The sequence below is a fragment of the Hippopotamus amphibius genome, unplaced genomic scaffold (assembly GCF_030028045.1).
Source record: "Hippopotamus amphibius kiboko isolate mHipAmp2 unplaced genomic scaffold, mHipAmp2.hap2 H_1, whole genome shotgun sequence".
Taxonomy (NCBI): domain Eukaryota; kingdom Metazoa; phylum Chordata; class Mammalia; order Artiodactyla; family Hippopotamidae; genus Hippopotamus; species Hippopotamus amphibius.
This window is the reverse complement of record NW_026648280.1, coordinates 2,273,039-2,417,217: the sequence shown is the minus strand read 5'-3', so window position 1 is coordinate 2,417,217 and position 144,179 is coordinate 2,273,039. Positions and strand designations below refer to the sequence as shown.

General features: G+C 42.4%; 5 protein-coding genes and 3 pseudogenes across 6 annotated transcripts; 3 read left to right on the top strand and 5 right to left on the bottom strand.

The window, feature by feature from the left end:
- Window positions 1–15,982: 15,982 nt before the first annotated feature.
- Window positions 15,983–29,800, bottom strand: LOC130843017 (zinc finger protein 345-like). The gene is made up of 3 exons (XM_057719692.1): window positions 29,593–29,800; window positions 27,662–27,788; window positions 15,983–19,182 (listed from the first exon to the last, which is right to left on the bottom strand). Exons 1-3 carry the CDS (start codon window positions 29,617–29,619, stop codon window positions 16,772–16,774), a joined length of 2,565 nt encoding a protein of 854 aa, XP_057575675.1. The 5' UTR covers window positions 29,620–29,800; the 3' UTR covers window positions 15,983–16,771.
- Window positions 29,801–46,598: 16,798 nt separating this feature from the next.
- On the top strand, window positions 46,599–46,935 carry LOC130843054 (U6 snRNA-associated Sm-like protein LSm3; annotated as a pseudogene).
- A 723-nt stretch (window positions 46,936–47,658) lies between these two features.
- Window positions 47,659–60,495, bottom strand: LOC130842941 (zinc finger protein 211-like). The gene is given in 4 exon segments (XM_057719524.1): window positions 47,659–48,072; window positions 48,074–49,719; window positions 58,226–58,352; window positions 60,239–60,495. Coding segments are annotated over 4 exon segments (2,013 nt in total). The 5' UTR covers window positions 60,272–60,495; the 3' UTR covers window positions 47,659–47,865.
- An 18,655-nt stretch (window positions 60,496–79,150) lies between these two features.
- LOC130842950 (zinc finger protein 418-like) lies at window positions 79,151–80,587 on the bottom strand. Its single transcript, XM_057719536.1, has one exon. It carries the CDS (start codon window positions 80,471–80,473, stop codon window positions 79,310–79,312), a length of 1,164 nt encoding a protein of 387 aa, XP_057575519.1. The 5' UTR covers window positions 80,474–80,587; the 3' UTR covers window positions 79,151–79,309.
- On the bottom strand, window positions 80,487–104,774 carry LOC130843053 (zinc finger protein 552-like). The gene is made up of 4 exons (XM_057719714.1): window positions 104,070–104,774; window positions 102,948–103,074; window positions 80,917–81,033; window positions 80,487–80,506 (listed from the first exon to the last, which is right to left on the bottom strand). The coding sequence occupies exons 1-4, from the start codon at window positions 104,211–104,213 to the stop codon at window positions 80,487–80,489; spliced, it is 408 nt and encodes a 135-aa protein (XP_057575697.1). The 5' UTR covers window positions 104,214–104,774.
- Window positions 97,005–97,557, top strand: LOC130842955 (ER membrane protein complex subunit 4-like; annotated as a pseudogene).
- A 3,864-nt stretch (window positions 104,775–108,638) lies between the features above and the next one.
- Window positions 108,639–126,076, top strand: LOC130843051 (ferritin heavy chain-like; annotated as a pseudogene).
- On the bottom strand, window positions 125,412–141,408 carry LOC130842943 (zinc finger protein 671-like). 2 transcript variants are annotated; one of them, XR_009050647.1, is made up of 5 exons: window positions 141,136–141,408; window positions 135,963–136,089; window positions 135,241–135,363; window positions 130,132–134,463; window positions 125,412–125,511 (listed from the first exon to the last, which is right to left on the bottom strand). XR_009050647.1 is itself a non-coding variant. In XM_057719526.1 (4 exons), exons 1-4 carry the CDS (start codon window positions 141,364–141,366, stop codon window positions 133,250–133,252), a joined length of 1,695 nt encoding a protein of 564 aa, XP_057575509.1. In that variant the 5' UTR covers window positions 141,367–141,408; the 3' UTR covers window positions 127,714–133,249. The 2 variants fall into 2 exon arrangements, 1 of the variants encoding a protein (XP_057575509.1); XM_057719526.1 differs by lacking the exon at window positions 125,412–125,511 and having other exon boundaries at window positions 127,714–134,463.
- Between the last annotated feature and the right edge of the window lie 2,771 nt (window positions 141,409–144,179).

The following is a 144,179-nucleotide window of genomic DNA, read 5'->3' as shown; positions in this document are numbered from 1 at the left end:
TTGTGAGAATCTGTTATTAGAACCTGGAGGAAAGGCAAGCCTTGTTATAGTGGCATAGAACTTAGCCAAACTGCACTTTCATGTTTTGTGGAAAGTAGATCTTGTTAGTGATGAACTTGGATACTGACATGAGATTTTTAAGTAAGCTCTTGAAGGCAAGGCCTGGTTTCTCCTTGCTGTTCATAGTAAATGCAAGAGGGGAGAGATAAATTGGAGCAGGGATTGTTAAGCAGAAAGGAACAGGAACTTGAAGATTGGAGAAATTCTAAGCCTATCCCTCTTGTAAAAATTGGGGAAGGCTGTTCCTGAGAGGACATCAAGGGTGTGGCTGATTATTTGTTAAAGAGATTATGGGCATGTGATACATGATCCCAGGGGTTAAGACTTTGGGGGCAGCTGGGTTGGAGTCAATGTATTTTTTATGTGCGAAGGACATGAATTCAGGGATGCCAGAGTATGAAGTATTATGGGCTGAGTTGTGTCCTCCTGCCAAATTCATATGTTTAAGTCCTGACCCCCAGTACCTATGAATAAGCCTGAATTTGGAGACAGGGTCTTTAAAGAGGTAATTCAGCTACAGTGAGTTCATTAGGTTGGGTCCTTCTCCAGTATGACTGGTGTCCATGTAACAGGAGGAGATTAAAACACAAATGGAACTCTGCCTCTTCACCTGCAACATCTGCTATTCCCCGGTCTCCAGCCTGCCAGCCTCCCCTGCAGGTTTTGGACTTGCCAGCCACCACAATCTTGTGAGCCAATTCCTTCAAGTCTCTCTCTCACCAATGCTATCACTGAGAAAAGATAAATAGACAAATAAATAATAAATTGAGCCTCTCTCTCCCTGTCTATACGTCGGTTCTGCTACTACAGAGGACCCTGAACAGCCTCTGTAAATATCCTGTGATTAGTACACAACTGAACACCTCCATCTTCTTTCTTACTGGTCCCGGGGAACAGCATGCACTTTACCAGTAATTTTACATCTACAGCAAATTACTGGGATCAGTGCAAAGAAGGCACCTCTTATTTAAAATAAGAAACACCTCATTTGATAAAAGAAGGAATGAATGAAAGATTGCCAAGCATAGAGGGAAGGAACAAGAGGGTGCATAATGGTGTTAAGGTCTAACTGTCTCCCTGAAAGTCACCACTGGCTCCAGATCTGTGAGGATTGCTAATGATATGTCCCACTCTTTCTTTAAGCAGAGATCACTTGGTCTGATCTGACTTCCGAAATTCAAGCCACAGAGCCAGGGCAGGGGTGGGGTGGGGTGGGGATTTTCCTGTCATGCTCCTGAAAATAAGATGTGCCTGATTTAGTCCCTAGGTGTCCTTCCACAACAACCACTCTGAAAAAGGAGACGCTAGATTTTTTTCATGAATGACTGAAGTTTTTAGTGGGGAAGAGACACATAACCACAACTGGTCCAGGATTCAAAGACATTTTGTGATCTCCTTTAATTCCCCAAACTTTGTGGTGCTCACTCCCATTTAAATGATGTATCTGGTTATTATTTAAATTCATTCATGTAATTTCTCTTTATTGTAAATCCCTATATCTTTTGATTATTTGCATGTATTGATTAATTTCATACACACCCCCACACACATTTTTTGTTTGGGTTTACCAATATTTTCCTGATAAGTTTTTAGTTGTGTACTATAAAACCTAAACTTTTTGATTAGAAAATTTTGAGTAGATTTAACTGCATATACATAAAATAAATGCTATTTCCTCATCCTGTTCTACTTCCCATCCTCTATAACACAGGAGTTAAGGTCTGTTATCAACTATTGTGTATCCTTCCAGAAATATTTTATTCATTAGCATATAATCATGGTAACTATCTGTACCTCATCAAAAGTTAGATGCTCCCTAAACTCTAGTTTGAATAAATCATTTATTGTTATTTAATAATTTATTGAATGTTAACATAAACAAGTAAAATATGAAGTTGAAGGATGTGATGCTATGATGAATCCTAATTTGAATTCTTTGGAAGCATCTAAATTTTAGATGGTTGAAAAAAATTGCCATTGAGACTTCCCTGGTGGTCCAGTGGTTAAGATGCCACACTTGCACTGCAGGAACACAGGTTCAACCCCTGGTCAGGGAACTAAGGTCCCACATGCCACACAGCCTGGGGTCAAAAAAAAAAAAAGAAAAAAAATGTTAAAATAAATGGGGCTAATTCATTTGTTTTTCTTTTGTTTTTCTTTGTATAACCATGAACAGACACCTCACCGAAGAAGATATATATAGATGGCAAACAGCATATGAAACGATGCTCAATATAATTTGTTATTAGGAATTTTAAATTAAAACAACAATGAGGTATCACTGCATACCTTTTAGAAATGGCCAAAATCCAGAACTCTGAGAACACCAAATGCTGATACGGAGGTGGAGCAACAGAAACTCCTGTCCACTGCTGGTGGGAATGCAAAATGGTGCAGCCACTTTGTAAGACAGTTTGTCAGTTTCTTATAAAAATCATCATACTCTTATCATATAATCTAGCATGGAGCTCCTTGGTACTTACCAAGCAGTTGAGAACTTAAATCCACACAAAAACCTTCAGATGGATGTTTATAGCAGCTTTATTCTTAATTGCCCAAAAGCAATCAAGATGTCCTTCAGTAGGTGAATGGATAAATAAACTGCGGTGCATGCAGTGAAATGCTATTCAGCCCTAAAAAGAAAGAAGTTACCAAGTCATGAAAAGACATGGGGGAAACCTGAATGCATATGACTAAGTGAAAAAAGCCAACCAGAAAAGGGTATATGCTGTATGATTGCAAATATATGACATTCTAGAAAAGACCAAACTATGGAGACAGTAAAAAGATCAGGGCTTGCCAGGGATTAGGTGGGAAGGAGACATGAATAGGCAGAGCACAGATTTTTAGGGCAGAAACTACTCTGTATGATACTGTAATGGTAGATACATGCCATTATACATTTGTCAGAACCCATGGAACAGGCAACACCAGGAGTGAACCCTGTGGATACTGGGTGATAATGATGTATCAGTTCAGATGCACTGATTGTAACAAATTTCCCACTCTGGTGCAGGATGCTGACAGCGGAGGAGGCTGGGCTTATGGGGGGAAGGGGTACATGGGAAATCTCTCGTACCTTCCCCTCAGTTTTGCTGTGAACCTAAAACTATTCTTAAAAATAAAGTCTAATTTTAAAAATTATCTGGATTTGATGACCTGCTTAACAGAGGGAAAAATTGATCAGAGCTGCAAAACAGCAGTCCCCTTAGTTTTATCTTGTTTTCTCCAGTTTGCAACTTTCCCGAGTGGTTAACTGTACTCCTTTGACTTAAATCTTCCGATGCAGAATGCATTTAAGTTGTTGACTTTGGCTTGGGAAAAATGACGAGAAATGGAGTAATACAAAGAGACTTCAATGTAATATGCTGTGAAATTTGAATGCTAAGCAACGCAGTATAAGGAAGAGTGGTGTCCTAGAAAACAAAAGGATAAAGTTTTAGCAAATACAGGGAAAATATTTGTTTTGCAATATTTGTTTGCTATGGAAATAATGACACTTTAAATATTGACTTTAAATTTTCAGACATCTACGAAAGAGAAAGGGTTAATATTGATAAAATAAACCAAGTGAACCCATCACAGTTTCATAGGATCCACCCATAGCCAAATCATTTCATGTATAAACCCACCGAATTTCCCTTAAAAATCAAATCATGTTAAAGAAAATTCAAGAAGCTATATATAATTGTGCCTCTAAACACTTCAGTGAATATTCATAAAAGAGAAGGCTGGGGGAATTTCCTGACAGTCCAGTGGTTAGGAGTCTGCATTGCCACTGCAGGCGGCACAGGTTTGAGCTCTGGTCTGGGAACTAAGCCATGCAGTGCAGCCAGGAAAAAAAAAAAAAAAAAAAAAAAAGGAAGAAAGAAAGGAAAGAGGGCAGGATACTTTACTTAATATATAGTATCTTAATCACATGTAAGTTAAATAGCAATTGCTTAAAGTCATCAAATACAAAGTCAGTATTCAAATTTTCATGTGTTGATTAAATATTCAGAGCAGTTTGTTGGAATCAGCATTCAAACACTTTTCTGACCATTATATCAGCTATATATTGTCTAGATTTTATTATATCCAATAGATAACCTGTCTCTTTTATCTTAACATATTTTATTTTATGAAACTGTTTATTACATCTTGTAGAATTTAACATAGACTAATTAGGTTTACTGCCACCTCATGATGTATTTTAATATAATAAACAGGTGCTTATTCAATGAGTGTGATTAGAATTAGACTTGGTATTTGGGTAGAATTATTCATATGGGGTCACTGCTACTTTATTTAAAATATGGTATTCCAAAACCAAGATATCTCCTTACCTCTATTTTTGTCATGTTAACATCAGTATATTCAGCAGGCCCTTCTACTATCAGTCAGTCCACCCATAATGACATTCTACTGAAACATAAAAATTAATTTTCCTAAAAAAATTAATTTTCCTTCCATTCTTAGAAAAATAAAGCTATCTGCACAAAATATCATAACACTTTCTTCTTCCCCTTCTTCATCTTCTCCATTGTCTTCTTTTTCACCTAACGGTATGCCCTGGAGCTGCAGCAGTCAGGGAAACTTCCTCTCTAGCCCCACAGCTACCTAATGCTCAGCTTGGGATGCACCATCACTTATTCAATCTCCCATTGATAGACATCACATTCGATCCCATCTTTGTTATAAAAACGTTCCACGAAAAACAAATTTCTATGTATGAAAGTCCTGCTGTTAATATTTACATTCACTTGGAAAAGTGTGTTATGTGAAAAATCACTTCAGAGTGTAATGATACTAAGCCAATTTTGTTTTAAAATTTCCACATTTATCTGATTCAAGAAAAATCAAGCCCCCCAAATCCTCTAAAAGAATAAAAATAGATCTGGGACTTTTAATACTATGTTGAATAAGAGTGACATGAATGAGCATCCTTGTCTTGGTCCTGATCTTAAAGGGGTAGTTTTCAGTGTTTCACCATTGAATATGATGTAACTGTGAGCTTGTCATATCTGCCCTTTAGTTTGTGGAGGTATGTTCTCTCTAACCCACTTTGTTGCATGTTTTTATTGTGAATGGACTTTGAATATTGTTGAATGTTTTTCTGCACCCATTGAGATGATCAGATGGTTTCCCTTCATTTTGTTGATGTTGAACCATCCTTTTGCCCCTGGAATAAAACCCACTTAACCACGGTGTATGATCTTTTTGGTGAATTGTTAAATTCAGTTTGCTAAAATTTGTTGAGGATTTTTGCATATGTGTTCATCAGAGATATTGGCCTGCAATTCTTTTTTGTGTGTGTGTTGTCTTTGGTTTTGGTATCAGGATGATGTTGGCTTCATGAAGTGCCCTGGTGGTCCAGTGGTTAGGACTCCATGCTCTCACTGCCGAGGGCCCAGGTTCAATCCCTGGTTGGGGCACTGGGATCCTGAAAGCCGCATGGCATGGCCCAGAAACAACAACAAAAAGTATTTCCTTCTCAATTTCTTGGAGTAGTTTGGGAAGGATAAGTATTGAATCTTCTTTGAATGTTTGGCAGAATTCACCTGTGAAGATGTCTGGTCCTGGATTGTGTTTTGGGGAGTTTTTTGATTACTGTTTCATTCTCTGTTCTAGTGACTGCTTTATTTAGATTTTTTTTCCCTCCTGATTCAGTCTTGGAAGGTTGTATGATTCCAGAATTTGTCCATTTCTTCTAGGTTGTCCAATTTGTTGGTGTATAGATATTCATAACATTCTCTTATAATCATATTTCTGTGGTATCTGTTATTTTTCCTCTTTTGTTTCTGGTTTCATCACCTTACTTCTTTTTTTTGTTTGTTTTTTGTTTGTTTTTTGTAAGTCTAGCTAACAGTTTGTCAATTTTATCTTTTCAAAGAACCAGCTCTTCAGAGCTTCCCTGGTAGCATAGTGGTTGAGAATCCCCCTGCCAATGCAGGGAACATGGGTTCAATCCCTGGGCCGGGAAGATCCCACATGCCAAGAAGCAAGTAAGTCCATGTGCCACAACTACGGAGCCTGCACTCTAGAGCCGGGGAACCACAACTACTGAAGCCCAAGTGCCTAGAGCCCCTGCTGTGCAACAAGAGAAGCCACCTCAATGAGAAGCCCCCACTCACTGCAACTAGAGAAAGCCCCACATGCAGCAATGAAGACCTAATACAACCAATAAATAAAAATAAAATAAATTTATTTTTAAAAATTAAAGAAAAAGAACCAGCTCTTAGTTTCTTTGATCTTTTCTATTGTATTTATAATCTCTATTTCATCTATTTCTGCTATGATCTTTATTATTTTCTTCCTTCTACTAAATTTGGGCTTCATTTATTCTTTTTCTTGTTCCTTTAGGTGTAAAGTTAAATTGTTTATTTGCAGTTTCTCTTGTTTCTTGAGGTAGGCTGTCCCATCCCACTGGCTGAGGTAAGTTTTGGCTGCCATGCCCAGTACAGAGTTGGGGGAGGGGTGTGGGAGGGAGAGGGCACTTCCTGCTAGCTGCATCTCGCCCTGTAGACCTGTTCCTAAGAATTTCGCTACGTGCTTGGGTGCTAACAGCTAGGTATCAGCCTCTGGAGGGAAAAGTGAGGGCGCAGCCTTTGAAGCAGCTGTGTGCACTTGACCTCTGATGTGAGACACAGGGTATCCATCTTTGTGGGGAGGGGGACCAGCAAAGCCTGGCCTAAAACTTTGGATTCCCTCCCATGCCCCACGCACCGTCCAAGGAGGGCCTCCTTGCTAGGACTCAGGTGCAGGGTTGCCTGCTGTCTGCCCAGCCCTGAGCCCTGCTGCCTCCACCCTCTGCTCTCTGGGCTCTGCTTCCCTGTGCAGGTCTGGGAAGTGCCCTGGTGGGAGGATAGGAGGAAGCATCCTCTTCCTTCAGGGTTACACCCCACACTGTCTGTCCAGTGCCTGCAGGGAGCCACTGCTCGTATTCTGTATCGTTTCACAGTTGACAACAGGAGGGTAAGTCAGCCCCTGCTACTTCACGACAGCTGTAACCCACAACACACTTGTAGGAAACGTGAGTGATTTTCAGTTTTAAAAGTCTGACTCTCATGACTAGGCTTCTTTTTGGACTTTGCAAATTGGAGCTAAGTTTTGGTTTCCAACAGTAGTGTAAGCAAAATAGGAAAATCTATATTAAATTCCCTTTCCCCCAAAGCTAATTTATAGTTTTCTACCATTTTGAGAATTATACCGATTGTCTCTCCTAGCTGTCTCTTTGCATGTTGAGCCTCATTATTTGGTAAAGAGAATGCAGTAATCATGTTTGTGTTAATCTGCTAGAACTGCTATAACAAAGTACCATGGATAGGTTGGCTTAAACAACAGAAACTTATTTTCTCACACTTCTGGAGGCTGGGAGTCCAAGAAAGGTGTCAATAGGTTTGGTATATCTTGAGGCCTCTCTTCTTGGCTTGGGATGGCCATATCCTCACAGTGTCCTCACATGGCTGTTTGTCCCTGGAGCATACTACTCCTAGTGGCTACTTCTCTTCCTATCAGGAAACTAGTCCTAATGAATTTACAGCCTTATTTAATTAACCTTTATTACTTCTCTAAAGGCCTGGTCTCCAAATACAGTCACTTAGGAGTTAGGATTTCAACACATGAGAATAATTTTGTTAATAAATGTTAGTGGTAATAAAAGGCAGTGGAGTTACTAAAGCTGTGGGATAAACAGGCAAAGAGACTTCAACTATTTCAAAGTATCCCGCAGATGCTAATGACTCACAATAATTCCTAAAAGTGACTTTTGTAAAAACATAACTTCCAAAAGCTGTCCACTGAATACTCTAAATTCTGTAAAGGCATTACTACTAAGAACTTTTTAAAATATTTATTTGGTTGCACCAGGTCTTAGTTGAGGTTCATGGATTCCTTATTTGTGGCTCGTGGGGCTCTTTAGTTTTGGCAGGCAAACTTAGTTGCGGCATGCATGTGGGATCTAGTTCCTGGATTAGGCATTGAACCTGGGTGTAGTCTTACCCACTGTGCCACCAGGGAAGTCCCTCTACTAAGAACTTTTTAAAACAAACAGAAATCTTACATTAAAAGTTGTTAAAATATTTTAATAAAATAAGTTTATTTAAAGTGAATTCTCAGCACATTTTTTAAACTTAGCACTTTTTATCTTAAGCAATTATGATTCTTTGTCCTACCTGATTAATTCCTCACAGAGCGCCATCATCTCTGCTACAAACACTGTGACGTTCTGACCCTTGAGATAACCTCGGATACCTACTTTCTCTGCTTCTTTGCTACCCACTGGCCCCATCACAAAAAATCCTAAAAAGACAGTGGTCTTCATGCACTCCAGTGTTCATTGCAGCACTGTTTACAATAGCCAGAACATGGAAGCAACCTAAATGTCCATCAACAGATGAATGGGTAAAGAAGATGTAGTACATATATATAATGGAATATTACTCAGCTGTAAAAAGGAACGAAATTGGGACATTTGTAGAGTCATGGATGGACCTAGAGACTGTCATACAGAGTGAGGTGAGTCAGAGAGAAAAACAGATATCATATATTAACACATATATGTGGAATACAGAAAAATGGTACAAAATCAACCTGTTTGCAAGGCAGAAATAGAGACACAGATGTAGAGAACAAACATATGGACACCAAGTGGGGAAAGCGGGGGGGGGTTGGGGTGGGATGAATTGGGAGATTGGGATTGCCATATATACATTACTAATAAGAAAAAATATCAAGTTGTACACTTTAAATATATGCAGTTTATTGTATGTCGATTGTATCTCAATAAAAGTTCTTAAAGAAAAAAAAAAAGACAGTGATCTTCCTTCAGTTCTTTGAATTTCACATGTACCTTTCCAACTAAGAGTATTGCCAAGTCTTTTCCTTTCCAATTGAAACACATTTTTTCCTACAATGCTTTGTAAGTTAAAGAAAATCTAGGTGTCAACATAAATTTCAAATCAGCAGTGTTCTTCTACCCTGAACATTCTTGTACACATTATAAAATTCTCTGAACCTCTAGTGAATGACATTATAGTTTACTAAATTGTGTTTGAGTAGTTATTAGTACTGTTCATGTTTTTATACACTACAAGCCATATGAATTGGAGTTATCATCACTGCTCAATTTTGAATCAAAATGTCTCAGTTGAATAAACAGCATAAAAAGTGAGCCTACAAATATACAAAGCTGATTAAGTAAATAGTGAGATCTTCTAGAACAAATTTATAACCTAGAGACTACACTTAGAGCCTCTGTTCTCCTTGCCCAACAGGCAAAGCAGAACTGAGAAAGGTGTGTGTCACTGTCAAAGAGCAGCAAGAAGATGAACTGTTGGAAGCCTGAAGGCACCAGTGCAGAGGTGTTCATCAGACCACAGTGTGTATTTATCATCAAAGTGATTCAAAAGAATAAAACAGAAGAGAGTGAGTAAAAGGAGACACACACAGTCACCAGAATGAGACGGCGCACAGGGTGCTTGTCTCACCCTGCAGAGAGCAGTGCTCTGGTCTCACAGGAAAGTCTAGGGTAAGGCTGTTGTGATGAATGTGTTGGACTGGCTGCCAGTGTCCGTGCAGAACAAACCCACCTCCCCCTGCCCTCAGATATAACAGCTCCTGGATCTTGGTCTTCTGCACACTGGGATGTACAACAGCAGGCCCTTCAGACTGGCAACTGAATGATACCAGCAGATTTCCTGGTCCTCCAGTTTGCAGACAGCAGGTTGTGGGACTTTTCAGTCTCCATAACCAGCTCCTTCAATAAATGTGCTCTTATATACAGTCATCCCTCAGGGGATGTATCCACAGGGGACTGGTGCCAGCCTCCACCACCTGGATATCAGAATCCTTAGATGCTTGGCCACCTTACAGAATATGGCCCAGTGCAGCTGGCCCTCTGGATGTGAGGGTTCTGCATCTGGGGTTGGCTGGGTCCTGGAATGTACAATTCACAGATATGGAATTGTATTTTTATATCCTATTGCTTCTGTTTTTATGGAGAACACTAATTCAGACAATACAAATTCCCAACTGTTGAAAAGTCCCTGCAATCACAAAGGAAATAATCATCACGTCCCAGCAACTGAAAGCAGCTCTTTTGCCCTTTTCCTGTTTGCCCATTTCTGTCCTCCCAACCTTGAAAGAACCTATCATAGGAATGAGGTCACTAAACAATTTAAACTCACTCCTGACTTATGCTTTCCTGAATGTACACCACACCTTGCCTAACCTGTTCATTCTTTTCCTAGATTAAAAGAACAAAAAATCAAGTAGTTAAAGAATGACTAGCTCTCTACCCCCAACAGCTCCCTAAGAAATCCTGCAGGCAGACCCTGGCAGCAAGATAACATCCAAAGAGACTCAGCCAGTCTTCATGCAACAGAGAAGGATGCAGAAACCAACCTCCTGCCTTGACGATGCACTGAGATTCCTGCCCCCCTTATTCCCTTTAAAAATAATCATGGGGACTTCCCAGGTGGTGCAGTGCCTAAGAATCCATCTGCCAATGCAGGGGACACGGGTTTGATCCTGGGTCCAGGAAGATCCCACATGCCTCGGAGCAACTAAGCCCCTGTGCCACAACTACTGAGCCCACATGCTGAAGCTTGCACACCTAGAGCCCATGCCCTGCAACAAGAGAAGCTACCACACTGAGAAGCCCGTGCACGGCAATGAAGAGTAGCCCCCACTTGCCACAACTAGAGAAAGTCCATGTGCAGCAATGAAGACCCAACACAGCCTAAATAAATAACTAAATAAATAAGCAAATAAATTTATTAAAGACACTCATGGCCGGGCCTTCCCTGGTAGCCCAATGATTAAGACTCTGTGCTTTCACTGCAGGGGACATGGGTTCGATTCCTGGTCAGGGAACTGAGATCCCACAAGCCGTGCTACACAGCCAAAAACAAACAAACAAAAAAACTGCCATGCCTGACCAGAATGTTCAGAGTTGGTCTTGGGACATGAGTCCACCTTCTCGCCAGATTGCCAGCTTTTCTGATTAAAGTATCTTTCCTTCCTACTGACACTTCCTTCTCCATTATTGGCTTTTCAGCAGTGAGCAGCCAAACCTGAGTTTGGTAACACGATGAGATAAAATCCTGAACACTACTACCAGTAGTTCAAAACTCGGAAGACCATTCACCTACTCCACCTTTGAACAATGCAGCCACTGTATTATACCAAAATAGCATTTTCCCTTGCTCCCTCTTGAGACTGATGGTGTGAAAGATAAACACAGCCAGATGTTAGCTGAAATGATAAAAACAAAAATGGAAAAAAATTTATTCAATTAACTACAGATGGCAGAAAAAAAGAGTTGAACTCCATCATAACTTCTGCAGAGGTGATCTGGTGTTTTAAAGGGAGAATGAGGGGATTTCCTGGAGGTGACTGGTTGGGACTCCACACTTCCACTGCAGGGGGCGCAGAATCAATCCCTGGTCAGGGAACTAAGATCCTACATGCTGTGTGGCACAGCCACTAAATAAATACCTGTGAGACAAATATATATATATATACACACACACACACACACACACACACACACACACACACACACATATGTATAAAATTTAAAAAAAAATAAAAGGAGGAAAAAAATAAATAAAAGGAGGAAAAAAATAAATAAAAGGAGGGACTTCCCTGGTGGTGCAATGGTTAAGAATCCGCCTGCCAATGCAGGGGACACTGGTTTGATTCCTGGTCCAGGAAGATCCCACATGCCACGAAGCAACTAAGCCCGTGCACAACTACTGAGCCTGCACTCTAGAGCCCACGAGCCACAACTATTGAAACCCGCACACCTAGAACCCGTGCTCTGCAACAAGAGAAGCCAATGCAATGAGAAGCCTGTGCATCACAACTAAGAGTAGCCCCCGCTTGCAGCAACTAGAGAAAGTCTGCTCACAGCAACAAAGACCCAATGCAGCCAACAAATATAATTAATTAAAAAATAATAAAAATTAAAAAAAAGGGAGAATGAGGAAATGGAGAATGGGAGCTCAGTCATAGAACTGAAAGATTACAACAGGTTGGGAAAGGTAAACGATTAGTGCAGATGTGTCTGATAGCTGGTAATTATGAAAACTAGGATTCTATCCTTGCAAAGAGACTGAGAGACAGAGGCCTAATTGATTCTGATAATTACTTTTCAAATGTTAGCTATCAGGTCTTTGAAAAACATACATACAATTATAAGCTCTTATTAGTAAATGTTCAAAAAAAAAAAAAAAGAGGCTGGGGAAAGGTGTCATTCGTCAAGTTTACTTGGAACTAACAGTAAATTCTCCTGGAAGATTAATCTTAAAGTGCATAGTACATATGTCCATTATGTTGTGTGTAACAAAAACACTGAAAAAAGTCAAGACGTTCTTTGAGTATTGAAAGCAATTATTCTACAAAGCAGTCACTCAAGAATGAGTGAAATACTCCAAATACCTTTGTTGTTTCACTGTCCTACTCATTAAAGAATGGAAAATAGGCAAAATTAATCAAAGAATAGGCAGAAGAAGGAATTCCCTGGCAGTCCAGTGGTTAGGACTCGGCGCTTTCACTGCAAGCACCCGGGTTCAATTCCTCTTTGATGAACTAAGATCTCACAAGCTGTGCAGCACAGCCAAAAAAAAAAAAAAAAGAATAGGAAGAAGATAGGAGATATTTTACCAAAGATAGCAATATAAATCTAAAAAGATGCTAATCATGAATCTTTAGAAAAATTCAATTGAAACAGTGAGAAAGCATGGCAAACTCATTAAAAGAGTTAAAAAAGGACTGACCAGCTGAGTTCTTACTACGATGTTGAGGAAATGGAGCCCTCATACGAGTGCTGCTAAGAATACAAAAAAACACACAACATTGTAAATCAACTATACTACAATAAAAAGAAAGAAAAACACCATGTTTAGATGGCAATTTGTTAGTTTCTTCAAAAGCTAAATGTTCACCTACTTTGTGATTCAAACACTGCAATCTAATTTTTTGACCAAAAGATAAAGGAAACAAATATTCATATTAAGAACTGTACACAGGAATTCCTAGGTGGTGCAGTGGTTAAAAATCTGCCTGCCAATGCAGGGGACACATGTTTGAGCCCTGCTCTGGGAAGATTCCACATGCCATGGAGCAACTAAGCCTGTGCACCACAACTGTTGAGCCTGTGCTCTAGAGCCCGTGAGCCACAACTATTGAGCCCATGTGCCGCAACTATTGAAGCCCACGCACCTAGGGTCCATGCTCCACAACAAGAGAAGCCACTACAATGAGGAGCCTGCACGCCACAATGAAGAGTAGCCCCCGCCTGCAGCAACTAGAGAAAGATGAAGAGTAGCCCCCACTCACAGCAACTAGAGAAAGCCAGTGTGCAGCAATGAAGACCCAATGCAGCCAATAAATAAAATAAATAAATAAACATAAAAAAGAACTGTACACAATTGCTTCCACCCATTTATTATCAACAGTCAAAACCAGGAATTACCCCAAATATCCCTAAACAGGTGAATGGATAAATACTGTTATATCTAATGGTAAGAATATTATTCAAAAAATTAAAAAAAGCTCCTCATTTAACATCATTGAGCCTCAAAATAATAACAAAACATAAAACCAAGAGAAAACAAAAGTAAACATTTTAGGATTCCATCATATAAATCATACAAAACATAAAGGTATCTATTATAAGGGAAAATAATCAATGGTTGCATGGAGGGCAGTGTGGAGAAGGGACAGAGAGATTATAAAAGGACATCAGACAAACACACAGTAACACATATGGTCATTACCATGACTGTGATGTTTTCACAGGTATCATGTGCATGTCAAAACTTATCAATTACTTCACTTTAAATCTGTGCAGTTCATTACATGTATATTACACCTAAATAAAGCTTTAAAAAAACACTTCAAGCTAAGAAAATCTGTACATGCCACTTTTTTTGAAAATAGATTTGGTGACCCTATAACAAGTCCACCATCTTTCCAGTCATGCCCTCTGGGAGTCAGTCTGGTCTCAGTGGCAGCAAATACTGGCAAATAATACAGGACATCATTTCCACTTCAGGCAACAGGAATGCAGGCTGGCTCACAAAAGCCATATCCCTGGACTACTTTTTCTTCTTTTCCTGCCTGTGCAGCAATGGCCTTGAGGAGAACATTGCAGAGAGGTTACAAGAATCCACAAAACTTTCCAATTATCCTGACAATAACCTCAGCTACACAAGATAGACAGACATGCCTGGAAGTCCTGAGACACCTGTGCATGCGCTTTTACAAGAGGCACATTCCTATGGGCTCCCTGCTGTCTCCTCTACTCCCTACTAACCCAGTTTCTGTTGCAGTTTTGGTTTCCCCGGCCCCTATAGTCTTATAAGCAGTGACTGTCACCCACCGAATTGTGGCCATCAGGGCACTTGCTCTTTGCAAGACCAAGGGAGGAGATTCCCTCAACAGCGCTGACACCTCCTGTGATATCCCCTGTGAACGGGGAGAAAGATTCATGCTGCTCCAAGAACTTGAGGTTGTCACATCTGACTCCTCCTCAGGGTGATGTCCGAGTCTCTTAAAACTCATAGCATCCAGGCTTCAAATGAGGACCAGAAAGCCCTGTCCTCTTTCCTACGACTTCACTGGCACCAGTGAAAATTTGACCAATACCCACAAGCCACTTTTAGCCATCATACTACCCTCCCTGAGGCACAGAAGGGCTGAGATCCCAGTAAAAACTGTTCACCCTTCATGCCTGTGGAGCCCAAATCTCCTTATAAAAAACCTCTTGCATACGGGGATATGTGTATAAAAACAGATGATTGAACCTGGTGTACCCCCCCCCCCAAAAAAAACCTCTTGCAGTTCATAGAACACACAAAATAAATTAGAACTTAAACAGTAAGGCATCAGTACTATACAAACCCAAACAACGTGTGGCAGTTTGGGTTGGTGACTTGTTAGCTGGAAAAATTCATCACATGACAACATGTCCCTGAAAAACGCTGTCCTTCTCTGCACATTGTCAACTAAATTCATATGATGTTCCCTGGGCCAATATTCCTTCATGCTCTTTTACAGGTAGTCAGAGAGACAGGAACACCAACCCCAAAGGGACTGGGCTACTTGTTTTTTTTCCCCCGAGTTGAATACCTCTTTATTTATGAATTTGTTTTGCTTATTTATGTACTTATTTATATTAATCACAATTGAGATGGAACTGTGAATTGTTATTTTTTGAAAAATAGATTTGTGTCTGATTTTTTATATTTATTTTACATATTTATTGGAGTATAATTGCTTTACAGCATTGTGTTAGTTTCTGCTGTAAAACAAAGTGAATCAGCTATATGTATACATATGTCCCCATATCCCCTCCCTCTTGAGCCTCCCTCTCAACCTCCCTATCCCACCCCTTTTGCTCTTCATGAAGCATCCAGCTGATCTATGTTCTGTAGAAGCTTCCCACTAGCCACCTATTTTACATTTGGTAGTATGTATATGTCAATGCTACTCTCTACGTCTCTCTGTACTCTTAGTTTGCTCTGACACATGGAAGAACAGAGGGCAGTTTCCTTGAACACACTAGGTTGCTGACTAATGCACACTGAGTGGTACTGCCAGGTGAGAGAGGTAAAATGGCCACAGAAACAGGCAGTGACATAAACCTGGGAAGAACCCTAGACAAGTTAAAAAGTACGATATAGCCACACATGCTTCCCACATAACTGAAAAGTAAGGGGTATCTCCCCCTGTGGACAACTGGATGTATGAGACAATTCAGATGGGCAGCTCCTCAGTTTCTTCCAGTGTCATTACCCTGAACAAGAAAATTGCACATTTCCTTACACATACGAGGCCTTTCTCCAGTGTAAAGTCTACCATGTATAATGAGGTGAGTTCTTTTCATTTTTTAAAAATATTTTATTTACTTGGCTGCATCGGAGCTTGGCTGAGGCACACAGGATCTTTGTTGCAGCATGAAGTCTTCTCTAGTTTGGCCCATGGGATCAGTAGTTGCAGTGCATAGGCTTAGTTTCCCCATAGCATGAGGGATCTTACTTCCCTGATCAGGGATTGAACCCACATCCCCAGCACTGGAAGGTGGATTCTTAACCACTGGGTCACCAGGGCAGTCCCATGAGGTAAATTCTTTAGGAAAGAATTTCCCAAATTCCTGGCATGCATAAGACTTTTCCTGTGAAGTCTGATATGAAAAAAAGGGTAGAACTAGAGGTAAAGGATTTCTCACATTCACCACACACTCAAGGCCTTTCACCTCTGTGAACACTGATGTTGAATGAGTACAGAACTCTTGGGAAAAGATTTCCCATTCACTGCACTCATATGCCCTCAGTGCTGTGTGAACTTTCTGATGATAACAGAAGCCAGACCTAGGTGAAAAAGATTTCCCATACTCACTGACTTAGGCCTTTCTCCTGTGTGAACTCTCTGGTGTATAACAATGTAACATTTTTGGATAAAAGACTTCCCACATTCACTACATTCATAAAGCCTTGATCCATTGTGAACTCTTTGCTGATAAGAGTTCCAGGGTGTGAGGTAAACGATATCGCACATTCACTGCACTCATAACGCCTTTTGCTTGTGTGAATTCGCTGATGCTCATGAAGGATGGATTTATAGGGAAAAGATTTCCCACATTCAACTGCATTTATAAGGTCTTTCTCCTGTGTGAATTACTGAGGTTGGACGCAGAGAAAAAAGATTGCCCCCATTCATGGTTCTAATAAGGCTCATCTCCAGTATGAACTCTCTGATGATGAGTAAGTGCAGAGCTCTTGGAAAAAGACTTCCCACATTCACTGCACCTATATAGCCTTAACCCAGTGTGAACACTCTGATGATAATGGAGACCAGACTTATGCGAATAACATTTCCCACATTCACTGCACTTATAAGGCTTTTCTCCAGTATGAACTCTAGAGTGTTCAGTGAGATAAAATTTTGTTCTAAAGGACTTCCCACATTCAGTGCATTCATGAGGCCTTTTGCTTGTGTGAATTCTCTGATGTTCACGGAGAATGGAACTACAGGAAAAAGATTTCCCACATTCACTGCACTCATGAGGCCTTTCTTCACTATGAACTCCCTGATGGTAATGAAGGCTCCTCCTACTGGTAAAAGATTTCCCACACTCACTACACTTATAAGGCCTTTCTCCTGTGTGAACTCTTTGGTGTATAAAAAGGTGACATCTTCGGAGGAAGGATTTCCCACATTCACCGCATACATAAGGCTTTTCTCCTGTGTGAATTCTCTGATGACCACTGAGGCTGGAATTAGAGGAAAAAGATTTCCCACATTCACTGCACACATAAGGCTTCACTCCTGTGTGAACTCTTTGGTGTATAAGAAGGTAACATCTTTCGAGAAAGGATTTCCCACACTCACTGCACACATAAGGCCTTTCCCCTGTGTGAATTCTCTGATGTTTAATGAGGTTGCAACTAGAGAAAAAAGATTTCCCACATACAGGGCACACGTAAGGCCTTTCGCCTGTGTGAACTCTCTGGTGTATAAGAAAGTGACTTTTTTGGATGAAAGATTTCCCACATTCACAGCACACATAAGGCCTTTCTCCTGTGTGAATTCTCTGATGATTACTGAGGTTGGAATTAGAGGAAAAAGATTTCCCACATTCACTGCACACATAAGGCCTTTCTCCTGTGTGAACTCTCTGATGATAACAGAGGGTGGAACCACAGGAAAAACGTTTCCCACATACAGTGCATTTATAAGGCTTATCTCCAGCATGAGTCTTCCAATGATGATGCAGGGCAGAGGGGGAGGTAAAAGATTTTCCGCACTCACTGCACTCATAAGGCCTTTCTCCTGTGTGAACTCTCTGATGATAATGGAGGCCAGAGCGAGAGGTAAAAGACTTACCACATTCACTACATTCATAAAGCCTTTTTCCCCTATGAATCTTCCAGTGTTGAGTGAGGTAAGATTGATGGCTAAAAGATTTCCAACACTCACTGCACTCAAAAGGCCTTTTTCCTGTGTGAACTCTCTGGTGGAGAATGAGTATGGAGCTCTGGGTAAAAGACTTCCCACATTCATGGCACACAAAAGGCCTTTCCCCTCTATGTACTCGCTGGTGTAGGATGAGCACGGAGCTATTGGTAAAAGATTTCCCACATTTACCGCAAACGTAAGGCCTTTCTCCTATATGAACTCTCCAGTGTCCAATGAGGTAAAATTTTCGTCTAAAAGATAACCCACACTGAGTACACTCATAACGCCTTTTTCCATTGTGAACTGTCCATTCTCGAACTAGGATGGATCTATGGTGAAAAGATTGTGCACATTCAGTGCACAAATAACAATTTTCTCCAATGTGACTTCTCCAGGGATAAATGAGGACAAAGTTTTGCTTAAAGGATTTCCCACATTTGCTGCACTCATATTGCCTTGCCCCAGTATGAATTCTTCGATGCAGATTGAAAGTTGAGGTTTGCCTGAAAGATTTTCCAGATTCACCACACACATGAAGCCTTTCTTGGGTATGTACTCTCTGGTGCACAATAAATGAGGATTTGTACCTGAATATTTTCCCACATTCACTGCACACAAAACAATGTCTTCCAATGCAGACACCCTGGTCCTGAACAAGTGCATGTTTGGGGCTGAGGCCTTTCTTGCATTCTCCCCGGCTGTAATGACTTTCTCTGCTTTGTAAAGTTGGCTCACACTGGGCACTATTGTTTGGCTTCTCCCTGGTGTGAGTGGTCTGTTGCTGGAGATGTCCCAAGCTGGCCAGAAAGTCTTTCTTAACTTTCTCACAAGCAAAGGGCTTTCCTGACATGTGGAATTTGCAGCTCTTCACAAACAAGGCTCTGTCTACATCATTTCGGAAGGATTTCTCTTCCATGTGCTGCTTCTGGTGTTTTTGGAGGTGTTCACTAAAATGAAATCGTTTCATACATATTCTACACCCGAACACATTTTGGCTATATTGTGTTTCTTCATGCTCAGCCAAGTGAAAAATACCTCTCAAGACCAGACTACACTTTTCACAGCGGTGGTTCTTCTGGGAAAATGAAGCTGCCTTAGGAATCCTGGCCTGTGACATGCCTATGGAACCACTTCGTTGGAAGAGTGTTTCTGCATCCTCTGCTCCACAGCAACAACCTGAATGCAAATAAACAGTGGTGAAATAAATGCAAATAAACATGCTGACTCTATAGGGAGGGAATAACATCATCATAAAGGTGATGTGTCACATCTAGAAATGAGTCTATAGAATGCTTTTCCAAAAAGGAGATTTGTAATTCCATTGGGGAAGTGGCTACTGGGCATGACTGTGCCTCTAAGGCACAGAGAAAGGGCATCAGGATAGGGTGCAGCACAAAGCAGAGAGGCATATTCTAGAACTTGTTCATGTGCAGAGGATTCCTGCAGGGTGTATTCTGCTGGTGACATGACACTGTGTACAAGCATATGTCCAAACCCAGGAGAAACCAATTGCTGTAGAAGAGCTGCTGTTCGAGGACAATTTAAGGATGTGTGGACACCTCATAGCACATGTGGACCAAAGTTACAGAGCAAGAGAGGAGGAGGTATGAGAGAAATGACTGAGATATGAAGTCCAGAGACACAGGGCTGGAAGTCAGAGTAGATATCACAGTGGAGTAAAACTGACTAGTCAGCAAAGCATTAACAATGAGGAAGGAAGGGCAGACATTGGGTGTGGTGTTGGCAACACCAAAAAAAATAATGGTTAAATAAGAAACATTCCTGGTATGATCTGAACACAGTCCTGATGTCACACCCTCCCCAGGTTCACTAGGGAAAGGTACCTGTGAGTTTACCTTGCAGCCTTGGCTCTTAAGAATCCCTACAATCTTTGGTGCCCCTAACCTCAACTGACAGAGCCGCAGAGCCATTACATGGCTGGTTCCCTCTGACAGCTGAAACCACCCCACCCCACCTCACTAGTGACCTTGCAACCAACCCAAGTTAAGGTCTTTCCCCCCAAAACCAGTATGAAAATCCGGATGACGTGGCTGATCCATTAAATGCAGGAACATGAACAAGAGGCTCTAAGAAACATGGAATATCAAGAAAACATGACCACCCCAAAGGAGCATGTTTACAGCAAGTAAACCCAAAGAAATGTAGATTTATAAACAACTGGATAAAGAATTCAAAATAAATGTTTTAAAGAAGCTCAGCCAGCTCCAAGAGAACACAAATAGAAACTCAATGAAAGCAGGAAAAAAAAACCCCACATACAAATCAACAAGTTCTGAGATTGGGAATTCCCTGGTGGTCCAGTCGTTAGGGCTTCATAATTTCACTGCAGGGGGCACCAGTTCCATCCCTGGTCAAGAAACTAAGATCCCGCATGCCACACAGTGCAGACAAAAAAGAAAAGAAAAATTAAATTGTAGAGCTGAATAATACAATGAATGAAATAAAAAATACAATAGGGGCTTCTCTGGTGGCGCAGGGGATATGAATCTGCCTGAAAACGCAGGGGACACAGGTTTGATCCCTGGGCCAGGGATCCCATGCTCCACATGCTGTGGAGCAACTAAGTCCGTGGGCCACAACTACTGAGCTTGCACTCTAGAGCCCTCGAGCCACAACTAGTGAAACCCATGCACCTAGAGCCTGTGCCCTGCAACAAGAGAAGCCACTGCAATGAGAAGCCCAGGCATCACCACAAAGAGTAGGTCCCACTATCTGCAACTAGAGAAAGCCCACGCACAGCAACAAAGACCCAACACAGCCAATAAATTAAATAAATAAATTTACTTTACAAAAAAGAAAAATACAATAGAGAACAGCCAACTCGATCAAGCAGGAGAAAAATCTGTGACCTTGAATCAGGTGATTTCAAATCATCCTGCCAGAGGACAAAAAGACTGAAGGATGCCTATGTAACTTATGAGATGTGATCAAGGAAGACAATATTCACACTGTGGAAGTCTCACAAGGAGAGGTGACGGAGAAAGGAGCAGAAAGCTCATTTAAAGAAAAAATGGTTGAAACAATCAACCAAATCAAGAGACAGGTGTGCACATCCAGGTACATGATGCCTATAGGTCCCCATCCAGATTCAATCCAAAGAGATCTTCACTGAGTGAAATGAAACTGTGAAAACTCAAAGACAGAGAATTTTGAAAGCAGCAAGAGAAAAGACACTCATCACATACAAGAGAATCTCGGTAAGGCTATAAGCGTATTTCTCAGCAGAACCCATGCAGACCAGGAGAGAGTGGGACATTAAATTCAAAATGCAGAAGGAAAAAAACTGCCAACTAAGGAATACTCTGTCTGGCAAAGCTGTCCCTCAGAAATGTCTCCTCCATAAACAAAGCTGAGAGAGTACATCACCATTCAACCTGCCTTATCAGAAATGCTAAATGGAGCTTTTCAGGCTGAAAGGAAAAGACACTAATTAGTAATAGGAAAATATATGAAAATACGAAGCACAGTAGTAAAGATAAGTATATACTCAAATTCAGAATATGCTTATATTGTAATATGGTGGTGTGGTAAATACTTAATTCTAGTATAAAGGATAGAAGACAAAAGTGTTAAAAAATTACTACAGCAACAATTATTTCTTAATGACTACAAGTACAAAAACACATAAACTGTCACATCAAAAACAAATGCAAGGGAGGTGAGAAACTAAAAGGGGACTTTTTTCCCCTTTTATTTACTTATTTTTATTGAAGTACAGTTGATTTACAATGTTGTGTTAATTATTGCTGTACAGCAGTGATTCAGTTATACATATATATGCATTTTAAAAAATATCTTTTCCTTATGGTTTATCATAGGACATTGAATACAGTTCTCTGTGCTATAGAGTAGGACCTTGCTGTTTATCCAGTCTATATATAAAAGCTTACACCCGCTAACCCCAACCTCCTACTCCATCCCTTTCCCAAACCCCTCCCTCTTAGCAACTACCGGTCTGTTCTTTATGTCCATAATTCTGCTGCTGTTTCATAGATAGGTTTGTGTCATATGTTAGATTCCACATGTAAATAATATCATATGGTATTTGTCTTTCTCTTTCTGACTTACTTCATTTACTATGAACTTCACTTAGTATGATAATTTCTAGATGCATCTATGTTGCTGCAAATGGCATTATTTTGTTTTTTTATGGCTGAGTAGTATTTGATTGTATATATGTACCATTTCTTCTTTATCCATTCATCTGTGGATGGACATTTTGGTTGTTTCCATGTCTTCTTTATTGTGAATAGTGCTGCTATGAACATTTGGGTGCATGTATCTTTTTGAATTACAGTTTTGACTGGATATGTGCCCAGGAGTGGGATTGCTGGGTTACACAGTAATTCTATTTTTACTTTTCTGAGGAACTGCCATACTGTTTTCCACAGTGGCTACACAACTTACATTCCCACCAACAGTGTAAGAGGATTCTAAAAGGGGACTTTTTGTATGGAACTGACATTAAGTTGGTATCAGCTTAACATACTGTTATGTTCCATGCAAACCTCATAGTAAAGACAAAGCAAAAACCTACAGTAGATACACAAAATATAAAGAGAAAGGAATAAAATCTTACCATTATGGAAAAGCATCAAATCACAAAGGAAGAAAGTGAGAAAGAAAAAAAAAAAACAAAAAACTACAAATCAGCCATACAAAAATTAACAAGATGGCAACTGTAAAGTCCTTACAAAATTCTCTCCATTCAAAAGACACATGGTGGCTGAGGATAAAGCCTTCAAGAGACTCACTTCAGCTTTAAGGACAGAAATAGGTTGAAATCGAAGGAACTGAAAGAAAAAAAACTCCATACAAATGGAAACCCCAAAACAGTAGCTTATACTTACAAAGAGCCTACCTTTAGACCAGACAAAATAAACTTTAACTCAAAACCTATCACAAGAGACAAAGAAAGTCATTAAACAATGATAAAGGTTCTGTTGACTCCTCAACTGGACAGAACATGTAAGTAATATGAAACTAACATCAGAGCACTTAAACGTATAAGGCAAATATTAAGGAACTAGAAGGCGGACTTCCCTGGTGGTGCACTGGGTAACACTATGAAGAGTAGCCCCCACTCGCGGCAACCAGAGAAAGCCCACACGCAGGAACGAAGACCCAACTCAACCAATAAATAAGTAAATCAATAAATTAAAACAAACACACACACTATGAATAGGTCAGTAATAAGTAAGGAAACTGAATAATTAATTAAAAATCTCCCAACAAGCTAAGCCACAAGGATATACTTTACAGCACAGGAAAATACAACCATTGTTTTACAATAACTTTAAATTGAGTATAATTTATTAAAATTTTTTTTTTCTTTGTACCATGTGGCATCTGTGATCTTAGTTCGCTGACCAGGGATCAAACCCCTGCCTCCTACAGTAGAAGGGCAGAGTTCTAACCACTGGACAATCAGGGAATTCCCCAATTTATACAAATATTGAGTCATTATGTCTTACCCTCACACTAATATAATACTGTAAGTCAACTATAGTTCAATTTTTTAAAATTAATTCTTTAATAATAATAATAATACTGTCCCAACAAAGAAAAATGCAGGACCAGACAGATTCACTGGTGAATTTTACCAATGATTTTAAGAATTAATGTCAATCCTTGCTCAACTCTTCCAAAATGCTGAAGGAACATTTCCAAACTTATTTTCCCAGGCTAGAAATGTATCTTGATACCAAATCAAGTTATGGGAACTAAAAAAAAAAAAAAAAATTACTGGCCAACATTCTTGATGCACATAGAAGGAAAAAAAAACTATCAAACTAGGACTTCCCTGCTGGCAAAGTGGTTAAGAATCTGCCCCCCAATGCAGAAGACACAGGTTCAATCCCTGGACAAGTAGGATTCCCATATGCCACAGAGCAACTAAGCCCATGTGCCACAACTACTAAGTCTGCACTCTAGAGGTCGCAAGCCACAACTACTGAGCCCGCAAGCTGCAACGACTGAAGCCTGCATAACTAAAGCCTGTGCTCTGCAATAAGAGAAGCCACAGCAATAAGAAACTCGCGCAATGCAACAAGGAGTAGCTGCCGCTCACCACCAGAGACAGCCTGCCATAGCAACAAAGACCCAACACAGCCAAAAATAAATAAATAAATAAATGCATCTTAAAAAAAAAAAGAAAGAAAACTAGCAAACCAACTCAACAGCACATTCAAGAATCTTATATTATCATCAAGTGTGATTTATCCATGGGAAACAAGGACAGTTCTTCATATGCAAATCAATAAACAGGACACACCACATTAACAGAATGAAGAATAAAAGTCATATGTCATCTCAATAATTGAAGGAAAACAATTGAGCATACTTTCCTGTTAAAAACTCAACAAATTAGGTATAAAAGGAATGTAACTCAATATGATAAAGCATATACAATAAGCCCATGCTAACATCATACTCAAAATTTAAAAGCTAAAAGCTTTTCCTCTAAAATCAGGAACAAAACAAAGATGTCCACTGTCCTCATTTGTATTCAATACTGTTCTGGAAGGCCTACCCAGAACACTTGGTCAAGAGAAAAAAAATAATAATAATAAAATCACAAAAGAAATAAAATTGTGTCTGCAGGAGAGATGATCTTATAAAGAACCCTAAAGACTCCCCCCCAAAACTGTTAGAACTAGTAAACAAATTCAGTAAAGTTGAAGCATACAAAATCAATATGCAAAAATCAGCTGCATTTCTATAAATGAACAATGAAATATCTAAATAAGAAATTAGGAAGGCTATAAACAAAGATGATTCACTTTGTTGTACAGCAAAAACTGGCACAACATTGTAAAGCAATTATATTCCAATAATGAGCTTTAAAAAAAAGAAAGAAATTAGGAAAGCAATCACATTTACAATATCAAAAACAATAAAATACATATGAATAAATTTAGGGACTTCCCTGGTGGCACAGTGGTTAAGACCTGCTAATGCAGGGGACACAGTTTCAATCCCTGGTTCGGGAAGATTCCACATGCAACTAAGCCTGTATGCCACAACTACTGGGCCTGCATGCTGCAACTACTGAAACCCATGTGACTAGAGCCTGTGCTCCACAACAAGAGAGGTCACCGCACTGAGAAGCCCATGCATTACAACGAAGAGTAGCCCCTGCTTGCCACAATTAGAGAAAGCCTGTGTGCAGCAACAAAGACCCAAAGCAGCCAAAAAAAATAATAAATAAATAAAATAAATAAATAAAAATAAACTTAACCAAGGAAGTAAAAGATCTGGACTCTGAAAATTATAAAACATTGATGAGAGTGACACAAATAAATGAAAAGATATCCCATGTCCTTGTATTGGAAGAATTAATAATGTTACAATGTCCACAATATCCAATGTGATATACAGATTCAGCACAATTCCTATCAAAATTACAATGTAATTTTTCACAGAAAGAGAAAATGAATCCTAAAGTTCATATGGAGCCACAAATGACCTCAAAGAGCCAAAGCAATCTTGAGCAAGAAGATCAAAGCTGAAGATATCGAACTTCCTGATTTCAAAATATATTGAGACATATATAACAATCAACACAGTAAGGTACTGTCATAAAAAGAGACACACAAAGGAATGGACAGAATGAAGAACCCAGGAAGAAATCTCAAACATATATGGTCAACTAATCTTTGACGAGGGTGCAAAGAACACACGATGGGGAAAGGACAGTCTCTTCAATAAAATGTGTTGGGAAAACTGGATATCCACATGCAAAACAATGACACTGGACCCCTATCTTCCACCACTAAGAATAATTAACTCAGAGCAGATTAAACAGTTAAATATAAGACTTGAAAATGTAAAACTCCATGGAGGGGAAAACAGGGAATAAGCTACTTGGCAGTGGTCTTGGCAATATTTTTTTTTTTAAATGTGACATGAAAAGTACAGAGAAAAAAATGAGTGAAACTACATCAACCTAAAAAGCTTCTGCACAACAAAAGAAACAATTAACAAAGTGAAAATGCAACCTTCAGGATAGGAGAAAATATTTGCAAGCCATATACCTAATAAGGGGATGATATTTTATTTTTTAAATTACATCATTAAAAAAATTTTTTTTTGTCATGGACCATTTTTTAAATCTTTATTGAATTTGTTACAATATTGTTTTTGTTTTATGTTTTGGATTTTTGGCCATGAGGTATGTGGGATTTAGTTCCCTGACCAGGGATTAAACCCATACCTCCTGCATTGGAAGGTGAAGTCTTAACCACTGCACCACCAGGGAAGTCCCTAGGGGGATGATATTTTAAACATATAACATACTTATTCAACTCAGCAGAAACAGAATAATCTGATTAAAATATGGGCAGAGGATCTGATTAGACATTATTCCAAAGATGATATGCAAATGGCTAACAAGTATATGAAAATTGTTCTTCCTCATTAATCATCAGGGAAATGTAAATTCAAACCACGAGATATTATTACATAACTGTTAGGGTGGCTGTCATCAGAAAGACAAGAGGTAAGTGCTGGCAAAGGTATAAAGATAAGAGAACCCTTGTATGCTTGCTGGGAAGATAAACTGGTACAGGCATTATGAACAAATGGTACGGAAGTTCCTCAAAAAATTCAAAACAGAACTATCATATGATCCAGCAATTGCACATTTTGGAATATAGCCAAAAGAAATGAAATGAAATGGGGGAAAGATAATCTGCACTCTCATGTTCTCCACAGCATTATGGATAATACACAAGATATGGAAACAACCTAAGTGTTCATCCACGTATGAATGGATAAACAAGATGTGATATACTCACACATACACATGCACACCTCATATATTATTCAGCCTTAAAAACAAAGGAAGTCCTGCCACATGGGACAACATGGATGAACCAGGAGGACATTATGCCAAATAATGTACGGTACCACTTATATGGAGAATTTAAAACAAACAAACAAAAAACTTTGAACTTACAGAAACAGAGAGTAGAATGCCACGGGCTGTGGGATGGGACAAATGGGAAGTTGTTGCTCAAAAGGGACAAGATGATAGCCAGTTATAAGATGATACAGTTAGTTACAATATGATACAGTCCATTAAACTCACTGCAAGACTACAGACCTCAAATTCCTCCCTGTGAGGGGACTTCCCTGGTGGTCCAGTGGTTAAGAATCTGCCTTCCAACGCAGTGGATGCAGGTTTGATCCCTGATTGGAGAACTGGGATCCCACATGCCTCAGGACAACTGAGCACCTGTGCCACAACTAGACAGCCTACTGGGGCTCCAGAGCCTCACAACTAGAGAAGCCATAACTAGAGAAATGCACACCACAACTACTGAGCCCATGCACCACAAGTAGAGAGAAGCCTGCATGACACAACTAAGACCTGACACAACCAAAAATTTAAAAAAATAAATAAATTAATCCCGGTGAGGACCCAGTATAGCAAATACTGGGGTTGCAGGGCAGAGAAGAAGGGAGTGTGAACAACCCAGCCCCACATACCACAGCAACACCTAGAAAGTTGGGGAAACACGTAGTGCCTGAGGTCCACGTGTCAGAAGGACAAAGCACCCCTGAGGAAAAGGGGGGTGAGGCAGGATACAGAGCTCACTCCAGGTCACTGGGAAGGCTGAATGAGTCTTACCCACTGAGGATAGAAGTGCAAAGTTTTCCAGCATCACATGGTTGTACAAGTGCCTCTGAACCTCATCAAGGAGCTTCCATTCCTCCCAGGAAAAGTACACGGCAATGTCTTCAAAGGTCATACTGTCCTGTCAACATGGGGACAAATGGGAGATTAGGATTGCCATATATACATTACTAATAAGAAAAAAATATCAAATTGTACACTTTAAATATATGCAGTTTATTGTATGTCAATCACATCTCAATAAAATTTCTTAAAGAAAATAAAATGCACTTTGCTACAAAAAAACAAAAACAAAACCTGGTTAATACCACTTACTTCCTCTTTTTTTTAAAATTAATTAATTAATTAATTTTATTGGCTGTGTTGGGTCTCCTTTTGCTGTGCACAGGCTTTCTTTAGTTGTGGTAAGTGGGGACTACTCTTTGTTGTGGTGTGCGGGCTCCTCATTGCCGTGGCTTCTCTTGTTGTGGAGCATGGGCTCTAGGCGCGTGGACTTCACATGGGCTTCAGTAGTTGCAGCACATGGGCTCAACAGCTGTGGCTCACGGGCTCTAAAGTGCAGGCTCAATAGTTGTGGCCCACCGGCTTAGTTGCTCTGTGGCATGTGGGATCTTCCTGGAGCAGGGATCAAGCCCATGTCCCCTGCATTGGCAAGCGGATTCTTAACCACTGCACCACTTAGGAAGCCCCACTTACTTCCTCTTATCCAAACCTCTCATTACCTCCATAAATGTTGCCCAACACCTTAGCCACATCACAGGCCTGCTGCTAATCCCCTGCTCTTTGTTCTTAACTAAAAGAATGAAGACCCTGGTGTACCCTGTTCCCAGCTCAGTCACATCTTCAAGTACTTGCACATGCTGGTATCTGTTCTTGGGATAACCTTCCATACCAGTTTATACTGGTTGTCAGGAAAGGGAACACCTGTATGTTACCCTTGTCCTGCTCTCAGGACCCAGGGCTTGGGGATATCCTCAGGGCCCCCATAACCAAGAGCTGAGACTATATGAAGGGAAGAGTCTCAAGACACAATATCCAGACACCCTACGGCTGGTGTCATTAGCAGTGAGGGACTGCGACACTCTCTCCTGCCTTGTTGAGGATCCCTAAGTGCTTTTTCAGCCTTCAGAACCTGTAGGAAGAGGAAGGCAATCAAGGCTGGACTCCATGGGCACAGGATCCCCTATATGCTCACCCTTTCCTGGAACCTGGACCTCGGGTTAACTTACTAAATCTGTGCTTCAATCTTAGAGCTGCCTCTTACCAGATCTCTGACCTTGGACAAAGGTTCTACTTGTCTCTGCCACAATGTCTTCCTCAATCACATTCCGATCTGTTCCCTCTGTGAGCACCCTTTTGATAACTTTTTTTTTTACAATTTTTTATTTATTTATTTTTACTATTTTTTTTTTTTTTTTTGGCCATGCCCTGCGGCATGTGGGATCTTAGTGCCCCGAACAGGGATGGAACGCACGGCGCCTCCTGCTTTGGAAGTGCAGAGTCTTAACTACTAGACTGCCAGGGAAGTCTTTGATAAGTTTTAAAAGCCTAACACATAATAATCCCTCTTCTGTCCAGTATCCTCCGTGGCCTCTAGGTCCCTCAGAAAAAGGAACAACCTCTCTGCCGGCCCAGGCGTCACTCTACCACACACCGTTCCCTGCAAGCGGAAGACTGACCCCAGGTTTCCCCAATTCTCCCGCCTCAGTCCCACCTCCAAGCCTCTGCACCTGCCGGTCTCTCCGCCCGCCACCCTCTCCCACGCGTCCTCACGCCTTCCGTCAGAAACAGGGCCCCACCCACGAGCGCCTCACCGTCCCGGACACCGCGGCCGGGGCTGCGGGCACGTGAGCAGGCGCCCCGCACGCGGGGCTTCAGTGTCTGGTGGGGTGAGGGCGGTGCGGGCCTGGAGGCCGAGCGTTTACCTGAGGCGGGTCCCTTAGCGCCGCCATCGGACTCTTGTAGGCGGAGCGGAGCCCCGAGGGGCGGGAGAGGCGGGGGCGAGCCGGGCACGGCGGTCCCTGTCCCCGGCCTGGTGCGGGGCACCCCGGGCGGCGAGGCAGAGCCTCACACCCGCCTCTATGCAGCGTGGACTGTGTCTCCTTTCGCGCTTTCTCACGCCGGCAGCAGGGTCCCAACCTGCACCCCAGACGCAGAACAAACCCTAGAAGTTAAAAATGACAGTTAAAGAAAGCGACCGGAAGTCCCGCCCGGAGGCGAGGAATTTGACCGGAAGTATCCTCATCCTGAACTTTCATTGGCTCAACTTGCCGCACGTTCTTCTGGGTAATGTAGTGCCTAGAGCTCTGCGAAGGGTATTCTCCTTCCGGACTAACCAGCACCTGTGTTCCCGCGGATCCAGGAAGGATGCTGGAAGTTGGTCCTCCGGCCTCCAGAAAAGCAGCGCTTTTGCTAGTTAAATGCAGCAAGAAGACATAATTTCAGACCTCGTGAATCTCGGCTCCTAAATGATAAAAATATCATTTGAGGGAATTCCCTGGTTGTCCAGTGGTTAGGACTCTACCCTAGCACAATTTGTTGCCAAAATCTTGCCTCCCTGTGCACCAAAGCCAAATCAAACTATGGAGAGAGCGTTATGGAGGAGAAAGAGAGTGGCTTTATTTCTCTGCCAGGCAAACAGGGAACACAGTAGGCTAGCACCTCAAGAACTGTGCCTCCCTCCTCCCCCCCCCCCCCCCCACTGGGGAATAGGGAGAGGTTATACAGTCAGGGGTAGTCTTCAGAGGTATGTGATAAGGATCAAGGCAGTAACAGTCTTGCATTCTTATTCCTTATGAAAAGTTTCAAAAGGGTGGGGTTGCTGACAGGATTAGGGTGTGTGCAGGGCCTTAGGTGGTCAGGGTCTCCAAAGCACAAGCTTCTCTGGTCCCTTTAATCTGGCCTCAGGTGGTTTCATGGCTGCTCCTCCCTTGATTAGCAACTGTGTGAATCTGCTCTTTGGAACTCGGAAGGTCATGGAGGCTGGAGTCTTGCCTGAAAGAAATGGGGAACAAACACAAACAAATAAACAAAAGCCTCCATGCCCAGGAGGCCCACAGGGCCCTGGTCTGCTTCAGTATTGGGGGTTCAATCCCTGGTCGGGAAATTCAGATCCCACAAAACACGTGGCATGGCCAAAAAAAAAAAAAAAAAAAAAAAGTCATTTGAGATGCTCTCAGATCCACTGTTCTAAGTGGCCATTTTATCATAGAGTCATTCAGACATAAAATGAATCAGCGCATAGCTGGATACATTATACAGTTGTTCTTCAAAAGCATGTAGCCTGAAGCCATCCATTGGCAGTGTGTGTGTGTGTGTGTGTGTATTTATTTAGTTGTATTATGACTGGCTATGAACAAGAGAAAACAGTCTGTACAGAGCCATGACAGGTAAAAAAGAAGACAGATATTCTGAATTAGGAGGACAAGCAGGTGTTCTACCTCCGGTTCCACATAAAATTTCTCTCTTGCCTGTAGAGTCAGTGATTGTGTCTTACTCATTGAGGAACAATTTCATCTATATAATATCTCTTACTCCATACCCTAAGGAATAATGAATTCCTCTTAGTAAACAAACATATATCTCAAACAAAGAGCAACCTAACTAATGCTATTTTGGTATGGCACAGTCGCAGCATGGTGTGAATAGAGTATCTGCATATCGACGTAAAAGGTGTCATGTCCGAGTGCAGTTTGGGAAAGAATTTACAGACACAAGGCAGAATGTAAGGAAGATAGAGTTTATTAGAGAGAAGACCGCGGGATGACTTCTGGCAGACCAGGGAGAGCCGACGCTCTGGTGGGCTCGCAGCCAACTTTTATAACCGCCAAACAAGGAAAATTCCTGCTAAGAAAATGGTTCTAATCGGTCAGTGCACCAAAGGCAACAGGTGTCACTAGGTGATAAGCTAGGGCCCTATATGGTGAATATCTTCCCTAATATGGGGTCGGCTGGCCCAAGCCATGAGTCAAAGATTGCTATGCGGGTCGAGGTAACTCCAGAATTTGGTTGCTATAAGGGTCAGGTTAACTCTGGAATCTTGTCTTGTGACTTTGGATAGGGCTTCACAAAGAGGGGCATCTTAATTTCATGATCTCATGTGCTTGCTGGTAAGTGATTATCATTTTCCAGCGATTTCAAGTAAGTTCTTCATCAGGAATTGACACTGTCAGAAAGACAGTTTTGGGGGACTTCCCTGGTGATCAAGTGGTTAAGACTCCAGGCTCCCAATGCAGGGGGCATGGGTTCAATCCCTAGTTGGGGAATAGGATCCCGCAAGCCTCATAGTGTAGCCAAAAAAAAAAAAAAAAAAAAAAAAAAAAAAAAAGAAAGAAAGAAAAGAAAAGAAAAAAAACAGTTTTGAAATGCAAGTATCATATTAATAATCTTTATGTAGTTACTCAGACAGTGGCAGATATTGCTCTGGTGAAATATCAGATGATGTTGAAGTCACAATACTTCAGAGAATTGTTGGTAGGACTTTTATTCTTGAACACATTAACACCAGCTAGGAGAAAGAATTTAGAGTAGCCAATTAATAAAAATGAACAAAAATTTGAGATGTCATGTTTATTCATGTCTCTAATAAATTTTCATTGAGCACAATACTCAGTATCAGGCACTGTTCTAGGGACATAAGAGACATGACAGATGAAAACCCCTTAGCTCATGCAGGTTGAACACAGAAATGAAACATGGAAGAAAAAGTGTGTAATTTTCCAGTAAGAAATAACATAGAAAGGTCAAAGACTCATCTCCATGCCATCTGAGTCAGATATGAGTGAGACTCAAGGTACAATTAATTCTGAGGCAAAATTGCTCTTCCACTATGAAACTAAATGTTCCATGCTTCCAAAATATAAGAGGGACAGATATAGTACAGACATTTTTGCTGTGAAGGGTAAATGGGAAATAAAGGAGTGAAGGATCCCAAACAAGTCCAAAATCTAACAAGACAAACATCATGAGATCTTATGGCTCATGAATAATCTTCTTGACTCAAAGCTTGCCTTCTAGACCCACTGTGGCAGTGGTCCTGTCCCTACAGCTGTGTTGGATGAGTCTTCCCCCAGGGATCTGCCTGGTAGAAATCCCACCTCCAGGACTCTGGTTGGTTCTACCTTCAAAATATTGGGATGAGTTTTGGTGGTGTGGACCATTGTGGTGGTGGTGGAGATGGCAGAGGGGATGGATTTTGTATCAGTTTTTAAAATATGGTAGCCTGGTTTTTCTGATGGTGATGGTGAGAGAAAGTAAGGTAGGAGTCAGGGATGACACCGAGATTTTTGGTGTTCGGAGGTGGAAGGGTAGAAGCTCCATCCACTGTGTTGGGTGTTCTGTAGTGTGAGTAATTCTCATTGGGGATATCAGCAGTTTGTTTTCGGCCATGTTGAGGGTATGAGATATTTCAGAGGACAAAGAATGGAGTTATTTAGTTATATCCACTATGGAAAACAGTATGGAGTTTCCTCAAATAATTTAAAATAGAACTACTACATAATCCAGTAATTCCACTCCTGGGTATTTATCTAAAGAAAATGGAAACACTAACTAGAAAAGATATACACACCCCTATGTTCATTTCAGATTTGTTTACAATAGGCAAAATATGGAAGCAACCTATGTGCCCATCAATAAATGAATGGATAAAGAAGATGTGTCATATGATATATATATATGATATATATATATATATCATACACACACACACAATGGAATATTATTACTCAGCCATAAAAAAAATCTTGCCATTTGTGAAAACATGGTGGATTTAGAGAGTATTATGCTAAGTGAAATAAGTCAGAGAAAAATACTGTATGATTATACTTACATTTGGAATCTAAAAAATAATAAACAAACATAAGTAAACAGAAATAGAATCATAGATACAAAGAACAAACCTGTGATTGTCAGAGGAAGGGGGGTAGGAGGAGGAAAGAAATAGGTGAAGGAGATTAAGAGGTACAGAATTCCTGTTGCAAAATAAATGAGTCAAAAGTATAAAATGTGCAGTGTGGGGAATACAGTCAATAATTATGCAATATCTTTGTATGGACACATGGAATTTCATGGAGGTTGTCAAAAGGCAAAGACTTCCAGTTATAAGATAAATAAGTACTAGAGATGTAATGTACATCATGATAAATATAATTAACACTGTTGTATGTTACATATGAAAGTTGTTAAGAGAGTAACTCCTAAGAGTACTCATCACAAGGAAAAGTATTTTTCTTCCAATTTTTAAAATTTTGTGTCTATATGAGATGGATGTTCACTAAACTTATTGTGGTCATCATTTCATCATGTGTGTAAGTCAAATCATTATGCTGTACACCTTAAACTTATAAAGTGCTGTATGTCAATTATACCTCAATAAAACTGGAATAAAAAAAACACTATGGTCCCTCTTCATGCACATTTTTAACTAAATGGACCAACTTAACCAAAAGTATTTTAGAACATCAATGGCCATTATGGAAGACATTTGATCTCCCCAAACTTACCTTTATGAAAACTGTTTTGGACAGCCATAAATCTGAAATCATGAAAACTGAATTGGATGCTTATTTTGATTGGTATTTGAGGCTTCTAAATGTTCTTAGGTTTCTAAAATTGCCTCTGTGTAAAATACAATAATTAAATTAGCCGAGGCAAACAATTAAGAAAGATAAAATGGCTTCCAAAGTCTCCCATTTCTCTCCCCTGGCTTTTTTGTCTCAGGATCCACCTCTGGTGCCATCTTCCTACTCCTTTGAACCTATCAAAACCTGCCCTGTTAAAGTAAATCTTCTGAGGATCCAAATAAACACCAAATTACTTATGTTCCCTGGACTAAGCTAAATTTTGAGTCTTAGTTAAACAATTTCCTAAAAGTAACTGAGGACCCCCATTGTTTTGCTGAAGAAGTTAACATGGCTATTTGTATGTACCAACCTGGTTTCGCAGATTTATGTCAGTTAGTCCACATTCTTGTTGGTGAGAGTCAAGCTAAACTTAGATGAAACTAGTTTGATGGGAAAATCCTGGAAGGGATATAGAAAAGCTAAACTCCTGGGAATTCCCTGGCAGTCCAGTGGTCCCTGGTATGCTTTCACTGTTGAGGACCCACGCTCTAGTTGGGGAACTAAGATACCACAAGCTGCACAGTGCCAAAAAACAAACAAACAAAAAAGGCGGAGGAGGAGGAGGAGGAAGAGAAGAAGAAGAAGAAGGAGGAGGAGGAGGAGGAGAAGGAGAAGAAGAAGGAGAAGAAGGAGAGAGAAAAAAAAACCAAACTCCTAACTTTTGGCAAGAGGCTAAGATGCTCCTTGAAAACCTCCACTGAACAATTACAGAAGCCTTTCCTAAGCCAGTTGATTGGAACAGAATTTGGGCTTGCACACAAAAGTCTGATAAACCTGTTCATGAATATTATAAGCAACTTCAGATTATTTTTAAAGAACATTCTGGGGAATTCCCTGGTGGTTCAGTGGTTAGGACTCCTTGCTTCCACTGCAGGGGCCACGGGTTTCAGCCCTGATTGGGTAACTAAGATCTGATCCTGCATGCCCCAAGGCATGACCAAAAAAAAAAAAAAAAAAAAAAAAGACAGAGAACATTCTGGCCTTCCTTCACAGTGGAGTCCACTGGGGTAGCCATTAACTTGGTTTATGAATGGGCTGAATTGGGATCTTTCTCTTTCAGTTAAAAGGACCAAGATGGAACAGGAAACGATGTCCACTCCAGATTTAGTTTGCTAAATCAGTTCACTTGCACCCTAGATGAGTCACCATCTTGCTGCTGCTTTTTACCCAGCAAAGGGCTTGCTGCATGACACACATAGAAGCCAATTATTTGGCACCAGCTTTTGAGAAAAAAAGCTTTACTTTGGCAAGGAGACAGGAGGTAAATCTGTCTCCCCAGTCTGGGCATTGGTCAAACTTTTATGAGTTAGGGGAGGAGGGTTGGTTTGTGGAAGGGCTGGTGGAGCAGGTTTTGATAACTGCCTTCTCATGATGTCCATGTTAACACTCCCTCAAAGAAAAGATTCCCTCCAAGACACCATGGTCTTGCACCTTGCTGTATAATACTAAATTTGTCTCCTTTGAAATTTGAAGGAATATACCCTGTCGTGTTTGACGTATGTTCTTTGTTTTGATGACACATAAGACTACGCTGAAGGCCAGGCTTCAATGGAGCAGTTCCTCAGAGCTGTCTGAGGGGCTGTCTCCCATGTTATAGTCCTCAATTTGGCTCAGATAAAAACTCTTTTCTATCAACAGAGGAATGGATAAAGAAGATGTGGTACATATATACAATGGAATATTACTCAGCCATTAAAAAAAGAATGAAATAATACCATTTGTAGCAACATGGATAGACCTAGAGTTTATCATACTAAGTGAAGTAAGTCAGACAAAGACAAATATCATATGATTTCACTTATATGTAGAATCAAAAAAAACCTGATATGAATGAACTTATTTACAAAACAAAAATAGACTCACATAGAAAACAAACTTACAGTTACCAAAGGGGAAAGGGGGGAGGATAAATTAGGAATTAACAGATACACACTACTATAAATAAAATAGACAAACAACAAGGACCTACTATACAGCACGGGGAACTATGCTCAATATCTCTTGTAATAACCTATAATGGAAAAAAATCTGAAAAAAAATATACCTGAATCACTTTGCCTGTATACTTGAAACTAATACAACATTGAAAAAAAAAACTCTTTTTTATTCCCACTATAGATAATTTATTGATTATTTCTGTTGACATTAGTAATGGTATCCAATACCTATGGTATTGCCTATGTAAATATCTTAACCTTCTTCAATTGTAGAAATTACTGTTCCAACTATCATATTAATGCCATTTAACATGATTACTAAAAAATAATATCATCTGAATCAGTACCACAGGTTACAATCTATTCATTAGTTTCATGATCGTTTTCCCCCAAACCAATTCAATGACAACAGCCTTAACTTCTCATTTGTCTTCTCTTCCGACTTAGGGTCTATCAGCACCCCTACTTACTTTGACAAGAGGACTCCTCCCACTAATATTTATAGCTAGCCAATTTCATTTATCCAAAGAACCCTAAACTGGAAAAAGCTATGGGTCACAATAATTATCATGCTACAAATAGTCTTAATTATAACTTTTACTCCCAAAGAACTAATCCTTTTTTACATTTTATTTGAAGCAACAGTAGTCCCAACACTAATCATTGTTACCCGCTGAGGAAATCAAACAGAACAACTAAATGCGGGACTTTCTTTTTTTATTCTTCACACTGATAGTGTCCCTTCCACTTCTAGTTGTAGTAGTATTCATCCCAAATCTAATACATTCAGTACATTTTCTAGTAATGTTCAGTCCAATCCTGAACCCAAACAATGTTCAGCTCTTGGTCTAATATTTTCCCATGATTAGCATGCATAATAGCATTATAGTAAAAATATCACTCTTATGGTTTACAACTCTGAGTAGGAGAAGCATGCCTAGAAGCTCATATTCTTTGATGCATAGCACTTGCAGCTGTGCTACTCAAACTTGGTGGGTATTGTTTATTAAGAATCACAACAGGGACTTCCCCGGTGGTGCAATGGTTAAGAATCTGTCTGCCAATGCAGGGGACATGGGTTCAAGCCCTGGTCTAGGAAGATCCCACATGCCTCGGAGCACAACTATTGAGCCAGTGTGCCACAACTATTGAAGCTGGCGAGCCTAGAGCCTGTGCTCCACAGCAAGAGAAGCCATTGCAATGAGAAGCCCATGCACTGCAACAAAGAGTAGCCCCTGCTCGCCACAACTAGAGAAAGCCCACACGCAGCAACCAACACCCAACACAGCCAATAAATAAATAAATACATTTATATAAAAAGAGTGAACACATGTATATGCTTAGCTGAATCACTTTGCTGTACACTTGAAATTAACACATTGTAAATCTACTATAATCCAATAAAATTAAAAAAAATAAATTCTCTATCACATGGCATTTCCCTTCCTTATATTATCCTTATGAGGAATAATCATAACTGGCTCAATCTGTTTATGTGAAACAGACTTAAAATCATTCATAACACATTCCTCTGTCAGCCACACAGCACTTGTCACTGTAGCCATTCTTTTTTTTTCACAGTTCTTTTCTTTTTTGTTAATTTATATTTTATACAATTTCAAAAGTTACTTTCCGTTTACAGTTATTACAAAATGTTGGCTATATCCTCTGTGTTGAACAACATACCCTTGAGCCTATCTTACACCCAGTAGTTTGTACCTCCCACTCCCCACCCCAAGTTACCCCTCCTCCCCTCCATAGTCATTCTCATTCAAACACCATGAAACTATATAGGAGCTACAGCTCAAATAATTGTATATAGCTTTACATTATCTATACTATTCTGCCTATTAAAGTCTGTGAACTAATTCACGGTTGAACATAATTGTAGCAAACAGTTTACACTCCTTACACTAATAGCTGCCTGATGACTACTATCAAACCTCACAAACCTAGCCTTACACAAAAATCAATTTAATCATAGAACTGTTTGTACTAATATTCTTATGATCAAATATTACCATTACCCTAATAGGAATTAATATCATCATTACTGCCCAATACTCTATTTATTTTTCTGCAAATAGATTTTATTTGTTTATTATTTTTTCTTAGGATCTATTTTTTAAACTGAAGTATAGTTGATTTACAATGTTGTATTAGTTTTAAAGTGTATAGCAAACTGAGTCCGTTATACATATATACATATATATATTCTTTTTCAGATTCTTTTCCATGATAGGTTATTACAAGATATTGACTATAGTTCCCTGTGCTATACAGTAGGTCCTTCTTGTTTATTTTACACCTATTTATTACTTATATAACATGAGGCAGATATGAATATTATATTAGCAATATTAAACCATCATTCACATGAGAAAATGCCCTCATAGCTCTACTACATATATTACCTTTTCTACTCTTATCACTTAACCCCAAAATTATTTGGGGGCCCATATGTTGTAAATATAGTTTAATAAAAACATTATTGTGAATTTAACAGAAGCTCAAAACTTCATATTTAGCAAAAAGTATACAAGAACTGCTAATTCATGTCTCCGTATACAATAATATGGCTTTTTCAAACTTTTAAAGGATAGAGGTAACCCATCAGTCTTTGGAAACAAAAAATCAGCACAACTCCAAGTAAAAATAATAAATCTATTTGACTCTTTTATACTAATAGCGTTATGTATACTAACTTTACCAGTAGTAATAACTACTTCTAACATATACAAAAATGATCTATGAGTCAAAAATTGGGAATTCCCTTGTGGTCCAGTAGTTAGAACTAGGAGCTTTCCCTGCTGAGGGCTGGGGTTTGATCTCTGGTTGTGGAGCTAAGATCCTACATGCCACGCAGTGCCAAAAAAAAAAAAAAAAAGTCAAGAATTTCCAAGGAGTCCAGCACTGATCTGAGAGAGGAAGGTAGGACTCCAGTTTAAGTTAACAGAAATTGATCTATTTAGAGAAGATGCTGCAGTTTGATTTTATCTGAGTCAGAGGACACTGGGGACTGGAAAAGAAAATTGGGTAACTCTCGTTACACTCAGGAAGTGTCTTTTCTCAAAAAACTCATTATTCCAAGTAATTCTGAACATTAAGGATGACTTCTGTTTACTAGTTCCACATGAAAGGGGCCTGGAAGTTGCCATTCTGATCTCACAGCAAGTAAAAAGCTGAGCAGAATGAAAAATCAACAACTCTTGATTGGACTCACGGAGTGGGTAGGACACATGGCAAATCTTCCAAGATTGAAGAGACCATTGCCGAAATTAATGGCAAGGAGATTAGCCTCTGTATTTTCTTCTAGGAGTTTTATAGTTTTAGGTCTTATATTTCTAATTTTAAGTCATCCTTATTTTTAAAAATAAAATATTTTAGCTTTTTAAAAAGCCATTTTTAAAAAAACAGCTCAGTTTCATTGATCTCTGTAGTCTTTTTGGTCATTATTTCATTAATTTCCACTTGGATCTTTGTTATTTCCTTTTTTCTACTATCTTTGTACTTAGAACTGCTTTTGTTGCACCCCATTAGTTGTGATATATTGTATTTTCATTTGTCTCAATATATTTTCTGAGTTCTCTTTTTGATTCTTCTTTGACCCATTGGTTGCTCAGAAGCATGTTGTTTCATCTACACATATTTGTAAAATTTCCAGTTTTCTTTTTAGAATTGATTTCTAGTTTTGTACCATTGTGGTCAGAAAACTTTTTTTTGATATGATTTCAATCATCTTACATTTATTAAGACTTGTACTGTGGGAACTCCCTAGTCGTCCAATGGTTAGGACCCTGTACTTTGACTGCAGGGATCACAGGTTTGATCCTTGGTTGAGGAACTAAGATTCTGCATGCTGTGTGGGGTGGCCAAAAATAATATATAACACTCAATTAAAAAAAAGACTTGTATTACAGCCTAATATATGATCTATCTTGGACAATGTTCCACGTGCACTTAAGAAGAACATGTACACTGCTGCAGTTGGATGTAAATGTCTGTTAAGTCCATACAGTCTTACGTGTCATTTAAGTCCAATGTTTCCTTATTGATTTTCTGTCTGCATGATATATCCATTGTTTAAAGTGCGGTATTAAAGACCCCTACCATTATTGTACTGCTGTCTATTTCCCCCTTCAGGTCTGTTAATATTTATTTATTTAGGCACTCCTATGTCGGATGCATAAATACTAACAAATATTATATCCTCTTGTTGGATTGACCCTTTGACTTCCTGAAAGCTATTCCATGCAAATTGAAATCAGAAGAAAGCAAGAGTAGCTATACTTAATCAGACAACATAGACTCGAAGCCAAAGACTGTAATAAGAGACAAAGAAGGTAATTATATAATAAGGAGTCTAGAACAAGAGGATATGATCATTTTTATTAAGTTTTGTTAAAAAACATTTATTTATTAATTTACTTATTTATTTGGCTGCATCAGGTCTTAGTTGTGGCATGTGGGATCTTTTGTTGTGGTGCATGGGCTCCAGAGCACATGGGCTCAGTAGTTGTGGCACACAGGCTCTCTAATTGTGGCACGTGTGCTTAGTTACCTTGCAGCATGTGGGATTTTAGTTCCCTGACCAGGGTTTGAACTCACGTCCCCTGCACTGGAAGGCAGAATGTTAACCACTGGACCACCAGGGAAGTCCCTGACCATTTTTAAATTTGACATAAAATTCACATAACATAAATTTAACCACTTTATCATTTTAAAGTGTAGAATTCAGTTGCATTAGTGCACTCAAAATGTTATGCAACCATTGCTTTATCTATTTCCAAACACTTTTACTGCCCCCAAAGGGTACATATATCCATTAAAGCAGTCACATTCCACTATCCGCCCCAGGTCTGACAACCACTCAATTTGATCTTTTAGTTTACCTGACAGAGTCAGACATTTTATGCAGCTGCTTTATAGTTTATCTCAATAAATCCTAAGATTGATTTCCACTCTGTGAGAATGTACAACCTCATAGTCATTTGCATGCCAAAAGGATGAGATGTAAAAGCTTAACTCCAAACTCTCATATTATTCTTGGAATATGACTTCATATTTATACAATTTCATACACTGTAAATATTTATTGGGGCTAAGTTCATGCAATGAGCTGTACTGAATACCTCCATTCACACAGTCTTCACCATCAGGTCAAGGGTGTGTCTGGTAAACCACAAAGACTTGAATACTTTCCAATCAGCTAAATGGACCACCAACTAACATTTCCCCTAGTAGTCTAACTCAGTCCGGCCTGAGTAATTTTATGATGAAACAGCAACATAAAATTTTACCTGTGCCCAATGACAGCTAATGAATACTGTTAAACAAAGAAGCCACAATAGATAAAACAGCTTATTTAACCACACTGATGCCACCACCACATACACACACCCTTCACAAAATGAGCACTTGATGACTTGTACTAACTTTTTCATTCTCAATTATTTCATTTCTTCCCATGCCTGTCCCTCCATTCATTTCTTATTACCCTTGCAACAAATTACTACAAATGTAGAAGCTGAAAATGGTATAACTGTATTTTTTAAAATTTTATTTGGCTGTGTTGGATCTTAGTTGAGGCACATGGCATATTCACTGAGGCTCTAGTTTCCTGACCAGGGATTGAACCCAGGCCCCCTGCATTGGGAGTATGGAGTCTTAACCACTGGACCACCAGGGAAGTCCCATGAAAAGAGTACAAATATATTCTTGCAGTTTCCTTAGACAATGTATAGTTGGGTCTTGCTTTTTGACCCACTCTGAAACTCTTAATTAGTGCATTTAGACCATTCCCATCAAAGTGATTATTGATGCAGCTGGATTGATATTTACCATATTTTTAATAAATTCTATTTGTTGCCCTTGTTCTTTGTTCCAAATTTTGCATTCAACTCTTTTCTTTTCTTTTTGTGGCTTAAATGGAGCATTTTATATGATTATATTTTCTCTCATTTCTTACTGTATCAGTTACACTTCTTTTTAAACTTATTTTAGTGCTTGCTCTAGAGTTTGCAATCAACATTGACAACAAATCCAAGTCCTCTTTCAAATAGCACTGTACCACTCACAGATGGTGAGTGTCATAATAAAATATTCCCATTCTTCCAGTACTTTGTATCATTGATGTCATTCATTTCACATATAAATACACAGACACAGATACACACACACACACGATGTGCATACTCATACAATAAGCATATGTAATAGAGTACACTGTTGGTATTATTTTGAACAAGTTTTTCTCTGTGGGATCAATTAAGAAAAATAACTTTTTATTTTACCTTATTTCTTCTTTGATGTTCTTTTATGTAGGTCTAATTTTCTGACCTCTACAATTCTCCTAGTCTCTAAAGTTCTTTTAACATTTCTTGCAAGGCAAGTGGTATGATATAAATATTTATGTCCCCTAAACTTCCTATATTGAAATTCTAACCACCAAAGATGATAGTAATAGGAGGTAGGGACTTTAAGAGGTGTTTCCTGGGGGGTGGAGTCATCATGAATGGGATTAGTGCCTTTATAAAAGAGGCTCCAGAGATATCCCTAGCTCCTTCCACCATGTGAGGACACAGCAAGGAGGTGCCAACTACGAACCAGGAGGTGGGTCCTCAGCACAGAATTGCCCATGCTGTCACCTTGATCTTGGACTTCCCAAGCCTCCAAAAGTGTGAGAAATAGGGACTTCCCTGGTGGCACAGTGGTTAGGAATCCGCCTGCCAATGCAGGGGATATAGGTTCGATCCCTAGTCCCGGAAGATCCCACATGCCATGGAGCCGCTAAGCCTGTGTGCCTAGAGTCCATGCTCCACAACAAGAGAAGCTACCTCAATGAGAAGCCCACACACCACAATGAAGAGTAGCCCCCGCTGTCCACAACTAGAGAAAGCCCACAGGAAGCAACAAAGACCCAATGCAGCCAAAAATTTAACAGAATAAAATAAATTTAAAAATTTAAAATTAAAAAAAAATACCAAAAGTGTGAGAAATGTTTACTTTTTAATAAACTACCCAGTTTGTGGTATTTCATTTTAACACCCAGAATGGACTAAGATTGCAGATTTACTGGCATCAAATTTCCTATTTTTGTTTATTTCAGAAAGGCTTTGATTTCCCTGCAGTATCAAAGGATAATTTTGCCAGGGACGAAACTCTAGTTTGATGGTTTTTTCCTTTTCCAATTCTTCAGTTATTTCACCTCAATCTCTTCTTGCCTGCACAGTTTCTAAGAAGACAATCTAATTCTTATCTTTGTTAAGCTATAGGTAAGGCATCTCCCTCCTCTCCATGCCCTGACTTCTTTCAGGATTTATCTTTGATTTTCTATAATTTGAAAACAATATCACATGTAGAATTTTAGCATTGATCCTGTTAAGTGCTCTCTGAACTTCCTGGTTCTGTGGTTCCTTATCTGACATTAATTTCTCCCCTAACAATATATCTTGCATAATCTAATCACTGAGTCCCTGGTTGGCTCCTGAAACCAAATATGAGATTTGTAAGATTTTTTTTTTTGATGTGGACCATTTTTTAAAGTCTTTATTGAATCTGTCACAATATTGCTTGTGTTTTATGTTTTGGTTTTTGGCCCCAAGGCATGTGGCATCTTAGCTCCCCAAACAGGGATGGAACCCACACCCCCTGCACTGGAAGTTGAAGTCTTAACCACTGGACTGCCAGAAAAGTTCCCAAATATGAGACAACTCAAAGGCTGAGTCCTGCTTTTTCACCTCAGAGTGAGAACATCAAGTTTTGCATGCTGTCACCAGGGTGCGCCGAGATGTGGACCTGGGTGGCTCTGAGTGTTCCTACCAGATGCACGAACTGTGCTGCATCCCTCAGCGGTCTCCAGGGGCAGATCTACCAGAACTCTGGGCAGGACACAGCCTTAGGCGATTAGCTTCTAGGGGGAGAAGCAGGGATTCACCACAGAGGGTCCTCCCTGAGCCTCCACAGGGGGCAGACACATGCTAGGTGTCTCCTGTGGTCCCTGCACTGTCCCAGCCTTCCCACCCAGCTTTGTGGGTCTGGTTCTCCCTGCTATGGTCCTCCATCATCACCATACCCATATGCTCTCTTTTGAGATACAACCTCAGATCACAGGTGTCCCCGCTGCCTTGACACATGCGCATCTTGGAGGAAAAAATATAACCTGGTCCCTCTTAGGGTGTAGAGCAGAGAAAGCATGTCCCAGACCCCTGCCCTGCACAATCCCAGCCCCAGTACTTATGAGACACTAGCCCAAATGGGAAGGTAGGCGGTGGCCCTGCATCTAGAATGTGGTCCTGGGGTCCAGGTATCTGAAATACCAGCCAAATAGGTGGTAAGACCCATAGAAGGTAAACACAGCTGGAAACAAACAGTCAACAATTACAGAAAGGTAGAGATGAAAAGAACTTTGGAGAGTTCAGAAGGTGAGAATCCCTTGCAAGGTAACCAAGGGGTCAGCGGAGGCAACTCAGAATAGTGTGACTACTCTGATAACCTGTCACTAATAAGGTGAGGAAAACCAGGGTCTCCCCCTGGCCAATTAGAATTATGTCTCTGAGGCCTCTGAGCCTCCAACCTGCCCGCTGCCCCCGCAGCTGTTGTCTACCTGGCCTTGTAAAGTCTCCTCCTGCACCTGCTAAGTTTAGTTTTCCACCCAAACCCCGGGGGACCTCAAGTAGAATTTTTCAGCTCCTTCTCTGATCACATTCCACATGGGAGGATTTACACTGCAGAAACACTACAAAGCAAGACTACATTTACTGTATTACTGAATGCCTGGACTTAAGTGATGGAGATGATCAGATGCAGACTGATCTTGAACGTGTGTGGGATTTGTGGTCATGACACAGAAAATTTGAGGAAAAATAACAAGGAAATATCCTATCTGCATTAAAAACAATTATTCCACACAGCAAATGTTGCTCACTTCATTTAAGAATGAGTAAAATTCCGGGACTTCCCTGGTGGTCCAGTGGCTAAGACTCAAGGCTCCCAATGAAGAGGGCCCAAGTTTGATCCCTGGTCAGAACTAGATCCCACATGCTGCAACTGGGAGTTCGCATGCCACAACTAAAAAAAAAAAAAAAAGATTCTGCATGCCACAACAAAGAACCAACACAGCCAAATAAATAAATACATTGGAGGGGGAAAAAAAAGAATGGGTAAAATACCAAGTGTCTTTGTTGTTTCACTGTCTTATTTATAAATAAAACAGGAAACAGCCATAATGCATATTTTTTAAAAAAGCAAATAACAAGGACTGAAATAGCACAAAAAATTATATATACAGGTGGCAAATAAAGACCTGCAAAATGCTCAAAATCATGAATCATTAGAAAAATGCAATTAAAACCACACTGAGATAACAATGCACACTTACTAAAAGGGCTGACACGAAAGATTAACCATGTCAAGCACTGGCAGGAATGTGGAAGAAACGGAACTCTCTAACATACTGCTGGTTAATATGCACAAAAAGTACAATCATTTTAGATCTACCCTGTGACTCAGACTTTTAAGTAAGTTACTGACACAAGATAAAAGAAACATACATCCATATCAACTGACACAAATGTTCGTAACAGGTTTATTTCAATAGCCACAACCTAGAAATAACCTAAAGACCCTAAGTAAGTCAACAGTGACATATCCAAAGATAAGAATATTACCTAGGGGGAAAAAAAAAAAAGAGAGAGAGAGAGAGATGAGCTACCCATATCTCATAGTACTTACAAAACATAAAGGAAATCAGAAAAAACAGTTTATTATTCCAATCATATAAATACAAAAAGATGCAAAGGTTATACAAGGGAAAGTAACTTAATGGTTACCTCACAAGTATCACGTGACACCATGTCCCTGAAAATTGTAGTCTTTGTTGGAATGCTGCCAGCAAACTCAAATGGACAAACACTGGGTCAGGTCCACGGCCAAGGTAGTCAGAGGGAAACACCCCCTAGTGTTCAGGTGACTCCTAATTTGGCCAATATATTGGAGGACAGAGTCAGCTTCCCTGAGAACACTGGATTGGTGACTGATGCACACTGCCAGGCGAGAGATGTGAAATGGTCTTCCCACATAACTGGGGATTCTCCCCACCATGCACGCTCAGGATGCATGAGAGGCAACTCCGACAGATAGCTCCTCAGAAAGTTTCCTCCAGTGCCCTTATACTGAACACGGAAATTGCACATTTCGTGCACATCTATGCCTTTGTGTAGTGTGAACTTTCTGATGTTGAAAGAAGTTAGATTTTCCTACACAGTAAGTCCCCTGTATGTGAACCTTCAAGCTGCAAACTTTCAAAGATGCGAACCTGTGTTTCATGTCCAATCACATAAGTTAGTTCACAAGTCTGGGGTACAATGTCACATGCATATATCATCTACAAGTGTTTGTGCTTATGTGGATGATATGGACCAGCAACAGACTACCAACACTGTAGAAAACCCCCGGGATCTCATCAGCCTTAGCCTAGATGAGTGAACCTATGTGACAATGAGAAACAACAGAGAGCATCGAGACAGCTTACATGCTTATGATCAACATTTAAATATGATTTGGGGATGTGGAACAAACTGTGACAACTATAGGAATTGATGAAGAAACATAGGAAGAGCTATAAATATCAACAAAACAGAATATTCCAATGCTCTTTGTCCCAGAAGATGGTGTTGTGCTAGTTGCTCTGCCATTGACAGCTGGCTGAAACAAATTTATTCTGTGTTGAAAATAGGAGATTTTGTATGATTGCCACTTTAAATGTGAAGATATTGAAAAGAGAAACTGGCACACATTTTTATATTAAGAAATAACCAAGACAAAAAAAAAAAAAAAAAAAAACCAAGAATTCTTCCACTCCTGAAATAAGGTGATTTGCAAATAACTCATAAATTATAAAGGTAAATGGCATTTTTATTTTTCTCCAACCCTTCCAAAAAATGTGATCACAAAGATGCAGATTATTTTTATTTATTTATTTATTTGTTTATTTATAGCTGTGTTGGGTCTTCCTTGCTGCATGCGGGATTTCGCTAGCTGTAGCAAGTGGGGGCTACTCTTCATTATGGTGTGCAGGCTTCTCAGTGTGGTGGCTTCTCTTGTTGCTGAGCACAGGCTCTAGAGCACTCGGGCATCAGTAGCTGTGGCTCATGGGCTCAGTAGTTGTGGCTCTCAGGCTGTACAGTGCAGGCTCAGTAGTTGTGGCACACGGGCTTAGTTGCTCTGCAGCATGTGGGATCTTCCTGGACCAGGGCTCAAACCAGTGTCCCCTCTATTGGCATGTTTGGATTCTTAACCACTGTGCCACCACTGCAGCACCAGGGAAGTCCCCTGCAGAACTTTTTCAGGAGTTGATTTGCTCCACTGTTTTTTCAGACAATTTCTGGGTTTCTTTATTTAAATTCAATCTGATGTTTCCTTTTTTTATTAAAAAAAAAAAGCAACAGTGATGAGCTAGTACTACTGTAAACCCTCGAGGTACTGTACCATAGGATTAAAAATGCTTTATTTTTCGTGTTTGATTTTCATGTATTATTTGTGTGAAAAGTATTATAAACCTATTGCAGTACAATACTACATAGCCCATTGGGTTAGTTGAGTACCTAGGTTGAACGGAATTTGTTAGTACATAGAAGACTTACTGTAAAAGATTTCCCACATTCAGTGCACTCTTAAGACCTGCCTCCAATGTGACCTCTCTGATGACAACGCAGTTTGGATGTGGTAATAAAAGACTTCCCGCATTCACTGCACACATAAGGCCTTTCTCCAGTGTGAACTCTCTGATGATAATGGAGAGTGGAACTACAGGTAAAAGATTTACCACATTCACTGCATTCATAAGGCCTTTCTCCTGTGTGAATTCTCTGGTGTATTATGAGGTTATTTCTTTGGATAAAGGATTTCCCACATTCGCTACACTCATAAGGTCTTTCTCCAGAATGAACTCTCTGATGATAATGGAGGTCAGACCTAGAGATAAAAGATTTCCCACATTCACTGCAGTCATAAGGTCTTTCTCCAGTGTGAGCTCTCTGATGATAACGAAGGCTGGAACTAAAGGTAAAAGATTTCCCACATTCACTGCACACATAAGGCCTTTCTCCTGTGTGAATTCTCTGGTGTAAAATGAGGTTATTTCTTCTGTTAAACGATTTCCCACATTCATTGCACTCAAAAGGCCTTTCTCCTGTGTGAACTCTCCAGTGCTGAATGAGGGTCCACCTGTTATTAAAAGACTTCCCACATTCAGTACACTTAAAAGGCTTTTCGCCAGTGTGAGCTTTCTGGTGTTGGTTCAATTGAGATCCATATTTAAACAATTTCCCACACTCAGTACATTCATAAGGCCTTTCTCCTGTGTGAACTCTCTGGTGCTGAATGAGAACCCACCTATTGTTAAAACATTTCCCACATTCACTACATTCATAAGGTCTTTCTCCAGTGTGAACTCTTTGATGATAATGGAGGTTAGAGCTAGTGGTAAAAGACTTCCCACACTCACTGCACTCATAAGGCCTTTCTCCTGTGTGTGATCTCTGATGATATCTGAGGGCAGGCCTAGAGATAAAAGATTTCTCACATTCACTGCACTCATAAGGCCTTTCTCCTGTGTGAGATCTCTGATGATAAGTGAGGGCTGAGCTAGAGGTAAAAGATTTTGAACATTCACTGCACACGTAACTATTTTCTTCAATGCGCCATGTGTGGGGATAAATGAGGACAGATTTGTAGTTTAAGGATTTCCCACATTTGCTGCACTTGTACTGCCTTGTCCCAGTGTGAAAGCTTTGATGTTGACTGAGGGTTGAGCTTTGCTTAAAGGATTTTCCACATTCACCACACACATGAAGCCTTTCTCCAGCATGGACTCTCTGGTGCACAACAAATGAGGATTTGTACCTGAATGTTTTCCCACACTCACTGCACACAAAACAAGGTCTTCCAGTGTGGACATCTTGGTCCTGAACAAGTGTGTGTTTGGGGCTGAGGGCTTTCTTGCCTTCTCCCCAGGTGTGATTACTTTTCTTGCCTTGTGAAGTTGACCCGCACTGGGTGATTGTGTTTGGCTTCCCCATAGTATGAGTGGCCTGTTGCTGCAGATGTCCCACAATGGTTGGGAAATCCTTTTCAAACTCCCCACAGGCAAATGGCTTCTGCGACACATGGAATCTGCAGCTCTTCACAAATGAGGCCTTGTCCACACTGTTTCTGAGAGTTTTCTCTCCCCTATGCTGTTCCTGGTGCTGTTGAAAGTTTGCACTAAAATAAAATCGTTTCACACATGCCCCACATCTCAACAACTTCTGGCTGTGTTGTGTTTCCTGGTCCTCAGCCAAATAGAAAACATGTCTCAAGACTGGATCGCAAATCTCACAGCGGTGGGTCTTCTGGGAAGACAAAGCTGCCTTGGGAGTCCTAGCCCGTGACACTCCTAGAGAAGCAATCTGTTCAAAAGGTGTCTCTGCATCCTCTGCTCCACAGCAGGAACCTGAACAGAAAGAAATGCTTGTCAAGCACATGTTGACTATAGGGAAGGGTCAAGTTTATCACAAATGTGCATCTGTCTCAACTACAAAACAGCCAGAAAACAATTAACAAGACAGCAACAGTAAGTCCTTACAAAATTCTACAATTCAAAAACAGCAGCCAGGACTTCCCTGGCAGTCCAGTGGTTAAGACTCCATGCTTACACAGCAAAGGGCACTCATTCAATCCTTTATATGGGAACTATGATTCTGCATGCTGTGTGGCGTGGTCAAAACAAAACAAAACACCCAGCAGCAAAAATCAATAAAAAAACAAGACCCAATCATATGTTGCCAAAAAAAGACTGACTTCAACATTAAGGACACACAGGCTGAAAATGAAGGCAACATAAGGATATTCCATGCAAATGGAAAACCAAAAGCTGGCAGGAGTAGCTATACTTGTATCAGAAAAAACAAATATTAAGTGAAAAACTGCCACAACAAAGAAGTCTGTGATATAATGACAAAGGAGTTAATTCATCAAGAGACTAAAACAGTGGTGAGAATGGGCATCATCAGAAAATCTACAAACAGTAAATGCTGGAGAGGGTGTGGAGAAAAGGGAACGCTCTTGCACTGCTGGTAGGAATGTAAACTGATACAGCCACTATGGAGAACAGTATGGAGGTTCCTTGCAAAACTAAAAATAGATCTACCATATGACCCAGCAATCCCACTGCTGGGCATATACCCAGAGAACACCATAATTCAAAAAGACACATGCACGCCAATGTTCATTGCAGCACTATTTACAATAGCCAGGACATGGAAGCAACCTAGATGTCCATCAACAGATGAATGGATAAAGAAGTGTGGTATATAAATACAATGGAATATTACTCAGCTGTGAAAAGCAATGAAACTGGGACATTTTTAGAGACATGGATGGACCTAGAGACTGTCATACAGAGTGAAGTGAGTCGGAAAAACAAACATCATACATTAACACATATATGTGGACTACAGAAAAATGGCACAAAACAACCGGTTTGCAAGGCAGAAACAGAGAACCAGATGTAGACAACAAACATATGGACACCAAATGGGAAAAGCAGGGAGGGTTGGGGGTGGGGAATGAATTGGGAGATTGGGATACCAAATTGTACATGCTAAATATATGCAGTTTATTGTAAAAAATAAAAAATTAAAAATTATAAAAAAGAGACTATAACAGTGGTAAGTGTATATGCAAACACTGAAGCACAAAAACACATGAATCAAATATTAACCAGTCTGAAGGCAGAAACAGACAGCAACACAATAATTAGGGACTTCAATATTCTCCTTTCAACAAGAGGTAGTTCATCCAGATAGAAATTCAATAAGAAAACTTTGGACTTAAACTATACTTTAGATCAAATGGACATATACAGAACATAGCATCCAACTGCAGCAGAATACACATTCTCAAGTACGTACAGAACATTCCCTAGAGCAGCTTATATGTTATAAGTTATACAACCAGGTCTAACAAATTTAAGGAGATAGAAATAATACAAGGTATCTTTGCTGACCACAATGGTATGAAACAAGAAATCAACAACAGAAGGAAAGCGGGAAAATTCATGAATATGTGGAAATTAAACAACACAATCATGAAAAAACATTGGGTCTCAGAAGAAATCAAAACACATCTTGAGACAAATGAAAATAGAAACACAAAGTACCAAAATTTAGGGGATACAACAAAAGCAGTTCAAAGAGGGAAACTTAAGGATTAAATGCCTATCCTTTTCAAACTCTTCCAAAATAGTGAAGAGAAAGGAATGCTTCCTAACTCATTTTACTAGGCTAACATCACCCAATACAAAATCAGATGAACACACACACACAAAAGAAAATTATAGGACATCTCTGATAAACACACATGCAAAAATCCTGAACAAAGTATTAGCAAACCAAACACAATATTAAAAGGATCATACACCGTGATTATTCTAGGGATGCAAGGGTGGTTCAACATCTACAAATCAGTGTAATATGCCACATTAACAAAATGAAGGATTAAAACCATATGATCATCTCAATAGAGAAGATGCATTTGACAAGATTAAACATCCATTTATGATAAAAGCTCTGGATGAAGTGGGCGAAGAAGGAACATACCTCAACATAATAAAAGCCATATATGACAAATCCCTCAGCTAACATCAAACTCAATGGTGAAAAGTCAAAGGTATTCCTCTAAAATCAGGAACAAGGAAGAGATGTCCACTATCTCCACTCTTATTCAATATAGTATTGGAAGTCCTAGTCAGAGCAGTTAGGCAAGAAAAACAAAGGGCATTCAAAGTGGAAAGGAAAACATAAAACTTTCACTATTTGCAGATAACATGATTTTACACACAGAAAACTCTAAAGACTCCACCAAAAAACTATTAGAAATAATCAACGAATAAAGTTGCAGGGTACAAAATCAACACACAAAAATTGGCTGAATTTTTAAACTTGAACAATGAGCTAGCAAAAAAAAAAAAAAAAATTAAGAAAACAATCCCATTTACAATGGTTACAAAAAGAATAAAATACTTAGGAATAAACTAAGAAGAATAAAGACTTGTACACTGAAAACTATAAGACATTGTTCTTTTTGGAGACTTTATTCATCCTAAAGAAATAAATTTTAAAAATCATAATAAAAAAACTCTATAAGACATTGTTGAAAGATTGAAAAAGAAATCTTCTCAAACAAATGGAAAGATATTCCATGCTCATTGACTGGATGAATTAACATTGCTAAAATGTCCAGATTACCTAAAGCAACCGATAAATCAAATGCAGTCCCTATCAGAATCCCGAGGACATTTTTCACAGAAATAGAACAAAAAATACTACAATTTATATAAAACCACAAAAGACTGCAAATAGCCAAAGCAACCTGAGATTAAAAACAAAACAAAACAAAAAAAAAAAACACTAGGGAAATTCCCTGGTGATGCAGTGGTTAGGGCTCAGTGTTTTCACTGCAGTGGCCCAGGTTCAATCCCTGGTCCGGAAACGAAGATCCAACAAGCCACACTGCATGGCCAAAACAAACATCAAAAAACAACAAACAAACAAAACCGCTGCAAACAATAACAATAAAAAAAAACAAAGCTACAGGTATCACACGCCCAATTTCAAACTGTATTACAAAGCGACTGTAACCAAAACAACATGGTATTAGCAGAAAAACAAACACAGAGATCAAAAGAAACAGAACTGGGAACCCAAAAATAAACCCACATATATATGGAAAATTAAGATATTATAAAGGAGTAAAGAACATACAATGGAGAAAGGTCTTCAATAAATGGTGTTGGGAAAACTGGACAATCACATGCAAAAAAGTTAAACTATACTGCTAACATCATACATAAAAGTCAACTCAAAAAGGATTAAAGACTTGAATGTAATATCTGAAACCATAAAACTCCCAGAAGAAAACATATGCAGCACACTCTTTGACATTGGTCTTAGCAATAACTTTCTAGATATGTCTCTTCAGGAAAGGGAAATGAAAAAAAAAAAAAACAAAAACAAAATGGGATTACATCAAACCAAAAAGTTTGTGCACAGCAAAGGAAACCATAAATAAAATGAAAAGATATCCTGGGACTTCCCTGGCGGTACAGTGGTTAAGAATCTGCACTTCCACTGCAGGGGGCATGGGTTCGATCCCTGGTTGGGGAACTAAGATCCCTCATGCTGCATGGCAAAGCCAAAACAAAAAAAGACAAGACATCCTATTGAATGGGAGAAGATATCAGCAAGTGATAAATCTAATAATGGATTAATATTCAAAATATATAAAGAACTCATACAACTCAACAACAACAACAAAACCAAAACAACCCAATTAACAAATGGGCAGAGCTAAAGAGATGTCTTTCCAAAAGACTTACAGAAGGCCAATGGGCATATGAAAAGATATTCAACATTGCTACTTATTAGGGAAATGCAAATCAAAACCACAATGGGATACCATCTCATGCCTGTTTATAATGGCTATTATAAAAAAGGCAAGAAATAAAAAGTGCTGGCAAGGATGTGGAGAGAAAGGAACTCTCATACACTGTTGGTGGGAATGTAAACTGGTGCAGCCACTAAGGAAAGCAGTATAAAGATTCCTCAAAAAAATTAAAAATAGAATCCAGCTATTCCACTGCCAGGCATATATACTAGGAATACAAAAACACTAATGTGGGAAAATACACGCACCCCTATGTTCACTGTAGCATTATTTACATTAGCCAAGATACGGAAATAACCTAAGTATCCAACAACAGATGAATGGATAAAGAAGACCTGCCAAGCATACACTTTCGCATGCTTGCATGCACATGTGTGCACACACGCACACACACACACACAATGGAATATCACTCAGCCATTAAAAGAAGAAAAAAATCTTAACCACTTGTGATGACATGGATGGACCTTGAGGGTATCATGCTAAGTGAAGTAAGTCAGATGTAGGACAAATATTGTATGATTCACTCATATAGGGAATATAAAAAACAAAAAAAATCAAACAAAATAAATGAACAAACCAAACAACAGAGTAGTGATTACCACAGTGGAAGGGACAGGGGCAGGGTGAAATGAGTAAAGGGGATTAATCTTATGGTGGTGACCAATGGAAAGTAAATTTTTGGTGGTGAGCATACAGTAAGGTATATACAAGTAGAAATATAAGTATACTTACATAATGTTATAAACCCACATGAATTTATATAATGTTATAAACCAATAAAAAATAAATATGAACAAATAAAACAATAAATCAAGGACCAAATAAAGCATTCAGATTAACTAATTAAATTTATACCTTCACAAACTAGAAAAAGAATATAAAGTAAGCCCAAATTTAACAGAAGGAAATTAAAAAAATCAGTGCAGAAATAAAAGAAATAGACCTAGAAAAACAGAAAAGATAAAGGACATAAAAAGCATCTATTTTGAAAAGATAAAACTATTGAAAAGCCTTAAGATACACTAAGAAAAAAAGAGAAGACTAAAGTAAATAAAATCAGAAATGAAAGAAGAGACATTACAACTATTGATAATACCACAGAAATAATAAGGATCATGTGAGACTACTATTAACATTTAAATGCCAACAAATTAGATAACCTAGAAGAAATGGATACATTCCCACAAAGATGCAATTTACCAAGACTGAATGATAAAATACTGAATATACAAATAAACATGAAAGTAGTAAGGAGATGGAATCAGTAATAAAAAATCTGCCAACAGTGGAAAGCGTGGGACCAGATACATTCACTAGAGAATTCTACCAAACTTTTCAGTAAAAATTAACAATAATCCTCCACAAACTCCCTAAAATTGAAGAGGATTAACCACTTCCAAACTAATTTTATGAGGCCAGCATTAACCTGCCAGCCTCATAACAAGGGCACTACAAGAAAAGAAAACTGCAGCCCAGCATTCACGATGAACACATAAGCAGAAATCCTCAAGAAAATACTACCAAATCCACTTCAAAGCACAATAAAAAGATAATATACCCTGATTAAGTCAGATTTATTGCTGAGATGCAACAATGCCTCAACAAACAAAAATCAATGTGATACACCACCTTAAAAGAACAGAATATAAAAATCATGATTATCACAATATGTTAAAAGTATTTCAAAAAATTCAGCATACTTGCATGATAAAAACTCTCAACAAATTAGGTACAGAATGAATACACCATACATGACAAATCCTAGCCTACACAGTATGCGATGGTAAAAGCTAAAAGCTTGCCCTTTAAGATCAGGAACAAGACAAGAATGGCCACTCCTTCATCACGTCTATTCAACATGGTACTTAAGTGTACCCAGAGCAATTAGACAACAAAAAGAAAAAAAAGGAATCCAAATCTGAGAGGAAGAAGTAAAGTTGTCTCTCCCAATGACATGATCATATGTATAGAAGACCATGAAGACTCCTCCACAAAACTAGAAGACAAATTCAGAAACTTGCAGGATACAAAACCAACATAGAAGAATTACTTGCATTTCAGCACAATAGCTATGAACTGTCTGAGAAGAAAATAATCCCAGTTACAACAGCATCAAGACCAATAAAATACTTAGGATTAAAACCAAGGAGTAGGGACTGCCCTGGTGGTCCAGTGGGTAAGACTCTGCGGACCCAGTGTAGGGGGCCCAGGTTTGATCCCTGGTCAGGTAACTAGACCCCACATGCATGTCACAACTAAGAGTCTGCATGCAGCAACTAAGAAGTCCACATGCAGCAACTAAAAGATCCCACGTGCCGCAACAAAGACCCAGCACAGCCAAAATAAGTAGATAAAATAAATATTAGGGAAAAAAATGAACAAAACAAAATAAAAAACCAAGGAGCAGAAAGATGTGTACACCAGAAACTATGAAACACTGATGAAAGAAACTGAAGAAGATGGCAATATTTGGAAAGATATCAGTACACATGGATTGGAATATTAATATTGTTAAAATAGTCATAATACCAAAAGTAATCTACAGTTTGTATGCAATTCCTACTAAAATTCCAAACGTATTTTTTACAGAAATAGAAACAACATATCTAAAATATATAGAGCCACAAAAGAACCTGAACAGCCAAAGAAATCTTGAAAGAGACAACGTTAAAAGGATCACAATGCTAATTTCAAATTATATTACAAAGCTATAATAATCCAAATGTTATGGTACTAGCATAAAAAATGAACAGATCTAGGGAACAGAAGAGACGGACCAGAAGCAAAACCATGCACTTGGGTTATTAGTTAATGAATCTTTGACAAGTGCACCAAGAACACACAATGGGGAAAGGGTGGTCTCTTCAATAAATAGATATCTGCATGCAGAAAAATGAAACTGGACCCCAATCTCATAGCACTCAACACAGATTAAAGATTTAAATGTAAGACCTGAAACCCTAAACACCTAGAAAACACAGAGAAAAGGCTCTGTGACTTTATCCCTGGCAATGATTTTTTTTAATGTAACACCAAGAGCAAAAATAAACAAGTGGGACTATATCAAATTCAAAAGCTTCTGCACAACAAAGGAAGCAACAGAGGGAAAAAGAGATACAAATGGTAAACAGGTGCTCACAATTAATAACACTCAAGGGGGATGCAAATCAAAACCACAAGATGTCACCTCACACTTTTTATAGTGGCATTATCAAAAAAGATGAGAGGTAATATGCTGGCAAGGATGTGGAGAAAAGGGAACCATTGAACACGGTTGCAAGGAATGTAAATTAATGCAGTCATGGCAAATATTATGGATATTCCTCAAAAAACTGAAAACAGAACTATCATATGATCCAGCACACCCACTTCTGGGTATATATTCCAAGGAACAAAACCAGGATCTCCATGAAATACATGCATGTACATGTTCACTGCAGCATTATTCAGAAGGGCCAAGATATGGAAACATTCCAAGGTGTTCATCAGTGGATGAAGCGATGAAGAAAATATGGTATACACACACACACACACACACACAGACACACACGCCAACTTTCCCACGCATGGGTGTGCAGAAATATTCAGACATGGAAAAGGAAAAACTGCCACTTGCAACAACGATGAACCTAGAGGATACTATGCTAAGTGAAATAAGCCACACAGAAATACAAATACTGTATAATATTACTTATATATAGAATCTTAAAAAAAGTCAAACTTAGAGAAACATGAAGTACAATGCCATATACTGAGGGTTAGAGAAATGGGAAGATGTTGCTCAAAAACATTTTCAGTTATAAGCTGAATAAATTCTAAGGATCAAACATGCAGCATAGTAACTATAGTTATTAACACTGTATTGTACACTTGAAATTTGCTAAAAGAGTAGATCCTAAGCGTTCACACACACAAAGGAAAAAGTAATTATGTCAGGTGATAGGTGTGTTAATTAACTTCATGGTGGTAATTATTTCATAATATATATGTATATCAAATCATCATGTTATATACATTAAATACATAAAATTTTGTCAATTATATCTTGATAAAGTTGGGGCAGGAGAAAAGAGGTCTAAACATTGCAAAAGAACTATGTAGGACAAAGTTCAATAGCAGCTCATGTAAGCAGTCACCATGACAATGGCTGCAATGCCATAAACCAGCAGGTGCAAAGAATTGTCAGCTAAGGGAGGGGCCACACAAACTGCATAGATCTGGACACACTGAACCATTCAGAGAAAGGGCAAGCAAGCTGCATCCATTAGCTTTACTGAAAGACTACTGACCTCAAATCCTTCCCTATGAGGGTTCAGTACACAGGTATTAGGGCTGTAGGGGAGAAAAGCAGGCAGTTGAAACAACCCAGCCCTAATTACCACAAATGACCAGAATACTGGGGAAGCAAGCAGTGCCTACACCACATGCGGGACAGAGCAGCCCTCTGAGAAGGGAGGGTAAGGCAGGATACAGAGCCTAGTCCAGGTCACTGGGGAGGGTGAGGGTCTTACCCAGTGAAGATATAAGCACATAGTTCTCCAGCATCACATCGAGGTACAGGTGTATCTGAGCCTCATCCAGGAGCCTCCATTCCTCCCAGGAGAAGTACACGGCAATGTCCTCAAAGGTCACGCCAACCTGTCACGAAGGGGACAGATGAAAGCTTGAACATTCTCTCTCAAAACTGACAACACATCTCCCCACACACCTAGGCCATTGCCATGCTCTACTGGAGCTCCCCACCCTCAGAGGGTGCCACTGATGCCTGCTCTCTCTTTACCATCCCAGTTAGCCATTGTGTTCAGTCCTCAGCAGTAACTGGCAGGAGGGTGCACACAGATGCCATCTGAGCTCTGGGCTTGACCTGTAATGTCCTGTGAGCTCTGGGCCTGACCTGTAATGTCCCATCCATCCAGCTAAGCAATCCCCCTGGGGTCTCCCAGTTTGGGGGAATCCAGACACAGCTAAATGTAAGCTTATGCTTCACCTGTAAATAAGTCTTCAACACCAGGGCCCTGGGGCCATCAGCTTACATTTCCCCTGCATGTGCACATCATTCTGCAGATGGCATTTCTCTCACAATTTCAGACCCTACAGTTGCACTTCCACAGCACTGCCACCTCCCTGCGCCACACTGCAGAATTCTCCCTGAATATACCCACACATTTGGTGCTTGGCATTCAGAGAGTGCCTGAGAAATTCAAACAAGATTTGGTACAACCCCTGTCCTCTGATGGATCCAACACCACAGTAAGCCACAAATGCTGCTTAGAAGATCTCCCCACCGGCCTCTAATCCTTGCTTCAATATTAGCCACCCAGAACCACATATGAATTTCATATTCCCACGACTCTCTTCAACTTTTTTACTGCCAGTTTTGCCCTTTCAGCAGCCACAACACTCCTCTCTCCACTCAACATCTGTAAAAAACCTAGTCTTAAATCTCCCAGCCAGACATAGTGACCCACAAATGATGACATCTGCCCCAGACTGTATCCACTAGCAAGACTAAAACATCCCAGACCCTGTCAAAGCTCACCACAAAATTCTGGAGAAGCCATATAGTATTAATACTAAATAAGCAACAGCCCCAGCCTCACTGCCTTCTTGTCTCAACTACTCCTACGTCTCCTCAGCCATCTCTCGTCTACACATCCCATGATGATAACAGAGCCAAATCAAACTTATAACATTCTCAAGGGAAATTAACCTGCTGCTAATGTCCCCATCCAGTTGATGGGTCTTCCATCCCTTTATCTACTAGGACCAAAATCCCGAGGGTCATCCCTCACTACTTCCTTTCTCTTGTCACCAGCAACACCCACAATCTGGTTTGTCCCTTCTCAAAAAATGGATCCAGAATTCAACCACTTCTCACACATCCAAGGCAGTCACTCCGATCCATCAACACTCACGTAGACTATTGCAATTACTCCGTCTTTGCTTCCTGTCTCCTCCCTTACCCCCTAGTTTGTTCGCTTCTTTGCAACCACAGGGAGCCTATTTTTGTCTGGGTGAAATCACTTCCCACCTGCGATTCAAACCCTGTATTACCTGTGTGATAAATGGCCAATTTTTATTTTTCTTCTTTTTGACCCCGCCCTGCGGCACGTGGGATCTTAGTTCCCCGACCAGGGATTTAACCCGGCCCTCGGCAGTGACAGTGCTGAGTCTTAATCACTGGACCACCAGGGAATTCCCATAAATGGCCAACTTTTCATGCAGCAACACTGCAAGCTTCACTCTCGCCAGCTGCATCTTGTTCCTAGCAGAAACAATCGAGAACTGCTATACATGCCCCAGTTCCTGATCAGTCAGGCCTCCAAACCTCAGCACTTCCGGGTGTCGGTCCCTCCGCCTGTCACCCTCTCCCACGCGCCCTGACACTGTCTGTCAGAGACAGGGCCCCACCCACGACCGCCTCACCATCCCGGACATCGGGCACGTGAGTAGGCGCCCCGCACTCGGGGCTTCAGTGTCTGGTGGGGTGAGGGCGGTGCGGGCCCGGAGGACGAGCGTTTTACCTGAGGCGGGTCCCTCAGCGCCGCCGCCGCCATCGGACTCTGTGGGCTGAAGGTCCGGGAGCGGCGGGAAAGGCGGGGGTACGCGGGCACGGCGGACCCTCTCCCCGGCCTGGTGCGGGGCACCCCGGGCGGCGGCACCGAGCCTCACACCCGCCTCTGTGCAGCGGGTACCTTCTCAGTCTCGTCACCTCTTCCCAGCACCTGCAACCGAACCTTTTGAATTGTGAAAACGGTCGAGCATATTCAAAATGACGCCCACAACGAGACGGCCGGAAGTCCCGCCCTGACACTATTGCCTGACAGGAACACCCGGCTTCTCTTTACTTAATTGGCTGATCTTCGCAGCCACAGCCTTCTGGGTAATGTATTTCCCACAGATCCACACGCCTAGGTCCAGTATCTTGCAACCTTGACGTCCTCGAGAAAAGGTGAAGCTACACCGAGAGGGTTGCTAGGAAATACCAACCTAAGTCCAGAGGCTGACGAGGGGCATTGCTTCTTCTTAAAGAGAGTGCACTCATATGTTTGAGGAATACTATCTATAACTGGTCACCAAATGTTTGGAGACGTCATTTCAGACTCTGTGATGCTCAGCGTGTTCCCAGAGTCGAAGAGTACCTTTCGAGATGCTTTCAAATCCATCAATCCAAATGTACAACCAAATATAAAATAGATAGCTAGTGGCAAGCTGCTACATAATACATCACTCCATGATGGGTGATGACTTAGAGGGATGGGATAGGGAGGGAAGGGATATGGGGATATATGTATAAATACAGCTGATTCACTTTGTTTTACCGCAAAAACTGATGCAACAGTGTAAAGCAATTATATTCCAATAAAGAGCTTAAAAAATGTACATACCATTGCATAATGGAGCCACTGAAAACTGAAGCTAATAAACAATAGGGTACTGTCTGTCTGAGTGTTTGGTAAAGACAAATAAATACCTCAGAAAGTGTAGTGATAACGAAGACAGAAGGAGGATGTTGCGCCATCTTGGAGAAAGAGTACAAAGATGGGTCTCTGACGGTGATTCCCACAGAGAACGTCTCCTACCTGTATAGTTGAATATTGTGTCCAATTCATTGAGCAACACTTTCATCTACTTAATATATCTTACTTCATATCCTCACGTGTATTCAATTCCTTTCTGAATCTGACATCAGTCTCAAAAAGAGAAGAATAAAACAAATGCCATTTTGGCATGGAACAATGGCTGCAGTGTTTTGCAATATTCCATCATTACTTATCATTTCATGGTTGGTCTTGTTTCATTTACCCATGCACCTTAGTATATATTATTTCACCTATAATCCCAGACATCATGTATTTTAATGTATAATGCCTTCAGAATGTTTTTTTAAAAGTAAGTGTTCTTTCATAAATCCAATAACTTTAGCACATAAAATCACAATATTTAAAATTATAAGTGTTATCAGTGCTGAATTTTCTCATTGTAGTATTTGTTATTTAGGGCAGATATATTGCAATCTGGACACAAAATATATATTTAGCCAATTATTAAGTGTGTCTTGTTAGTCTGTTAACCTATATGTACTCACTCAGTGTGGGGACACTAGAGCCAAGTAGATGGAAGGCACTGCAGCCTGTAGACTGTGAAGGACCCACTGCATTTACCAGTCAGTGGGAGTTTGTTGTAACCTCCCCAGGGACCCAGGAGGCTATGGAGCCCTGAGGCCTGTGGTCCATCTGTCCTTCTGTCCCAACCCACTCTTTGCTGCTACTGGGGAAGGAAAGGTTTGTGTCAGGTAAGAGTCAGCTCTGAGATCCAACTGCTGAGGCTTATCTTATGGGTTTGTCCCCATCAGCTCTGGACCCTGGAAGAATTGTATAATGTCTTTGTACTTCAAGATATAAATTAGCCTAAGTTCAATATAGCTGATTTCAGAAATGTACAATATCTCAGAGGCTTAGCACAGGATGAGTTTTTCTCATTTATAGATATGTTCCTATGTATAGGCAGTGAGCTCTGTACCACACTGTGATTCAGGGACCAAGATGCCTTCTATTGTAAATATGTGGCTTTAAGGGTTTCCTGGCTCCACCTAGCTGACCAAGAGGAAACAAAAGGAAAGTGGAGAAGTCACATCCACTTCCACATAACTGACTACCAATCACATTCTGTTGACAAGAACTAGTCTTTTTGGCCACTGCTGTATGCATGGGCTGGAAAATGAAGTTGAGCTTTGTGCCCAAGAGAAGACCAAATAAGTTTGGTGAACATATACACAGTTGGTTGCACTCAGCCTGCTCTTGAAAAATGACAGCCATAATAGATTCTGTGCCATGTAAGCGATAATGCAGGAAATGATCCACACAGGGCCTTGATCACAGTGAGTAGCTCAACAAGAGTTATTTATAATATTAGTTATATCATAATGATAGCTCATAATGAATAATATTAATATCTCCAATTTACTTGCAGACTCACTTGAAAAGTCACACTTCCCAATTAAATATACCCATGAATACTCTTCATCCCACACTTAGTACCTTCACTGTGTATGTCGATCCTTCTGCTTATTAGTGAGACACTGAAAAACAGTCCTTTCCCTCATGTCTTCCTGTTCTCACTGTCCTATAAAACATCAAGAGGTAACATGCTCTCCTTTCATATCTGGGCTGATGCGGGCAGCTAGAGCCATCAGGCAAATTGATAGCTATCATGCAGAGTCACCGTCTCTTCCTTCTGGTAGCTTCTCCAGCTGGCCAGATTCTCCACAGTTCCTCAAAGGCTTTTCCAAATCTTCACCCCCTCCTCAATCCCATGTCTCTATTTTAATACAACAAGGTAACTCAGACTCTTTATTCCTAAGAAGGGCCCATAATCTTCCCCAGTCCTCCAAATCCCCCAATTTTAGTGGATGGCCCTGATATCCAAGATGTTGAGAAGGCTGCAAACAAACTCAGATCCCTCAGCCCCTCCTCTATCAAACCCAACATGCAGTCATCCACATGTCCTGTCCATCTTACATTACTTTCACACCCTGGATTCACCACGTCGACCAACTCAATGAGCTCCGACACTACTATCCTGTTCCAAGTTATCATATCTTGCCTGAATGTTGTTCCCCAGTTCCTACCTGATTTCCTCACATTTGCTCTGTGCCACTGGTCAGCTCTGACTCCTGCACCAGCTCCCAAATCCACACAGACCGTGTTCCAAACCCTTACCACTTCCCATACAGCTGCTCCCTCATCATATGACCTATTTCATGTTCAAAATGAGGAGTCTGCACTTCTGTTTTTGCTCCTTAACCCTTACACACTCACATACAGCTGTAAGCTACTTACTTTTTCCTTTCTCACCTCTGCAGAAGTGGTCCTGACGCTGGCTGAAGCCACTGTCTGCATCTGAATCTAAATTTCATCTTCATTTTTCTCAGAGAACTCACTGCTTCACTTATTTCCTGCCTCTGGTAACTTCATTCTCTCTACAATCAACATTTTAAAATGCTCATGTTGTTGAGAATGGGGGGAAATATAACAAACATAAAATACTCTCAGATATAGAATGAATGGCCTCTAAATGGTGTTGACTGTATTTCACCTGCCCAAACATACTTCCTAAAGAAGTTGTCTCATTCTAGGAATGGATCAGGATGGTCAAATATTTTCACACATTCATAAATTAATTTTAAAGAGAAGCTGCTTACAAACATATTGTATAAATAAACTCTTTCCCCAGTGGGGCTTTCTGCAAAGGTGAGGGTCACTGGTCAGAAGTGTTCTACCTGCTTTCCACGCTGCCTATCCAACTGCACCAGATAGTCACAGTCCTTGTCAAATTTGGAGCATTTGAGATACTACTTTGTGATTTTTATTCTGTTACTAAACTTTGGGATGAATTGTTTGGATAAATACTCTCCTGTGTCAATATTCATTGATTTTCCATCTCAAACTCCAACCTGAAATATATCAATAAAGCAAATCATTGCCCTTTCCCCTATATATTTTTTAAACTTATTTATTTATTTATTTTATTTATTGGCTGTGTTGCGTCTTCGTTGCTGCACATGGGCTTTCTCTAGTTGGTGCGAGTTGGGGCTATTCTTCATTGTGGTGCGTGGGCTCCTCATTGTAGTGCCTTCTCTTGTTATGGAGCACAGGCTCTAGGCTTGTGGGCTTCAATAGTTGCAGCACACGGGCTCAACAGTTGTGGCTCACGGGCTCTAGAGCACAGGCTCAATAGTTGTGGTGCACGGGTGTAGCTGCTCCACGGCATGTGGAATCTTCCCAGAGCAGGGCTTGAACTCATGTCCCCTGCATTGGCAGACGGATTCTTAACCACTGTGCCACCTAGGAAGTCCTCCCCTATATTTCTTGAAAATAAACTTCTATGCTGGAAGTTAGAGAATGGAACAAAAATAAAGTCTCCTTCCACTCAGATATTTCAATGATTTCTAAACACACCAGAGAGAATACAGTCCAAACAAAGAGGCATAAACAGAAAGGCAATACGTTAACTGTAAAAAATGGTAGACTCAGAAAGAAACTGAGAAAGGCATTCTAGATGCAAAGCCATCATTTTGAGCCTATATTCATGTGAAAACATCACGCTTTGTCTAACTGCCTTGGTCTCCAAACTATAAATAACATGAATTTACTGCCATTTTAATCTGCTTAAGATGGGCAATTTATAGTGATGCATTAAGGAAAAATAACAGGGGACTTCCCTGGTGGCACAGTGGTTAAGAATCTGCCTGCCAATGCAGGGGACACAGGTTCGAGCCCTGGGCTGGGAAGATCCCACATGCCGAGGAGCAACTAAGCCCATGCACCACAACTACTGAGCCTATGCTCTAGAGCCTTTGACCCACAACTATGAGCCCACGTGCCACAATTACTGAAGCCCACATGCCTAGTGCCCATGCTCCACAAGAGAAGCCACCTCAATGAGAAGCCCGTGCACCACAATAAAGAGTAGCCCTCGCTCTCCACAACTACAGAAAGCCTGCGTGCAGCAATGAAGATTCAACTTAGTCAATAAATAGATGAATAAATTTAAAATTTATAAAAAAGGAAAAGTAATAGGAATGCCAACAAAGTAATGTCATTGCTCCTAGGACAAAGATTTAGACATCCAACTTTTATGTAGGGTCTGTGAATATATTCAGTCATTTATAGGACATTGGCAACATTGTTCCTGGAAACCATTTTATGTGCTCTTCATTTCGTGTAACATTTATGGTCGTATCTGGTCTCTGAAGCTCAGCATTAGAGGAAAAGTGTTTTTCAACCTAATTGACAGCTTTTCTTAACCAGAACTCAGTAGTATATTTTCCTTCAGTGAACTTAAGAAGAATAATTTTCCATTAAAAAATAAAATACCTATTTGAATTGTTACGATGGTAAACACCTACATCTTAGAGTAGATGCCATTGTTAGGGAAACGTTGACCGAAACTGCCCACCTTGGCCAGGCAAGATAATAGCTGCTTGCATGAGTTGTCTCATAGCAGGAGGTCCTAATAAGGAACGTGGTGCTGCTGCCAAAAACCAGGAGAATTCAGGAGAGAGGAGGGGATTTCCCTGGTTGTCCAGTGGTTAAGGCTCTCTGCTTCCAATGGAGGGGGCATGGGTGGGGAACTAAGATCCCATATGCCTTGGAGCACATGCCTCAGAGCGCGGCCAGAGAGAGAGAGGAGAGGTCAGATCATAATATGTCCTGCCCACTTCCCAGCTGGAATCCATCTTGGCTGAGAGATGCACCTGCAAGCAGGAAGCACCTTGAGGCAGACCAAATATGGGCATAAGCAAGATGGCTGGCCAGAGACAACCTGGAAAGCTACCCCACCACCATTAACCCTGAGTCTGTGAGCCACGTGGCACAGAAGTTCTCCTGGGTTCCCTCACTCTGCTGCTCTCTGCCTGGGCGCCCCTTCTCAATAAAGTCTCTTGCTTTGTCAGCACGTGCATCTCCTGGGACAATTCATTTCAGAACATTAGACAAGAGCCCACTCTCAGACCCTGAAAGGGGTCCTCCTTCTGGTAACAGCATAACAGATAAAGACAGATAATAAATGGAGATAGAGGAATGGTCCTATTGGAATCTATGCTGAAGATCCCTCAACTTCCTTTTCATCTCGGATCCTAAAATAGAGCATCCCTACAATATCCTAAAATGTCCTCATGCCTCCTACAAGGATCTTTATACAAAGACTTATTTGGGCTAATTCACCACAACTTACCCGGAAACACAGCTTTTGACAGGTTTTTTCCTAGCAGCATCTAAGGCTCTTTCCCTTCCTTCAGTAAGATGGTCACATCTGCCTTAGTGCTACTAAAATGCTATAGTCCTCAAGGAGAGGCCACCACAAGAAGGATTAGAGGAAAAATCGAAAGAGGTTGTTGAAATGGGAAGATGAGTTTCAAAAATAGCACAGTGGAGCTACTGGGAACATGGACCGGAAATTTGGGCATTTACCTAGGAGGTTCAAGAGGCAGAAAATCAGAAATATGTTCTCATATTACTGCACAGTTATATCCACGTATAAATCTCTGTGAGCAGAATCTAGCCTTTGACATTCTTTATGAGAGAAGTCAATGACCACATCAGTCCGGAGACTGCACCTCACTTCAGATGCCAATCTCAAGTAGTAGGTCCCCAAGTTACCGGCAACTTCTCTCTGACTTGGCTACAAATGAGAGGTTCCCACACCCTCCCCCACTTTGGATCTAATTATTTGCTAGAGCAGCTCACAGAACACAGGGAAACATTGCTTATGTTTACCACTTTACTGAAGGATAGGACAAAGGATACCAATGAAGAGCCAAATGGAAGAAACGCATAGGGCAAGCTGTTGAAACCAAGCAGGACCCTGTGGGACCCTCTCAGACACAAAGCATTCCTGTGTCCTCCATTTCTTATTTGTAGGAATTAGGCTACATCCAGCCTCCTAGACGTTCCCCGAGTGCCAAAGAACAGATTCAAATGGTTGCTAATCAGTGAAGTGAAGGGAGGCAGAGACAAGGGAGGAAGAGTCAACAAACAACAGCAACACAGCAAGATCCTGGTTCCTGCTCAAGGGACACACACAACAGTATGTATGAATTCTTCTGCAGCAACCAAGGCCCTCACCCAGGTGGAAGATGGCAACTTCGGGCTGAGTACAGATTCCAGGGGCACCGCCCAGTCACCTCACCACCAGCCAGTCAGAAGAAAGTCACACACCCTGCAGCTCTCACCCCAAATTTTGCCTATAAGAACTTCCCCCCAGGAATTTGGGATTGACATGTACAAATTACTGTATTTAAAATGGATAACCTGGGCTGCCCTGGTGGCACAGTGGTTAAGAATCCACCTGTCAATGCAGGAGACACAGGTTCAAGCCCTGGTCTGGGAAGATCCCACATGCCGAGGAGCAACTAAGCCTGTGCGTGGCAACTACTTAGCCTGTGCTCTAGAGCCCACAAGCCACAACTATTTAGCCCACGTGCCACAACTACTGAAGCCCATGCACCTAGAGCCCATGCTCTGCAGCAAGAGAAGCCACCACAATGTGAAGCCTGCACACCACAATGAAGAGTAGCCCCACTCTCTGCAACTAGAGAAAGCCTGCATGCAGCAACGAAGACCCAATGCAGCCAATGAATAAAAATAAAAATAAATAAATGAATAAATAAATAAATAAATAAATAAAATGGATAACCAACAAGGACCTACTGTAAGCATGGGGAACTGTGCTCAATGTTATGTGGCAGCCTGGATGGGAGGGGAGTTTGGGGGAGAATGTATACACGCATATGTAAAGCTAAGTCCCCTTGCTGTGCACCTGAAATTATCATAACATTGTTAATCGGGTATACTCCAATATAATACAAAGTTTAAAAAAAAAAAAGGAAAAATAATTCTCCCCCAAAACCATCAGGGATTTTGAGGTTTTTGAGCACAAGCCACCCGCTCTCTTTGCTTAGCCTTGCAATAAACCTTTCTCTGCTCCAAACTCCTTTCTCTTGCTTGGCCTCACTGTGCGTTGGGCACAGGAACTTGCGTTCAGCAACAAGAGAAAAAGAGTGTTTGGGGAATAGAAGGAGTCAGGAGCTTACAAAGACAAAAAGCCGTGAGGCTGTTAAAAGTTGCCTGGTGAGAATTGTGTTTGACTGACCAGATTCAGGAGATATCTGTCCTGAAAGAATCATGAGTTATTTTGGGATAAGGGTCCAATAAGTATCTTGAGTTTATGACAGATATTCTGGATGCCTTTGTTACAGTAATGAGTGGTCAAAAGTTCAGATTCCACCCAGCCTGAGACATACACAACTCATACTTCCTTAATGGCCTGGCTCCATTTTAAAGAGATCTCTTAGCAGTAGAAACTCCGTTTTGATTTTCCTCTCACAAACTGTCGTCTCTATGAGGACTTCATCCAGATTTTGTTTTACAATTCTAGGTAAGGGAAGTATTTCCCAGCCAGACATAATATTCATTTCATTAAACACTAAGGTAGAGTTGACAAAACTTTATATCCTGGAAACTTCTCTTTGAAACCACACAGCTCAGATGAGACTTGAACCCAGGGAAAATCCAGAGTGGGACTTGAACCCACTGTCTTTTGTTTTGTTTTTTAAATTAATTAATTAATTTACTTATTTTGTTGGCTGTGTTAGGTCTGCATTGCTTCACACAGGCTTTCTCTAGTTGTGGCAAGCCGGTGGGGGGGGGGGGCGCTCTTCATTGTGGTGTGCGGGCTCCTCATTGTGGTGGTTTCTCTAGAGCATGGGCTATAGGTGTGTGGGCTTCAGTAGTTGTGGTACATGGACTCAATAGTTGTGGCTCACGGGCTCTAGAGCTCAGGTTCAATTGTTGTGGTGCATGGGCTTAGTTGCTCTGTGGCATGTGGTATCTTCCTAGGGCAGGGATAGAATCTGTGTTCCCTGCATTGGCAGGCGGATTCTTAACCATTGAGCCACCTAGGAAGTCCAGAACCCACTGTCTTTTAACCAAGATCACACACCTGGTCTCAAGACCTAATGAAGCTCAGGTTCTTTATGTCTCATAGCAGAAAGGATTCACTGAGAGACAAAGTGATAGGTGAGAAGTGGATTTATTTAGAGAGATACACATTCCACAGACAGAATGGTCTGTCTCAAAAGGCTTGAGAACGGCCACAAAATGTGGGGTGGTTAGTTTTTATGGGTTGGGTAACTTCATAGGCTAATGAGTGAGAGGGTTATTTCAACTATTTTGGGGAAGGGAGGGGATTCCCAGGAATTGGGCCACACCCATCTTTTGGCCTTTTACAGTCAGACTGAGAACTGCCATGGCACCTGTGGGTGTGTCATTTAGCTAATGTGTTACAACAAGTGCATAATGAGGCTCAAGGTCTACTGGAAATGGAATCTTCCACCACCTTGGACCTAGTCGGTTCTTACAAGTTTTTGTCATATCCTCAATAGCTATGTCATTCTTTTAAACATTGTGTTCTACCCGCTTTCCTTCTGTTTCATCTTTTCCACTCTGACCCTTGGCAGTGAAAGCATGGAGTCCTAACCACTGGACTGTCAAGGAATTCCCTAGATTCATCCCATTTCTGAATAACCATCTAAGGATTTCCAAACAGCTAGGACAAGTCGTGTTACTCGTTTCTTTACATTTCCTCTTTGTTTCACTCATATTATTTCCTTTATTCACCTCATATCTTAAAAACTTTTTAACAGTCTTCACCTTCTTGGGAAGACTCCCTTGATGCTGATAGAGACATTATGTTAATTAATAAGAGATTGGGAAGAGTCCTAGGGGAAAGTGAAGGGACTCTTCTCAATCTGTTATTAATTAATATAATGTTTTTATTAGCATGTGTAATACCCATGAAGGGAAACTGAGAGAGCAAGCATTTCCCTAAGATTTCCCCCAACTGTTTTTGGTTTTTGCAACAAGGTCACATGGGTCGCCCATGTGAAAGGAGCTCCTTGAACTACAGCATTTACCATGACGTGGGTAGTGGGCATACTCAGCCAGTGAGAATCCCAGTCATCACAAAGCCAGTCCCACATGGCTGCATATGAAGTACAGCATCTGCTTTGTCTGGGATGCTCCACTCAGCATTCACTGGGGGAGATGGACTGTCCCCCTTCTCAAGCTAACAGACTTTCCAGTGGCTTTTATCCAGTCGGGCAGGCTGGCTGTTCCCTCAGCAACAACCTCCGCTGTGGCTAGATCACATAGAGACATCTGTGATGGTTAGATAGCGACCTAGGGGTGGGGTCCTGCATTACCAAAACACACTGTTCCACTCTGCAGCATCTGAAACCAAAGACATGGCCCCCAGACTAGTTGATGCCATAACTCATTTTAGCAAAGGCTACACAGGAGGCTGATGATGCTAATCCACAAGATGAAAACAACTCTTTCACACTGTGAACTGGGGGGAAAAAGGATTTCGTACAACTTCCTCCACCTAATAGATACACATATGTTTTAGTTGTGGTCTGTTTTCACACAGGACTGACTCCTTTCCTTGCAGACAAGCTACTGCCTCTTCTGTGGCTGTTGTCTTCTTGGCAAAGATGATCCCTACCTGGGGAACTCCTCTTGAACTTCACAGTGATTGAGGAACAATCTTACTGCTCAGGTGCTTCAACATGTCTATGCTGTTTGGTCAGTTTTACAATGTTTTCACTGTGCTTACAGCTCTCAATCCTCTAATTTAGTCAAATGGACTAACAGCTTTATTAAAACTCAGCTGGCAAGATTTGTAGAGGCCCTCCAAACACCTTGGCTGAAAGCATTGTCATGGGTCCTTCTAAACTTCCCATCCCCCTTTTGGGATTTGTAAATCCTCACCCCCCGAGACAGTCATAGGATGCACAATGCACTTGGCTCCTGTGTCTTGTGACCCACAACTGAGTAAAGGATACTACAATTTAGCAATGGCCTGATTGCTTCTATTAAAAATAACTGTATTTTGGTAGAGCCATTTTTTTCGCAGTGTGCCTTCAGGAGACAAATATCTTAAGCATCACATTTTGCAACGTGGAGATTTCATCTATTGGAAAAGACACCTCCATAAGAATCCTCTTCAACCTGGCTGGGAAGGCCCCTATCAAGTACAGCTAATGAGGCCTTGTGCCACCAAACTCCAAGGAACAGACTCTTGGATTCACATGACATCTCAAGAAAGTGCCAAACTGTGACTGGACCTGCACATCATTTGTGACCTGAGAGTAAAGATTTCCCAGAAATGAAGCAGAGGACATATGAGAGACAGCTTTTCCAAGATATCTGGATCAAGCCTGTTGGAAGTTTGTCACCAAACGTTTGGTGATAGCATAATGCTTCATAAGACCTCCAAGGCTGATAACATGGACTTCAGATAAAAAGTGCCTAAGACGTGAATGTGACCTTAATAGGTTTCTCATCTGTGCACTCTTCCTTGGACTTGAGACACCACACCTTGACACAGAGGGATAAAAAGCCACTGAGACTAGAAAATCGGACTCATGATCAGTGATGCACCCAGAGAAAGATCCTGATCAAAAGGGAGGTGGGAATTCCCTGGTGGTCCAGTGCTTAGGACCCAGCACTTTCACAGCCAAGGGCCCAGCTTTGGTCACTGGTGGGAGAACAAGGATCCTCCAGGCTGCAAGGTGCAGCAGAGGGGGGCGTGGGGGGATGTGAAAAATTAATAAAACAGAAACCTTAATTAAATAGAATTGGGAGACCAGAAGGGGGAGCTCTCCTGACCTGCACTGATAGAAGAGCCCAAGAGGAAGAGCCCAAGACTCCTCTTCTTTCCTGTCAAGGACTCAGCCAATGAAAAGCCTCAGACTCTGCTTAGTACAGCCCTCCCAACTTCCTTTTCCTGTCTATAAAGTGGTCTCCTTCCTTTGCTGTGCGGGACTTGCCTGTGGCTCACCATGGCTGCAGATTCTCTGCAATTCTCGGCTGTTCCCAAGTTACTCTATCTTTGCTAGAGAAATGTCTGGCAGTCTATTTGTTTCAGGTCAACAGCACTTCACCTGAAAAATCGTTAAGTACAAACTAGCTTTAGTGTATCTTTTTACCAAAAAACACATCACCTGATCAATTACCTCATCCATTAAAAACATATTTATTTATGTATCTATTTGGCTGCACTGGGTCTTAGTTTTGGCACATGGGATTTTCACAGGATTTTTTTTTTTTTAAGTTGTGGCATGCAGGGTCTAGTTCCCTGACCAGGGATCAAACCCAGGCCTCCTGCATTGGGAGCACAGGGTCTTAACCACTGGGCCACCAGGGAAGTCCCTCAATTACCTCATCTTGCAGTAATAAACTTTTCTTAAAAACAACTTACCTCATCTTCCTCTTCTGCCATAAAAAAAAAACTTCTCCTGTAATTGAGACAATAATTGGGTTTCTACCTAAATCTGTGTGCCCCAAGTTACAATTCTTTGGTCTCAAATAAGCTTTGACTCTTGAAGTGAAGTCTTGTTTCCTAGGTTGGCATAAGAAATGATTCAGGGTTTGGGTTTTTTTTCACGGGTGGGGGAGGGAACTTAAAGCTGTACAGAGGCTCCTAGTTGAAAACTTAGAAACATTTCTTCATCTGTGATAGAAAGAGGATCATTGAGAGAGGACAGTACTTTGAAGTCCTCCAGTAGCCTCCACACTTTGCTTTACTGAAAGGAACTGCAGATTCAGACCCTAAAGGAATGTAAGGTGGGCACTGTCACAAGCAAGGCAGAATCCCAGTAAGAAAGTGTTTCAAGAAGAATTCAGCTGGTAAATGACTTGATAATTTCCAACAGCCAATATGGTCCTGTTTCCAGGCTCCTTCTTGGAGAAGGTTCGTGTCCTGAGAAGGCAGATCTCTGGCATGTAAAAGCAGTAACTAGAAACCAGGATTCCTCCGCACCTGTGTGACTAACTGGAATGAAAAAGCATCCTGGGAACTGCTCTCTGGGGCTCTCATCTTTCCTAGACCTAACGAGGGCCTCCTGGGCACAAATAAGCACTTCCCTGGTGCTCGCTGTATGAAAACCATCAATTTTACACAGAAGAGACAGATTCACAAAACATTAGTATTAAGCATGTTAAATAATAGCACTTCATTCTCTAGCACTGTACAAGGCGAGCATTCCTCTCCTGTCAAATTCATGCTTTTCTTCTTTCATGATGAGAAAACTGGAGGTCTGGATTACTGGAGCAACTCATCCAAAGTTAATGCCTGGTTGGATTTCCCTGGTGGTGCAGTGGTTAAGAATCCGCCTGCCAATGCAGGGGACACAGGTTCGATCCTTACTCCAGGAAGATCCCACATGCTGCAGAGCAACTAAGCCCATGTGCCAAAAATACTGAGCCTGCGTGACGCATCTACTGAAGCCCCTGCACCTAGGGGTTCGACAACAAGAAAAGCCATGGCAAGAATATCTCGTAGAGTCAGCACCAAAACTGCCTAACAAAAACAACGGCAGATGCCATTCATTGTGAGCACAAACTAGGTGCAAAGCATTTGATGCATTCTGGTCCATTTCATTTAACAGCTCTGGGAGGTAAGCATTCTCCTTACTCCCCTTGCACAGCTCAGGACAAGGAGACACAGAAAAGTCAGGCTCTGCCTGACATCACACCACCACCCCAGTGGACTTCACCTAGTCTAAAGGCTCTGGGAAAATTCTCTGAAGACATTTTTTTTTAATGCTTGCAATGAATATTCTTTGGTGATTTACTAACTGTAGAGTGTTGCGAAGACTATTCTAAAGACAAGGAAAGTACATATGAAGGACAAGTAGTGGGAAGAGGTGTGAGCATTCAGGAAACTAAGATAAACAGTGGAAAGAGAATGAAGGACACTTTGTGTCAAGATGCTGAACTGAGCAGATACAATTACTTGTGGAAATAACTTAGCTGACCCATAAACCCAATGTGGTATTCATAAATTTCAAATCTTTAGAAATTGAATTTTAGTCTTCTATAAACTACGCTACTGCGATAATATTTTTTGCATGGTGTTAGAAGATGTACTTTCTGTTTTAAAATTAGAATTATGAAATCAGTCTTATTTGTTCAAAAAGTCAGTAGGAATACTGTAGAAACTTTCAAAAATAAAACTTATAAATATCAATATACATAAACCAAATGTTTAAAGACACTTGAAAGTATACAAAAGCTTTGAGGGTCTCCTGTTTCTTCTTACCTGGTAACCTAGAAGTCAAGGCCATTGTTAAAAATCACACTTTTTCAATTTTTCCTTGAGAAAACAGCTTTGAACAAGATTGTGTTTAGCACAATGTAAAGAGCTGACTCCATCGAAACCATTAGAAGTATAATATTCCTTTCCTTTACTAGGCTAGTATAATTTCTTACATTTTTCACTGTCTTTTTCAAAACCTTTTTTGTTGTTGTTGTTGTAGTATTGTTTCTCACCCTTAAAGTCTATAAAGTTTCATTGATCTTCAAATCTTTTTCAGGAAACGTTTAAGAGATTTTTCAACCAATGTTCTTGCTTTTCTCATCTCAGTCAAAAAAAGTGACGGATCCCTGGACTGTGTGCACAGAAGAGAAATAACTGTTTCAATAAACTTTCTTTTCCAACCTGGGATTTAGGAAGTCTTTGACAATGACAGAGATTAGAACACAACCAAGTTGAATGTCCATGGAGGAGGGCTTCCTTCGTGTGGAAATTGCAAATTCAAGGGACACTGAGTGGGACTTCCCTGGTGGTCCAGCTGGTTACAACTCGGTGCTTCCACTGAGGGGGCACAGGGTCGATCATCCCTGATTGGGGAACTAAGATCCTGCATGCCACACAGCTCAGCCAAAACAAAAACAAAAACAAAAAAAAACCCAAACACAAAACCCAGAAGGAAAGGACACTGAGCTACTTCAGCCAGCTTAGCAGAATACTGAAGGGGAAAAGAAAAGAAAGGAAAGGTGGGATATAAGACAAAAAGGGGCAAGAAGGTTTAGACAATTCACCAGTTCACCAGTGAGGAAATTTTAACTCACTCATAAATTATCTAAAGCAAGTCCCCCTAAATGGATACTACAGTACTGTTTACTCACAAGGGAAGAAAAAAAAAGAAAAAAAAAAAAAAGAAAGAAAGAAAATTCTGATTAACCAATGGCCCGCTTTCTATACATGGTGTGATGAGGTTTCCAACTGCAATTTAGATTAACAATGCCTCCTTGAAACATGTTAGTTTCATCTTCTTAAACACATGTTAGTTGCTAAAATGTCAATAACCTAAAATGGAAAATAAAATACAACAAATTAAATGCTCTATGAAATTAATACTCATATAACCACACAGCCAAAATCTATTTCAACTCAATTTGTAACACAGAATTTTGACCACGCTTATTTTGTGGAATGTTTCCTAAGACCTGTGGAAGTAAAGGAGGCCAACCATATGAGAACACTCAAAAGCCTATTTATTCTGGTGTACCTCAAAAACTGGTACAAGAGTGTAATGCAATTATATTCCAATGAAGAGCCTAAAAAAAAAGCCTATTTATTCAGAGCTACAAATCATGGCTTGACAGTGTTGAATATCTAGACTTAAGAAGCTATCAAGAATATTAATGAATAAACTTTAAAAGTATATGCTGTATGTGGCCACTACATTGTGTACAGTACATAAAGTGTTTATGAAATACTCCTGTATTCAAAAACAATTATTTTTATAGCAAAGAAGTCACATCACTGAAGAACGAATAAAGTTCCAACATAAATTTTTGTTGTTTCACTATCTTCCTAATTGTTAGAAAAAAAGAGAAACTGCTAAAATTCTTTTTTTTTTAATTCTTTTCATTTAAAAATTTTCTTTTGTCTGTGGCTTGTAGGATCTTAGTTCCCTGACCAGAGATTGAACCCAGACCCTCAACAGTGAAAGTGCAGAGTCCTAACCACCGGACCACCAGGAAATTTCCTCAAAATTCATTTTAAAAAACGAGCAATAGATATACACATGTATTTTACCAAAAATGACATAAAACTGGTAAATACAGGTATGTTTCATTTTATTGCACTTTGCTTTACTGCACTTTGCAGATGCTGTTTTTATTATTTGTTTGTTTTACAAATTGAAGGTTTCTGGCAACTCTAGATTGAGCAATTCTACTGGTACCATATTTCCAACAGAATTTGCTTGCTTCATGTCTCTGCCACATCTTGGTAATTCCTGCAATATTTCAAACATTATAATCACTATATTTGTTATGGTGATCTGTGATCTTTGATGTTACTATTGCAAAAACATTACAACTAGCTGAAGACTCAGATGATAGTTAACATTTTTAGCAATAAAATATTTTTTAATTAAGGTATGTATAATTTTCTAGACATAATGCTATTGTACAACTAACAGACTACAATATAGTGTAAATATAACTTTTACATGCACTAGAAAACCAAAAATTTCATGTGACTTGCTTTATTGTGATACTGGCTTTACTGCAGTGATCTAAAACCCAGCTCATCATATTTCTGAGGTATGCCTGTAAACAAATGAAAAAGTGCTCAACATCATCCAAAATCAGGGAAAGGCAACTAAAACCATATGGGATACAGTTACACATTTATTAAAAGGGTCAATATTTTAAAAGACTAAGCATACCCACTATTGTCAAGGATATGGAAGAACTGTATGTCTCATACACTGCTGGCAGGAATACGAAAGATCACAATCTGCAATTTCTTAAAAAGTTATCTTCCCACTTACCCTGTAACTCAGGATTGCACCCTGCCCACCCCCACCCCTGCCAAATTAACACAAGATAAATGAAACATATGTATACGAAAAACTAGATTCAAATATCTTAGCAGGTTTATTGGCAACAATCAAAAACTGGAAAGAACTCAAATATGCATAAAAAGACAAAAGAATAAACAAATAGTGGTACATTCACAGACTGTCATACTTCTAAGCAATATTAAAAAAATAAATTATATACTTGTTTAAGCACTACTGATGACTATCAAAATGAGTAAGCCACATGAGGCTACTCAAAGGAAAAAAAGAGTAAACACTTAATGAGAAGAATTATATACACTTCTAAAATGGAAGCTCACTTAGTAGAAAGTAAACCAATGCTTCTCTGGAGAGCAGAGATAGTAGAAACAGACATTATTAAAGGGCATGAGGTAAACCAGAGGGTGATGGAGAGGCTCATTATTATGATTGTGATGGTGGTTTTATGGATTTATATGAATGTCAAAACTTGTCAAAATGTTGTTTAAATATAATCAGTTTGTTGGGTGTCACCTGTACCTTACCACAGCTCTAAAAATATTATTTAAAATAAAAAGTTAGATTTTCTGCAATTCTGGAAAATTAGTTTGGCAAATCTATCCTGACTCCACCATCTCTTTCCTCATGCCCTGGGAGGGACACCTTGCCTTAGTGGTGGCAAATATCAGAAGCAACAAGGCAATTTCCACCAAATTCAATAGGAATGCAAGCTGGGTTACAAAGGGCACAGCTCATCCTCATTTTCCTACACAGCAACAGATTTGAGGTGATCACCCACAGATACTACAGGAATCCACAAAACATTTATAATTTTTCCCTCTCACAACAGCCTTCTTATACAAGATAACACAATTCTGGAAGCCATGAGAATTTCTGCACCTGCTCATCCTTCACAGCTATAGGGATTGGAACATTGTGGAGGTCCCTTCAAAACAGGCACATTCCAACAACTCAAGGCACTCTCTTCCCCTCCCTACAAATCCAGTGTCCCTGTAACAAATGATCCCTTGCTGTACAATCATATAATCTATGCTGCCACTATGTGGAATTCTGGACATGAAGGAACATGGCTCCATTGCAAGATCCTTACCAGCTGGACATAATGTAATATCCCTTGTGAACAAGACAATTTCTTCTTGCTTTAGGAAGCATCAAAGGTTATCTCAACTGCCCCTCTGCAGAAGGACCTCTGAACCAACAGAATACCAATGCATCCAGGTTACAAATAAGGAGCACAAATCCCTGCAGTCTTTTTTTGGAGGCCGTAGGCAGCAATGACAACTAGGACAAAACTAGAGAGAGGTATACTCTACATCATAGTGTTCTCTCTGAGGCACACAGAATTTGGGATCCCACGTGAAAGCTCTTCAGCCCTGGTTGCTGTCAGAACCCAGCTGTTTTCAAATAACCACAGTGTATAGGATCCCAAGATTAAAGAAGCTTAAAGAGTAAGGCCTCCATTTTCACACAAAGCAGTACAGTGGGAAGCAGGCTGTTCCTGGGCTGGAGACATGAAGGGCAGGAAAACCCCAACAAAGAAGTCATGTGAGACCAACAACATCCCTGAAAAAAGTAGTCCTGGTTGCAAGTAACCAGCAGAGTCATCTAGGCCAAAAACTGGTCAGATCAGGGATGCAACCCATGAAAGAATCAGAAAGGAATGAGTGCTCAGGCTTATTATAAAGGCTCCCACAAACAGGACAACATCAAGGTCTCCTTCCCTGGATTTGCTGGGGTGGTTCAATGATGTGCATCATGAGTGCCTGCCACATGGTAAGGGTGAAATGGCCTTTGCTATGGAACCAGCAACAACGTGAATCCAGTAAGGGCCCTGAGCAGCTTAACAATGCACTGAAGCTCCCACAAACCTGGAATTTAAGTGGTTTATTGGGTGTATGAAGTCAACACAGGCAGATAGCACCCTCTTAAGGGATCGCTCCAGTGTTATACTGAAGAATAACCTATCCCTGCGCAACTGCTCATTTTCTAAAATGAACTTTGTGGTATCTGCTGAAATAAGACTGAAGGCTGTGAGCTTTCCAGTGTATAATGAGACTAGGATTTTGGCTAAAGGTTTCCCACATTCATCACATCCATAAGGCCATTATCCAGTGTGAACATTATGGTGTTCTATGAGACTGGAGTTGTAGATAAAGGATTTCCCAAAAAAAAAAAAAAAAAAAAAAAAAGGATTTCCAACACTTCCTACAACATAAAGACTTTCTGCAGTGTGAACACTCCTGTGTTTGATGAACCTGGAGTTTTCAGCAAAGGATTTCCCACATTCACAGCATTCATATGGCTTTGATCCACTGTGAGTTCCGTGATGTTGAAAAAGCTCTGGCTAACCAACTTCCCAAATTTTCTTCACTTATAAGACTTTTCTCCAGTGAACTCTCTGATGTCGAAGGAGTGAAGAACTTTGGGCAAATGCTTTCCCACATTCGCAGCACTCATAAGGCCTTTCCCCAGTGTGAATTCTCCTGTGTTTAATGAAGGTGGAATTATCAGCAAAGGATTTCCCACATTCATCGCACTCATAAGGCCTTGAACCAGTGTGAAGTCTCTGATGTTGATGAAGAGCAGAGCTTTGATTAAAAGTTTTCTTACATTCACTGCACTTATAAGGCCTTTCTCCAGTGTGGATTCTCTGATGTTGAAGAAGCACAGAGTTTTGGCTAAATGACTTCCCGCATTTGTTGCATTTATATGGCCTTTCCCTGGTGTGAACTCTCTGGTGTATAATCAGGTGGGACTTCTTGCTAAAGAATTTCCTACATACCCCACACTCATATGGTCTTTCTCCAGTGTGAACTCTTTGGTGTTCAACGAGATGGGACTTGTTGCTAAGTAATTTCCCACATATCCCACACTTATAAGGTCTTTCTCTAGTGTGAACTCTCCAATGTTGAATAAGGTTGGGCTTTTGCCTAAATGATTTTCCACACTCCCCACACTCATAAGGCCTTTCTCCAGTGTGAACTCTTTGATGTTGAAGGAGTGAAGAACTTTGGCAAAATGCTTTTCCACATTCACTGCATTTATAAGGCCTTTCTCCAGTATGAACTCTCCTATGTTTAGTGAGTCTGGAGTTCTTAGCAAAGGATTTTCCACATTCAGTGCACTCATAAGGCCCTGATCCAGTGTGAAGTCTCTGATGCTGAAGGAGCACAGAGTTGTGAGTAAAAGCTTTACCACATTCATTGCACTCATAAAGCCTTTCTCCATTGTGAATTCTCTGATGTTGAAGGAGGGTGGAGCTCTGGCTAAACAATTTTGCACATTCATCACGTTCATATGGCTTCTGTTTCATGTGAACTCTCCCATGTGTAATGAGGCTGGAGCACTGGGTAAATGATTTCCCACATTCTGTACACTCATAAGGCCTATCTTTAGTGTTACTTCTCTGGTGTTCAATGAGGTTGGACTTTCTGTTAAATAATATCCCACGTTCCCCAGGTTCAAAAGTTCTTTCTCCACTGTAAACTTTCTGATGTTGACTGAGGTTACAGCTTCTCTCACACTCACTGCACATAAAACACCTTTCTCTAGTGAGAAGTCTCCAGTGCTGAACAAGTGTGTGTTTGGGGCTGAAAGCTTTTGTGCCTTCTCTCCAGTTATGATAAGTTTTTCCCCTCTGAAAGGCTGCCCCACCCTCGGTTCCACTGTTTGACTTCTCCCAGGTGTGAGTGGCCTGTTGCTGGAGAAATTGAGAGCTGGCCAAGAATTCCTTCCCAACCACCCTGAAGACTAATGGCTTCCCTGACGCACAGCATTTGGAGTTCTTCACAAATGAGGCTCTGTCCACATCTCTTCTGAAGGGTTTCTCCCTGATGCACTGCTTCTGATGCTGATGAAGGTTTGTGCTGACATACAATTGTTTCCACGTCCGATACCTATGTAATTTCTGCTTTGAATGTATTCCTTGATATTGATCCAAGTACAAAATATTTCTCAATATCTGGACACATATTTCACAGGGGTGAGCCTCTTTGAAGGATGAATCTGCCTTGGGAGTCCTGATCTGTGACACTCTTTGAACAGAAATACTCTGCTCAAAAGAAGCCTTCTCATTCTCCACTTCATGGCAACAACCTAAAAGCGAGAAATGTTGATAAAGTACATGTTGACTTTAATGAAAGTCCACACACCAGTGTGTGTCTGATAAACTCATGAATGAGTTTGTGTGATTATTTACAAGAACAGGGAGTTTTGTTCAGGTTGATGATACGGTTGTTAGCAATATTGGGCTACAAAGGCCACAGGATGGGGGAAGACCACATAAGAGAAAAGACACAACCATGTGATGTGGCATAGGGAGGAGAGGCAGGGTGAAAAATTAGTTAATGTCGACTGTTAAAAAAATGAGTTACAAACTACCATCAGCAGAACTTTGTCTGCTGGTAACACACAACAGCAATGTAGATGGGTATTTCCAGGTCCAAAACAGGACTGCAAGAGAGCAGCTGTTGGTAAGGAGTGTTTTAAGAATGGGTACATGTTTGATCATAGAAAACATATGGGGCAACGTTAGAGAATGCACAGATAAACCAGTGAGAAAAATGGGTGATACAGGGAGTTCAGACATGTGAGGATTAGCCACAGGCTGGATTAAAAGTAGAATAACCACAGTGCAGAATTGACAAGTCAGCATTGTTAAGAATGGGGCAGAAAAACAGAAATAAGCTGTGGCCAATGTAAGCAGCATCAAAATGCTAGTTGAACAGAACAAACTTCTGGTACCACCTGACACAGGACTAATGTCATGCACTCCCTTAGGGTATTACTGTACAGCAGCCCTTTGAGCCCATTTGGCTGAGTCTGAATTCATATTCATCCTGTGACAAACAAGGGCTCTCCACCCCACCTCCAAAATGAACAAATATATAGGACCTGGATGATATGAATACCAGCGAAAAGAGAACACATACTAGCAGCTGACCCATATTCATCACATGACAGGCCAGAAGAAAACATCTAAATACTATTAAGAGAACTTTGGAAGGGGGTCTTGCAAGAAGTCCATGTTCTACATCAGAGAATTAATTCCCAGCACAGGCAGCCCTGAAGAAATGTTATTAAGAAGGAGGTAGAATCTGAGGTGCACAGATGGCTTGCATCTGGACAACATCACCCAGAAGGAAGAGGGTAAGTTTGGTGGGATATATTACGCTGAATGGAAGATTCCTAACCCTGGATCCTTCTAGGGGAAGCTGCAGGGAAGCAGATATGGGGCCTCTTCAAGGAGAACAGGTGGCAGTGCAAACACCTCAGCCCAACCAACCATGGCACCAACCTAGGAACTGGGGAAAAAAGCAGTGACCATGGTCCTGACATGAGAAGGACAAGACTTGTCTTTGGGAAAAGGAAAGGACAGAGACTAGCTCAGGGCATGGGGAAAGGTTTGAGATTCTTACCCAGGGAGGTTATAAGTGTCAAGTTCTCCAGCATCACATCATGGTACAGGCATCTCTGAGCCTCATCAAGGAGACCCCATTCCTCCCACGAAAAGGTCACAGCTACATCTTCAAAGTTCACACTGACCTGCCATGATGGTGACAGATGAAACCACAAACAGTCCACTTCTGAGGAGTCACATTCCATTTCCCCACACATCTACCCTATGACCATCCATCGCCCATGCCTCCCAACTCAGAGAAGCAATCAGGCCTTAGCACCTTGGTGTGCTTGTCTCCCCAGGGGCCCACCGATCACTAGGCACAACCACCAGGAACAAGAGGCAGGTAGACGAACATATATCTCAGCTATAGGCCTGGCATAAAGGGATCCACCCGCTTCTGACAACCAATTCCCCCTGGTGTGGCTATTGTCCTGTAATTATCAATGCAGTGCCCTGGAACCATCAGACATGCTCCCTCTTCAAGCACTCATCACTCCTTAGACTGCACATCCCTCAGTCTCCGTATCCCACAGCCAAATATGACCATGGCTACCAACCCTCATTCCCCAACACCACAGCCATCTCCCTGTTTTCCCTACATGTTACTTGTATTTAAATCACTTCTTCCTAACCCTACCATAGGGCTATGACTGTGGCCCAACACATGACACCTGAGACTGAACAGATATGAATAAGCACCAGCTCTGACCTGAGTGTCATATGTATGAATTACCCCTTGCCTCTACATCCATCTCATGTCCACTCTTTTCCTGGAAGCCTTGCCCACCTGCCAGACTATCCTGTCTCATACACCAAACCTTCATGGCTATTTACTTACGTTTATGAAGGCTGACATCATCACCCAGGTACACAAGCAATGGACACACTCCTCTGCCCCCACCCTCCACACCTCTCCCCCTAAAAGCTTTGCCACCACAACCTGGAGCTTGCCTCTCCTAAATGTGAGCCACAGGTCATTCATCTTGGTCTACACTGTAGTTACACTTTTTTTTTTTAATATTTTTTTTGTTTTTTGATGTAAACCATCTTTAAAGTCTTTACTGAATTTGTTACAATACTGCTTCTGAGGTTTTTTGTTTTGTTTTGTTTTGTTTTATTTTTTGAATGTTTTGGTTTTTTGGCCGCAAAGCATGTAGGATCCTAGCTTCCTGACCAGGGACCAAACCCGCACCCCCTGCACTGGAGGGTGAAGTCTCAGCCACTGGACCGCCAGGGAAATCCCCTGTAGTTACACTTTGGATGTCTCTAACCTGAATCACTCCCAAGAATTCCAAACCTGTATGTTAAATGCTCATTTGATGCCTCCACTTAACATGGTCAAAACAAAGCTCCTGATAAACCTAGTGAATATTACACCTACTACCAACTTGCTCATCTCAAATGATGCAGCTTCCATCCCTACAGCTGCACAGCCAAGGGTCATCACTCATTCCTGCGTTTCACACCCTCATCACCCACGTTAGAAAACCTAGCTGCCCCCTTTAAAAACATGCAGCCACAATATAACTACATTTCCTAAGGCACACCCCTGCTCCATTAACCCTCACCCGGACTATGGCAGTAGCCTCCACAAAGATGGTCCTTCTTACTCTTTCAAACCCACAGTCTATTTTCCACTCTAAAGCCAAATGAAGCCTGTTAAGGCCTTGGTCACACGTACCTCCTGTGAGCCAAACCTTTAGTTACCTCTAGAACACACACCTGACATCTCAGGCAGTTGTTCCTCTCCTGACTGCAAACCACCTGCTATTTATTCCTGCCTGAAAGCGAGGAGACCTGTGGTTCCTGAATATTCCTGAGCTCAATTCTATCTGCAGACATTTGCACATCTTGGTACATCTTGGGTTAACCTTGCACACCCTGTTTATAATGGTTGCCAGAAATGTGAACACCTCCATATAACCTATAGCGTGGACACAGGAACCTGAGCTTGGAGTTTTTCAGAATCCCCAGACTCAAGGAGGAGGAAAATGGCATTAAGCATCTCAGGACACCACAATTCCAGAGAATATGGGGGTGAGAGCGGGACTGGTGAGGCAATGGGACACCCTCTACTTCCCCGTGCAGGTTCCATCAGCACTTCTCTAACCGTGAGAACCTGAGTGAAGAGGCAAGCCCCAAAGGAATGAATCCATGGTGGGATTCCACGGGCTCACTGTACTGTACCCCGCCTGGCCCTGGAGCCAGGTGATCTTAGGCTGGCTGATTAACCTTGGGCCACAATGCTCAGTGCTGCCTCCAACTAGCTGTGGGACCCTGAATAAAGATTCAGTCTTCCAGGACCTCAAGGTGCTCATCAACCCTCTCCACCCTGCTCTTCCTTTAAACGGCTCTTGGGAATGCTCTAACCCCGGATGGAGGTAATTTTCTCCTTTATTCGAAACTCCCCATGACCTCTAGAATCCTGGCAATAAGGTACAACCCTGAGTCAGCTACCTCAGGCCTAATTCCGATAAACACTCTGCTCCCTGAAAGTGGAAGGATGATCCTAGGTTTCCCGAGTCCTCCTGCCTCAGTCCCACCTCCAAGTCTTTGCATCTGCCGGTCCCTCCGCCCGTCATCCTCTCCCATGCGCCCTCACACCGTCGGTCAGAAACAGGGCCCCAGCCACGAGCGCCTCACCGTCCCGGACACAGCGCCCGGGGCTGCGGACACATGAGCAGGCGCCCCGCCCTCGGGGCCTCAGTGTCTGGTGGGGTGAGGGCGGTGCGGGCCCGCAGGACGGGCGTCTACCTGAGGCGGGTCCCTCAGCGCCGCCGCCGCCGTCGGAGCCTGTGCGCGGAGCAGCGCCGAGAAGGGCGGGAGAGACGGGGAGATGAGGGAACGGAGGTCCCCCTCCCGGGCCTGGCGCTGGGCACCCCGGGCGGCGTCGCAAAACTTCACACCCGCCTCTAAGCTGCGGGGACAGCGCCTCCTCTCGGACCTTCCCGGTTCCGTCACTCCAGTCCTGACACAGCCCTGCCGAACTGAACAGACTCAGAGCAGTTAAAACCGCCACCTTGAGGAGGAGGCCGGAAGTCCCTCCCCTGAGACGTCCGCCCAAACGGAAATGCCTTTCTACTGCGCCTTCATTGGCTCAGAGACGCAGGCTTCAGCTCAGGACACTCTGGGTCCTGTGGTTCCCACTTTCCCGGAGAAAAGGCCAGCGTCCACCTCAAAGGGCGCCAGGAAACGACTCCTCCCTGTCCACTGCCAGAGCAGTGATTCGCCCCTATTTAAGGGGGCCAAATGCCGGTTGGTAGGGATGCATTGGGCAACTGATCTACCAGGTATCCAGGCAATGAATTAGGTTGACAAATCTTTCCCAGGACCCCAGGGGCAGCAATGAAAATTCGCACAAAACTTTTTAATTTTATCCTGAGTATTTGTAAATTTTTTTGGTTATAAGGCAAATATGTTTAAAATTTTCCTTCATGCCGTTATGATTCTCATTTGTGGAATTGTAATTTATTTCTGGGTACCAATCTTAAATATGGCAAACTTGAGGAATTGTCATAAATATGCCAGATAGTCGACATTATTTTTAAAAATTCTTCTATGTAGATAATCATACATTTTGAGATAACCACTGGACAGCCAGGGAACTCCCCCTCTTCATTTGCTATTGCCCCTGAAACAAATTATTACAAACTTATAAGCTAATTTCTATAGACAACATATAGTAGGATCTTGGTTTTCTACCTACTCTGAAACTCTCTTGTAATTAGTCTTTTGCTATTCAAAGTGATTATTGATAGAGTTGTATTAATATCTATCATGTTTGTTACTAATTTGTATTTGTTGCCCTTGTTCTTTGTTTCAATTTTTGTCTCCCATTCTTTTCCTGCTTTTTGTGGTTTTCATTGAGTATTTTATGATTCCATTTTCTCTTGTTACCATATCAGTTATACTTCTTTATGTTTTTAGCTGTTGCTCTAGAGTTTGCAGTAAACACTGAAAACTAATCCAAGTCCACTTTCAAATATCACTTTTCTACTTCACAGATAGTGAACCTCATAATAATAAAATAATTCCAATTCTTACCTCTAGTCCCTTGTGTTACTGATGTCATTCATTCCACTTATATAAAAGCATAAGCCTACACACACACACACACACAGAAACATACACACACATATGCATACAAATAAGCATACACAATAGAATATTTTGTTGGTATTACTGTTTGAAACAAATTGTTATCTGTTAGATCAGTTAAGAACAAGGAAAATACTTTTTTATTTTACCTTCATTTATTCTTTCTTCAGTGCTCTTCTTTATGTAGTTTGGACTTTTTGACCCATATCATTTGTCTCATCTCTAAAGAAGTTTTTAAAACACTTCTTGCAAGGCAGGTGCTATGGTTTGAATGTTTGTGTTGTCCCTCCAAAATCTGTGTGTTGAAAGAATAACCCCCAAAGATGATAGTATTAGGAGGTGGCATCTTTGAGAGATGCTTCAGTTATAAAGTGATGGAGCCCTCACGAGTAGAATTAGTCCCTTTATAAAAGAGGCCCCAAAGAGACCCCTAGCTCCTTCTATCACATGAGAACACAGCAAGAAAGCGCCAGCTATGAACCAGGAAGAGGGTTCCCACCAGAGAACATGTCCATGCTGGTACCATGATCTGGTACCGTACTCCACAGCCACCAAACCTATGAGAAATAAATGTTTATTTTTTTAATAAACTAAAAAGTCTGTGGAATTTTGTTTATAGTACCCCAATTGGACTAAGACAGTAGGTTTACTGGGAACAAATTCCCTCAGTTTTTGTCTTTGAAAGGCTTTGCTTTCCATGCATTATTGAAGGATATTTATTTATTTATTTATTTATTTATTTATTTATTTATTTATTTATTTATTTCTGCCTTGGGTCTTCATTGCTCTGCTCGGGCTTTCTCTAGTTATAGAGAGCAGAGGCTACTCTTCCTTGCAGTGCTAGGGCTTCTCATTGTGGTGGCTTACAGGCTGTAGGCACACGGGCTTCAGTAGTTGCAGCATGGGGGCTCAGTATTTGTGGCTCAAGGGCTCTAGAGCACAGGCTCAGTAGTTGTGGTGCACAGGCTTAGTTACTCCGCAACATGTGGGATCTTTCCAGACCAGGGCTCAAACCCGTGTCCCCTGCATTAGCAGGCAGATTCTTAACCACTGTGCCACCAGAGAAGTCCCATTGGAGAATAATTTTGATGGTACAGAATTCAAGGTTGATTTTTTTTCCTCTCAGCACTTTAAGTATTTCACACCTCTCCTTCCTTCCATGGTTTATGAGGAGATATTGGATATTTTTTTTAAATATTTATTTATTTATTTATTTAATTTATTCCTTTATAGGCTGTGTTGGGTCTTTGTTGCTGTGCACGGGCTTTCTCTAGTTGTGGTGAGCAGGGGCTGCTCTTCGTTGCAGTGCTCGGTCTTCTTATTGCGATGGTTTCTCTTGTTGCGGAGCACAGGCTCTAGGCACGTGTGCTTCAGTAGTTGTGGCTCACGGACTCGAGCACAGGCTCAGCAGTTGTGGTGCATGGGCTTAGTTGCTCTGCAGCATGTGGGATCTTCCCAGCCCAGGGATTGAACCCCTGTCCCCTGCATTGGCAGGCGGATTTGTAACCACTGCGCCACCAGGAGAGTCCGTGATATTGGTTATTAATTCTTAACTTTATTCCTCAATGAGTATTTTGCCCCTCTGGCTTCTTTCAGGTTTTCTTTTATATTTGATTTCCTGTAATTTCAAAATGATGTCTACATGTAGTTTTTTGGTATTTATCCTGCATAGTACCAAGGTTCCTGGATCTGTGCTTCCTTATCTAACATTAATTTCTCCCTTAACAAAGTATCTTGGACAACCTAATCACTATGGAGACACAGTCTCTACTTTGCTTCAAAGACTTGATTTTTCACTTCATTGAGGAAATCCTTGGCCTTTACACCATGCATGTGGGGCAGAAGGTGGGGAGTTGCGAAGCAAGCCCGCATCCTGCCTGCACTGTCCTGCATTGCTCAGGGACCTCCAATGGCAAGAGGGATCCAGAACCCTGGGCAGGGCATCACCTTAGGGATGAGCAGTGGAAACTTCACTCCATGAGAATTGGTTACTCACCCTGGGTGGTCCTACCTAAATCTCCTTGGCAGATGCCAACACGTCTAGGTGTCTCCTGGGTCCCTGGGCCACCACTGCCCTCCTGCCACCCCCACTCTGCAGGATACCTGGCTCACACACCCCCCACCCCCTGCTGTCCTGTGATGCCACCTCGGATCAAATGTGCCCAGTGGCGCGGAGCACGGGGGCCTCAGAGGAAAGGGGCGCAACAGGTTCTCTTGGGAATCTTCCCCCACAGCCGCCAGGAGGAACTTCCAGCTGGTGTTCCTGGGCACTAGTCCTTCTGAGAAGCCTCACCAGAGACAGGGAGACCCACAGTGACCCCACCAACCGATTGCAGCCCCAAGTAGTGATGAACTCCCCAGAGGGTAAATACCAGTTGGAGACCATCAGTCAATAATTACAGAAAGGGAAAGATGAAAAGAACTTTGGAGAGAGAGTTCAGAGGGTGAGAATCCCTTACAAGGAATCAGATGCTTAGTTTTTCACCAAACACCCAAGGGACCCAAGTAGAATTTTTCAGCTCCTTCTCTGAGCACATCCCACTTCCATGGTGGGAGAATTTATACCTTGGAAATTGGCAAAAGCCATAAAGCAGGGCTAGATTTGTTTTACTCGATGCCTAGACTTGAGATGGAAACAGGGATAATTCATATAAAAAATTAGGCAAACGATATGATCAGAAATTGTACAAAAGAAAATATACAGATGTACAGCATTAAAAAATGGTCAAAATCAGGACTTCCCTGGTTGTCCTGTGGTTAAGACACCAAGGTCCCAATGCAGGGGGCACAGGATCGACTCCTGGTCAGGGAACTAGGATCCCACATGCTGTGCTGTCTGGCCAAAATTTTTTTAAAAAAAATGCTCAAAATCATGACTCTCTAGGGAAATGCAATTAAAACAAATTAAAACCTCACTGGGATAGCACTACTCACTTATAAAAAGGACTGGCATGGATGTTGAGAAACTGGAACTCTCCTATAGTGCTGATGGGAATACAAATAGGAGCAGTCATTTTAAACAAGTTTCTTAGTTTCATCAGGAGTTAAACATTCACCTATGCAGTGACTCAGACGTTGCACTGAGTTATCAATAAAAGAAACATACATCCACCTGAAGAACTGACACAAATGTTTGTAGCAGCTTTATTTTCAAGACTGAAAACCTAGGAATAATCTAAACACCCATAAAAAGATGAATGGATACACAGTGGTACATCTAAAGAATGCTACTCATCAAAAAATAGATGAGCTATTCATTTATATCACTGATGAATCTCAAATAACTATGAAAGAAAAGAAATCAGAAGAAAAAGACAGTAAGCAGTTTTTGATTCCAATCAGATAAATTCAAGAAAATGCAAAGCTATCTATTCTAAGGGCAAGTACACTGATGGTTACTTGGAGAGGTGGGAAGGAAAAGGACAGATAATAATAGGACATGAGGTAAATAAACCATGACAGATATGGGCATTAGCAGGTCTCTGGTGATGGTTTCAGAGGTTCGTACCCAGCTGAAAACTTATGAACTTGTATACTTCAAATATATGCGGTTTAGTACATGTAAATTTTAATATGCCTTCAAAAATTGGCTCAAGATGAAAATCTGTATGTCCCAGTCTTTGGAAAATAGGTTTGGCAACTGTATATTGAATCCACCAACTCTCTCCTTGTGCCCTCTGGGGATCGGTCTTCCCTCAGTGGTAGCAAACATGGGGAGCAATGAAGTACATTTCTACCTGAGTCAACAGGCACACTGCCTAGATCACAAGAGCCACATCCCCTTTTTTCTTTCTTTCCCATCTCTGCAGTAAGGGGCTTGAAGTGAAATTCACTGGAATCAGTGTATAAACTGATTCTGCCATCAGTGTCACAGGATTTGGATGCACTTTTAGATGAGGTACATTCCATCTGGTTGGCTACAATTTTCTCCACTGCCTATTAATGCAGACTTTCTGTACCAATTATGGTTTCCCCTGGACCCAATGGTCTTACAAATAGTGACATTAGCTCAAAGAATTGCGGACATAAGGAAATACAGTTCTTTGTAAACTTGGGGAATGCACACCCCTCAACGGTGCCTCAATACCCTATAATGTCTAATTTGAGTAAAGGAAAAAACTCATGCTCTCAGAAGCACTTGAGTTGAGATTCGAATCAGACTGATGGCCCCTCAGAGTTTTCTCCAGTGTCCCTATACTGAACAAGGAAATTGTGCATTCCTTGTACATCTATGCCTTTCTCTAGTGTAAACTCTCCAGTGATCACAAGTATTTGCCCATAAAAGATTTCCCACAGAGTTCACTCTTAAGGCTTTTCTCCAGTGTGAAGTCTCTCATGACAATGCAGTTTGGAAGAGTCAATAAAAGATTTCCCACATTCACTGCATTTAAAAGGCCTTTCTCCACTATGAACTCTCTGATGATAATAGAGGGTGGAGCTACGAGTAAAAGATTTACCACATTCAGTGCACTTATAAGGCTTTTCTCCAGTGTGAGCTCTCTGGTGTAAAATGAGGACATTTCTCTGGACAAAAGCTTTCCCACAATCACTACACTCATAAGGCCTTTCTCCAGTGTGAGCACTCTGATGGTAACGGAGGTTGGAGCTAGTTGTAAAAGACTTCCCACATTCACTGCACTCATAAGGCTTTTCTCCAGTGTGACTTCTCAGATGTATACGGAGGAGGTAACTAGTGGTAAAAGATTTCCCACATTTGGTGCATTTGTAAGGCCTTTCTCCAGTATGAGTTCTATGATGATAACGTAGGGAAGAGCTAGTTGTAAAAGACTTCCCACATTCACTGCACTCATAAGGCTTTTCTCCAGTGTGACTTTTCTGATGAACACGGAGAAGGTAATTAGTAATAAAAGATTTCCCACATTCAGTGCATTTGTAAGGCCTTTCTCCGGAATGAGTTTTCTGATGATACTGGAAGTTGGAGCTAAAGGTAAAAGATTTGCCACATTCACTGCATTCATAAGGCCTTTCTCCTGTGTGAATACTCTGGTGTTCAATAAACCTACACTTACTATGAAAAGATTTCCCACACTCACTACATCCATAACGACTTTCTCCTGTGTGAACTCTCTGGTGTACAATGAAGCTATTCCTAAGGATAAAGGATTTCCCACATTCACTACACTTATAAGGCTTTTCTCCAGAATGAAATCTACGATGATTACACAGAGCATTGATAGAGGTAAAAGATTTCCCACATTCACTGCATTTATAAGGCCTTTCTCCAGTGTGAACTCTCTGATGATAACGGAGGTTGGAGCTAGTTTTAAAAGACTTCCCACATTCACTGCACTTGTACGGCCTTTCTCCTGTATGTGATCTCTGATGATATCTGAGGGCAGACCTGGAGATAAAAGATTTCCCACATTCACTGCACTCATGAGGCCTTTCTCCAGTGTGAACTCTCTGATGATAACGGAGGGTACTGATACTGGTAAAGGGTTTCCCGCATTCACTGCACCTTATACAAGGTCTTTCTCCAGAATGAACCCCCTGATGGTAACGAAAGTTGGATTTAGAGGCAAAAGATTTCCCACATTCACTGCACGTATGAGGCCATTCACTGGAATGAATTCTCTGATGGTAACGAAGAACAGAAGGAGTAATAAAAGATTTCCCACATTCACTGCACTCATAAGGCCTTTCTCCAGTGTGAACTCTCTGATGATAACGGAGGTTGGAGCTAGTTTTAAAAGACTTCCCACATTCACTGCACTTGTAAGGCCTTTCTCCTGTATGTGATCTCTGATGATATCTGAGGGCAGACCTGGAGATAAAAGATTTCCCACATTCACTGCACTCATGAGGCCTTTCTCCAGTGTGAACTCTCTGATGATAACGGAGGGCACTGATACTGGTAAAGGGTTTCCCGCATTCACTGCACCTTATACAAGGTCTTTCTCCAGAATGAACCCCCTGATGGTAACGAAAGTTGGATTTAGAGGCAAAAGATTTACCACATTCACTGCATGTATAAGGCCATTCACTAGAATGAATTCTCTGATGGTTACGAAGAACAGAAGAAGTAATAAAAGATTTCCCACATTCATTGCACTCATAAGGCCTTTCTCCAGTGTGAGTGCTTTGATGATAATGGAGGTTAGAGCTATTGGTAAAAGCTTTCCCACATTCACTGCACTCATAAGGCCTTTCTCCAGTATGAACTCTCAGATGATAATGGAAGCTAGAGTTAGTGGTAAAAGATTTCCCGCATTCATTGCACTCATAAGGCCTTTCTCCTGTGTGTGATCGCTGATGATATCTGAGGGCAGAACTAGAGATAAAAGATTTCTCACATTCACTGCACTCATAAGGCCTTTCTCCTGTGTGAGATCGATGATGAGAAATGAATGCAGACCTAGACATAAAAGATTTTCCACATTCAGTACACTCATAAGGCCTTTCTCCAGAATGAACTCGCCGATGATACTGGAAAGCATTGGTAGAGGTAAAAGACTTTTCACATTCACTGCACTTATAAGGTCTTTCTCCTGTGTGAGATCTCTGATGAGAACGGAGTATGCGGTTAGTGGTAAAGGATTTCCCACATTCACTGCATTTATAAGGCCTTTCTCCTGTGTGAGACCTCTGATGATAAATGAGGGCAGACCTACAGGTAAAAGATTTCACACAGTCACTACACTTATAAAACTTTTCTTCAGAAAAAACTGTCTCATGTCGAATGAACACAGAGCTTTGTGAAAAAGACTCTGCACAGTTGCTGCACACAGAACTGTTTTCTCCATTGTACAATCTCTGGGGATGAATGAGGATAGATTTGTGGCTTAAGGATTTTCCACATTTGCTGCACTTGTCCTGTCTTGAACCAGTTTCAATTTTTTGATGTTGACTGACGGTTGAGATTTGTCTAAAGGATTTGCCACTTCTGCTAAACATGTGAAGCCTTTCTCCAGTGTGGACTCTTTGGTGCATAACAAATGTGGATTTGTACCTGAATGTTTTTCCACATTCACTGCACACAAAACACTGTCTTTCAGTGCAGACACTCTGGTCCTGAACAAGTGTGTGTTTGGGGCTGAGGGCTTTCTTGCATTCTCCCCAGGTGTGATGGCTTTTCCTGCCTTGTGAAGTTGACCCACACTGGGTGACTGTGTTTGGATTCTCCACAGTACAAATGGCCTGTTGCTGCAGATGTCCCACAATGGTCAGGATTTTCCCAGAAGTAACAGGCTTCTGTGTCAAGTGGAATCTGTGGCCCCTGAAAAATGAAGCCCCATGTACACTGCTTTTCAAAGGCATATAAAATTTTGTTGCACATGCCCCACACCTCAACAGTTTTTGGCTGTATTGTGTTCCCTGCTGCTCAGCCAACTGGAAAATGTATCTCAAGACTGCACCACACATCTCACAGGGGTGGGTCTTCTGGGAAAATGGAGCTGCCTCAGGAGACCCAGCCTGTATGACTCCTACAGAAACGGTTTCTTCACAGGGTGTCTCGTCACCTTCTGCTCCACAGCAGCAACCTGAATGCAAAGAAACACTGGTGAAGTACATGTTGACTTCATAGGGAGGGGGTTAGCTCACCACAAATGTGCAGCTGTCTCTCATCTAAGAATGAGTCTTTTCAAGCCAATGGGATACTTTTCAAGACTAGGGAGCTAGAAATCAGTTTAAGCAGCAGCTGCTCTATTGCTGGGTCCCTAAGATCTGACAATGGTGGAGACCTCAATAGGGGAAGCATTCAACAACAGAGTGTGACAGATAGAAGAGAAGCAGGGTCTAGTGCTTGTCTCCCTGACCACAGCTTCCTGTAGGACTTTTTCTACTGCTGATATGAAGCACAGTAGAAGGGTGTGATCAAGGCTGTGAAAACACAATCACAATAGATTATTTGCTTTCCAAGGTCAATTTAAGCATATGTTCACACCTCACAGCACAACATATCAAAGGCAAGGTTACCGAGTAATAGAGAAAGTGTGGTGAGAGAAATGGGGGAGATATGGAGTCCAGAGAGGTGGAGATTATCCCTGGGCTGGAAATCACAGTAGAAATGACAAAGTAGTAGAACTGACAGGCTGGCAAAGAGTCAACAGTGGAGAAATAAATGTAGAAATGGGGTGTGGCCACTGGTAATGGCACCAAAATTGTCATTGAACAAAGTCAGGTTCCTGGTATATTCTTAACACAGCCCTGATGTCACATTCTCCCCAGCTGTAATTCACCAAGACCAGGCCCACTCTGAGCCCACCTTGCCACGGCTGGAGTCATGTCCATCCCATAATGCACAAAGGACTCTTACCTCTAAGCCCTAACTGTGCAACTACCTGGGACATGAACGATATAAGCACTGAAGGAAAAAAGGACAAGTGAATGGCCAGCACTGTCCCAGAGCAACTCAGCAAACAGCAGACCCAGGAAAGAGCACAAGGTGAGTGACATCAATAAAACAGCATAATAGGAGATACCACCCTTTGTCACCAATGAAAAATAACTAAACAGCTGTCCATGAAGTAAATTAATTAGCCCTGGAAGGCTCAAGAGTCCAATTAAGAACTGACTAAAACAGAGTGGAGCATAAAAATAGGAATCAGCACACAGAAAGGCTCACAGGAGAGACTGTCTTAGCAGAGACATCTAGAGATGACTAGGCAATGAGGGCCAGGCTATCACTGAGTTATCTCTATCAGCCACAGGGCAGGTACCAGTGCAGTCCTAGTGGCCTGTGCTGCAGAAGATGACAGCTGCCTGCTATACAGATGATGACAGCTGCCTGTTATACAGATGACACTTTCACCACTGAATTATCCAACAGCCATGGCCATCGTGGATACACTGGTGAGTATGAAGCTACTGGGCCACCCCTCATTTGGAGCTTTTGTGTTGATCCAGGATCAGGGCTGGCCACACCCCTCAAACCTGTGCATGTCCTGGAACCAGAGGTGCTGTGCCAGTTGTGTGTGCCCACATTCCAGACCCTGACTTCACCACTACACCATGTACTCCTGTGTCTCAGACACTGGAGACAACTTTGCTATAGACAAGCCAGCTCCACAGACCCACAACCACTGTGTCCACATGTGCAGTCAGACACAGACTCCGTGGTTGCTCCCTGCATACCCACATATCACAAACCAAAGACAAGGCTGCTGAAGGCTATCCAGTGACCCAGACCCCAGAACCACTATCAGTCCACAAGTGCCTGTATACAAGACTCCAGCTCTGTGGATACTCAACAGGTGCCCACGTATCAGACACCAGTGCCACTACAACCAGTAGGATACCCAAGAGCCAACTGGGCAACAAGAGGGATCCCCCTTGCCCACAAAGTCTTCCACAGGAGAAAAAGAGATCAGGGTTTCCACAGCAGCCTTCTCCATTGCTTTGGACACCCTCAGCCACAGTGACTGAGGACGCCTGATATCTTTACTGACACTGATTTCAGGTGATGGAGCTGCACAGAGATCAATACAGCTGGGCCTTCCCCAGGAGCCAGAATGGCCATAGCTCAACTTTGTACCCATCACAGGTGGGGGTCTTTCCCTGCTGACACTGTAATGCAAAGTCTGGAAGAAATGACTGCACCAGAAAATCAGCAGACATAAATGCAAGACTACAGGAAACAAAAAAAATCAAGGAAACATGAAACCAATACAGAAATACCATAATTTATTAGAAACCATACCCAAGGAAATGGAGATCTACAAATGGTCAAAGAATTCAAAATTATTGTTTGAACAAAGTTCAGTGAAGCAACAATAAAACACACACAATGTAACAGGTAAGCAATACACAAACAAAACAAGTTGTTCAACAAAGAGACAGAAATGAAAAAGAACAAAACTGGCTGGCTGAGGGTGCAGAGGGACAGTCCCCGGTTGCCATACCTACAGCTGCAGGGGACAGGTGCACCTTCATCTACAGCCGCCTGTAGGTGCTGGCACCCACTGAGCTTGTGAATGTTGGCTGAGAGGAACAACAGGATGGAGAAATCACCCCACTCTTTCAACCAATGCTACTGGAGTTTCTGGTATGCCCAGTCTCTGAAAAGACACTCGGACGTGAAGAATCAACAGACAAATTGATAAATGAGTACGTGGGAAATGCCTACAAATCACTGATGGGATTCTTTTTAAAAAAAAAAATTTCATTGGATTATAATTGCTTTACAATGTTGTTAGTTTCTGCTGTACAATGAAGTGAATCAGCTACATGTATACCCACATCCCCTCCCTCTTGGACCTCCCTCCCACCCATCTAGTTCATCATAGAGCACCGAGCTGAGCTTCCTGTGCTTTATGCCATGTTCCCACTAGCTATCTTACACATGGTAGTGTATATATGTCAGCCCTAATCTCCCAATTTGTGCCACCCTCCCCTTCCCCCTCTGTGTTCACATATGCGTTCTCTATGGCTAAGACTCTTATTTCTACTCTGCAAATAGGTTCATCTATACCCACTGATGGGATTCTTAATGTGATACCACAGTCAGCTAAGACACATCAAAATAAGAAGAAACGGGGGCCGCTGGACCTGAGGCCTGGCTACACTTTGTTCAGGAGCTTTGTCACTTTGGTTGGCAGCTACTGTCATGACGGCCCAGGGGAACCTAGTGGCCAACTAAGGCTGGTGCTTCAAGTGGTAGATTGAGCTGAGCAGACCTGGAGGAGGCAGCAGGGGCTGAAGTGACTGAGGTGGTGGCCAGGGAGACTCGCTATATCCAGTTGGTTACTTGGATAAGCAAGTGCCTGATACCAGCGTCCAAGAGACAGACCAGATCCTAGTGGAGAAGTGCTACTGGGACATTGCCTTGGGCCCCCTGAAACAGATTCCTATGAGCCTCTTCATCATTTACATGGCAGGCAATAGTATCTCCATCTTCCCTACTATGATGGTGCACATGATGGCCTGGCGACCCATTCAAGCACTTATGGCCATTTCAGCCACTTTCAAGATGCTAAAAAAGTTCAATCCAGAATTTTCTTCAGTGCTTGGTGTATCTCACTGGGAACCTCATAGGTTTGGCATTGGCTGTTTATAAGTGCCAGTCAATGGGACAGTTGCCTACACATGCATCAGATTGGTTAGCCCTCACTGAGCCCCCTGAGAGGATGGAGTTCAGTGGAGGAGGACTGCTTTTGTGAACTTGAGAAAGAAGCATGTGGTGCCTATGTATTTGGATGTCATTTACAACCTTCTTTATGCCCACTGGCTCCTCCTCAGCATACTAACCCTTAATGTCACTCACTGAAAAGAACCAAAAGCTCTCTTCTCCACGGTGAAGAGGCAAATCCTAGAAAGACAATGTGCATATCATTACAAATACAAAAAAACCATACCACAACTCTTGACTGAAAATAATTAGAAAGCTTTATTTACGTTTTGAGTATAGAGCAAAACAACAAATAAAACCACAATTATGTAAACAAAAAAATGGCTGCTGCTAAATCAAGAACTACAGTGGCAGGCTTCCCTGGTGGTGCAGTGGGTAAGAATATGTCAGCCAATGCGGGGGACACGGGTTTGATCCCTTTTCCGAAAAGATCCCACATGCCGCGGAACAGCTAAGCCCGTGTGTTACAACATAATGAGCCTGTGCTCTACAGCCCGCAAGCCACAACTATTCAGCCCACATGCCACAACTACTGAAGCCCGTGCACCTAGAGCCTGAGCTCCACAACAAGAGAAGCCACAGCAACAAGTAGCTCCCATTCACCACAACCAGAGAAAGCCCACGTGCAGCAACAAACATCCAACGCAGCCAAAAATAAAATAAATTTTAAAAAACTTAAAAAATTAAAAAGCATCAAGATATTAAAACAATAATAATAAAAAAAGAACTACAACAGCATCTCTTTTTAATAAATTAAATGGCTGAGAACAATGCTTTAAAAAAAAAAAAGAAATGGGGAGTTCCCTGGTGGCGCAGTGGTTAAGAATCTGCCTGCCAATGCAGGGGACACAGGCTTGATCCCTGGTCAAGAGAAAGCCAGCCCGCAGCAATGAAGACCCAATGCAGCTGCCAAAAGAGAGAGAGAAAGAGAGAGAAAACACTTCACTGAAGCACATAATAAAACTGTCAAAAAGCAATTACAGGGGCTTCCTAGGTGGCGCAGTGGTTAAGAATCCGCCTGCCAATGCAGGGGACATGGGTTCGATCCCTGCTCCGGGAAGATCCCACATGCCACAGAGCAACTAAGCCCATGCGCCACAACTATTGAGCCTGTGCTTTAGAGCCTGTGAGCCACAACTACTGAAGCCCATGTGCCTAGAGCCCATGCTCTGCAACAAGAGAAGCCATGGCAATGAGGAGCCCGCGCACCACAAAGAAGAGTAGCCCCACTCACCACAACTAAAAGAAAGCCCACGCACAGCAAAAAAAAAAGACCCAACACAGCCAATAAAATAAATGAATAAATAAATAAATAAATAAATAAAATTCTTTAAAAAAAAAAAAAAAAAAAAGCAATTACAGAGAATTCCCTGGCGGTCCAGTGGTTAGGACTCAGCACTTTCACAGCTGGGGCCTGGGTTCAATCCCTGGTCAGGGAACTAAGATCCCACAAGGCTTGCAGTAAATGGGGAAAAAAGGGCAATTACATGTTATTCAGTCATTACAGAAGAATGAAGTACTGCCATTTGCAGCAATATGGATGAACCTAGAGATTATCACGCTAAGTGAAGTATATGAGACAGAGAAAAACAAATATCATGTGATATCACATGTGGCATCTAAAAAATAATACAAATGAACTTTCCTTACAAAACAGACACAGACTCACAGATAAAACAAACATATAGTTACCAAAGGGGAAGTTGGGGAGGGATAAATCAGGAGCATGGGATTAACAGATGCACACTACCATATATAAAATAAACAACAAAGGTTTACTGTAAAGCACAGGGCACCACTTTCAATATCTTGTAATAACAAACAATGGAAAAGAATGAAAAATATATGTATAGCTATATATACACATATAACTGAATCACTTTGCTATACACATAAAAAAAGCAATTACAAATGGAAAATTTTGAACGCAAGCTGTGCAGCACACCAAAAATAAATAAATAAAATAGATCTCAAGATACATTTTTTTAAGTGAAAAATTTAGAGTAATAACTGCTCACATTTAGAAAAAGAAAGATCTCAAACAACTTTATATCTCAAAGAAACAGAGAAAGAACAAATTAAACCCAACATTACCAGAAGAAAGGAAATAAGAACTATCAGAGCACCAATAAATGAAACAGAGACTAGAAAAGAGAAGATAAACAGTACAAGTAGTTCATTTTTGGAAAGATAAGTAATTGACAAACCTTTAAATACAGAGGAAAAGGGAAAAGACAAAAAAAAATCAGAAATTCAAGAGACATTATAACTGATAACACAGAAATACAAAAGATCATAAGAGGCTACTATGATGAGTTAAATGCCAACAAATTGCATAACCTAGAAGAAATGAATACAGTCCTACGAACAAACAACTTAACCAAGACTGAAACATGAGGGAATTCCCTGCTGGTCCAGTGATGACATGGCCAGAAAAGAAAAGAAATAAATGGGATGAAAATTCCAGGACCAGATACACTCACTGGTGAATTCTATCAAACATTTGCAAAGAATTAGCATCAATCCTCCACCAACTTCCAAAAATTGAAGAGGATGAACCACTTCCAAATTCATTTTATGGGGCCAGCATTACCCTGCTACCAAAGCTACACAAGGACATTACAAGAAAATTGCAGACCAACATTCATGATGAATATATAAGCAGAATCCTCAATAAATACTACTAAACCAAATTCAACAGCATAAAGAAAAGATAATATACTCCAATTAAGTCTGATTTACCCTTGGGATGCAAGGATGCCTCAAGGTACACAAATCAATGTGTTTGATACACCACCTTAGCTAGTGGAATATAAAAATCACATGATATTCCCAACAGATGCAGAAAAAACATTCCAAAAAGTTCAGCTTATTTCATGATAAACACTAGTGGTTAGGACTCCGTGCTCTCACTGCCGAGGGCCTGGGTTCAATCCCAGGTCTGGGAACTAAGATCCCACAAGCCGTACGGCATGGCTGAAAAAAAAAAAAAAAAAAAAGAAGCCATAATACCCAAAATAATCTAACTTGTACTCAATTCCTACTAAAATTCCAATGGTATTTTTCACAGAAATAGAAAAAACTTACCTAAAATCTACCTAGAACCACAGAAGAACCTGAATAGTCAAAGCAATGTGGAGGGAGAAGATCAAAGTCTGTGATTAGGTATCACAGTCCTAATTTCAAATTATATTACAAAGCTACAGTAATCAAAATAGTATGGTACAGGCACAAAAACAGACAGAGCAATGGAACCCAAAGCAAACCCATGAATATACAGTCAACTAATCTTTGACAAGTGAGCAGAGAACACACAATAGGAAAAAAGATAGTCTCTTTCATAAATAATGTTGGGAACACTGGATATCCATATGCAAAAGAACGAAAATGGATCCCCATATTACACCACTAATGAAAATGAACTTGACATTGATTAAAGACTTAAATGTAAGACCCAAAACCCTAAAGCTCCTACAAGAAAACACAGGCAAAAGGCTCCATGACTTTATCCCTGGCAATGACTTCAACACATGACACCAACAGCATAGGCAACAAAAGCAAAAACAAACAAGTGAGACTACATCAAATTAAAAAGTTTCAGAACAGCAAAAGAAAATATCAACAAAGTGAAAAAGAAATACAAATGGTCAACAAGTACACACAGTCACTAATCATCAAGGAAAATGCAAATCAAAAGCATGAGATGTCACTTCACAGCTGTTAGAATGTCTGTTATAAAAAGGCAAGAGGAAATGTTGGTGAGGATGTTGCTGGGAACACTGTTGCTGGAAATGTAAATTAGGGCAGTCACTGTGGAAAATATGGCTGTTCCTCAAAAAATTGAAAATAGAACTACCATTTGATCCACCATACTCACTTCTTGGTATATAAGGAAAGCAAATCAGTATCTCCATATTCATCATAGCATTATTTACACAGCCAAGATGTGGAAACAGTCTAAGGAGTCAATCAGTGGATGAAGTAATAAAGAAAACGTGGTATACGTACGTGCACACACACATACACACATACAAGCAGAAATATGCAATGATAGAAACAAGGAAACTGTCATGTGCAGCAACATAAATAAACCTGGAGGATATTATGCTAAGTGAAAGAAGTCATTCAGAAAAAGACATATACTGTATGCTATTACTTATATGGAAACTCTTTTAAAAAATAAAAAAAAGAAAGTCAGGGACTTCCTAGGTGGCGCAGTGGTTAAGAACTCGCCTGCCAATGCAGGGGACATGTGTTTGAGCCCTGCTCCAGGAAGATACCACATGCCACGGAGCAACTAAGCCCGTGTGCCACAACTGTAGAGCCTGTGCTCTACAGCCTGTGAGCCACAACTATTAAGCCCATGTGCCACAACTACTGAAGCCCGCAAGCCTAGAGCCCGTGCTCTGCAACAAGAGAAGCCACCGAAATGAGGAGCCCGGCACCACAATGAAGAGTAGCCCCCACTCACCGCAACTAGAGAAAGTCTGTGTGCAGCAACAAAGACCCAACGCAGCCAATAAATTAATTAATTAAAAAAGAAAGTCAACTCAGAAACAGAAAGTAGAAGTTCAGAAGTTAAAGACTGGGTAAATGGGGAGATGTAGGTCAAAGGATAAATTATCATTTATAAGATGAATATGTTCTGAGGATCTAATGCACAGTATGGTGACTATAGTTATTAATGCTGTATTGTAAACTTGAAATTTGCTAAGAGATCTTAAATGTCCTCAAAAAGAAAGAAAGAAAGAAAGAAAGAAAGAAAGAAAGAAAGAAAGAAAGAAAGAAAGAAAGAAAGAAAGAAAGAAAGAAAAAGTCAGGTGATGGGTGCATTAACTTCATGGTGGTGCTTATTTCATAATGGATATGTATATCAAATCATCATGTTATACACATTAAATACATAGAATTTTATTTGTCAACTATACCTCAGTAAAGCTGGGGTGGGGGGAAACAGGGAGAGAGAGGTTTAAACACTATAATAAGAACTATATAGAATAGAGTTGAACAGTAGCCCATGGTCCATGTAAGTAGTCACCATGACAATGACTGCCAATTCCATAAACAGGCAGGCACAAGGAACTGTCAGCTAAAGGAGGGGCCACAGAAACTGAATGGATCTGGACACACTGAACTATCCAGGGAAAGGGCAAGCAAGCTGCATCCATTAGCCTTACTGCAAGACTACTGACCTCAAATCCTTCCCTATGAAGGTTCAGTATAGCAAGGACTGGGGCTGCAGGAGAGAAAACACAGCAGTGCAAACACCCCAGCCTTCTATCTACCACAGCAACTACACAGAAAACTGGGGAAGCAAGCAGTGCCTACACCACATGTGCGGACAGAGCACCTTCTTTGGAAAGGGGGGTGAGGCAGGATACAGAGCCTAGCCCAGGTCACTGGGGAGGGGGAGGGTCTTACCCAGTGAGGATATAAGTGCATAGTTCTCCAGCATCACGTTGAGGTACAGGCGTCTCTGACCCTCATCAAGGAGCCGCCATTCCCCCAAGGAGAAGCGCACAGCAACATCCGGAAAGGTCACGCCAACCTGTCAAGAAGGGGGTAGATGAAAGCCTGAGCGGTCTCCCTCTGAGAACCCGCAATCCATCTCCTCACACACCTGTTCCAGTTATTCTCCACCAGCGCTCCCCACCTGAGAGAGGATGCCAGGCCCTGGTGCAACTGACGCCTTCTGTCTCATCACATCCCGTTAATCAATGTGTTCAGTCCTCAGCAATAACAGGTAGGGGAGCACATAGATGTCATATAAACTCTGGGCTTGGCCTGTAATGTCCTGTTCCTCCAGCCAAACAATGCCCCCTGGGGTTTTCCAGTTTGGGGGAATCCAGACACAGCTAAATGTAAGCTCATGCGTCACCTGTAAATAAATCTTCAACACCAGGGGCCTGGGGCCATCAGCTCACACTTCCTCTACATGTGCACATCATTCTGTAGATGGCGTTTCTCTCACAATTTCAGACCCTACAGTTGCACTTCCACAGCACTGCCACCTCCCTGCACCACATCGCAGAATTCTCCCTGAATATACCCACACATTTGACATCCAGAGAGTGCTTGAGAAATTCAAACAAGATTTGGTACAACCCCTGTCCTCTGATGGATCCAACACCACAGTAAGCCACAAATGCTGCTTAGAAATCTCCCCTCCTGCCTCTAACCCTTGCTTCAATATTAGCCACCCAGAACCACACATGAATTTCATATTCTTCTCAGGCAGCAACACCGCAGGCCTGATTCTGGCTGGCCACGCTGCATCCTGCTTTTAACAAAAGGGGGAGTTGCTGCACCCCGGTCCTGGCTCAGTCCAATCTCCAATCTTTCCGTTTATCCCCCTCTCTGCGTGCAACCCCTTCCACACGCGACCACACTTCTGTCTCTGTCAGAAACAGAACCCCACCACAACCGCCATACCATGCCGGACACCGCGGCCGGGGCTGCGGGCACGTGAGCAGGCGCCCCGCCCTCGGGCCTTCAGTGTCTGGTGGGGTGAGGGCGGTGCGGGCCCGCAGGACGAGCGTTTACCTGAGGCGGGTCCGTCAGCGCCGCCGCCGCCATCGGACTCTGTGTTCTCAGAGGGCCGGGAGCGGCCGTCCTTATCCCATGTCTGACGCGCTGCACCCCGGGATGCGTCGCCGAACTTGACACGCCTCTGGGCAGCCGGGACATAGCCTCCTCTCGGAACTTCCCGTTCCCGACCAGCGAGCCAACGGGAAAGACGTCAAAATGAGGGCAACCTGGCTGGCTAGCGGGTGTCTCCTTCCTCCCTCACTGCTCCGTGAGGGCTACCGTCGCCAACAGATGACTACTGCTTCGGAGCCCCGTTCCCTGCTCCGCCGAACCCTCCAAGCAAAATGACCGCCAGGCGAGGAAGCGGAAGTCCCGCCCCCAGCGCATGCTCACTCCGGGAAAAGCCTCACCCTGATCCCTCATTGGTTAATCACTGGTGTCTCTCTGCCTAGGCTCTTCCGGCTAATGCTGTTCCGAGAGCTATAGAGACCTCAGAGAGAACTGTTGTCCATCCTTACCGCCAGAGCGTTGGCTGTGAGGTACCCCAAGGAATGTGGGGAAAATGGTGCTTCTACCCAGAGGGACAGGCTTTGCTCCTTGTAAAAGGCATGGAGAGACGTTATTTTAGACTCCTTGAAGCTCAGCCTGCTCTCAGAGGACAAATTATTATTTTAGACGTTCCCAAATTATGTTACTGTGTGGGTAGGGAATGTTGCCCCCCATTCCAATTTGAAAAAGATCAAGCCTGCAGCCCTGAGGGGAAATCAGGATGGAGAAAGGCAGGAAGCAGTCTGTGCTTTGGACAATGACCCTTAATAGTTAAGATGCATATCTAAGGACTAATTTAAAGGAACCCAGATTCTTGCATCTTCTCATACACAGAAAAACACTAAAAGTCATTAACTTGAGTTGTCTGTTCTTTGTGATTACCAGCAATGCTTTAATGTTCGACTGCCTGTTTTTTTTTCCAGTCAAAAATCCTGCTCTATATCCTGGCTTCTCTCTTACCTCTATGAAGCAGTTCCTCAGAGCTATCTGAGAGGTTGTGTCTACAGCTATAATCCTGAGTAAGATCCCTGAATAAAACTTAACTAGCAACTTTTAGGTTGTGTGTTTCTCTTCAGTCCACAGCTGAGGTAAGTGGCACATCATTCGATAGAGCCATTCAGACATAAATGAGTCCTGTTTTAAATTAATTAATTTATTGACTATGTTGGGTCTTTGTTGCTGTGCACGGGCTTTCTCTAGTTGTGGTGAGTGGGGGCTACTCTTAGTTGCAGGGCGCACACTTCTCATTGCAGTGGCTTCTCTTGTTGTGGAGCTCAGGCTCTAGGCACACCACCTTCAGTAGTTGTGGCACTTGGGCTCTAGAGCACAGGCTCATTAGTTGTGGCGCACAAGCTTAGTTGCTCCATGGCATGTGGGATCTTCCTAGACCAGGGATCGAACGCATGTCCCCTGCATTGGCAAGCAGATTCTTAACTACTGTGCCAAAAATGAGTCCTTGCATAGCTGGAAAATTGATGTTATTGCTCTCAAATACTTGTAGCCTGAAGCATTAGAGTCACTTTTTTGAGTTTCAGTGTGATTGGTTAGGAACAATGAAAAAGATCCCATTCAGGTCCTGACTGGCAAGAAGAGGGGCATGTTAAAAAAAAAAAATCTTCAATCCCGGGTTTCTGAACCAAAAAAAAAAAAAAAAAAAAAAAAGTCAACTGAGTAAATTTTAAAAATCTAATTGGCTTTATTGATTGATTCACGAATCAAGCGTCACCCCATCTAACAAGAAGAAGGGAGCTCCAAAGAGCTACAGAAAGGGAAAGGTTTTTTTAAGGTACGACAAGGAAGTCATCAATAAAAAAAAGATGATTTCAGGCTTAAGTAGCCTACCTATGGGGAATGGAAGGGGTCTATGTGCCAGGTTACCTCATCTTCCTTTGGGGGAATGGAGAGGGCCCCATGTGACAGATTACCTCATTGGTGCCAACCAGAGAATTCTTAACTGACTGGTTAATCTACATTTCCAGGGGAAGTTGAAGCTTCTGCTAGGTTAGGTATTAAGGCATGGATTTGTGTCATGGCCTATCATAAGTAACTCCATTTTGAGCCTATGGTTTTCTTTTGAACAGATGGTGGGCCACCCTGAAGTAGATGGACAACCAGGTCTGCTTCTGGTTCCACACAAGAACTCTCTCTTGCCTGCATAGTTAGGGACTGTCTTACTCATTGAGGAACACTTTTATGTTCCATGTAGTACTTTTTATCCATATCCACAGATACATGCAGTTCCTCTTAGGAATCAAACAAAAAACAACTTAACTGATGCTATTTTGGGTGCCAGAGAGAAGCTGTGATTTTCAGTTGGAGTATGTGTGCAAAAAGGGAGCATCTGAACCCTGAAATAAAAGGGTATCTGAACCCCATGATCTCATCTTTCTGCTAAGAAGTGATCACTATTTCTGCAGGCCTTGGCATGACATTTTGTATGTGGAGTTGAGATTATCTCAGAAAAGCAGTTGCAAAATGTGCATTTCAGAAAGTAGTTAATAATGTTTAGGTAGTTCTTTAAAGACAGTAGCAGAAATAGCTCTAAGGGCACATTTCAGTAAAGGGTGAAAAAACTTAAGACCTCAAGAAGGTTTAGAAGAAAGCTCTGTGAAGTCAAAAAAGATAGAATCAAGCTGAGCATGTGATTGTCCTAAACGTTAGTCATTGTGTGAATTTTGTCTCCAAAATGTGATTCTTTCATTCCTGAAAACATGGAGCAATACTGCTTTGCAGTGAGAGCTGAAGAGGACATTAGGATTATCTGGAATAGGGACCTCCCTCGAAGTCCATTGGTTAAGAATCCGCACTGCTTCCACTGCAGGGAGCATGGGTTCAATCCCTGGTCAGGGAACTCAGATCCTGCATGCTGCGTGGTGCAGCCAAAAAAACAAAACAAAACAAAACAAAACAAAACAAAAGTGCCTGCAATAGCACAAATAAGAGGGAAATTGAGGGGTCATGTTTATTTACTGCTCTAACAAATGATCATTGAGCACACACTGGATTTTCAGGAACTTTTTCTAGGTGAGTGGGAGAAATTAAGGCACAAGAGAAACAAAGAGCTCTGCTTTGTGCAGCTTCTATTATGTTTAAGGAAAACACAAGAAACATGAAATAAGAAATACTAAATTATAGTATGTTAGAATATGGCAGGTGCAATAGAAACAAGGAGAGAAGGTGATTTTGCTGAGCAGAGGGGATGGGATGTAATATTACACAGAGCAGTAAGGAAGACCTCCTTAATAAGGACACCATTGAGCAAGGATGAGCCCTGTGAGGTCCTATGTGGCTGTTGGTCTGTTAAAAGATAAGCGAGGTACATTAAAATTTTGAAGAGATCATTTAAGCAGACATCAATTCAAACTGGTCAGCCCCAAACCGAACTAGGGAAAAGGCTTTTGTAGAGCAGGAAGGGAAGCGAAGCAAGGAAATTATTTCACTGGCTGTAGCTTAAGGCATAGCCTTATTTGGGAAAGCTTAGTGGTCTATTTGAGATAGGTTTTTTTTTAAATCATTTATTAAAAAAATTAAAATAAATTTATTTATTTATTGGCTGTGTTGGGTCATCGTTGCTGTGCATGGGCTTTCTCTAGTTGCAGTGAGCAGGGGCGGCTCTTCATTGTGGTATGCGGGCTTCTCATTGTGGTGGCTTCTTTTGTTGTGGAGCATGGGCTCTAGGCTCGAGGCCTTCGGTAATTGCAGCACATGGGCTCAGTAGTCGTGGCTCACAAGCTCTAGAGCGCAGGCTCTGTAGTTGTGGCACATGGGCTTAGTTGCTCTGAGGCATGTGGGATCTTCCCAGACCAGGGGTTGACCCTGTGTCCCCTGCATTTGGCAGGCAGATTCTTAACCACTGTGCCACCAGGGAAGCCCCAATGATCTGTTGTTCTTAAGTTTCTATTTCTTTCCTTGGGGGCATTTACAAGAATTTACTCTGGTTCAGGTTTCCCTTTGCTTACAATGGTGTTAAAGCATTGGAGCCAGCTCAGTCCAATGGCTTCCTTGTTTAATTACAGTTCCAAGGAAAAGAAGCAAGTGGCTACATGGCTTCAGTGTGTGGGGCTCCCACAAGAGTCCGCGGCAGTGGAGGTCCAGTCCTTTTATCCATTAGCCTGCTTGGTTCTCTGCAAGCAGGCGGTGTCCATTAGAAAACTTAACTCTGCTGCTCTCTTAGAGTCTGCAGATCTACAGCCCCGTGGACTGGGGCTGAGAAGGAGGTGGGCCTGGCCTTCCTTAGAGGACTTCTTACAGTTTTGTCTCTGCACCGATCCTGTCCATCAGCATCACCTAGGGACCTGTTAGAAATGCTAATTCTCAGTCCAGAATGCAGACCTATTGACAGACACCTTGGGAGCAAGGCCCAAGTATCAGAGTTTTAAGAAGCCTGCAGGTGATATAGATGCCTGTGTTAAACAAGAAATAACAGGCCTCAAATGGAGTCATTTACTCCTCATAGCAGCAAACCATGACTCATGTTCAGTTTCAAGCTTCTAAAGAAACTTAATCAACCAGTCAGGAATTTTCTGATTAGCAGCTATGAGGTAATCTGTCACTTAGGCCTTCTCCATCCCCCCACAGGAAGAAGAGTAATCTACCTGATAAAACCTTTGCCATTCCCTTCCTTCTCCACCCCACCCCCAAAATGTTCTGGCTTTAAAATAATCCTTTCTTTTCTTTTGGTAATACCTTCCTTGCCTCACACTTCTTCCTATGAAAACCTTCTATTTTGTACAACCTATCAGAGTGCCCTTCTACTTGCTACATGGAATGCTTCCATAGTCATGATCGCCTAATAAAACCAATTAGATCTCCAAATGTACTCAGTTGAATTTTGTTTATTAACACATGTAATAAGACATTCCATCCTCACACTGTGGTTCCTGCAGACAGGGTGCCTGAGATTCTTGGCAGTAACATGAACCTCCTCTACAGCTGCAGAATTTTAGAACTGTGGTTGCAAAAGTTTATCCGTGCATGTTTGTTACCTTAATTTAAAAAATTAAAGTGTAGGGACTTCCCTGGCTGTCCAGTGGTTAAGACTCCATGCTGCCACTTCAGGGGGCACAGGTTTGATCCCTGGTCGGTGAACTAGGATCCTGGCTGCCCTGTGGCCAAAAAAAAAAAAGTGTAGTGTTAGGGCCTAGATGGAGACTCATTGTTAAAAATAACTCTAACAAGTTAGAGACAGCTCAGGGTGATTGATTGCATTGCTCAGAAAGCATCCCTGGGGACCACTGGTGCCTGCTGCCCCAAGGCTACATGACCACCGGCATGTCTCCAACTCTCTCCAAGGCCAAAGACAAATCAACCGACCACAAGCACAGCTACTGGCTATTGATAATGTAAACTTTCTCCCTATATAAGAAACCAGCCCAAAGGGAGGGCACTGGCTCTTCTCAAGGGTCAGTCTCTTTCTCGTTTCCCTTTAATAAACTTTCCTCATTATCTGATTACCTGGCTCGCCCTCTCTTTCTCCACATGCTCCTTACATGCTGGTGCCAAAACACAGGAGGGGAAATCCCGCTGCGACTTGGTGAGCTGAGCTTCCAGGTCCATCTCCTGGTGGACTCCCCCTCCCAAACCTCTCTCCCTGAGAAAAAGAGTGCCCTCCGGGACTCTCCACTTGCTTTGCTGGACCAACATCCACACATTGGCTCATTCTCCGTTCACGGGTTGCAAGGTGAGTGAAATCCCGTCTTTTCAGATTTAACTCACCCTTTCGCCTTATCCTCAAGTCCTAGTGCTAGGCGGAGAGGATCCCCCCATGGCCTTCGGGTCCTCAGCCTTGTGCCTGCTCGATCTGGCTTTGAAATAGGGGACGCCGATTTCAAGGCAGACTACTTCTACTCTCTGAGAAGGCCCTGAGAACGGGGATGCCTTTTCTCTCAGACTTTCTCCTCACCCTTCCTCGCCCTTGTATACCCTGCAATGGGAAATGCTCAATCCCGGCCTTCTAAGTCCACTCGTCTTGGATGCCTCTTCCAAAACTTAAAGGTTTTGGGTCTCCAAGGGGAAATTAGACCAAAAAGACTTGTTTATTACTGCAACACCATCTGGCCACAATACAAACTTGATAATGGGTCCCAATGGCTGGAAAATGTAACTCAACTACAATACTCTAAGGGACCTAGACAACTTCTGCCATCACAACGGCAGGTGGTCAGAGATCCCTTATGTTCAGACTTTCTTCGCCCTTCACTCTCAACCTTTCTGTAACTCTTGCTCTACTTCCCAAATACTCTTAGCCCACTCTGGGCCACCTCCTCCTAACACAACGTCTCCTGATCCCTGTTCAGACTTCTCTTCCTCTTCTTCCTTCGACCCTTCTGATCATAGCCCACCGCCTATCGCTCCTAATCCCATTGCAGCCACTCCTGATCCCATCCCCACCGCAGTTGCCCCAGATCCCATTCCAGTCCTGCAACCTCCACCTTATGTTCCCTCACAGTCTTGATTCCCCTCCCAAGTCAGAAACAAGCCCTGGAACCTCAGTTCCATCCTCTGTCCCAAAGGCTCCAGGGCTCTATCCTGACCTCCCCAAATCCCCTCCATATACTCGATCCTGAGCCACTTCAAAGCAGGAAATTTCACAACAGCACCCTGCTCCTTCCTCTGATCCACTCCTCCCTTTACGAGAGGTAGCTGGGGCAGAAGGCATTGTTCGAGTTCATGTCCCGTTTTCCCTCTCTGATCTGTCCCAAATCGAGAAGCGACTTGGTTCCTTCTCTTTAGATCCTGATAATTATTTAAAAGAATTCAAATATCTCACCCAGTCTTAGGACTTGGCCTGGCAATGTATGTACATCATACTTTCCTCTACCCTCCTCCCAGAGGAAAATGAACGAGTATGGCAATCCTCTCAGGCACATGCTGATGAGATACATCAAACTGATGACACTAAGCCCGTAGGGGCAATGGCTGTCCCCGGAGATGATCCCAACTGGGATTATCAGACAGGGAGGCCCGGGCAGGCAGCTCATAATCATATGGTTGCTTGCCTTATTGCAGGCCTTCAGAAGACTGGACACAAAGCCATCAACTTTGATAAACTCTGAGAAATAACGCAGGGGTTCGACAAAAACCAGGCACAGTTTCTAGCCAGATTGACAGAAGCCTTACAAAAGTATACAAAATTAGATCCCACTTCAACGGAGGGCACTATTGTCCTTAACATCCATTTTATTTCCCAATCATCCCCTGGTATCTGAAGAAAGTTAAAAAAGGCAGAAGAAGGCCCTCAAACCCCTCAACGAGACGCTTTAAATTTGGCTTTTAAGATTTTCAATAACTGGGAAGAACAGGCAAAACTAGAGAAGGCCCAAAGAGATCAGGCCAAATACCATCTTTCAGCCACTGCCCGACAGGGCTCTAAACGTCCATTAACAAACAAGGAAAGAAAACCACCTGGGCCCTGCTTTAAATGTGGCAGAGAAGGCCACTGGGCCCGCTCATGCCCCAACCCATGGCACCCTCCAGGTCCGTGTCCCAGCTGCAACATAAAGGGACATAGGAAGGTTGACTGTCCAATTCCCCCTCCAGGGACCTGGACATCTCGTGGTCCTCCTCTTCTGACCCAGCTCTGCCCAGCCTCCTCAGACTTGCCGCTGAAGACTGAAGGTGCTCAGGGTTCCCGGCCCCAACTCTCATCACCTCTACGGAGCCCAGGGTAACTCAACGTGGCAGGTAAGCCGATCTCTTTTCTCATCGACACGGAGGCCACTTACTCTGCTATGCCTGCCTATTCTGGAAAAACACAAATCTCTCAGGTCTCTGTTGTGGGAGCTGACAGTTTAGTATCTATGCCACGAATCAGTGAACCTCTGCCTTGCACACTCCAAGACAACCCATTTTCTCATTCTTTTCTCATACTCCAAAAATGTCCTATCCCTATTCTTGGGAGCGATCTCCTCTCCAAATTTAAAGCCTCTATCACTATACCAAGTCCACCCACTGATCTAGCCTGGCTACTACTTCTCAACCCTACTTCCTTTTCTCCACCCCCACTACCCTCCGTAAACCCCACAGTTTGGAACACAGACAGCCTGTGGGTCACTTTTCACCATGCTCCTATTCGTATCCATCTCAAGGACTCCTCTAAGTTCCCCAATCAACCCCAATATCCTATCACCCAAAATCATCAGCAGGGATTAAAATCTATTATCACAAGACTCCTACGACAGGGTTTCTTGCGCCCAGCCCACTCCCTCTATAACACCCCTATTTTACCCGTCAAAAAGCCCAATGGCTCTTAGCACCTGGTCCAGGACCTGAGACTTATCAATGCGGCCATTCTTCCCATACACCCAGTAGTCCCTAATCCCTATACTCTTCTATCCCTCATCCCTTCTTCCACCACTCATTTCACCGTTCTGGACCTCAAGGATGCCTTCCTTACTATCCCTTGACATCCAGATTCTCAAGACCTCTTTGCCTTTACCTGGACCAATCCACTCATCGCTCTCAGCAACGGACGTGGACAGTCCTCCCACCAGGTTTTCGCGATAGCCCCCATTTCTTTGGCCAAGCTTTAGCGTCAGACCTAGCCTCTCTTAACCTTATCCCAAGTACTGTCCTCCAATATGTAGACGATCTCCTTTGCAGTCCCTCGATCACACACTCTCAACAGCACACTATACAACTTCTCAATTTTTTAGCTGATCGAAACTATCAAGTCTCCCCCGCCAAGGTTCAGCTTTCTCTCCTAAAGTCGCATATCTTGGGATCCTTCTAACACCAACCGAGAGGCACATTATGACCAACAGAAAATCCCTCATATCTTCCCTACCACTCTGCACTTCAAAAACAGAAATCTTATCCTTTTTGGGACTAGCGGGATATCTTCACCTCTGGATTCCTAATTTTGCCTTGCTGGCACAACATTTATATCAAGAAGCTCGAGGAGATCTTTCAGAACCCCTAGACCCAAAATCAAATATCTGTTCAGCCTTTAATACCCTTAAACAGGCCATTCTCTTGGATCCGGCTCTAGCACTCACTGACCTTTCTCACCCCTTCATACTCTACTCCACCGAGAGACATGATGGCTGTAGGGGCTTTGGGACAAATGCAGTGTCCCTCTTTCACCCCTGTAGCTTACCTATCAAAACAATTAGATACCACAATTCAAGGGTGGCCAGGCTGTCTATGCATTCTGGCAGCAGCAACACTCCTCGCTCAAGAAAGTAAAAAAACTTACTTTTGGAGCACCCACTGTCATTCATTCGCCACATGATCTTAAGCACTTGCTCTCTCATAAAACCATGGCCCTTCTATCTCCCTCACGAATTCAGTTAGTTCATATCACCCTCCTCGAATCGCCAGAATTCACCTTTGAACACTGTCCTGCTCTCAATCCTGCTACCCTTATTCCTAATTCTTCTGAACTTCCCACCCATACCTGTAAAAAAGCCCTCGAGGACCTGATACTCCATTTCTTCCACATTTCTTCAACTCCCCAAATAACCCAGACTTCACCTAGTATATTGATGGCAGCTCCTCCACAACACCAGAAGGAAAAAAATTAGCAGGATATGCAATTGTCTCTGACACCAAAGTTACTGAATCTCAACCTCTCCCTGCAGGAACCTCTTCTCAAAAGGCAGAGTTAATAGCACTGACAAGGGCACTTATTCTGGCATCGAATAAGAGAGCAAACATATATACTGATTCTAGCTATGCTTTTCATACTATACACTCACACACTGCCATATGGAAGGAACGAGGGCTCCTTTTTACAAAAGGCTCTCCCATAATGAATGCCCCATTTATACTTCAACTCCTAAAAGTGGCTAAAACGCCAGCCAAGGTGGGCATCGTACACTGCCGAGGTCATCAAGTGGCCTCAGACCTCATTTCATGGGGTAACAATGCTGCAGAGAGAGAAGCAAAACAAGCCTCACTCCAGACACCTACTCAACAACTTATAGGATTCCCAATACAAAGCCTATTTATCTCCTGAAGAAAAAATATGATTATTACAAGAAGGAGCACAACCACAGGAAGACTGGTTACAGAAACAGGGCCGCTATGTCCTTCCCCAATCTCAGACCACACAAATTCTTACAGACATTCATCACAACCTACACATAGGCACAAAACCTCTTTATCATCTCCTAAAACCTCTTATCACCTATCCAAACCTTCTTACACTCCTACAATGGGTTACTCACTCCTGTTTTATTTGCTCTTCAGTCTCACCCCAGGGAGCCCTAAAAAAACCTATCCCCTCTTTCCCAACACATCAAGCTCGAGGTCGTATCCCAGGGGAAGACTGGCAAATTGATTTTACCCACATGCCCCTGACACAAAAAATAAAACTCATGCTCACTCTAGTAGACACTTTCTCAGGTTGGATAGAGGCCTCTTCTGCAAAATCAGAAACCATCTCAGAAGTAACACAATTTCTCATACGAGAAACCATTCCTCGCTTTGGCCCTCCTCTCTCTCTCCAATCTGATAATGGCCCAGCTTTCATTTCTCAAATCACTCAACAGGTTGCCCAGTCCCTTGGCATAACCTGGAAGCTGCATATTCCGTATAGACCCCAATCTTCAGGGAAAATAGAAAAGGCAAATTCCATTCTCAAAACACATCTAACCAAGCTCTCCCTAGAATTACAGAAACCACGGACCGAACTTCTCCCCATGGCTTTGGCTCGTTTTAGGGCTACTCCACGGGCCCCATCTTTCCTCAGTCCTTTTGAACTTATGTATGGACATCCTTTTCTTTTAGGTCTGTTCCCCACTACAAGCCCCTTCTTGGGTGACTACCTTCCCTCCCTTAACCTCGTTAGACATCTCATGAGAAAACATGCAGATCGCACTCTCCCAAAGCCTCAGCAAAAAAGCCCAACTGACTTAGCTCTCATACCCGGAGACCGAGTTCTACTTAAAACCTTACATCACAAGGTTCTCCAGTCTAGATGGACTAGTCCATTCGAGGTCCTCCTAACCACGCCAACAGCCACTAAACTGGCAAGTCATTCCTCTTGGTTTCATATTTCCAGGTTAAAGCGGGTCCTGGAGGACTGTCTATCTCTGCTGCGAGACATCCCCCATTCGGATACTCCTCGCTACTCTAGTATCCTTCTGGGACCCACCAGACTTTGGCTGGATCGAATTCCTGAAAAGGACAAAATAGCCCTCCTGTACTGATAACGATAAGGAAAAAAGAAGCGGGGGGCGGGGGGGACAAATGTACTGGCTACTAACCAGACTGGTCCCTCTGCTCACCCTATTTACAATAGGACTTTATGTTGCGTCTCCCCCTTGCTGGACTATTATTCAAAAGCTTCTCCTCTGCTTTACCTACCTCTTTATAGTTCTTGTCCTTTGGCTGCTCCTCTCGCTGTGAGTAACTTAGATGAACTCTTTACCCACTTTTCTCCACAGTATCGCATGCTCTCGCCTTCCCAGAAAGCTCTATCATTACTGATCTCTCTTCACTCCTCGACTTTATAACTGATCTTTGGCTCCAAGGAGATTTGACAAGTTTTACACCAACTCAAATCTGTTTTTACACCTGGATTCTTATCTTTATCGTTTTCTCCTCCAAAACATGAGGCAGGCCATTTTATATCACATCATGATTTTACTTATTGCCCCTTTTCTTTCCAAACACCACACTGATACTCTTCCCCTGCCCCAAACCTTACTTATTTATTCAAAACTCTAAATTTAACCCTTCATTTGCTCAATACCTCAAACCCAACTTTGGCCAATGACTGTTGGATCTGTTTACCCCTTTCCACGCCCAGAAGGTTGGCACTTCCTATTTCAACAAAACAATGGACTCGCATAAACACCTCTCTCTATCATACATATAGAGGAGAACCTCTCTTTTTATCTTACATACGCTACTTATATGCGACTAATCAGATCCAAAACCCTGACCCAATGTTGATTTCTTTTCTTGCAAACTTTACTTCCACCTATAATAAACCAGCTGTCAGAGGACCCACCATTCATGATGTTCATCTACAACAGGCACCTTTTTGTTTTTCTAGAAGCAAGTCACTAAACAACTCTTACCCCCATTTGGGAATTATATCACCTTATCTTTGTAATTACACTACACACCTCATCTTCCCTATTAGATGGTCCATTTACCATGTCTCGGGAATGGTGGGACATACTTTTGCTCTCACAGGAAGACTCCCTTCTGCATATGGTGTTAATACTCCTCTTATAGGGGCCACATTGGCAGGCTCTTTATCGGTTTGGGAAAATGCAAGCAAGTTCCCAGAAAGACTCCTGTTCTCTATCTATTTAAGCTCTTGCCTTCTCACTCTTGGAATATTTTTCTTATGTGGAACCACCACCTACTTATGCCTTCCCACTAACTGGACAGGAACATGCACTCTGGTATACCTAGTCCCACATATCTCTATTGTCCCCAGCAATCAGACCCTCCCTATCCCACTAATTCACAACTGATCAAAACGGGCAATTCAGTTCATTCCTCTATTGATAAGCTTGGGAATAGCAGCTGGGATTGGGACAGGGACGGCAGGCCTTACAAGGTCTATAACATACTACCAGACCCTGTCCAAGGACTTCACCGAGAGCCTAAGAGAAATGGCAACTGGCCTTGTTACTCTCCAGGGTCAGCTAGATTCCCTGGCTGCCATAGTTCTCCCAAACTGAAGGGGTTTAGACCTCCTCACAGCAGAAAAAAGGTGGCCTTTGCATATTTCTGGTTGAGGCCTGCTGCTTCTATGCCAATAAATCGGGCATCATACAGGAAGTGGCAAAAAAATCTAACAGACAGGGCTTCAAGGATATGCCAAAGCCTCAGTAATACATGGGAAAACTAGTTAAACAACTGGAATTGGATGCCATGGGTCCTACCCTTTTTAGGCCCTCTCCTCTTATTTCTTTTCATCCTAACTTTGGCCCATGTCTAATACATCTTTTTTCCAAATTTCTCCAGGATGCTTTATGAGCCTTTACCAATCAGAACATTCATGAGCTGTTTTTAACTCATTCAAATTATAAAAAGCTTCAAGTCCACACAGATCCGCTCAACCCACATTCCAGCCTTTTCTTATCTCACCCCATACAACGTCCCTGTCCAGCAGGAAGCAGTTACTGAAGATTGACCTTTGGCCCTTATCCTAAATTGAAAAGGCTGGAACATTACGGCCTAGATGGAGACTCATTGTTAAAAATAACTCTAACAAGTTAGAGACAGCTCAGGGTGATTGATTGCATTGCTCAGAAAGCATTCCGTTGGGACCACTGGTGCCTGCTGCTCCAAGGCTACGTGACCACCAGCACTTCTCTGACTCTCTCCAAGGCCAAAGATAAATCAACCCACAACAAGCACAGCTGCCGGCTATTGATAATGTAAACTTTCTCCCTATACAAGAAACTAGCCCAAAGGGAGGGCACTGGCTTTTCTCAAGGGTCAGTCTCTTTCTCGTTTCCCTTTAATAAACTTTCCTCATTATCTGATTGTCTGGCTCGCTCTCTCTTTCTCCACACTCGCCTTACATGTAGGATGTCGAATTTCTATTGTTTATTAATGGATTACTACCCCCTTTTTAACCACAGGAAGTGAAAAGCCCCTAATCATTACACCTGATACAGAAAAATAATGTTTGCAGTAAGCTATCTTTTGGAATTGCTTTTGCACATGGACGAATTGCTGTATTTGTGTCTTTGTGTTCAAATATGTCCCTATACATGTTATTTTTCTTAGTACAAGAAAGTCACACAATCTCCCCTCTAATTTTCTCCATTAACCATGTATCTTGGATTACCCAGTTGCTAAGAAATTTGGCCCTAACTTCTACAGGTCGCTGCCAGGAGGCGCCCAAGTGGCGAGACCTGGGCTTTTCCCGCGTCCCCGCAGAGCAAGTGGAGGATGGCAGGGAGCTGGATGTGGGTAGAGGAGCCCGACGGTTGCAAGACTGTGCTGCATCCCTCAAGGGCCTCCCCGGACAAAAGCGACCGGAACTCTGGGCAGGGCATTGCCTTAGGGACAAATGGTAGAAACCTCGCCCCAGAGAGAGAAGCGAGAACTCAGCCCGGAGGGTCCTACCCAAATCGCCTTGGCAGGGCATTGACACCTCTGTGTATCTCCAGGGTCCCTGCCCCACCCCTGTCCTCCTGCCCTGCTGCAGTCTCACCCTGACCCTGTGCCCCACGTGGTGTGCCCCTTCCTCCTGTCCCATCTGAGACGTGACCTCGGATCAGATGTGGCCCAGTGGCTTGGAGCACGTGGGCCTCAGAGGAAAAGGCCCCACCAAGTTCCCTAAGGAACCTTATTCCCCTGTGGCGCCTGGAGGCCCTTCCACCTGGTGTTTCTGGGCGCTTGTCCTCCTGAGAAGCCTCACTAGGGAGAGGGAGGCCCACAGTGACCCTGCCCAGTGATTGGGGGTCTGGAAAAGCAGCCTCAAGGGGTCGTGAACTCCATGGAGGGTAAATACTCATTAGAGACCATCAGTCAATAATTACAGAAAGGGACAGATGAAAAGAACTTTGAAGAAAGCAGTTCAGAGGGTGAGAACCCCTTACACGGAACCTGATGAATGCAGTGAATGTGGATGTGCAGGGGAGCTTTCCAGCCACCCAGTCCCTCCCTACCCTCCTCTCACTGTCCCTTTGGGGACACTGCATATCTGCTCCAGCACCAGATCACTGCTAAGGTAAGGCAGCTCAGAGTTTCTACTGATCCTCCCCACATGTTCAGGGAGGTCCCTCCCCTCCAGCTTGTCAGGATTCTATCTCCAGCCTTTGAGGCTTCTGGAACCTCCAACCAGCTGGCGGCCCTGAAAACTGTTGTCTACCTGGCCTTGTAAAGCCTCCTGCACATGCTAGGTTTAGTTTTCTACCAAACACCCAGGGGACCCCAAGGAAAATTTTCCAGTTCCTACTCTGGGCACATCCCACTTCTATGGCAGGAGAATTTATACCTTGGAAATTGGCAAACACTGCAAGATTCATGGCTAGGTTTTTAGCATTACTGAATACCTGGACTTCAAACAGTGTTGGTGAATAACGCAGATTAAACTTAAACATCTACAATGTCTGTAGCTATGACATTTTGCATGACACTAAAAGGTTGAAGGTGAAAAATGAGGAAACATCTTCCCAGTATTTAAAAACGATTATCAAAATTACCAATGGCATTTTTCACAGAACTAGAGCAAGAAATCTTACGATTTGTATGGAAATGCAAAAGACCCCGAATAGCCAAAGCAATCTTGAGAAGGAAAAATGGAGTTGGTGGAATCAGGCTTCCTGACTTCAAGCTATACTACAAGGCCATAGTGATCAAGACAGTATGGTACTGGCACAAAAATAGAAAGGAAGATCAATGGAATAGAACAGAGAACTCAGAAGTAAGCCCAAACACATATGGGCACCTTATCTTTGACAAAGGAGGCAAGAATATACAATGGAAAAAAGACAGCCTCTTCAATAAGTGGTGCTGGGAGAATTGGACAGCTACATGTAAAAGAATGAAATTAGAACACTTCCTAACACCATACACAAAAAGAAACTCCAAATGGATTAAAGACCTACATGTAAGGCCAGACACTATAAAACTCCTAGAGGAAAACATAGGCAGAACACTCTTTGACATACATCAAAGCAAGATCCTTTTGGACCCACCTCCTAGAATCATGGAAATAAAATCAAGAATAAACAAATGGGACCTCATGAAACTTAAAAGCTTTTGCACAGTGAAAGAAACCATAAACAAGACTAAAAGGCAACCCTCAGAATGGGAAAAAATAGTTGCCTATGAAACAACAGACAAAGGATTAACCTCCAAAATATACAAGCAGCTCATGCAGCTTAATACCAAAAAAGCAAATAACCCAATCCACAAATGGGCGGAAGACCTAAATAGACACTTCTCCAAAGAAGACATACAGATGGCCAACAAACACATGAAAAGATGCTCAACATCACTCATCATCAGAGACATGCAAGTCAAAGCCACAATGAGGTATCACCTCACACCAGTCAGAATGGCCATCATCACAAAATCTGGAAACCACAAATGTTGGAGAGGGTGTGGAGAAAAGGGAACTCTCCTGCACTGTTGGTGGGACTGTAAGTTGGTACAGCCACTATGGAAAACAATTTGGAGGTTCCTTAAAAAACTACACATAGAACTACCATATGATCCAGTAATCCCACTCCTGGGCATATACCCAAAGAAAACCATAATCCCAAAAGAAACTTGTACCATAATGTTTATTGCAGCACTCTTTACAATAGCCAGGACATGGAAGCAACCTAAATGCCCATCAACAAATGAATGGATACAGAAGATGTGGCATATATATACAATGGAATATTACTCAGCTATAAAAAGGGATGAGATGGAGCTGTATGTCATGAGGTGGATAGACCTACAGTCTGTCATACAGAGTGAAGTAAGTCAGAAAGAGAAAGACAAATATTGTATGCTAACTCACATATATGGAATCTAAAAATGGTACTGATGAACTCAGTGACAAGAACAAGGACGCAGTTGCAGAGAATGGACTGGAGAACTTGACGTTTGGGAGGGGGCGGGGGGTGAAGGGGAAGCTGAGACGAAGCGAGAGAGTAGCACAGACATATATATACTACCAACTGTAAAATAGATAGCCAGTGGGAAGTTGTTGTATAACAAAGGGAGTTCAACTCGAGGATGGAAGATGCCTTAGAGGACTGGGACGGGGAGGGTGGGGGGGGAAGTCAAGGGAGGGAGGGAATATGGGGATATGTGTATAAAAACAGATGACTGAACTTGGTGTACCCCCCAAAAAATAATAATTTAAAAATAAAATAAAATAAAAAATAATAAAAATAAAAACGATTATCCCATACAGCAAAATGTCAACTCACTCCACTTGTTATCTTTTAAAAAAATTATTTATTGGGCTGTGTTGGGTCTTCATTGCTGCACGCGGGCTTTCTCTAGTTGTGAGTGGGGGCTACTCTTCGTTGTGGTGCATGGGCTTCTCATTGTGGTGGCATCTCCTGCTGCAGAGCATGGGCTCTAGGCACGTGGGCTTCAGTAGTTGTGGCATACAGGCTCAATAGTTGTGGCTCATGGGCTCTAGAGCTCAGGGTCAGTAGTTGTGGTGCACAGACTTAGTTACTCTGTGGCATGTGGGATCTTCCTGGCCCAGGGATCAAACCTGTGTCCCCTGCATTGGCAGGTGGATTCTTAACTGCTGCACTGCCAGAGAAGTCCTGAATATACTCTTAAACGGAGTGAGTTGGGAAATGCAATTAAAACCACACTGAGATAGCACTACACACTTATTAAAAGGGCTGACATTAAAACCTGACCATATCAAGTATTGGCAGGGAAGTAGAGGAACTGCAACACTCATTCACTGAGGGTGGGAACGCAAAGGGAACCATCATTTTAGATCAGACGGGCAGTTTCTTTTTTTAAAATTTAATTTAAAAAATTGTTTTAAATTTATTTTTTTGGCTGTGCTGGGTCTGCGTTGCTGCACTCGGGCTTTCTCTCTAGTTATGGTGAGCAGGGGCTGGGGGACTACTCTTCATTGTGATGAGGGGGCTTCTCGTGGTGGTTTCTCTTGTTATGGAGCAGGGACTCTAGATGCACGGTGGTTCAGTATTTGTGGCACATGGGCTTAGTTGCTCCATGGCATGTGGGATCTTCCCGGCCCAGGGATCGAACCTGTGTCCCCTGCATTTGCAGGCAGATTCTTAACCACTTTGCCACAGGGAAGTCCCAAACTGTCAGTTTCTTAAACGTTTTAATATTCACCTACCCTGTGACTTATTGAGCTTTGAGTTTTTGCAGAAGAGAAATGAAACATCTATCTACATGAAAGAATTATAATGAAAATGTTCAGAGCAGCTGTATTTTCAATAGCCAAAAGCTGGAAATAACCCAAATGTTCCAAAACTGATGAATGGGTAAATAGTGGCATATATCCAGAGAGCAAAACAGTTCTCAGCAATAAAAAGAATGAACTACTTGTATAAGCATCACTGATGACTCTCAAAACAAGATGGCGTCATCATGAACTTAGGGGAAAAAAGAGTAAATACTTTTTGATTACAGTCATGTAAAAGTTTAGAAAATGCAAACAAATCTGTTGTAAATAAAGTAAATCGATACTTGCTGGGAGGGCCAGAAAGGACAGGGAGAGAGATTATAAAAGTACATGAGGTAAATGTGCAAGTGACAGGGATTATGATCATAGTTTTACAGGTTCATATATATGGTAAAACATCAAATTGTAAACATGTATACGTTAATACATGTCCATTATACCTTAATAATCCTTTAAAAACAGTTCAAAATAAAAACCTAAATCCCCCATTCTTTTCAGAAAATAAGCCTTGGGGATAAAAAAGAAAGAAAATTAACTTTGGTGTGACTTCCCTGGTGGCACAGTGGATAAGACTCTGTGCTCCCAATGCAGGGGGCCTGGGTTCAATTCCTGGTCAGGGCACTAGATCCCACATGCATGTCACAACTAAGAGTTCACATGCCACAACTAAGGAGGCTGCCAGCCACAACTAAGACCTGGTGCAACCAAATAAACAAATAAATAATTTTTAAAAACTGGAGTATAATATTTGTGCACAGCTCTTTAAAAAAGAGGAAGAAAGAAAGAAAGAAAAAGAAAGAAAGAAAGAAAGAAAGAAAGAAAGAAAGAAAGAAAGAAAGAAAGAAAGAAAGAAAGAAAGAAAGAAAGAAAGAAAGAAGAAAAAGAAAAAGAAAATAAGCTTTGGTAACTCTGTATTGACTCTACAGCCTCTCCTCCTAGCCAGGGCAATATTGTGTCCATTACTGGAAGCCTGTTTCACTTGTGTCAACAGGCTGGGCTGGGTCACAGAGTCCATATCCCTGGACAATGAGATCTCCCTTCTTTATCCTTGTTTTCCTGCCTGCACAGCAACAGCCTTGTGATGAAAGCCCAGAGAGGGTGTGGAAATACAAAAACCTTTAGATTATTATAGCTGAAAATGGCCTCTGTCTCACACTCTACATCAGTGGTCCCCACTCTTTTTGGCACCAGGGATTGGTTTTGTGGAAGAGAATTTTTCCACTGATGGGGTGGGGGGGCAGGTATGGTTCAGGCGGTAATGTCAGCAATGGGGAGCATCCTTGGACCCGGGGTTGGGGACCCCAGCTCTACCTGGGTCTGAAGGTTGAAGAATTTCTGTGCACAGTGATCCTGCACAGCCACAGCCACTGAAACACCTGGGGACACAATTTTAGAAGAGGCACACTCCATTCAGACAGCTGAAGCCTCCTCCACTCCCTATTAATCCAGCCTTCTGGATTACCAAGTATGCTTTCCCTGCCCCTGTAGTGTCACCAGTGAATTCTGTACTTCACGGCACGTGGCTCCTTTGCAGGATCTGGAGATTCCACTCTGCAGCCCAGAATCACGTGGTATTGACTGAACAAGCAAGATGCTCACGTTGTTTCCAACTGGAGGTTGCTGCACCTGCTCCCTCTTCAGGGTGACTTCTCAGCCCACAAAAAAAATCCTGGCATCCAGACCACAAATTGGGACCATAAAGTCCAGATATGATCCTTGGAGGCTGTATTCATTTGCTAGAATTGCCATGACAAATTACCATAGGCTGGGTGGCTTCGACAACAGAAATTCTTTTTTCCCACAAATATGGAGTCAAGAAATCTGGACTTGGTTCAGCGCTGGTTCCTTCTGAGGTCTTTCTCCTTGCCTTGTAGATAGTGGTCTCTCCCTGTCTTCACATGGTCTTAATTCTGTGTACATCTGTACCCAGTTTTCTGATAACTTTCAGAGCATACCACTGAACTGGGTAAGAAATTAAAGAATTCTAGTGGAAACCCTGAAGGTTTTATCACACTGTTAACAAAAGATCAAGGATTAGTTACATAGGGCCCAGTGAACTGATGAATACAGTTATAATTTTATGGTTTTGTCTGAAGTATTACTGACTTTTAATCTGTTTTCCAGATATAAGGAAATATTAACCTTTAAGCTAATTATGACTTATTACAACTTGGTAAATCATACCTCTGTAAGTAGAAGTGAAACATCTTTTCTCTCTACCTGATCCCTCCATAATTTGGAAACTCTTAGTGAGTATTCTTATTTTTTTTAAGATTTATTTATTTATTTTATTTTTTGGCTGCATTGGGTCTTTGTTACTGCATGTGGGCTTTCTCTAGTTGTGGTAAGCGGGGGCTACTCTTTGTTGCCATGCGCAGGCTTCTCATTGTGGTGGCTTCTCTTGTTGTGGAGCACAGGCTCTAGGCATGTGGGCTTCAGGAATTGCAGCATGAGGCTCAGTAGTTGTGGCACAAGGGCCCTAGGGTGCACAGGCTTTAGTAGTTGTGGTTTGTGGGCTCTAGAGCACAGGATCCCTAGTTGTGACAGACGGGCTTAGTTGCTCCGTGGCATGTGGGATCTTCCTAGACCAGGGATTGAACCCATGTCCCCTGCATTGGCAGGTGGATTCTTCACCACAGTGCCACCAGGGAAGTCCCAAGTATTCTTATTTTTATGGCAATGTGGTGATTGGCATAACCTCAGTAAGAATCTCTTCTCCTTATAACAGGACATCATTGGAAACATTGGTCATATTATCACAGCTTTGAGTGAAGCATCATATTTGAGAATACGCATAGAATCAAATATGCTCAGCTTTCAAGAACTAAGGTGGACTTTATGGAACACGAATCCCCTCGGAAAAACAACCTGGAACTCTGCTTACAGTGTTCACGGGTAAATATCCCCACCTCCTGGGAGGTTCAGGAATCGCATGATACTTTGGCACCTTGAAAAGAGAGGAATTCACCCAATTGTGTAGATATTGCAGGCAAAATCTGATAGCACTCCCTTGGTGTGGCTTTCCTTGCCTTGGGAGGCCTCTTAAAAGTTCAGTCTGAGATTCCTTATGAAAAGTTTCAGCAAGGCCAAATTTAAAAGAGCCTATAGAACAGTCTTCCTGGAAAGTAGCTGTGGTTTCCTGCTTCAACAGTGCTTGGACTGATGGGGCTCTGGTTCCCCACCCAGGCCGGCCCTTAGAGCCACCCCTTGCCACCACCTCAGGACATCTCCCAACAGTCCCAAGGTCCCCACCACCATCGCCTCTCCTCAGCCTCCAGCCGAGATGAACTCGTCCCCCTTGCGGTGAACTATTTCCAGGACACAGAGGCCACCATCAACTGCCAGATCAACCTGGAGCTGTACGCCTCCTACCTCTACCTATCCATGTCATACTATTTTGGCCTCGATGATGTGGCCTTGAAGAACTTTGCCAAATACTTTCTTCACCAATCTCATGAGGAGAGGGAACACACTGAGAAACTGATGGAGCTTCAGAACCAATGAAGTGGCCGCATCTTCCTTCAGGATATCCAGAAACCAGACCATGGTGACAAGGAGAATGGCCTGAGTGCAATGGAATATGCCCTGCAGTTGGGAAAAAGTGTGAATCAGTCACTACTGGGGCTACACAAACTGGGTACAGACAAAAATGATCCCCATTTGGGACTTCCCTGGCGGTCCAGTGGTTAAGACTCCACCTTTCCAATGCAGGGGGTACGGGTTTGATCCCTGGTCAGGGAACTAAGATTCCCACATGCTGCATAGTTCAGCCAAAAAATTTAAAAATATATATATACACATATATATTTTAAAAAATTATATATGTAAACATTTTGTATATTTTTAAAAATTGTATGTATTTTTAATTATATAATTTAAATTATATGATATATATTTAAAATATTTAAATTACATTATTTATTTATATATAATATATATATATTTACATATATAAAAGAACTTATTTTAAAAAGTGACTCCCATTTGTGTGAGTTTATGGAGACGCATTACCTGAATGAGCAGGTGAAATCCATTAGAGAATTGGGTTACCACATACCCAACTTGCGCAAGATGGGGCCCCTTTGAATCTGGCATGGCAGAGGCTTTCTTTGACAAGCACACCCTGGGAAATGGTGATACAGAGAGCTAAGCCTTAGGCTGGCTTCCCGGAGCCACGGGGGTGACATCCCTGGTCACCAAGGCAGTGCATGCATGTTTGGGTTACCCTTACCTTTTTTTATAAGTTGTACCGAAACATCTACCTAAGTTCTTTTCTTAGTACCATTCTTTCAAATAAAGTAATTTGGTAACCCCCTCAAAAAAAAATAAAGAGCCTATATTATACACTTATTGAAATCAGGCTTATTTTGCAAATAAGTTAGTTGTAATTTGGCTATATTTGGTGGAAATGATGATAATTTTAGAGAGAAAAAAGTACATTTCAGCAATATATCTTTGTTGGTATTTACTGAATTCTAGTGTTGTTTAGTTGTCTAAGACTCACTTCCTGGATCACTCCTCATTACTATGTTACATTGTTGTAAAGTTTAATTGAATTGTTAAAAGCACACTCTAAGTTGGTTTCCTTTTTTAATTATTATTTTAATTAATTTAATTTCTATTGGCTGTGTTGGGTCTTTGTTGCTTCATGTGGGCTTTCTCTAGTTGTGGCGAGTGGGGGTAACTCTGTTGCAGTGCGCAGGCTTCTCGTTGCAGTGGCTTCTCTTGTTGCGGAGCACAGGCTCTAGGTGTGCAGCCTTCAGTAGTTGTGGCACATGGGCTCAATAGTTGTGGCTCGTGTGCTCTAGAGCTCAGGCTCAGTAGTTGTGATGCACGGGCTTAGTTGCTCCAAGGCATGTGGGATCTTCCAGGACCAGGGATCAAACCCGTGTCCCCGGCATAGGCAGGCAGATTCTTAACCACTGTGCCACCAGGGAACTCCCTAAGTTTGTTTCTGAAGCTTATCACAGACAAGCCATTTGAGATGGCTATTCTCTTGTTCTCTGTACATCCCCTGATTGACCAGTCCCTGCTTCACTCACATGGCTATCCAATCCTCTTTTTTTAAAAATATATATTTATTTATCTGGTTGCTCCAGGTTTTAGTTGTGGCACATGGGACCTAGTTCTCTGATCAGGGATTGAGCCCAGGCCCCCTGCATTGGGAGCCAGGAGTCTTAACCACTGGACCACCAGGCAAGCTCCTCCAGTCCTCTTAATTATAGGGCTTACTCAGTAACTGTCTATGTGCTTGCCCACTGCCTCAGCTGTTGGTTTCCCAGGTAAATGTTGAGCCAACCTGATGTCAATTCCTCCTATAAATGGTAGCCTCCTTCTCCCCCAAGTAGAGAAGTTTTCTGCATGTCCTGCCTGCTGTCACAGTGGGGTGTCACTCCAGGACCTTTTGCTTCAGACTTGTAAGATCTCCTATCCAGTATCCCCCATCCCTTGATGTCTCTGTCACTGACTCTGGGCTCTTTCTTCAGTCTTGAGGCTGGGAAAGTACAGGGCTTGCAGGCCTGCAGGGGGCAATCCAACACACAGTAATCTGTCTTTGGATGAAGATCGAATGCCCCATGACCTGCAACCAGATTATGTATATTGAAAAAGACATCAAATAAAGGACTCTTTACAGCCATGTTGGAAGGGGCCATATCAGGCCTCCTCTCCTGAATGCAGCTCTTTGTTTCTGACACTTGGCTTCAACTGCTGAGACCAGCACTATCAGATCAGGATGAGAAAACTATTCAGTACATCTGAAGTAGACAGCTAACCCAAGATGCCAGACCAGGCCTGTGTACTAATTACTTTGATAATTGCTCAGACTTCTGCTTATGAACCAAACTTATTTTTCTTGGGCTCAATAATATGCAAGTTTCAAAAAAAAAAATCAATTCAGGACTTCCCTGGTAGTCCAGCAGTTAAGACTGCACTCCCAATGCAGGGGGCCCCCGATTCAATCCCTGGTCAGGGAACTAAATCCCACATACATGCCACAACTAAAAGCCTGCATGCCACAACTAAAGATTCCACATGCCGCAACTAAGACCTGGCACAGCCAAATAAATAAGTAAATAAATATATATTTTAAAAGAAAAAAAAAGACTCTGTGCTTCCACTTCAGGGGGCACAGCTTCTATATCCCTGGTTGGGAAAATTCAGCATGTCGCTGGGGTATGGCCAAAAAAACCCCCAAAAAACAAAAAAAAACACCTCAAATCAATTCATTTGCTGAGTTTGTAACCAATGACCTATGTCCAGCACTTCTGGACTACCCTGGTAGATTTCACCTCGCCACAGTTCAGATGGACTAGCCCTTAGGGGTTTTTATCTTAGAAGAAATTCTAGTTCTGTGCAAGTCACTCCCAATACCACTAAGTAGGACCCCCTAACCTGGCCTTTTACTGACATCTGTTCTGAACTTGGACCCTAAATATTCCTTTTCACTGGATGTTAAATATATTGGGCAGCTCCTACTGGGATCCAGAGGATTTATGGAGCACATTTATGGCCTTGGCTCCTCCCAGGTTGGTTAGAAAGATGCACAATTGGTTTCCCTTGTGCTTAAAGTCACCTATGGGTAGCCTCAGGAAAAGCCCCTGCCAACTTGCCTTTAATGCGAGCTCCATGTGGGTACATCAGTTTTCCAACGTTATGATTATTTGACCACGATATTTATTCCTTCACTTAGAACAGATGCCATTATTCACACAGAGGCTTTAAAAAAAATTCACCCAGCAAGCTTTAAACGATAGTAATCACGCCATTAGCTTGCTCAATTTGGAAGTCTCCATGGTAAAAGAGATCCTGCAGAATCGCATGGCCCTTGATGTATTGCCTGCTTCCCAAGGGGGAGCTTGTGCTATGATACATGTTGAAGGTTGTGTTTTCATGTCTGATGTCTTTTTTTTTTTTTAATATATTTATTTGTTGGCTGTGTTGGGTCTTTGTTGCTGCGCGCGGGGTTTCTTTAGTTGCGGTGAGTGGGGGCGACTCTTCATTGTGGTGTGTGGGCGCCTCACTGCCATGGCTTCTCTTGTTGCAGAGCATGGGCTCTAGGCACGTGGGCTTCAGTAGTTGTGGCACATGGGCTCAACAGTTGTGGCTGACGGGCTCTAGAGCACAGGCTCAATAGTTGTGGTGCATGGGCTTAGTTGCTCTGCGGCATGTGGGATGTTCTTGGAGCAGGGATCCAACCCATGTCCCCTGCATTGGCAGGTGGATCCTTAACCACTGCGCCACCTAGGAAGCCTGAGTCTTCTTTTTAAAAAAATTTTTTTGGTGTGGACCATTTTTTAAAAAGTCTTGATTGAATTTGTTTACAATATTGCTTCATGTTTTGTTTTTTTGGTGCGAGGCACGTGGGATTTTAGCTCCCTGACCGGGGATCAAACCCACACCCCCTGCACTGGAAGGCAAAGTCTTAACTACTGGACCGCCTGGGAATTCCCTCATGAGTCCTCTAATATAACCCACCTTATAATACATGAAGAATCAAATTTCCACTCTTATCCCAGTTTAGGGAAAATACTAGGAAAATGATTTGGTTCAGGAAGATCTTAGCTTAAATCTTTAGTAATGATATCATTACTCCTATTGGCAATTTTAATTCCAGTCATGCATAGTCAGGGTGAGGCAACAACCATACAAAATTTCTGCCCATAAATTCCTTCATAAATCATGCTTTCAGCTGCAAGCCTTTCACAGTATTACCATATTTCTGTAATTATACTGTCCTCTAAGTTTTTCATTAGCTATTTAAGTTATAACAATATACTGATCATCAGGGCAAGCAATTGTAAATTTTTCACTGCCCTCAGGTCACTGTATTACCGACATCAATGAAAGTGAACTTGGGATCCCAGCTGGTGGTCCTGAGACCCTGGTCTGCCTATTGGCTCAGTTGTAATCCTCTGCGTTTCCCTGCCTGGTTATAATCAGAACTGGTTCTGAAAAGATTAGTTTCCTCTTTTTATAATCTTAATACTTAAAAAATTAGTTAAGACTAGGATGAACTGAGAGAATATGTCCCAGTTATTTGAACAGATTACCTGTTTTTTACAGTGATCCACCAAAATTTTAGTAGCTACCCCATCTGTTTTTAATGTCACTTTTAACGAACCACCTTAACATTTTTATCTGATTCAGTTCTGAGGTTTTTTTCATCTCATTTATATTGTTACCTTTCTTCTGAATAATCCTTACCTTTCTCCCCAGCATTAAGCCCACTCAAGAGAGCTGAATGTGCCGCCCGTCTTGTCCTCAGCAGTGAAAGCGTGGAGTCTCAACCATTGGACCGCCAGGGAATTCCTGTCTCCTGTTTTATCATGGCATCAGTCAGCAGCTGGTACAGTATCATACTGAGTCCTGGGCTGTGATCTACAGCTCTAATAGCCTCTAGCTGCTTCCTTGTGCCTTTAATTTTGCTCGAACGGTGGGGGAAGCGGCTAAGGAACCATATTCTTGGCTGACATTCCCTGTGTATTTCAATCCATTTAGCAGGACCTACAGCCTCCAGGTCTCACTTACGTTCTTCCTCCTATCCTTGAGTGCAGCATTTGTGCAAACTCAACCCAGGGATGCCCTGGAAACTAGCCTGTTAACAAAAGTCCTTCCTCACCACCATCTGTCCTCTTTCTTTCTGCACGATAACCCCTTAGTCATTACTTGAATTAAAACAAGGGGTCATATAAATATCCTATTCTTATCACCAAATGCAAACATATCAGAAGTATTATAATTGAAGACACTTGCAAGACTCCACAGAGCTTATTCCTATGAGGTTTTCTTAAAAGCAAAGCGTGTGAGGGACTTCCCTGGTGGTCCAGTGGTTAGGACTCTGCACTTCCACTGCAGGGGGCACATGTTCAATTCCTGGTTGGGGAACTAACATCCTACATGCTGCACAGCGCAGCCAAAAAGAAAAAGAAAAAAGAAAAAAAAATCATGTGACATAGAAAGACAAAGAAAAGGCAGGACTACTTTGGGAGTCACAGATCTCCAGGCAGTTTCCCAGACTCTTATTCACACAGTGCTGTGATTCATTTCCAGATTAAGCCACAGACATCCAAGTGGTGAACCCTGGCTTTGAGAGAGCTCAAATCAGAAGATACCAGCAGGGATTTTCATGCCCTTCTGGAAACAGTGGAGCCAGACTGCCTAACCGTTACCATCAGCAATCAACCTGACCCTAGAGTGGTCACAGGATTTTTGGCCACGCTGCGTGGAATGCAGGATCTTAGTTCTTCCACCAGGGATCAGACATGTGCCCCCTGCATTGAAAAGGTGGAGTCTTAACCACTGGACCACCAGGGAAGTCCCTTTCACAGGATTTTTGGATATTAAACAATGCATAATAAATCCTGCTGTCCTTATCTTAGCAAAGTGTCAATGCCAGATATTCAGAAGTCTCTACAGATAAAGCTAAAACTTTTCCAGTCCAGTTTGAAACAAATTCTATCTTACATGAAACAAATGCACAATATATTAAAATTTGTGGGATGCCGCTAATGTAGTACTACTTATAGAGAAACTTACAGTATAAATGACTACATTAGAAGGGAGTTCTCAAATAAATGACACAGTCCACCTTAAGAAAATAGAAAGGACAAATTAAATCCTATATTTACTCCACCATCTCTTTCCCCATGCCCTGGGAGTCAGGGCAGCAAAATTGGCAACCAACTAAAGCTCTTTCAACATCAGTCACCAAGAACACTGTCTTAAGTCACAAAACCCACATCTCTGTAATCCTAGATCTCTTCTCTCAACCCCCACTTTCCTGCCTGTGCAGCAATAGCCTTGTCCTGATTCATCAAGTCTAAGAAAATCCACAAAATGTTTAGATTGTCCTGTGGGTGATCTTGGCCATAGGACAGACATAGCTGTGGAGGTCCTGACAATTTCTGTACCCTCTCATCCTGCACAGCCATAGTGTGGAAATACCTGAGCAGGTACCTGTAGCAGCTACATCTCTATAGGGTGTTGTAATCTCTCCAGCTACTTATTATTCACGCCCAGTGTTTCTGAACCAATATGGTTTCCACCTGGCTCCTGTAGGCCTTCCAGCCTGCCTACCAAATTCTGAACTCAGTCTCCTTGGCAGGTACGAGTCTAGCTGCCTCTTAATAATGCTTGGGTATTTGAAATCTTCTACAGGAACAAGGGACCAACTGCCCCTCTTTTTTTTGTTTTTTGATGACCAATTTTTAAGTTTTTACTGAATTTGTTACAATATTGCTTCTGTTTTACGTCTCGGTTTCTTGGCCACATGGCATGTGGGATCTTAGCTTCCCTGACCAGGGGTTGAACCCACAACCCCTGAATTGGAAGGCAAAGTCTTAACCACTGGACCATCAGGGAAGTCCTCAACTGCCCCTTTGCATACCTACTAATGGACACACAAATAAAACTAGCCTCCAGGCCACAATGATTTCTCTCATAGAGCCCTGAAGTCATTCCTAGAGGGCCTTGGGCAGATGCAAATTGGGCCAAAAGTGGACAGATATTCTTTGCCATCCTGCTGTCCTCTCTGAGGCACAGAAAACCGAGGATTCCCACAAAATGTGTTTATCCTTCATGCTGATAAAACACAATCGTGTCCTCAACACACTCCACACAAGGAACAGAACCCTCAAGATTAAAAGCACCTCAGAGTAAGGACTTTATTATCATACAAAAATGAGCGAGTGTGGGGCACACAGTTCCAGGGCTGGGGAACTTGGAGACTGTGTACGGTCACACTGAGACCAAGAAATTCATGAGGGTTAATCTCTGCAGGCTCCCTGGAGAGCCCACGTGCTGATCCTTTCCATACCTAAACCAGTGATGGTGAAGATGAGGCCCCCTGTATGCCACTGAGGACTGGGGAGACAGCAGAGGTCTGGCTGCCTGACTTGGAACTGACACATGCTGTGGAACTTTGCCAGATGGGAACTGCAGGACGGCTTCCACCTCCGGCAAAGGTGCTTGACAGTTTAGAATGTGAGCCATAGCTCCCAGAAGCGCCTCACATGTGCGGCCCTCATCGGGAACCTTCCTGTGGTGGATGTTCACATATATGAGGCTTCACTCCTGACTGACGGCTCTCACAAAGCCTATGCTCAGAGCTTCCCTCTGGGGAGAGCCATTAGGGTGAGCAGGGAGATGGCACATTCCCTGTACTCTAAAGCCTCTGTCCAGCATGGACTTCCTATGCCGAATAAGGTTTGGTCTCCGGGTAAAGGCTTTCCTATGTCTGCTATATGCACAAGCACTGCTAGGAATTCTCAAGTGTACAGTAAGTTGGGAGCATTGGCTAAGTTTTCCCGCATTCACGGTACCCTCATGGCTTTTCTCCAGTGTGAATCCTCTGGTGGAGAACAAGTGTGTGTTTGCGGTTGAACTCTTTCCCACATTCCCTGCACACATAAGGCCTTTCTCCAGTGTGAACCTTCCAGTGCCGAATAAGGTTTGGCCTTTGGGTGAAGGCTTTCCCACATTTGCTGCACTCATAAGGCTTTTCTCCAGAGTGAACTTTCTGGTGCTGAATGAGTTTAGAGATGCAGCTAAAGGCTTTCCTGCATCTGCTGCACTCATAATCACTGCTGTGAATTCGCCAGTGTACGTTAAGGTGGGAGCTTTGGCTGAAGGACTTCCCACATTCACTGCACTCGTAAGGCTTTTCTCCACTGTGAGTCCTCTGGTGCAGAATCAGTGTATGTTTGCGGTTGAACTCTTTCCCACATTCGTTGCATACGTAAGGCCTTGCTCCCGTATGAACTTCTTGGTGTCGAATGAGGTTAGACTTGCTGCTAAAGAATTTTCCACAATTACTGCACTGATAGAGCCTTTCGCCAGTGTGCACTCGCCTGTGTTCAATCAGGCCAGAGACCTGTCTAAAGAATTTCCCACATTCACTGCACTTGTAAGGCCTTTCACCAGTATGGACTGTCTGGTGTTTGAAAAGGTCACAGCTTTGGCTAAAGAATTTCCCACATTTGCTGCACTCATAAGGCCTTTCTCCAGTGTGGATTCTCTGGTGCCGAGCAAGTGTGTCTTTCCGAGTGAACACTTTACCACATTCACTGCATTTATGAAGCTTCTGTCCAGTGCTAAGGGCTCCCCCAAGCTCAGTGCTCTTGCAGGACTTCAGTCTGTCATGAGGGACCCGGTGCTGAAGGCCAGAGGTGGCTGGCAAGTCCATTCTGCCCTCACCGTGTACGTAGGTCTTCTCCGGCACACAGATTCTGCACCTTTGCACAGAGTTCCTGTCCTCATCCCTCCTGAAGAATTTCTCTCCACTGTGCTGCTGGTGGTGCTGGTGAAGGTCTGTGCTGAACCAGGACTGCTTCCCACATGCCTCACATGTGTGTGGTTCCTGCCTGGCTTTCCCCAGCTGGTAGTCAGTCAGGTGTAAGATGTCTTCCAATAATGGGCCAGACAGGTCATATGGGTTGGTCTTCAGACCCACCATAGGAGTCCTGAACTGTGACACTCCTTCCAAAGAAACACTCTGCTCAGAGGAAACAGCCTCAGCCTCTGCTCCACACCAATGACCTGAAAGCAGCGAAGCACCAGATGAGATACATGTTGACTTTGGGGGAGGGGCAGCCCCATTGTAAATGTGTCTGACACCCAGGATAAGTCCATGGGACTGTTTACACAACAGAGAGGCAGGCACAGGCTGAGGAAAGGGTTGCCATGCAGAGCGGGACCTCTGAAGGTCACAGAAGGTGGGAGGCCTCCAGAAGGCAAGGACATGAGAATAGAATATAGCAAACAGCTTCCAGTCAGATGCTGGCTGTTGGGACAGGTAAGTTCAAGGCAGGTCATGTCCAAGCCCAGTAAATTCCAATCACAAGGGAGTAGCTGGTGTTCAAAGACTACTGAAGGGGACTTCCCTGGTGGCACAGTGGATAACACTCCACGCTCCCAATGCAGGGGGCCCGGGATCGATCCCTGCTCAGGGAACTAGATCCCACATGCATGCCAGAACTAAGGAGCCCGCCTGCTGCAGCTAAAACCCAGCACAACCAAATAAATAAAATAAATATTAAAACAAAAAATGAAGACTACTAAAGGATATGTGTACATCTCGTGACACTTTAAGTGCAGGCCTGTGTTGCAGACAAAGGCAGACTGACCAGTAAGGAGGGACGGGTGCAAGGCGGATGCCAGGGGCCAGAAGTCAGACTAGAAATGAGTCACAGTGTCCAGAACGGGGAAGGACAGGTACAAACACTGTGTGGTTGAAATCAAACAGCAGCAGAAACAGTCAGTATCTCTGGATTTGAACCCTACCTTGACATCATGCCCCCCCCAATGTCCACTCACCAGGTCCGGGTCCCTTCTGAGCCTCCTTCTCTGGGGCTGGAGTCATATCCACCTGGGCAGGCATCCAGGGCTCTTCCTCTTGCTCCAGCTGTGGGACTAAGCATGATCTGGAGGGTGCAATTCCTAAGGGAAACCCAGGACAGGTGAGTACTGGCTCAGAGCAGCCCACCCTGTGACAGACCACAAGTTAAAAAAAATAATAATTATTACTGGGACTTCCCTGGTGGTCCAGTGGTTAAGACGCTGAGCTTCCACTGCAGGGGGCGCAGGTTTGCTCCCTGGTCGGGGAACTAAGATTTTGCATGCCGCACTTCTTAGCCAAAACAATAATAATAATAATAATTACAAAAAGAACCATGCAGGACCCATTCAAGGGTCTCCATAAGTAGCGACTGTGTGAGTGCCTGTAACTCCTGGTACAGTGGAGCCCCAGAAAATGTCACCTGGAGGAAGGGGCCAGAACCTTGGGCATGGAGGTGTCATAATTCTGGACAGATTCACCAGCCCAGGAAGTGACCACAACTTATGGCCTCCAAAGGGCAAACCATGTCTTGTGACCCCCACACCTGTGGCTGCATGGCTTCGGGGCTGCCCAGTAAGAAGGGAGGACACGCTACAGAGCTTACCCTGGCATCTACTCCAGAAAACACAGCAAGAAGGCAGTTTGAGGAGGACAGAGGGGTCCCAGGGGAAAGGAGATGGGGTTGGTGAGAGGGTCTTACCCAGGGAGGCTAAAAGTGCCAAGTTCTCCAGCATCACATCCTGGTACAGGAGTCGCTGAGCCTCATCAAGGAGCTTCCATTCTTCCCAGGAGAAGTACACAAACACATCCACGGAGATGGCACCGCCCTGCAAAGACGGGGACATCAAGGTCCATGAAAAGTGTCTCAACTGAGTATCCCCCACTACCTACCCACAACAATGGCCTGCTCACCCAGGCCCCAGGGCCCGAGTCAAAGGAAGTACCATGCATCAGTACCATCGGTCCTTGCTCTCTCCTGACTACCCGTAGTGGTCAGTGCGTCAGCCCAGAGCAACAAGTGGGCTGGGAGACAGATGCCATCCAACGCCTGAGCCCAGCCCAGTTCCCCTGGGGATGCCATAACACACTTCTGGGACATACTTCCTAAACCTGGGCTCACTTTCCTCACCCCAGTAACAGGGTCCTATGACAATCAGTTTATACTCCCGCCTCTCCTGCACATCACTCTCTGGACGGTGCCTCCCTCACATCTTCAGCTATGTACCACCAACCTCCCGGCCCACACCACAGATAACACCCCGACTCCGTGCATGTCACTCTGCACACAGCACGGAGAGAACACTCAGCAATACAATCAGGATGCCATCCTGTCCCAAACCTCCAACAGCCCCACTGCTGAAGCCCCCACTCTTGCTTTAAAGACCTCACAATCTAAACTGCAGGGACCTAGAACCACATACACACCTCAGTTACTCTGAGCCCTCTTCCATTTCTCAGTTGTACATTGTATTAAATTTTCTATTACTGCTGCAACAAATCACTAGTAGCTCAGCGGCTTAAATCAGCACAATATATCAGCTTATATCTGGAGGTCTTGAGTCCAAAATGGGCCTTGCTAGGCTGAAAGTCAAGATGCCAAGAAGCTCATATTCCTTTTGGCAGGTCCACAGAAGAATCTGTCTCCTTAGCTTTTCAAGCTTCTGAAAACCTCCTGCATTCTTGACTCCTTGCCCCTTCCTCCATCTGCAAAGTCAGCAACTATCGTTCTGACATCTGTCTCCTTCAAATCTCCTTCTTTGACTCTGATCCTCCTGTGATTACACTGGGTCCACTGGATAATGCAGGATAATCTGTCCACCTCAAGATCATTAACTTAATCACACATATAAAGTCCCTGCTGAGGGACTTCCTGGTGGTGCAGTGGTTAAGAATTCACCTGCCACAAGAGGGCAGACAGCATTATCAAGCAGTATCAGCAGTATTTCATCTTGTGGAACTGAAAACCACAGCCACAGAAAGATAGAGAAAATGAAGAAGCAGAGGACTTTGTACCAGATGAAGGGACAGGACAGAACCCCAGAAAAACAACTAAATGAAGAGGAGGTAGGCACCCTTACAGAAAAAGAATCAGAATAATGATGATGAAGATGATCCAGGACTTTGAAAAAAGACTGGATGCAAAGATCAAAAAGTTTACCAAAGACCTAGAAGAATTATAGCACAAAGAAACAGAGATATGCAACACAATAACTGAAATGAAAAATACACTAGAAGGAACCAATAGCAGATTAACTGAGGCAGAAGGGCGAATAAATGACCTGGAAGACAGAATGGTGATAATCACTGATGCAGAAAAGAATAAAGAAAAAAGGATGAAAAGAACTGAAGACAGTCTAAGAGACCTCTGGGACAACGTTAAACGCACCAACTTTCACTTTATAGGGGTCCCAGAAGGAGAAGAGAGAAAGAAAGGACTCGAGAAAATATTGGAAGAGATTATAGTTGAAAACTTCCCTAACATGGGAAAGGAAATAGCTACCCAAATCCAGGAAGCGCAGAGAGTCCCAGTCAGGATAAACCCAAGGAGAAACATGCCAAGACACAGAGTAGTCAAACTGACGAAAATTAAAGACAGAGAAAAGTTATTAAAAGCAACAAGGGAAACGGGCTTCCTAGGTGGTGCAGTGGTTAAGAATTCGCCTGCCAATGCAGGGGACACGGGTTCCATCCCTGTTCCAGGAAGATCCCACATGCCATGGAGCAACTAAGCCCACGCACCACAACTATTGAGCCTGCACTTTAGAGCCTGTGAGCCACAACTATTGAGCCCATGTGCTGCAATTACTGAAGCCCACGTGCCTAGAGCCCATGCTCTGCAACAAGAGAAGCCACGGCAATGAGGAGCCCACGCACCACAACGAAGAGTAGCCCCCACTCACCGCAACTAAAAGAAAGCCCGCGCACAGCAAAAAAGACCCAACACAGCCTATAAAATAAATTAATTAATTTAAAAAAAAAGCAACAAGGGAAAAATGACAAATAACATACAATGGAACTCACATAAGGTTAACAGCTGATTTCTCAGCAGAAACTCTGCAAGCCAGAAGGGAGTGGCACGATATATTTCAAGTAATGAAAGGGAAGAACCTACAACCAAGAATACTCTACCCAGCAAGGATCTCATTCAGATTCGACGGAGAAATCAAAAGCTTTACAGACAAGCAACAGCTAAGAGAATTCAGCACCACCAAATCAGCCCTACAACAAATGCTAAAGGAACTTCTCTAAGCCGGGAACATAAGAGGAGAAAAGGACCTACAAAAACAAAACAATTAAGAAAATGGTAATAGGAACATACATATCGACAATTACCTTGAATGTAAATGGACTAAATGCACCAACCAAAAGAAACAGACTGGCTGAATGGATACAAAAACAAGACCCATAAATATGCTGTCTACAAGAGACCTACTTCAGACCTAGGGACACATACAGACTGAAAGTGAGAGGATGGAAAAAGATATTCCACGCAAATGGAAATCAAAAGAAAGCTGGAGTAGTGATACTCATATCAGATAAAATAGACTTCAAAATAAAAAATGTTACAAGAGACAAGAAAGGACATTACATAAAGATCAAGAGATCAATCCAAGAAGAGGAGATAACAATTATAAATACATGTGCACCCAATATAGAAGCACCTCAATACATAAGGCAAATGCTAACAACTATGAGGGAGGAAATGCAAGGCAGAAACAGAGACACAGATGTAGAGAACAAACATACGGACACCAAGTGGGGAAAGCAGGGAGGGTTGGGGGAATGAACTGGGAGACTGGGATACCAAATTGTACACTCTAAATATATGCTGTTTATTGTCTGTTAACTGTATCTCAATAAAAGTTCTCAAAAAAAAAAAAAAAGAGAGAGAGAATCCACCTGCCAAGGCAGGGGACACAGGTTCGATCCCTGGTCTGGGAAGATCCCACATGCTGCAAAGCAACTGAGCCCTTGAGCCACAACAACTGAGTCTATTATGCTCTAGAGCCAGCGTGCCACATCTACTGAAGCCTGCTCACCTAGTGCCCGAGCTCTGCAACAAGAGAAGCCATCGCAATGAGAAGCCCACACACCTCAACAAAGAGTAGCCCCTGCTCGCCGCAACTAGAGAAAGCCCCCGCATAGCAACAAAAGACAATGCAGCCAATAAATAAACAAATAAATTTATTTTTTAAAAAAAAGGAATGAAACTGGGTCATTTGTAAGAGACGTGGATGGACCTAGAGACTGTTATACAGAGTAAAGTAAGCCAGAAAGAGAAAAATATCGTATATTAATGCATATATGTGTAATCTAGAAAAACGGTATATATGATCTTATCTGCAAAGCAGAAATAGAGACAGAGATGTAGAGAACAAACGTATGGACACCAAGGGGGGAAAAGGGGGTTGGGATGAATTGAGAGATTGGGACTGACATATATACACTACTGATACTATGTATGAAATAGATAACTAATGAGAACCTACTGTACAGCACAGGGAACTCTACTCAGTGCTCTGTAGTGACCTAAATGGGAAGGAAATCCCAAAAAGAGGGGACATATGTATATGTATAGCTGATTCACTTTGCTGTACAGTAGAAACTAACACAACATTGTAAAGCAACTATACTCTAATAAAAATTAAACACACACACGCGCGCGCGCACACACACACACGGAAGCTGAGACAATCTATCATATGGCATTTGAGGTATTTTGTTGCTTTGGCAAGACTGAGTAAAGTGGAATCACTCCTAGCACTGAAGGACACTTCAGTGTGTGTTTCTCTTAGAACAGGTTGTTCAAAAGCAAGGGTAACTGTCATCAGACACCAATTTTATGACAACCCATCTTCTGTTGCCAGGCAGGTTCCTCATGCCCTACAAAGCATTCTCGACATGCAGACACTGGACAGACAGAATGCCACTCCTTTGTGGAGGGAAGTCTCAAATATGCCCACACTTCCCCTGCCGCCTCCATCCACTGCCCTCTCCTGTCACCAAAAGGACCATCTGAAATACCATACTTAAGATTGCCACCCCTAAATCTGATCTCCAGGCTTTGACCTAGTCCAGGACACTCTTTACACCCTGTGGACATCTCCAACTCAGCCCCTTCTCCAGAATCACAGAACTTCCAGTCCAGCTGCCCATGTAACACCTCCACTCCAGGCATCTCAGAATCACCCAGGTCCACTCTGAAAACTGCTCCCTAGTTTGACTTCCTGATTTCCATTTTGAAGATATCCATAAAAAAAAAAAATTAAAAACTGGGTTTTTCACTATCAATCACAGCCTCATCCGATGCAGCAGGAAATGTTGGTGATGGTATCTTTAAAATATACCCACAACCTGACCATTTCTTTCCCCTCTCCTGGCACTACTCTGGTCCATCCACCATCAAGACATTCCTGGAAGCCGCTGCAGTAGTCCCCTTGTGGGTCTCCACGCACCCATCCTCACATTTCCTGCTCCAACCTAATCTGTTTCGTCCGGCGCAAAATATGGGATACTTTAAAAATTTCTGCTCAGATCAAGCACTTCTATTCAAAACTCTTACGGCTCCCAGAGCGCTCATGATGAAAGTACAGCTCCTCAACCCAGGTGTGACTCACATCCTGCTCTGTGCTGACAAGACACAATCCCCCAGCTCCCGAATTCCTCTGGCTCAGTCCAACCTCCAAGCCTTTGCACCTATCGGTCCCTCAGCCTGTAACCCTCTCCCACGCATGATCACACTGTCAGAGCTAAGGCCCCACCACCCTGGACACCGGGGCTGGGGCTGCGAGCACGTGAGTAGGCGCCCCGCACTCGGGGCTTCAGTGTCTGGTGGGGTGAGGGCGGTGCGGGCCCGGAGGACAAGCGTTTACCTGAGGCGAGTCCCTCAGCGCCGCCGCCGCCATCGGACTCTGTGGTCGGAGGCCGCGGGGAGAGGCGGGCAATCGGAATGCGGACGAGGATACCGCGATCCCAAGACCCGCCCCAGCGGCGGGGTCACCGCAGGCGTCTCCACTGCCAAACCTCGGCTCGCCTTCGAGCGGCGCGCACAACTCCTCCTCACGCGCCTTCCCGATTCCTCCACCCTCGGCCCTACCCAGCATTCAAGAGCCCCAACTCGCGCAGAACCTCACAAGGACCCACAAAATGTCTCGTTGCGCAGAGGATGCCGGAAGTCCCGTTCCCACGTCTTCCGAGCGCACGGAAACGCCCCTCTCCAGGGCCTTCATTGGACTTGCGGCGCAGAGCCTTCTGGGTAATGTAGTTCATGGTTCGCCATCGGCCTAGGGAGAGGTTCAGGGGCTGGGCCTGGGGCTCCTGGGAAAGGCTAAGTCCCACAGCAACTGGTTTGAAAGTGGTGCCCCTACTTCCCAGGATGGGGCGGGGTTTCGCTCCTCTTAAAGGGCCCGCACCCAGATTCGGTGGACTGTAGTCTGCACTAATTACAGAAATGTTTGGAGTTATATTTTTTCAGATAGTCCTTAAAGCTGCAAAACCAAAAGGACACACCACACCACTAAGTCTCTCTGCGTCCATTCATACTTGGGAGCTAGTAACCATTACCTTGTTGCTTTTTAAATACATTTGGAGGACTTCCCTGGTGGTCCAGTGGCTAAGACTCCACGCTCCCAATCCAGGGGGCCTGGGTTAGATCAGCCAAAATAAATAAATAATTTTTAATATGTTTTCAAAAAAATTCCTTTTTTGTTTGTTTGTTTTTAATCTTTGGCTGTGTCACGTCTTAGTTGTGGCATACAGGCTCTTTGCTGTGGTGTGTGGACTTCTCTCTAGCTGTAGCATGCAGGTTTTCTCTTCTCTAGTTGTGGCCCGCAGGCTCCAGGGTGAGTAGGCTGCGTAGTTTGCAGCACGCCAGCTCACTTGTTGAGGTGCAGGGGCTCAGTGCTTGTGGCGCGTGGGCTTAGTCGCCCTGTGGCATGTGGGATCTTTGTTCCCCAACCAGGGATTGAACCACATCCCCTGCATTGCTGGACGGATTCTTTACCACTGGACCACCAGGGAAGTCCCCCCAGAATACATTTCGTCTGAAGCTTTAGGTTCAGTGTTGTTACCTTCAGTTCTGGTTAGGGACAAGAGAGGAGATATTTCAGACAGGGCCATGGAGTGGAAGAAGAGAGAGGCATGTTGAGGTCCTCTGGAGCCAGTAGATAGATTTCCTCTGAAAACTTTTCTCTTGCCTGTATAATCAGTGATTGTATTCATCCTAGGAAGCAGCACTTTTTTTTCCCAGGTACTATTTCTTACTTGATATACTGAGACAGGCTGGGACTTGGGACCCTTTGCTGCTGGGCTGCAATGCTTGCACATAGACACACCTCTTCTAGAGCAACAAAATACAAAGAAACTGTATGGGACTAAGCATAACTCTGTGCATGCACAGCTGGGGCAAATTCTGAACCCCAAAGATACAGAGAAACCAAAAAAAAACCCCCCAAAAAACAAACAAACAAAAAACAAAAACAAAAACAAAAACCTGACTGCCACTTTTGAAGAGCCTGGAGCAAAAAACAGTGTGTCTGGAGCGAAAGCAGGATGCTGTGCATGCCCCTGCACGCAATGCCACCTAAGAGGTAGTCAAAACACCTAAGCTGCCCCGCTGGCCTGACCCCCTGGACACACCTCTACCCTCACCCCATATAAGGAACAAGCTTTCTCCCCCTCGGGAAGCAAGCAAGCAGGGGAACCTGTTGCTTGTTCTTACTCTCCCCCTGCTGCATCAGGGACCCCAATAAAGCCTTGCCTGAATTTCTTGTCTGGCCTCTAGTCAATTTCTATTTGTTGCAGAAGGCGGAGAACCCTGGTTGGTAACAATATTGCCATATGTAGAATTGCTTTTAACATCTGAGACTTCATAGAAAAGGAGTGCAACCATTTGTATGCCATTTCCTGCCTGAACAGTGACCGTCATCATCACATTGGGAGCGTGAGTCCAAATCGGGTCATATGAACCCTGAGGTAAATGTTTGGGACACCATGATGCCATCTCCTTGCTGTGACGTGATCACCAGGGGTGTGCACAGGGGGTTGGGATTATCATTTAAGAAATTCCCCAGAAAAACTCCTAGAGGAAAACATAGGAAGAACACTCTTCGGCATAAATCACAGCAAGATCTTTTTTGACCCACCTCCTAGAGTAATGGAAATAAAAACAAAAATGAATAAGTGGGACCTAATGAAACTTAAAAGCTTCTGCACAACAAAGGAAACTATAAGCAAGACAAAAAGACAACCCTCAGAAAGGGAGAAAATATTTGCAAATGAATCAACAAAGGATTAATCTCCAAAATATATAAACAGTTCATGCAGCTCAATATCAAAAAAACAAACAACCCAATCAGAAAAAGGGCAGAAGACCTAAATAGGCGTTTCTCAAAGAAGACATACGGGTGGCCAAGAGGCACATGAAAAGCTCTTCAACATCACTAATTATTAGAGAAATGCTAATCAAAACTACAATGAGGTATCACCTCACACAGGTTAGAATGGGCATCATCAGAAAATCTACAAACAGTAAATGCTGGAGAGGGTGTGGAGAAAAGGGAACCCTCTTGCACTGCTGGTGGGAATGTAAATTGATACAGCCACTATGGAGAACAGTATGGAGGTTCCTTGAAAAACTAGAAATAGAGTTACCACATGATCCAGCAATCCCACTACTGGGCATATACCCAGAGAACACCATAATTCAAAAAGGCACATGCACCCCAATGTTCATTGCAGCACTATTGACAATAGCCAGGACATGGAAGCAACCTAAATGTCCATCAGCAGATGAATGGATAAAGAAGATGTGGTACATATATACAATGGAATATTACTCAGCTGTAAAAAGGAATGAAACTGGGACATGTTTAGAGACATGGATGGACCTAGAGACCGTCATACAGAGTGAAGTGAG

Coding starts and splice junctions, on each gene's coding strand:
- LOC130843053 (XM_057719714.1), bottom strand. CDS start 104,213: ATGTCCCGGCTGCCCAGAGGCGTGTCAAGTTCGGCGACGCATCCCGGG. Junction 103,075..104,069: donor CGCTGACGGACCCGCCTCAG/GTAAACGCTCGT, acceptor CCTTCTTGACAG/GTTGGCGTGACCTTTCCGGA. Junction 80,507..80,916: donor CTTCAAAGAGGCTCACCCCT/GTGAAATATGTG, acceptor ACACTTGTTCAG/CACTGGAGACTTCTCACTAG.
- LOC130842950 (XM_057719536.1), bottom strand. CDS start 80,473: ATGTGCAGTGAGTGTGAGAGAAGCTGTAACCTCAGTCAACATCAGAAA.
- LOC130843017 (XM_057719692.1), bottom strand. CDS start 29,619: ATGGCGGCGCTAAGGGACCCGCCTCAG. Junction 27,789..29,592: donor CGCTAAGGGACCCGCCTCAG/GTAAACGCTCGG, acceptor CCATGTTGACAG/GACAGTATGACCTTTGAAGA. Junction 19,183..27,661: donor TGCACTTCTATCCTCAGTGG/GTAAGACTCATT, acceptor ATTTGCATTCAG/GTTGTTGCTGTGGAGCAGAG.
- LOC130842943 (XM_057719526.1), bottom strand. CDS start 141,366: ATGCTGGGTAGGGCCGAGGGTGGAGGAATCGGGAAGGCGCGTGAGGAG. Junction 136,090..141,135: donor CGCTGAGGGACTCGCCTCAG/GTAAACGCTTGT, acceptor CCGTCTTTGCAG/GGCGGTGCCATCTCCGTGGA. Junction 135,364..135,962: donor GGCACTTTTAGCCTCCCTGG/GTAAGACCCTCT, acceptor GGTTTCCCTTAG/GAATTGCACCCTCCAGATCA.